This window comes from Nelumbo lutea, chromosome 3 (assembly GCF_056320005.1).
Source record: "Nelumbo lutea isolate HS-2025 chromosome 3, American lotus-T2T, whole genome shotgun sequence".
NCBI classification, from domain to species: Eukaryota; Viridiplantae; Streptophyta; class Magnoliopsida; order Proteales; family Nelumbonaceae; genus Nelumbo; species Nelumbo lutea.
The window spans coordinates 56696834-56806106 of NC_142686.1; the positions used below are offsets into that span (position 1 = coordinate 56696834).

At 37.2% G+C, this 109273-nt stretch overlaps 5 protein-coding genes and 1 long non-coding RNA gene across 9 annotated transcripts; 3 read left to right on the forward strand and 3 right to left on the reverse strand.

Annotated features, from left to right (window-relative positions):
* Positions 1 to 8257: 8257 nt before the first annotated feature.
* LOC148865112 (bifunctional TH2 protein, mitochondrial-like) lies at positions 8258 to 19962 on the reverse strand. 2 transcript variants are annotated; one of them, XM_088975053.1, is made up of 8 exons: positions 19349 to 19859; positions 19106 to 19214; positions 12868 to 12929; positions 12394 to 12684; positions 11833 to 12247; positions 10384 to 10650; positions 8638 to 9215; positions 8258 to 8537 (listed from the first exon to the last, which is right to left on the reverse strand). In XM_088975053.1, exons 3-7 carry the CDS (start codon positions 12907 to 12909, stop codon positions 8806 to 8808), a joined length of 1425 nt encoding a protein of 474 aa, XP_088831179.1. In that variant the 5' UTR covers positions 12910 to 12929; positions 19106 to 19214; positions 19349 to 19859; the 3' UTR covers positions 8258 to 8537; positions 8638 to 8805. The 2 variants fall into 2 exon arrangements, with proteins under 2 accessions (XP_088831179.1, XP_088831178.1); XM_088975052.1 differs by lacking the exon at positions 12868 to 12929 and having other exon boundaries at positions 19349 to 19962.
* A 41630-nt stretch (positions 19963 to 61592) lies between these two features.
* PSB28 (photosystem II reaction center PSB28 protein) lies at positions 61593 to 68468 on the forward strand. Of its 2 annotated transcripts, none has more exons than XM_088977130.1 (3): positions 61593 to 61751; positions 63675 to 64153; positions 66018 to 68468. In XM_088977130.1, exons 1-2 carry the CDS (start codon positions 61679 to 61681, stop codon positions 64145 to 64147), a joined length of 546 nt encoding a protein of 181 aa, XP_088833256.1. In that variant the 5' UTR covers positions 61593 to 61678; the 3' UTR covers positions 64148 to 64153; positions 66018 to 68468. The 2 variants fall into 2 exon arrangements, with proteins under 2 accessions (XP_088833256.1, XP_088833255.1); XM_088977129.1 differs by lacking the exon at positions 66018 to 68468 and adding an exon at positions 64342 to 64727 and having other exon boundaries at positions 61594 to 61751.
* Positions 65198 to 67731, reverse strand: SDD1 (Subtilase family protein). The gene has a single exon (XM_088977128.1). The coding sequence runs from the start codon at positions 67729 to 67731 to the stop codon at positions 65428 to 65430; it is 2304 nt and encodes a 767-aa protein (XP_088833254.1). The 3' UTR covers positions 65198 to 65427.
* A 19336-nt stretch (positions 68469 to 87804) lies between the features above and the next one.
* On the forward strand, positions 87805 to 88372 carry LOC148865115 (uncharacterized). Its single transcript, XR_016109723.1, has 3 exons — positions 87805 to 87869; positions 88036 to 88077; positions 88246 to 88372. It is a non-coding gene; the product is annotated as an uncharacterized LOC148865115 (long non-coding RNA).
* Positions 88373 to 92914: 4542 nt separating this feature from the next.
* Positions 92915 to 99564, forward strand: LOC148865116 (beta-phenylalanine coenzyme A ligase-like). Of its 2 annotated transcripts, none has more exons than XM_088977131.1 (6): positions 92915 to 93989; positions 97199 to 97385; positions 97749 to 97912; positions 98035 to 98102; positions 98273 to 98375; positions 99243 to 99564. In XM_088977131.1, the coding sequence occupies exons 1-6, from the start codon at positions 92970 to 92972 to the stop codon at positions 99375 to 99377; spliced, it is 1677 nt and encodes a 558-aa protein (XP_088833257.1). In that variant the 5' UTR covers positions 92915 to 92969; the 3' UTR covers positions 99378 to 99564. The 2 variants fall into 2 exon arrangements, with proteins under 2 accessions (XP_088833257.1, XP_088833258.1); XM_088977132.1 differs by having other exon boundaries at positions 97767 to 97912.
* A 2055-nt stretch (positions 99565 to 101619) lies between these two features.
* Positions 101620 to 104302, reverse strand: LOC148865117 (xyloglucan galactosyltransferase MUR3-like). Its single transcript, XM_088977133.1, has one exon. The coding sequence runs from the start codon at positions 103642 to 103644 to the stop codon at positions 101989 to 101991; it is 1656 nt and encodes a 551-aa protein (XP_088833259.1). The 5' UTR covers positions 103645 to 104302; the 3' UTR covers positions 101620 to 101988.
* Positions 104303 to 109273: the final 4971 nt, after the last annotated feature.

Below are 109273 nucleotides of genomic sequence, written 5' to 3' on the forward strand. Positions count from 1 at the left end.
CCTCATGCCAAGGGACTTCAAGCTCCCCCCACTGGACAAGTATGACGGATCCTTTGATCCAAATGATCATGTGGACACCTTCCAGTCCCAGATGCACCTGGCAAGAGCCTGCGAATCCTGCATGTGTGTGGCCTTTTCCACCACCTTCAAAGGGGTAGCCCACACAAGGTGTCGTAACCTCGTGCCTGGTTTGATAAGAAGCTGGGTGCAGTTTGTATAGGTTTTCACCTCCCACTTCGTCACCAGCAAAAGGTGCCCGAGAACTCAAGAAAGCCTCCTTGACATAGTTCAAAAGGAAGGGGAGTCCATTCGGAGTTACATCAAGCGGTTCAACGACGCTTGTTTACAAATACCCGACCTGGATCCCGTAATTCGTCTCACCGCAACCAAGCAAGGTATCACCCACAAAGAGTTCAAGTGGCACGTAGTTGTTAATCAACCCAAGATCGTGACCGAATTCCTCAAGCTTGTGGATCGGTTCATAGGGACGGAGGAGGAAATCAACCAGAAGGGTGAGTAGACCCTTGAGAAAAGGAAGAGGGAACCAGAGCCCCCATCTCAGGGAGACAGCAGGAAGAGGAACGACCAAGCTCGGGGGGCAAAGCCAAATCAGCCTTTCTGAGCTCCAGCAGCTGAAAGGGACTACACGCCCCTCAACGCAAAGCGAGCCGAGATCCTCATGGTGATCAAGGACGCCCTGTACGTGAAGTAGCCACCTCGGCTGAAGGCGGACCCTAATATTAGAAATAAAAATATGTACTATAGGTTTCATAAAGATCACGGCCATAGTACCGAAAGTTGTAAAAATCTCCGTGATGAGATAGAAGAACTTATCCGTTGCGGATATCTAAGAAATTTTGTACAAAATAACAATAATAATAATAAAGCAGGTCAGCAAGGGGAGCAGAGCAGATATGTTCCCGAGTCCAGCAAGCAAGCGGAACAGCCACAGAAGCAGCCCCCCGAAGAGAAACCAGTTCGGGGGACCATCCACATCATAGTTGGAGGCTCGATTGTGGCGGGCTGCACCTCAGCCACAGCTCGTGCATCATCTCATGAAGCCACTAGGGAAGAGCGGAACCCCCCAAAGAGGCCAAGGATGGAAGATCCCATCTTCTTCATAGAAGATGACGTGCATGGGGTCCACTACCCTCATGATGGTGTGCTCGTTATAAAGGTGAAGATCAACGACTTCGAAGTCAGGCACGTCCTCGTCGACTCAGGTAGCTCGGCGGACATCCTCTTCAAAGCAGCTTTTGACCAATTGTAGCTCTAAGAGAGCGACTTAAAGCCCGTGAACCCTCCCCTGGTAAGCTTCAGTGGAGAGGAAGTCAGGCCCCTGGGAAGGATAACAGTACCTGTGGAAGTCGACACTTGGCCTAGCATAATGAAGCTCAACCACGATTTCTTAGTGGTCGCAACCCCCTCCCCGTATAACGCCATAGTAGGTTGGCCGATTACCCATGCCTTGCGGGCTGTGGTGTCCACTTACTACTTGGCCATGAAGTTCCCCACGGACTTCGAAATCGGGATAGCGTGAGGTGACCAGCTTGAGTCTCACAAGTGCTACGTCGTCGCCCTTAAAGGGAAAGCCAAGGCGGCCGATGATCTCGAGCTAGAGCGACCTACAGAGCAGAGCGAGGAGCAAGCTATGCCCATAGAAGAGACCGACTCCATCCCAGCCTCGATGGAGGACCCAACCCGAACTCTTCAGATCGATGCTTCAATCGAGGAGCCTCTGTGATCTAAACTAGTACGTTTTTTGCTTGAAAATTTAGATATTTTCACATGGTCTGCATCATAAATGCCCGGCATAGACCCTAGCATCATAACTCATAAGCTTAATATTGATCCTGTAGTTAGGCCCGTTAAATAGAAAAAATGCAACCTAGCCCCAAAGCGATGGAGGGCAGTCGACAAGGAGGTCGGGAAGCTCCTTGCAACCGATTTTATCAGGGAAGTCCATTACTCGAGCTGGGTGGCCAACCCCGTTTTGGTGAAAAAGGCTAATGGTAAATGGCGCATGTGCGTCGACTACACCAACCTGAACCGAGCTTGCCCAAAGGATTGCTTCCCACTCCCCAGGATCGACCGTCTGGTGGACGAGACCTCAGGGCACGAGTTGCTGAGCTTTCTAGATGCCTATTTGGGCTACAACTAGATCAGGATGGACCCGATAGATGAAGAAAAGACTGCCTTCATAACCGAGCTTGGCCTGTACTGCTACAAGGTCATGCCCTTTGGGCTAAAAAATGCTGGGGCAACCTTTTAAAGACTTGTAAATAAACTATTTGAGCCATTGATTGGCCAAAAAGTAGAATGTTATGTAGACGACATGGTCGTCAAAACCCAGTTCTCATGTGACTTAATACAAGAGTTAAATTTATTTTTTGAAATCTTGCGTAGAATCAATATGAAGCTAAACACGAACAAATGTGTCTTTGGTGTCACATCGGGTAAATTTATGGGATACATTGTAAACCGGTGCGGCATTGAAGCCAACTCGGACAAAATAAATGTCATCCTAGATATGAGACCACCCCAAAAAGTGAAGGAGCTTCAGAGGCTGAATGGTCGAATAGCCGCTCTGAGCCGCTTCATTTCCAAGTCGGCATATCGCTGCCTACCTTTCTTTAAAGCAATTAAAAGCAAAGGGTTTGAATGGACCCCAGATTTTCAGCTCGCGCTTGACGAGCTCAAAAAGTACCTTGCTAGCATACCGGTCTTAACCCGGCCTGAAGAGGCCGATGTTTTAGAGTTGTACCTCTCGGCAAGTGACAAAGTGGTCAACTTGGTACTAATAAAAGAAGTAGATCGGGTCCAACGACCTATCTACTATGTTAGTAAAGTGTTGTAGGGAGCAGAGACAATATATCTAGAGATTGAAAAATTGGCCTATGCACTGGTTATTGCAACCCGAAAGCTCCGTCCGTACTTTTAAGCTCATATTGTTATTGTCCACATCAACAAACCTCAGAGTTAAGTCCTACTCAAGCCCGAGGTCTCTGGTCGACTGACGAAGTGGGTCGTTGAGCTCAGCGAGTACGACCTCCAATACAAGCCATAAACTGCTATTAAGGCCCAAGCCTTAGCAAACTTCATCGCGGAGTGCACTTTTAGCTCCGATGTCCCCAGGCCGATTGAGCACGAGGCCCCCAGTTCGGGCGAGCTCCAAGCTCCCAGGCCGGTTGAGTCTAAGCATTGTAAGGTAGCAGCCAATGCGGCACCTCTCCTAGTTGGGCCAAGCGCAAACTAGGATGAGGAGCCTTGGATCCTTCACGTAGATGGCTCCTCGAACCTGCAAGGTTTGCGACATCCAACAATGAAGCGGAGTACGAAGCATTGATAGCCGGGCTAGCTCTAGCCAAAGAAGTGAAAGTCAAGCATATCATCATCTGCAGCGATTCCCAGCTCGTGGTCAATTAGGTCACAGGCGAATACAAAGCTCGCGAACTGACTATGATTGCCTACTTAGCCAAAGTAAGAGAGGCCCTACTCAACTTCCAGTCACACTTCATCAGGCAAGTCTTGAGGTCGGAGAATGCTGAGGCCGACGCCCTGTCCCAGTTAGCCAGCACTAGTGATAACACAATGAGAACCGTATACATTGAGAACCTGCCTCGGCCTAGCATTCTCGGGGTGAGGGGGGAGAGGAGGTTGCTCCTGTCGTTCAAGTAGAGTCGAACTGGATTGACCTGCTCACAAGCTTCCTACTATACGGGACCCTCCTTGCAGATCACAATGCCATCATGAGGGTAGCGTCAGGCGACCAAATACATCATGATAGACGAACGACTATACCGAAGATACTACATGCTCCTCTACCTGCGCTACTTGTGACCTTCCGAAGCTGAGCTCATACTCCGCGACAGTCATGAGGGCCTGTGCAGTGGACACTTGGGAGGCAGGGATACTACTGGCCAACAATGAAAGCATACGCCATTGAGCTCAGCACGATGAGACCCAGTCGCTCTCAGAGCCTAAGGGCCAAAATGCCGAGCTAACACGACCTCAGCACGATGAGACCCAGTCGCCTCCATGGCAAGGCCAAACTCCAAGGGTAGACTATAAGTCACCCCCTCAGCCTAAGGGCTAGAACACCGAGCTAACCAAGACCTTGGCACAATGAAAGACTTAGTTGTTTCGCCAACGAAGGCAAAGTATGAAGAATCAGAGGCGTAAGCAGCTCGAGTCTAAACCCTATGAAGCATAGCTCCTCTCAATACACCAGTTGGACCAGATGAGGTACAACCTGCAAACAAACAGTTCAGGCATATGTTGTAATTACTTTGCGATGCCTAAAACACTAAGGGATAGCTCGGGATAACGATTACCGAAAAATCCTACTTTGGGTATGTAGCTTTAATAGCTCGAGTGATAAGATCGCTTTGGCAAAAAATAAAAGAGCACACCATACTTAGCAGAAAAAGAAAAATTTCATTACTAATAAATAAAAATGAGCTAAACAGCTCGGGAAAGTTCAACAAAAACTAAAACGGGCACAACTGCCCAAGAAGAAGATTTTTTGAAAACCGTGTTCTGGCACCCGGGAACCACCAGAAGTCAGTCAGAAAAATGGAAAAACAGAGCCGCCAGCCTCAAGGGTCCACCTCCTCCACCTCGTCCTTGTCTTCCGGGGAGTTAGGCTCCTCTTCCTCCGCCTGGTTCGCCGTCTCGGGAGCCAAACCCTTCACTGTGATGCCATCGAGGTTGAGCCCAGAGAACTTCTTTCGATCCAACTAGCGGCAGAGCTTGAATCTGGAGCGGTACGAGTTCGAGTTGTACTCCACTTGGAGGTCGTGATACTCCTAGGAGACTTTGAAGTCTCAGATTGCCTTAGCCCGCTCGGCCTCCACCATGGCGTCGAAGTTCCGAGTTTGGTTCAAAAGTGTAGACTCCAAGTCTCGAACCTACTGGTGAAGGAGCTCCCTCTCCGCTGCCACCGTCGATGACTCCTCCATGTAGCGCATGCTCCCCTCAGAAAGCCTGGCGATCTGCGCCTCCTGGTCACAGCCAAGCAGCTCCAATATTAGGGGGTGCAGTTAAAATGATTCAACACCTCCACTATTAGGGGGTGCTGGGGAAGACGCAGGCCAGCCTCGAGCTATTCTTGGAAAATTACTATGTCATTGGGACCATGCTCCCAGGGAAATTTACCAGAGGGGAGACCGTAGATAAGGTCCCCGAGAAGGTGAAAATGGCGGACTAGAGATCTGAGTCTCTCCATTGTCATAGAGGAGGGACCGAAGGTGTTGGGCTCTCTGCCCCGAGAAGTAGAAGCCACATCATCGAAGGCCTCTCGAGCCTCCGGCGCCTACTCCTAAGCTCCCCTTGAGCTCAAGGGGGCATCGTCATCCTGGTCACTATCCCGGGGATAAACATGGCACGGATATCCAGACATGATTGATAGAATGAATAAGACTCACTGGAAAGATGAAACAGTGTGAACAGAAGAGCTTGGGCAGACTAGATGGATGCGCAATCTTAGAATCCGAAGACAACAAGTTAGCGTGAAAGAAAATAAGCCCTGGGGGCCCTCCTATTTATAGCCACTGTAACCTTAGATCAATGGCCCAGATTGAGACAGATCCGACGGTTTGCAGTCAAGCTGACCACACGTCTTCTGAAATCGAAATGTGACTGGATGCACGTCCCCCATGATTGAGGAAATGACAACTGCACGACATCCAGTGTTAAGAGCCGCTTTGGCATGTTTCTTGGAATTCGAAACGTTAGAAATCCCCTGACTTCTATGCACGGATTTAATGCGAATAGTCAATCAAGTTTGAATTTTGGTCAAATCCACCCGTCACACTTCATGAACTCCTCACGCTAAGGTAGCACTCTTAGCCCGAGGAGTGGGGGGCAATTGATGGAGGATGATTTGTCCCGACCCCTTGAGACAATAACACGTAGACCTAACTCAGCATGAGCAACAACTCAGCACCGCAGCCTGACCGTGACTAAGTAACCAGCCCGCAGGGTAGCTCGCTACACCATAGCTCGCTATAGGGGGTGCTCACTACAACGAGAGCTCGAGGTCCCCCAAGCTACTGAAAGGGAATATTCCAAGACAAGTCTATCCCAGCTCGTGAGCTGGGATAACCAATTTGCTCTAGCACTTAGGCAGATAAAACTGCCCCAAAGACAAGCTTGAGAAGGGTCACCTCGAAGTACTCCTAGGAACTCACTACAAAGTAGCTCGCGATAGGATAGCTCGCTACGCGACAAGATAGCTCGCTACAAGGTAGCTCGCGGCTAAGCGGCGTGATGCTTTCAAGAAGCTTCTATCTGACAAGACTGTACCTGTCAAACTATGCCACGTCTCCTGACTGACGGCACAGTCTCTGCCAATTCAACAGACTGCACCCACGTCTCTCGACAGATGGTGGTGTGCCTATCCTCCCAAGACGTGTCACTCACCCGATTGAGAAGTACCCTACAACGATTACCTACACAACCCTAGTAGGTAACGGCTACGATAGAAGGCCAGTGGCGGTTACGCCCGATTTGACAAGAATGCCTATATAAGAGCTCCCTAGTTGAAGGGAAGGGCTCTCTCGAACATTTGAGATCTTATCTGAAACTTACTTGCTCTCGAGCTAATCTTGAGAACTCAATGATGTAGTGCGACCTATACTCTTAGCCTCTTTACACTTTTTACTTTCTCCCCTAGCGTTCTAACTTAAGCTTCGGGGTATTCCTGCTGGACAAATCCCCCGGGAATCCTTCACCTTCTTCTTCTCAGGTGCTGTCCGTTGCCAGATAGGAGCTAGTCAACAGCCATCTAGGAGTGCCCGGATCGTGCCACATCAGATCCCAATCAGCAACGTAATTTCTTTTCTCAAAATAATAGGGGTCGTAGAAAGGGCAGAGGATGCGGCAGTGGTGGTCGAGGCAACTTTCAGAATAGCAATCCCAATGCAGTATGATGCCAACTCTGCAATAAACTCTATCACAATGCTATCGTCTATTTGATGTTTCTTTCGCTAGAAAACAACCATCTACACTTGAATGTGAATAGAATCAACATCAAGTTTACCAAAAATTTATTTCTATTGAATGTTGTGCTTTTATTATAGAATACATGATACTACAAGGGCTTTGACCACCTTGTTGGTTACCACTTTTATATGATAGAGAAAATCTATGATGTCAAAAAGACATGATACCAAAAAATCTTTGACCACTCAAAACCCACCTGTGAATTTTGATAAATTACCACCTAATTGGTTAACACGTCCACGCTACCAACTGATTGGTCACACAAGTTTTTCAGAGTTTTTCCACTATCATAGTTGAACCCTTTTATTAAAGTTTTAAAAAAATTATTTTCAGTATGAAATTCAATATTAAAGTCATTTTTACATGTCCTTCAAACAATCATTTTTAGTTTATTTTATTAATAACATAATACTTTAATCCTTTTTAAGTTAATTTATTAATGCTATTTAATATCCAATTACAACATCACGCTAAATATTAAGAGTTGTGGTCTTTAAGTGTATCAATTGTTGAAAACAATACTTGATTTTTTGCATATCCGGAATATCAATAATACTTTGAACAATGATGGAAACCCAAATTCAATTAAAATCCAAATATAACTGAATCAAATGTCGGTATGGTGTGTTTCAGAAATACCATCCAAAGATGATTCGAATATGCAAAACAATAATGATTTTTTGTTTGGATTCATCCACACCACCACATGCTGGAGTTATTTTTTATAAATAAGATAAATAGTAAAATAATATGAATTAGACATAATTAAAAATAATAAGAGATTTACATTAATAATATGTACAAGGGTATTTATGATAGTCCAATTATTGTTCCCATTCTGTGGTTCTTTTTCTTCTAAAAGCTTATAATAAAATGGCATTAGCTTACATTGTGGTATCAAAGTGGAGGAAATATGTCAATTTGTATGTCTAGAGAGATTTTTTATTTTATTCTTTTCTTCTACTCTTCTACGTAATTACTACCAAGATTTTTGGGAAATTGCAATTTTAGGATATACATGGACCTCCATTTAAGATTGTTAGCGAATCAATTCTGACTGTTGGTTGTTTTTTTCTCATTCCTTGAGCTGGGGGGGGGGGGGGGGGGGGGGGGAGCGGAGTGTTATTCCAACGGTCCAAAATCCAAATTATACTACACAAAAGCCAGCAAAAACAGATACCCTCAAATTGGAACAGACTACCCTCAGATTGGAACAAGCAAGCTCAAGAACAGACGCAAGAGCAAAAGCAAATTTGGCGAATCAATCTTAGCACTTCAGTAGCAGAATATGGGCAACCATTGTACATATTTTTTTATAAGAATTGATTATCTGAGCCATACAGATTACAGACAATGAAAAGAAAGAGCTCAAAGAATGAGAAAAAACAGCCTACAGCCAGGATTGATTCCCTAACAATCTATTTAAACGGAGATCCGTGTATATCCTAAAATTGCAATTTCCCAAAAATTTTGGTAGCAATTGACATATTTCCTCCACTTTGATATTTTTGCTGCCTGAAACAGCCCAGTACCTGAAGAAGAAAGTGAAATGTAAGCTAATCCGATATTATAAGCTTTTAAAAGAAAAAGAACCACAGATGGGGGGGACAATAATAGGACAATCATAAATACCTGCTATAAACAGCATATCCACCAACAGCATTTTGTATCTGGCAGTGGCCCTTGGTAAAATTAGCCACCACTTGTGTATCCATATTTCCTAACTATATATGAGTTTATGAATTTCTTCTAGGCAAACAGCAAGTGAAATCAACAAAAAGGCTTATCAACAAAATGATCTTACGATCCCAAAATGAAGGCATGTACTTCAGCCCAACTAGAGACTGTGTAAAGAATGCCAGACAGCCCCTTCCAATTAGAAGAGTTGCCTTCAAATTCTCTCTGCTTCTTTACCAAACCAGAGAACAATGGAACAAATGAAACCCCAAATTGTCTCCCCACTCTCCTTAAACTTGAGCTCGACCCAACCACAAGGCCAACATCTGCTTCAAGCAGGCAGAGTAAATCACCAACTGAGCCTCCAATGTAGATAGACAAATGCTTTTTTTCACCATTGTGATTCTTTAGAATATTTTTGAAAGCTTGAAGTTTGTCCAAGGGTGACTCCATCTTCTGAACAATTTCACCCGTGGAGATGGAATCTTCATAAGTGAATTCATTTGCATGTACACTTAAAACGTCCAAACCATCTGGTCAAGAAAACAAGTATTGAATTCTTTATCGCCTTCAACAATACTGCAACAGTAAAGAAAATAAAGGTGCTAAAGGAACCAGCTTTTTTCTTTTTGCTTTTGTTGGGAAGAAGGGGGCATGTTTTCCTGATCTTCAAATTTCATACTGTAATTAATTTTAATTGTTTGATGACAATATGAAAGATGTGGCTTATATCAGTAACAAGGATAACAGGAGAACAACCAAGTTTCAACAAATCCTATAATCCTTGTAAAGCATGAATGATATCCAAGTGGAGATAACATCATTGTACTTGCTACACTCAGTCCATTGGCACTCATACGCATTTACAGTCACACCAGTACAAATGATATTCACACAGAACAGAAGGAACCTTAAGGAGAATCTTAGCCAGGTTTCACAATAAGAAACAAATAAGAAAGCACTGTGACTCATTTTGCCAGACTCAGTGTAGAAATTTCTGCTAAGCCTCAGACAGCAACTAGATATTATCCATAATTATGAACACATCCACCAAATAACCGCAGCAATACTAGGTCCATCCAGGTTTATAGCTTATGGATGCAATAGGTAATCATAGTAACCCTTTTCATTGGTGACTGTAACTTTATTAATATATTGGAAAGAATATTATGCAGTTATGCACATAATGATGAAGTGACTATGCTCAATACCCCTATGGCAGCATGCTTACACTGGCTGCCAGCCCTATACAATCAGTTATCAGGTAATCACAATAACTTGAATATCACATCTTAAGATTCTATGGTCTATCAACTATATATCATATTTCTTAACTGTGCATTAAAAAAAGCAGAATATCAACAAAAATCAGCATGTCATAGTAGAGCCAAGAATCAAATAACTTGTAACAACATCACTCTTCCTTTCTATGCAGTTCATCAGTCTAACTGAACTGATCATAAACATGCTGAAATTTATTTCTCATCAACAAGTTCTAGAAAGAAAATAACACAATATTTAAAAGAGTCAACATGAAGTCAAGTATCAACTGTAAAACTATCCAGATATTGCACCAGTAAAGATGGACACAAGAGGATAGATAATGCAGAAGAGGCACACAAGCATACAATTGCAAGATGTGCAAATAGGTTTCATTAAGTTACACAGTTCTAAATTCCTAACAGATAAAAAAAAAAGTACCTGATGAAAAAGCTGACCTAATGAGATCACCACACCAACAATAAGAAAGTATATGGACATTTCCATTTATCCCTTCGTTCTTCACAATCTTCTGGAAGAACCTCGTACAACCGTCCTGAAGTATAAGACGCTCACCAGCCCGTTTTATGTCTTCCACATTCAAACCCTTCAGCACTCCTGACTCAACAACTCGTGCATTTGCACGTTTTTCAAAGTCTAAGAGTTGCTCAAGTGCTTTGCATAAACCTTCATAGTCAAATTCTTCCACTGCAAAACCATAGGAAGTTGAAAGTGTAAGTATGACAATCTTAGTAGCATTAAACCACTGCAATACCACAAAAAGTTGAAAGTTACAATCTTAGTAGCATTTACTTTTATAAGTTAGACCAATTTAAACCTTGATGACAAGAATCATAGAGTGGATCAGGAATATGGAGCAGAAGTGTATGCCCTGTTTCGCCATACGGGTTGGCTACCGCTACAGATTGCTTCTTCTTACAGGTGCTATAGGTGGTCTTCTATGTTCCTACTATAGGTGGTCTTAATCTACTTTCTCTCATTTTATTACTTATTGGTGATACTCCTAGGTTCCTACTAATGACTTCATTTCTGACCATATCCTTTCTAGTTTTTCCACTCATCCATATCAGCATCCACCTTTCTGCCACACTTAAGGAATTTTCCTTTTTAACCAAAGTGGTATTCGCCAATCACATAAGACACCAGATGCATCCCCTCCATTTTTCACAATCTGCTCTAAAATCTACGGGGGGAGAGATGAGTCCAGAACACCTACCAACAAAACATGTTCCACCACCCTACCAACATCATCTGACACCACACATCTCATACATGACAGATCCAACTTTTATGGTGGGCCCCACTTTCACAGTGAGATGTGCAGTGTCAGATCAAGCTGGTAGGGTGTTAGAATGTGTTTTGTTGGCAGGTGATCCCAACCAAGGTTCAAAATATCGATACAGGCCGTACACTGGTAGGGGCGTATCGGCCTGTACCGAAGCTTGCTCTCCCCCCCTTTTCTTTGAAACTGGTTCAAAGGGGTCGGCTTAAGGCTGGTCTACCCCCTGAACCAGGTCAGACCCTGATACAACCCCTGTGGGGGCATATCGTTAAGCCACCGATACGATACGATACACCCGATACAGGGCGTATCATGTCGAAATTGACAGGGATAGAGACAAAGACAAAGACACACACAAACATGCAAGAGATAGAGGTTTTGTCTCTTGTGGATTTTGTTAGAGAGAGAGATGATGACATGGAAGTGGGATATATATTCGGAGCCAGTTTAAGGTGGCTCCTCATGCACCCGCTCCAGATTCTGGATTGAATCCCACTTGAACAATTCTGGGAATTGAAGGTTGAACATAGAAAACAATGACTGAAACTTTGGTGTGTGAGTACCATTGAAGAACAGCATAAATCTACCTTTCTCAGTGGGCATGATGTTCTCTATGCATTGTTCATATTCTTCTGTATACTGTTTGGAAAGAACACCCCATGTATTCCTCAGATCAGTTGATGACTTCCGAACAGGTAAATTTTCAGCTCCAATCTGATCAGCTTTCGGTGCACTAAGTATTGCAATCTCCGCTAAAATGGCAGAGGAATCAACAACAGTGCAAGTCCAATCAAAATCAGAAAATATAATAAGTTGATACTCTGCAGGGTTGTGCACTCTTGAAAAAGGGACTATAGTTTGCTGAACAATTGGTTGAGCAGAAAAAAAATCTATTTCAAGTTTCATAGCCTGATGATAAAGATTTTCTATGACTTCAAGCTCTTCACCAGTCAAAGACACACTTAGTTTGTCAAGCAATTCCTCAGTTTGCAGTGTCAATGCCTGATTCCATTCAGAAAGAAAATGATATATCAGAATAAAGCCTTTGTATGCAAGTAAAATACATATGGTATGATCAACCAAGGTACGAGTTTAAACATCATAAAAAAAATAATAATAAGTGGTTAAAGATTGCTAATAGGACAAACCTCAAAAGCTTCAGAAGAATAATTTTCAATCCACTTCTTGTAGAGGTGACTGCTTTCATTAGGATCAAGAAGTGCCCAGAGCTCCTTACCCAAAAAGGCATATAGCCTCATGAAAGGTGTCATTGCACCTAGTGTGTAAGCAGCAATTTTTGTCTTCTCAAAAGGAGTTGCAATTTTACCAGGAGCTTTTAGTCCTTCAACCTTCCCAGAGGCTGTTGCCAACAAGAAATCTGTGTATTTTAGTGTTGCAGAACTTGGAGTGCTTTCATTTGCAGGGTCAACACCCCATTCCTGTGTGGACGATTCCTTTCAGAACACGTATTTCTAAAGGAATCCAAACAAACTGAAAATTGTTCAAAGAAAAACTCCTTAAAGATATGGTATCTAACAATAATATTTGGATTTCGTTTTCTCCCATTGACAGTAATGTAGAGAGGCCTCAGATGACAACAGAATTTGCCATCTCAAGCTAACCTCAGCGTAAGACAAGGATGATGACTTGGGCACAACCCTCATTAACAGTCACAAAGTAATCTCTGAAAAGATAAAGATGCAATCACATACTAATCAAGCAAAATCAGCAAGACTAAGATACAAGCCAGAAGTGTAAACTACATAGTTCAACTAAAAGCATCAAACTAACAAGATAATAAAAAATTATCCGTAGCATAACTGACATCTCAAACCTCCCAAAAGGAAATAACTCCAAAATGTTGTCCTATATAATGAAATCATCATTATCTAAATTCTAAGCCTTGTACCAACTATATGGGGTTGGCTACAAGGATCTTGTTTCATAATTCCATTCTATCCAGTGCCATTCAGGCAGTGTGGCTTAACCACAACCAGAATTAACCAGCTAAACATGATCCAAAATAAAGTTGGACTAGGGTTGTTAACTGGAACTCATTAATCAATGTTCCCAACCCAACTTGTAGGATCTGGATCCAACACCTTTATTCATGAGTTGGTTTAGGTTTGTAGACGGTCTTATTAATTTTTAGATTTATTATTATTTTCTGATTTATTCATTGGTTATGTTGACAGAGTACTTCTATCATTTTTTATAAATCAATTTACAATAGTTTAAATAAAAAAATGTACATAACTGACAAGATCCCTTGGGATATTTCTATAATTTTCAGTTTAGAACCTTCATATATGGGATATATATTACACACCCAGATGAGTTTGGTTTTCCTTTTCTCAATTTTTCTCTCTATGTTCTCTCCCTTGATCTAAATTTTCTAGTTTGTATTCTGTTTTGATTATTGAAATATTGTTTTTCAAAACAAGATGGAATCAGAGCAAAAAGAAGGCTCTGATGATGATGATGATGATGGTGATGATGGTGATATTGATAAATGATAATGATCAGATCTGAAGCTGCTTCTGATCTCCATTTTGCTGTTGCTCTTGGTCAGTTTGAATCCAATTCTTATTTAGCTTCCTTAGTGTGTACAATATCTCCAGACCTCCCTTGCAAGTCTTGTTAGTTTGGTTTCCCTGTTCTGAATCTTTGCCTCCTCTTGAGTTTTTGCTATCAGAGATTCGGAATTTCCTCTTTTAATAAATAGTAAGTCATGAGTTATTAATATAATTCTGACAATTACTAAAAATAGTATGTAAATTACTCTGAATATTAATTTTGTATTTTCCATACTTATTAATTATCATCATTTTTAAATTTCCTGATTTTCAGAGGACTTTTTTGAGTTTTTCCAGAATTTTTTTATGCCTAGGAAAGTATGCTAGAGATTTTTTCCCCAGAATTTCAAAGAAAAAATAGAGATTTGCTTCAATTTTGATAATTACAACACAAGATTTGTTTTCTTTTCCAGGTGGCAAGTTGGTATTGTTTGGTCATTTACATATTTCTGCAGAGACAGGAAGTGACAAAGAGATTTTCTGTAAAGTAGGCAGAAAGAGGGAGAAAGCACCCATCACTTCTCCCTCTCTATTTTAGCATCAACTTATATTGGGGCTATATACCTACAATATTTTGGGGATTGAATTCCTAGTTTGTTGGCTGATATTGGTGGAAATATTATGTTCTTATTTTTTTTTTGAAGAACTAATTGAAGGTTGGCTAGTCTCAAGGGAAGAGCCTTAAAACTTTGCCCAAAAATCAAAAATCAATAACCAAAAGAAAGTTTCCTTTTTAGGTTCAACATATTGGGTGGAATCTGTTGTGGATGTGCACGAGTCCCTATAGGGTGATTTGGGTTCTTGAGGTTTCCAAGGCATATAGAGAAAGTGCTCCCCCCACCTCTTCAGTTTCTACAGTGATTTGTACCCCATGTACAGGGATTGTAGTTATTTTTGGAAACTGGTCCACGAAGTTGATTTTGAGTCATTTATAAAGATAGCCTTATTTTCAAGCTACTAGGAAAAGTTAAAATGCCCATCTGAAGGTTGGAGGAACATCTAATCTGACAATTACAAGCCAGGGGAAGCGATTCGTTGATTATGAGCTCATTTGTTTTGGCTAAAGATCCTTATTGATGTGTGTTGCTGACATGTCCAAGTGTTTCTGGCACCAAGATTCATTGTACCTTGCACATGTTCAATGCACGGTTGAAAATGTCAGTGCCAATAGAAATGTCAGTAGTCCAGATATAGGAAACGTGTCGGAAATATCATATGGATATATTGTAAAAATTATAGACATAGTGGAAACATTGTAAAAATAATAAAATATAGAATGATGTTTTATGAAATGACAAAAGAAGCATTGACACGCCTTTTTAAATTATTGTCTTGCTTCAAATCATTAAACAAAGCTAAGAAACTAGGGTTACAGACAAAATAATATGTTGTGAAGTTATCCTATAAACCTTAAGATTCAAAACTACATAATAGAATGTGTTAAAAGATCAAAATTTAAACTCAAAGAAAATGCAAATTATTCTAAAAGATCAGACAAATATTCTATTATACAAATAGAAACTAATATTTAACTTGGGTAGCAACATGAAATTCCCCAGTGAACGCAACCAGTACTATGCGGAATACAAGAGATAGTATTATAACATAAGTTGGTGACAGTATTGTAGATATGTGGAGTAGCAATATTCTATTATATAAATAGAAACTAATATTTAACTTCATGTTTGAAATGAATATCGAGCTAGCTCAAACATTATGCAAGCAATAACATTGCTACTCCACATACCTACAATATTGTCACCAACTTATGTTATAATACTATCTCTTGTATTCCGCATAGTACTGGTAGCGTTCACTGGGGAATTTCATGTTGCTACCCATGGATGGAAATATGTCATGGAAACATTAGGGAATTTATGGACATTTTAAATCATGTAATTCTTGAAAAGTTGTATGTTTTGATTAAGGGGAAGTATTGGTTATATTTTTGTTTTATTATTGGATCGTCAGATTATTACATTCATAGTTGTCAAGGTGTCACCTAGGCGTCGACTAGGCGACTAGGTGCCCTTGGCTGGGCACTTCGCCCAAACGCCTTGACTTTTAGCAACTAAGTGCCCTTCTAGGTGACTAAGTGCCCACCTAGGCGACAAAAATGACAAGGCGGGAGCCTTTTATAATATCATTAATATTGTTGTATCTTATTAATTATGTGTTAATACATTTTATTATATGTTATATATATATATATATATATATATATATATTCAATTATACTTTGTTTTAATGTTTTACTATTGAATTTTAAAAGATCAAATTTTGAGAAGAGAAAAAAAGACAGAAAGAAAGAAAGAAAGAAAGAAAGAAAAGAAAAGAAAGAAAAGAAAGAGGAAAGAAAGAATAGAATAATAAATTTCTTTCCATCTTGAATATTTATCATATAAAGTTAATAACCTTCTTTAGCTGCTAGTTAATATGAATTTGCTCTATTAAATACATATTATAGTAGTATTATTTTTGAAAACAATGAAATTAATATATGTAAAAGATTTTTACCTTTTAGATGTGATGATTTGCCACATTTTTAGAGGAAATTTTATGTTCTTTTTTTTTATGAATCAGAAAATTTAATGTTCTTAATAAAGAGAATTGCTATTTTTTCAATTAACATACATGCTGAATGGTATATAAAACTAGGAAACAAGCCAAAAGTCAGTTTTTTATATTAAAAAATTTTTATCGCCTAGGCAACTAGGTGACTAGGCGCCCCAATGTCGCCCAAAATCGCCTAGACGCCTTGAAAACTATGATTACATTATTTGTTTTCAAACAGGCTAGCTGGTACAAGATTGAGGGGAGTGTTGACATTCTTAGTCATCTTTTAGTTTCACTACTATTTTCTGTTTTACCCATTGATTATGGTGGCAAGGTATTTCTATCATTTCTATCATTGATTATGTTTGGCAAAGGTCTTTTCTCTAGTCTTAATGCCCCTGTGTGCTTTCTAATTCTCTATAAATAATCCCCTTCTTATATGTTTAGAATAAATTCCCTCAAATGAAGTCATCATCTTTCTGGCAGATCTTATTTGATCAAAATGCAAGCCTTTTCTCTAGGCTCTTTTTTGGGCAAGAAAATGATGATCTACTAGTAAAAGGCTGAAAGTTTTTTAAAAAATACTATTCTTTTCTAGGCATATTCATGCCACTAAAAATTCATTGTTTGCTTTTCTGAAATCTGAATGATTCCGTTATGCCATGATAAGTAAGAACCTAGAAAGGAAATGTTGAAGTTACAGTTTGGCAATGGTTATAAATGCTTGGCTGATAAGAGGTGTCAAGAACAATATAATATATGATGTCTGAAATATTATTTTTTATCAATAACGAATAAAATTAGAAAATTAAGCCAATTACAAGGAATATGTCTGAAATATTCTTTAACAAGGATACGCGAGAGAATTGAAGTTAAGAGTCAGAACAAAATCAAAATGGCAACCAATGCAAAGTTTCTAGTTCACTAAATGGGGTGAAACCCATCCCCAAAACCATAGTTCTCAAGGTGACGCCTAGACAACAAGACACCCATGGAGGATTGTGCTCGCTTTTTGTACAAGGAGCTTTATAATATTTTTTCTGAGATTGTAATAGTAAAATAGATGTTATTACACTAAATTAATCATTTTGTAAGTTCATATATTAGTTTCTTTTTATTACTTTCTTATTTGCTAGGGAACACACATGTTGGTCCAGGCTGTCTCGTACCATTGAAGACTTCGAAACCTAAACAGATAAGCAAGGAAGAACTTAAAATTTTATTCAAACTTCTTCTACCCTTTATATTCTACTTTCTCTAGGTCAAAAACAAGGGCTCAGCCCTTATGTTCTTTGAATTTTCTTTTCTTTCTTCTTTTTTTTTCTCATGATAATGTTGATTTTGTATATTTTTACATTAAATTTATACTTATTTGATGAAGATTTAATTACTAGAAAAATGATTAAGTAAAAAACCATCACCTAGGCAACAAGGTGCCCTGCCTCCTAGCCTTGGCCTTGGTGCCTTGAAAACTATGCCCATAATTCCATTCATAGTCAATAACTTCAATCAACCTCATTTTCATCACATGGCCTTACTCCAGTCATTATCTCCGCAAAGCCTTCACGATATAAAAAAGAGGTCTAAATAATGTAAATATGTAAGTGATTTGTTAAAATTTGATGTGCTGGACGAGCTAGGGGAAGATCGAAAAGGGAATGGGTTGGTGTAGTAAGGAAAGATTTAAGAGCTCATAATTTAACAATAGATATGGCACTGAACATAACTGAAAGGTAAAACAGGATTCATGTTGTCAACCTCATATAGTTGGGACAAGGCTTAGACAATGTTCATGATGACAATGAAATAATGTGAATACGTCAAAGGTTTTTCAAATTCATCGGATCAAATGTTAAGTGGAAAGTAAGTCATCTTCTACTACAATTTAGGATGCCCATGACACAGTGTGATACCTTGTACAACTCTCAACCTCTCATTTTCCTTCCAATAAATTTTCAACCTAAAAAAGGGAAAAAGGCATGCAATCTAATAAAACAACCCTTGGAGGGAATTTTATTGAAAATGATACACTATTGTTGGGCCAATATTTTTTCAGTCAATTTTAACAGTTTCTCTGTATTGGTCATGCATATCGATGATCAAAAAGTAATATTGATCATGCATATCCATCTTAATAGATTGATTATCTTCCATCTAAATGAGATAATAGTGCTCCATGAGTCTCGGTCAGCAAAACCAGTAGAATTCTTCGTTCCGAGATTCTTTTGGTCACACAAGCCTACTTTACTTCCCTAAAATACAGCTGATTCTAATGATCAGAAAGTGTGAGTTGGTCACCGTAGAGAAATTTCCAATATCTAAACGTGTGGTTAATTTAAGATTTTAAGGGGAAAACCAAATAGAAGTGTGAAAGGAACGGAAACGAGTTGACATCTTTTACAATTAGGTACCTCAGTCAAAAGTTGTAATATAGATTGATGAAGAAAATAATTAAACCTTGGAAGTTAAGAATATAGATAGTTCCAAAATTTTATAGTGTATAGTGTATTTACATCAGTTCTTGGTGATCTATTAATCTTTTTCGAAGTCCCAGGTCTGACAAATTCACTAAGATAATAGACTTCGGACTCTGATAAAACCCAAAACGTTTCAATCATCACATTCGCAGTTTTATCAGATCGTAGTAGTAAAATCTTACAAGAAAGGCAAGCACGGATTCAAAGATTTTTAAAGAAATAAATGAAAGAAAGGGAATATGTAAGCTTACCCGAACAAAAGAATCGTGCATTTTAATCTCCTCCATTACACACTTCCTCAGCTTGCAGATCGCAGATTTTTCTTCGTCATCGTCTGCACACTCATCCGCTAATGCATATCTAATATACAACCAACGATCAATCAAAATCCAGACGAACCGCCGCAACCGAAAATTAAATAATAAAAAACTAAAAAACTAAATCAAGAACTCCAGACCAAAAATGATCAAGAAAGAAATCATCTAGAGACTCACGCCTGCGCAAAAGCCCTAAGGAAATGCACGTCTTGGGCGATATAATGGCGGAACGTCTCTAATTGCAACTTGCCAGACGCCAAGCAGATAATGAATGGAGTATATATAGCGAACACTGATTCATTCCTGAACTTGATCCAGAATCGCCTAGCCAATGCCTCTTCGTTCGTTGTTGCCACCACACCCATCGCTGCCGTCGTTTTCGTCGTTGTTGTTGCCGTCGATTTGTCCGGTTCAAATCAAGAGAGTTCAAACAATGCTTAGGCGGGAATCTAATACTACCGGAAGAAGATCGGAGCAAGGATTTGAGAGAACCCGAGCAACCGAATCTGAACACAGAGAAAGAGATGATTACAAGGCTAGGGTTCTTGCTTGGATTTAAGAAGAGACGCATCAACAATGCCGATAGAGAATGAGAGAGCGAGAGAGGTGTTAAGTGCCTTCATTTCTGTATTTATAGATTTGTTCCCTCTCACGAGAGAGAGAAGAGAGAGAGAGAGAGAGAGAGAGAGAAAGAGACGGCGGACGGCGGAGTTTACTTAAATGGAGAGTGGCCGGTCGCGTGAGCCGTGAGTGAGAGAGAACGAGTCTGGCAGTTAGACGTCACAACCCCCACGAGGAGGGCTTTAGATGATTACCTATTCCACTCTTATCGTAATATCATGCATTCTGATCCCTGATCCTCGATTTTTAGGCTTCGTTTGGATCCCAAGGAGGGGTCATCATTGGCAGGGTCGGGCTTTGCACTTGTTAATCTGTTATAAGGGCTATAGCCTGGGCGTGGCCCAGGTTCCGGGCCTGAATCTGAAACATAAGCCCAGGCCCGGGCCGGACAGGGCCTGATTCCGGGACTATAGTTTTTATCTATAAAGCATTAAATATATATTATTATAATATGTTATAAAATTATATACATAAATAACACACATATAAATATAAATATAATATATAACAGCGGGACTTGTTTGATGCATGGAATTATTACCACAAGGAAGGAATGAAATGTTGTTTAAAATAATTCATCTTTATTTTAGAATTTGTTATAAAAATAACTTTGTAATTTTGTAATTTGGGTTTTAATAAAAATAATAAATTACTGCTAATTACTTAATAAAATAATTATTTTTCCATGTCATCTATTAGTGTTTTATTTTATTTATTTTACTTTATTAATGATTAAATTATTACAATTTTTGTAAATATTATTTAAATATTTAAAATACTTAAGTTTTAGTAAATATATAAAAATAGGTTGTAGTCATAATTAATTTAAGCTTGAGATCGAGGTTTAAGACTTTGGATTGGGCTTGGGTTGATCCCCAACCTGACCCAACCCGCAAAAGTTGCACCCCTATGACTAAGAGCAATTTGACAATCGTAATTGGACTTATCCAAACCAAGTACAGACTATGCATGCATTATTTTTGGGTTTTTAACTTTTTTTTAAATATTAATAATATTGAAACCAAAGGAGTTGTGGGGGATGGACCACCCCTGTTATGTAGCTCAATAAACCAAAAAAAAAACCTTGGACCAATTTTTGATAATGCATTAACAATTTTTAAGGCTACATGGCCTAGCCCAACATATACCCCAAGCATAATAAATAATAATAAAAGTTTAAGCCTAGGGCACAGATTGTCCATGTTAATTATAAAATTATGGTTTTTTTTTACAAATTAAAATTTTTATTTAATGTTAGTCTACTATGAAAAAAATATATAAAATTTATATCTATATATTTGTACAAAATTTGTTATCTAAATATTATATAATAATATTTACCATATATGTAATTTCCAAGTCAAGTTTAGAGGTTGTTTAACTTGGGCCTTACCCACTAGGGCTATTAATAGACTTTGAAAGTCTAATACCCGATTTGACTCCAAATCCAATTATCCCAGATTTGGATGTTAGAACTTGTATCCGATTAATAATTGGATCAGATATGGTTTTACCCCATCCGATCTCATTAAAATCCGAGTCCAATAAAATATTATTATTTTATGTATATACGTATACATAGTATGATTATGTACACATATAGATATTATCTATAATTATATAAAGTTTATAATTGATAAATTTAATATTTTATATTTATATACATTTATTATACATATATACTTTAAACAATTAGTTTTTTGATCATTTTAAAAATGATAAGATGGTTGCAAATAAAATCCAAGTCCAAATCAAAATCAGACATAATAATTGGATGTGGATATGGATGAAATTGCATCCAATCTAAACTTGATCAATTTACAGCCATAGTCCTTGCATTATATGTAGGTTTGGTTTAAATCCAAACTAGACCTAGCTTGGAAGAAAATCATTTGTTGAGCTCAGAAATTTGTAGGTCTAGCATGGTTGAGTTAAGTTATAAACTATCATCCCTAAGTAAGAGGAGTCTTATGACATTTACAATTGTGTCATAATTAGTTTTATTATTTTGAATTACTTTTTATAATTGTTATATGGAACTCAAATTGTTTCTTTTATTACTTTTAATATTTTTTATTTTTTATTATCAATTTTGAGTATCCTATTAATATTAGTTATTTTTCAATAGAATTAAAATATATTTTAATTTTTAATTTATGAACTATTAATTCTTATTAATTTCTTAATTTCTAATAGTTTCTAGATAAAAACATGCTAAAATTTAATATTTTTGTTAACTTTTGGTTTTTTATTAATTTTAGTTATTGGGTTTCAAGTTATAATTTTTTTAACAATTAACCAATTAAATAGAAATTGACTATGAAACAAATAAATGGTTTCTTTGGAATACAATATGCTAATAATTGAAGATGCCTATAAAAGTAAATGGATTTTTTTTCTCTCTCTCATTTTTTTGGTGATTTAATTATTTGTGATATTTTTGTTAACTAATTTTAAACTATTATTTGTTTACTAGCTAGGTTGGGCCCATGCCAACCTTGAAGTATTAGGCCCAAGCTTGGCCGTGAAATTTGTGAGCTTGATGTGGGCTAGGCCTAAGCAAGACTAAAATGGTTACCCCTAAGCAAATTACTTTTGATTTATTAGATTATTGAGGAGAGGTGAAAGAATAAAAGAAAAAAGAAAAAATGACAAATAAATATAAATGGAAAGGAAAAAAATCAATGAATTTTAAGCAATTTAATGGAATAATTGAGAGGATAGAGGATTAGTAGAGAAAGTTATTAGAGGAGAGATAGAGTTAATAGAATAATTATTGAGGAGAGATAATCAAAGGAATTAACAAGAAAGAGAAGAGAGAGTTAATTAGTTAATGGTGAGTTAATAAAGAGAGATGAAAGTGTTAAAGACTTGAAATAAACTGGCTACTCAGTTATTTTGTTTAAGTTTACAAATATATGAGTAAAGGCTAGAAAGGAGATGCCTACTAACATGTCATGCTCAATTTTAATATATAAATATAGATTGTATCATGGTTTTTGAACCACTGTTGACCCGGATGGTTGGACCGTTCAGTCCGGGAACTATTCAGGCAATCAGTTTCGTTTTACCCCAAACCCGGTCCTTGGCCAAAAACCATTGAATTGGTCAATGACCCGTTGATCCAAGCAATCGAACCATTAACCCATTCGACCTGCCCATTCAATAGTTTTCGCCATTTTTAAATTTTAAATTTTTAATTATTTTTTATTTTTTAATTCATTTTGTCATAACAGGCCATCCATTCAAACTGAACAATTGAACTATTGACCAGAAATCGATTTCTGGGTCATTTTTTAAAACATTGGATTGTATCAATTAAATCATAGGCTTGTGCCCATGCCATACTTGGATGAAAACGATCACCCTTATTCCAATCCCAAGGGCAATGGATTTGAATCTTGATTCCCCTCAATTCCGTAGAAATGGAAATGAAATGATTAGTCCTCCGATATTTGGATGAAATGTACTAAAACCTCATGTAGTGCTTCATGCATTTGGTTGTAGTGCAATTGTATTTGCATTAATACAAATGCATGCCGGTGCAAATGAAAAGAATGCAACTTCTAGTTTAATTTGATTTGGGTTTTACTTTAATGCTTCATGTCTTATTATACTTCATTTGTACTGAAATCAAATAAAATCAAATAGAATAAAATAAAATTTGAAAATTAAATCAAAATTTGCACCAAAATCATTTGTACTATCATAGTTTTGTATTAATGCAAATAAATTTGCCTTCAACCAAACACATGATTCTTTTGAATTCTGTTTAATTTTATTTTGAATTTTACTTCATTTGTATTTAAATCAAACTAAAATTTCAAACAAAATTAAATCAAATTTTACACTCTAAATCATTTGTACTATCATAATTTTGAAAACAAATAAATTTCCACTGCAACAACGATTTTAGACTTTTGGGGACTGATTCCTTGTGATACTTGGGGTTAGTGAAAAAGGTGTAGATTAATCAAAATGGTTGGAAATTTGATGAGGGCTAACCGGCTATGTGGAACTTAAAAAAAAAAAAAAAAAAACCCGGCTAAGTGGAAAGTATGAAGTAAGCTTAGACAAAAAGAAAAATTAAAAAGAAAATATGAAAAACGAAAACTTTGACACTCTTTATTGATTCGCCCAACAAGGGATGCGGCCATGAAGTTTTATAACAATTTGAATTTCTTTTCCTGGACGGCCTCTATAGTCTATCCCAATAATATCAAACAGCCCTTAGGCTAACTTCGTTGCATCAAATCTTCTTTTAGTACAGCAATAAAACAATCAGGAGGTAAGGGCTAAATAGTAATAACTATGTGAAGTCGCCAAGGGACATTCCAAGAGGTGTCCAAGAGGATATCTGTTATCTTTTGTGCATTTTATTGAATGTGAACATGAGAGAGGTGGAGTTCCTTTGTCATTTGAAGTCCAGCTCTAAAAGCCCGTGCCTCAATAATGTTAAGACTAATTTTTATTGTTTATCCATTGTACCATTCAATATTACAAATTAAATTTTCATGGGCGTGATAGGGATGGCAAACGGGGCAGGTTCAAAAGGGTTTTGTAAATTCTAGAACCTATCTACCTCCCTAAACCTCCAAATCTGTATCCATCATAAAATTCATAGCAGGTTAGATTTTGAGAATCCAAACTCTTTCGGTAATGAAAATGTAAAACCCTCCCCGATCTTACTCTCCTTACATTCAAGGGTAAGGGTAGACTGGATTTAGAACCCGCATCTAATTTCTTATTATTTCTTGTTATATATAAGCAATGACTAAATAAAATAACACAAATAAACAATAAAATTTCAATTATTTGATTAAAACATGTAAAAAACAAATAAGTTATCAATTATCCTTTACATAAAATTCAAATTTTCATTAAATTCAACACCTAGTACATAAAATTTATATGCTTTTCAATAATACATGGGTTGGGAAGGGTTGGATTTAGCCTAATACCATATCTTACCCGTACCCATATGGGTTGTAGAATAGCAAAACCCATCCTTCAAGCAAAACAAAACCCACCCCATCGAGGAGAGTAGGGGTGGGTACCCACTAAGTAGGGTAGCAATTGCCATACATACTCATAGAGCAAGGAAGGAGATCTACCCCAAATAAAGGGAGAATGGGGATGATTTTATAGGGATATGATTGCAAATTTTCAATATTTTAAACAAAATAAAAACAAAAACAATAACAAAATGATTGACGCCATAAAAATTCATAAGGAGTGACAATCTCTCTATGCGGATGGAGATCCCTATAACAATAAGGATGGGAAATAACTACAATGGGGACGGGGATGGGGAGAAGCTCCTTGTCTCCGCCCTGCCCTGTTGTGATTCCTAATCCCAAATCATGTAAGGTGGATTTGGATATTTGATTGATAGATCCTAGGCTCCATACCAAGGGGGACACCGAGTTTTGATCTTGCGACTTGTGATCATAGAACGCTGGCAAGATCGGTGTCCGGTGTCCCATAAATGACAATAAATAGTACAAGAGATATTCTCATTATGCTGTACACACAAGTTTTGTGGGTATGAGATCCCGGGCTCCATTTGCTATGTTTATACATGCTGGAAACTTAGAAAAACTGCTCATTATTGCCCCATATGATGAAAATGGCTATTTATCTGATGGAGGACGGTTTGACCCGATCTATGAAACGATAACACATGGACACTGACTCAGCACGAGTAACAATTCAGCATTATAGCCTAGTGACGGGCCCATAAAGTAGCTCATTACATTGTAGCCCGCAACAGGAAAAGCTCTCCACAATGTGAGCTCCAGGTTCCCCGAGCTACCTTTGAAGGAATATCCCGAGGCAACTTTAGCTCACGAATGAGCCGCCTGGTCTACGCCTCCTCCCTAGGGCTAAGGCACCCCGAGCTGCCTCCGAGCTCAAGGTCCCCTGACCTAATACCCGAGCTCCTCCCAGTGGACCTTGGGTCACTCCCAAACAAGAACACACCAATCCGCCTATAGATACCCCGAGATAAAGACACCTCGGGCCAGACAACTCGGCTTAGCTCGCCACAGGCAGCTTGCCGCTTATGAGATATCCCAGTACAGGGTAGCTCGCGAAAGGATAGTCCGGCATATCGCAGGAGAACCTCCTGCCCGACCACTGTACCCGACAAATCTAGAAACAACAGGCATATCCCTCATCAGACAGCGTCGTGTCTGCCACCTTCAGAGGGTGCCTTACACCTGACAGGCACGTACACTGCGGTGACGGCCCCGCGTGTGCCACCTCAGCCCCGCCAGTAATGGCTGCGGCAGGTTGACAGTGGCGGTTATACCTACCCTGTCAAAGGCCAGTGGGCCTGAGACAACAGATTTCTGTTATAAGAAGCTAGCATCAAGGAACAGAGGTATCATCTTCTACTCTCGCACTATCTACACTCTTAGCCTTTATCTTCTCCTTGCTTCTCCTACAGAGTACTAACTTAAGCATCGGAGTGTTCCCATCGGGCAAGCCCCTAGAGATTCTTCTTCTTCTCCATCTCAGGTACCTTCTAGGAGCCACATAAGTGCTAGCTAGGAGTGATCAGATTGCGCACCATCATTTGGCGCCGTCTATGGGAAACGCTTCAAAAGGCCTTTCTCTAAACATTCATAGTTCTTTCTTCCTTGAAAAAAAAACTTAGCACTCGTGGCTTCCTCAAGCAACGTTGGACGAAGCATGGAGATGGATAACTCCAGGGAACCTCAAGTTCCCACGGTCTGCATAGGGTAGTTCACCATCCCTCTTTCGGTGGACGGAGTCCCCAGCTTGAACATGCCGCGAGCAATGGCGCCTGTGGGTGTTCCCCTGCCTTCCTTGGTCGAAACGACCTTTGCTAAACCAACTGTCGTTCCTCTGGCGACCAGCCAGAGCCAACTCGACAATCTGATGCAGTGCATGCGGGCCGTGCAAGCCCAAGTGCAGCAGCTCCAGCAACACGAGATTTACCAGCAGCAAGTGATGCACCACGTCTCCCAGTATCACTACCAGTAGCAATTCCCCCAGCTGCCTCAACCCCAGCTTCAGTAGCTGTAGCACCCTCCTCGGCACCCAGCCTCACGGTGAGCTAAGTCTCGCCGCCAGGACGAATGCCCCTCTTGCCAAGGAAAAGCCTCCCAAAACACTCCTAAGAGCCATGCCTCCTCTTGCGACAGACAAGAAAGACTGGCCACCTCGGTCTCATTGCGGGCGGTCAGGTCGGGAGGACCCCAGCTAGCCAGGTCTACATCACCTCGGCAATGGAAGTTTGAAGCCCCAATCCTTGAGAACCGGTTTGAGATCCTGGCTGCAAACTCCAAGCAGGATCCTTCTATCTGCAGCCATCATTAGCGGCCTGAGCTACTTGCTACTCAAACCATTCCTGACAACATGGAGGTGAACAGCACAAATTCCGAGCCTGCCAAGAAGTAGAGACGCCGCCATCGAGCTCATTGATCTGCCACCCACAGCCTGCTCGAGCTTGAAGGCAAAGAAGAGGTAAGCTCAGACCAAGTCAAGGCTCCCCTCCTTTCAGTTCCATCCCCCTTGTCTTCCGAACTCCTGATAGTCCCAATGCCTAAAGACTTCAAGCTCCCCCCTCTTGACAAGTATGACGGGTCATTTGACCCAAATGATCACGTAGATGCCTTTTAATCGCAGATGCACCTGGCAAGAGCCAGTGAGTCGTGCATGTGTGTGCCCTTCTCCACCACTTTCAGAGGAGTAGCCCTTACGTGGTATCGGAACCTGGCACCTGGATCGATACGAAGTTGGGCACAGTTCGCGCAAGCCTTTACGTCCCACTTCGTCACCAGCAAGCGGTGCCCGCGAACTGAAGAAAGTCTCCTCAACATAGTGCAGAGAGAGGGAGAGTTCATCCGGGGATATATCAAGCGGTTCAACGATGTGTGCATACACCTCGCAACAGTCAAGAAAGGTGTGATGCATAGAGTTCAAATGGCACATGGTCGTCCAACCGGCGACCATAACCGAATTTCTTAAGCTCGTAGACAGGTTTATAGCCATGGAGGAAGAGATCAACCAGAAGGGCGAAGGCGCGCCCGAGAAGAGAGAAAGGGAAGGAGAGCCTTCCAGCCAAGGGGACAGCTGAAAGAAAAAAGATGAAGCTCGGGGGCAAAGCCGGGTCAGTCATTCCGAGCTCTAGTAGCAGACCGAACTTATTACACCCCACTGAACGCAAAGCAAGTCGAAATCCCGATGGCAATTGATAGCTATGAATATATAACCCTAGCAAGTGCACTAGTTATCAAGTAGTATAAAAATCATCGTTCCCATGAGGATTTAACAAAATAAGTATTAGAACTACAACCTTCCTTAATTATTTGAACAACCGAAATTCAGATCCAACAATAATAACTACTAAAAATAAAAAAAATAGAAAAAGAAAATAAAAGCAAGGGCAATCAATAACTGAATATGCAATTGATTATTTGAAATCGCTAGGACCATTGGTCCACCTAACCATTCCAACGAATATTAATGGATGAGATTAACCAAGATAATTTGTCATTCCCATAAGTTGAAGTTTTTCCAATTTTCTTTAATATTCTTTCCCAAGATATTTTAAACCTACTTCTATCAAATCACCCCTCGATCCCTCGACTAGAGTTCTCAAGATAGAAATGCATTAAGTGCAAGAAAAACTTATATATTCAGATGAATCATGTGCATATATATCCCTATATACCATTCAATTCACACCATGAATTATGTGGTCTAATATATGAATTCCTCTCCCGATTCATTCATATAAACCTAATCAATTAAGAGATGGCAACTCCTAATCGCATTAAGCAAATAACTCATAGACTATATGGAAATTGCGATCTTGGATAAATCATAATGATAAAAATATATTCATTATCATGGTTAGGCTTTCCACAGCCCTAGCTAAAAATAAATCAGTTCATGATGAAGGAAATAAAACAAACAAGATGAAAGAAAGAACTCATGATGTCGCCCTTGGAGCTGAAATCCTCTCTTCTTCTTGCCGCCACCTCCTTCTTGAAGCTTTCTTGATGTTGATTTCCTTGATTGCTTCAAAGGGAACTTCAGTAATTGATTGATGGGTTGATTCATTGATGCCAGTCCACCCTCCCCCGCCCCCCCCCCCCCCTTTATATAGCTTTAGGAGGAGGGGTTGTTTACAACCCCTTCTTGGAGTTCTTCCTCAAAAATAGAAAGTCCTAATCTAATTCTATCCTTATCTCTTATCTAGTAATCTCAGTCACCTTTGTCTTTCTAGAATTATATCAGGAAATTAAATCTGATAGGACTCTTTATTCTTGCATTTGTATTGGGCTTCTTTAACGAATTGGGCCGCTGCAAGGCTTCTCTGCGAACTGGGCTTCTCTACGAATTTGGTTAGACTTTGGGACTGATTTTGACCTCAATGAAGTCCAAATCTATCAAAACTCAAAACATGAAAGTTGTAGAATGTTTCTTTATCTTTCCAATGTATCTTAAATCTTCTCAATCGGGGTCCGGAAGTGAGAGTTATTCCCAAATCATCTCGCAGTGCCGAAATTGGGTAAAATTACCCAATTAAGTACTAATTAAGTATAAAAGACTGAATATTTGGGGATAAAAATATGATAATTTTTATTCTCATCAGCAATCAAGAACACCCCGTATGTGAAGTGGCCACCCCGTTTGAGGGGGAATCCCAATGAAAGAAATAAAAATTTGTATTGCAGTTTTCACAGAGATAACGGTCATAGCACCGAAAATTGTAAAATCCTCTGCAATGAGATTGAGGAGCTCATCCGTCGTGATATTTAAGGAACTTTGTACAGAATAATATTAATGATAATAATAAAATAGGTCGGCGAGGGGAGCACGACAAGGATGCTCCCGAGTCTAGCAACAGGCCAGCCGAACAGTCATAGAGGTAGCCTCCAGAAGAGAGGCCAATTCAGGGCACCATCCACATGATAGTGGGAGGCTCGATCGTCATGGGTTATACTTCAGCGGCAGCCCGGATGTCAGTTCGTGAAGCTGCTCAGGAAGAACAGAATCCTCCGAAGCGGCCAAAGATAGAAGAGCCAATTTTCTTCACAGAATATGACGCGCGAGGGGTCCACTACCCTCACGATGATGCGCTTGTGATAAAGCTGAGGATCAATGACTTCAAGGTCAGATGCATACTCGTTGACTCGGGCAGCTCAGCAGATATTCTCTTCAAAGCCGCGTTCGACCAGCTTCAGTCGCAGGGAAGTGACTTGAAGCCCGCGAACACTCTGTTGGTGGGCTTCAGCGGAGAAGAAGTCAGGCCCCTTGGGAAAGTGACAGTACCTGTGGAAGTTGGCACATGGCCCTGCGTAGTCAAACTCAAACACGACTTCTTGGTGGTTGCGACCCCTTCCCCATACAATGCCATAATAGATTGGCCGATCACCCATGTTCTACGGGCAGTGGTCTCCACTTATCATTTGGCAATGAAGTTCCCCACAGACTTCGATGTGGGGGTAGCGCGGGGCGACTAGCTTGAGTCCTGCAAGTGCTATGTCGCCGCCCTAAAGGGAAAGACCAAGGTGGCCAACGACCTCGAACTAGAGCGGCCTACAAAGCAAGGCGAAGAATGAGCTGCACCCACGGAAGAAACAGTCACTGTTCCGACCTCAGCCATAGATCCAACTCGGACGCTTCAGATTGGTGCTTCCATCTAAAAACCTCTACGATCCGAATTGGTAAGTTTCTTACTTCAAAATTTAGATATTTTTGCATGGTCTGCGGTAGAGATGCCCGCTATAGACCTCGACCTTATAACTCACAAGCTGAATACTGATCCTGTAGTTAGGCCAATTAGACAGAAGAAACGCAACCTAGCCCCAGAGCGGTGGAAAGCGGTCGATGAGGAGGTCGAGAAGCTCATCGCAGCTGACTTCATAAGAGAAGTCCATTACCCGAGTTGGGTAGCCAACCCCTTTCTGGTAAAGAAGGCTAATGGCAAGTGGCGCATGTGCGTCGATTACACCGACCTAAACCAAGCCTGCTTAAAAGATTGCTTCCTGCTCCCCAAAATTGACCGTTTGGTGGATGCGACCTCAAGGCACGAGTTGCTGAGTTTCTTAGACGCCTATTCGAGCTATAACCAAATAAAGATGGACCCGAAAGACGAAGAAAAACATGCCTTCATCACGGAGTTCGGTCTATATTGTTACAAGGTTATGCCCTTCGGGTTGAAAAACGCAGGGGCAACCTTTCAAAGGCTTGTAAATAAGTTGTTTGCGCCATTAATTGGCCGAAAAGTAGAATGCTATGTAGACGACATGGTTGTCAAAACTCAAATTTTGCATGAATTAATACAAGACTTGCATTCTGTTTTTGAAATTTTGCGTAAGTTTAATATGAAATTGAACCCAAACAAGTGTGTATTCGGCGTGACCTCGGGTAAATTCCTAGGGTACATCGTTAACTGGCACGGCATTGAGGCCAACCCAGATAAGATTAAGGCCATCTTAGGCATGAGACCACCCCGGAAGTTGAAGGAGGTTCAAAGGTTGAATGGCCGCGTAGCCGCCTTGAGCCGCTTCATGTCCAAGTCAGCGGACCACTGTCCGCCATTCTTTAAGGCTATAAAGAGCAAAGGGTTCGAATGAACCCGAGATTGCCAACTCGTGTTTGATGAGCTCAAGAGATACCTCGCTAGCGTGCCGATCTTAACCTGGCCCGAGGAGGGCGATGTTTTAGAACTGTACCTCTCGGCGAGCGACGAAGTGGTCAACTCGGTACTAATAAAGGAAGTAGATCGGGTCCAGCGACCCATCTATTATGTTAGTAAAGTATTGCAGGGAGCAAAGACGAGATATCCAGAGATAGAAAAGCTAGCACATGCCCTGGTAATTGTAGCTCAGAAGCTCCACCCGTACTTCCAAGCTCACATTGTTATCGTCCTCACCAACAAACCCTTGAGGCAAGTCTTACTTAAGCCCGAGATCTCTGGTCGATTGACGAAATGGGCCGTTGAGCTCAGCGAGTACAACCTTCAGTACAAGCCGTGGACTGCCATTAAGGCTCAAGCCTTAGCAGATTTTATCGCCAAATGCACATTCAACTTCAAAATTCCCAAGTCGGTTGAGCACAAGGTCCCCATTTCGGATGGACCCGAAGCTCCCAGGTCGATTGAGTCCGAACCTCATGAGGTAGTAGCCAGTGTGTCATCTCTCCTAGTTCGATCAAGTGCGAGCTGGGATGAGGAGCCCTGGATCCTTCACGTAGATGGCTCCTAGAACCAACAAGGCAGCAGAGCCGAAATAGTTTTGCACGGCCCAAGTGGCACGAAACTGGAGTACGCGCTGCGCTTCGAGTTCACAGCATCTAACGACGAAGCGGAGTATGAGGCATTGATAGTTGGATTAGCCTTAGCCAGAGAAGTAAAAGCCAGACACATCGTTATCTGCAGCGACTCCCAGCTCATGGTCAACCAGGTCACCGGCGAGTACGAAGCTCACGAGCCAACCATGGTCGCATACTTAGCCAAAGTCAGAGAGGCCCTACTCAACTTCCAGTCACACTTCATCAGACAAATCCCGAGGTTGGAGAACGCTGAGGCCGATGCCCTATCCAGGTTAGCCAGCACCAACGACATCACCATGAGAACCATGTACATAGAGGACCTGCCTCGGCCTATCATTCTCAGGGGGGCAGAGGAGGTCGCTCCCGTTGTTCAAGCAAAGCCAAGCTGGATTGACCCGCCTGCGAGCTTCTTGCTACACGGGACCCTCCCTACAGATCGCAATGCAGCCAAAAGGGTGCAGCGCCAGGCAGCCAAATACGTCATGATAGATGAACGGCTATACCGGAGATCCTACACGCTCCCCTACTTGCGTTGCTTGCGACCTACCAAAGCCAAGTTCGTACTCCACGACACTCATGAGGGTTTGTGCGGCGGACACTTAGGGAGCAGGGCCCTCGCCCAAAAGGCACTTCGATAGGGGTATTATTGGCCAACAATGAAGATAGATGCTATTGAGCTCGTTAGAAAATGTGACAAATGCCAGAAGCACGCCAATATTCACCACCAACCCATTGCCGACCTCAAATATCTCACCAGCTCGCGGCCTTTTGCACAATGGGGCATCGATCTACTCGGGCCATTCCTGCCAGCAATGGGCAGGAGGAAGTTCTTAGTAGTAGTAGTGGATTACTTCACCAAGTGGGTAGAGGATGAACCCCTTGTAACGATTACAGCCTGGAACGTCCAAAACTTCTTTTGGAAGAACATTGTGTGCCACTTCGGGTTACCTCAGGTACTGATCTCCGACAACGACAAGCAGTTTGAGGACATTAAATTCCAACACTGGTGCCAAGACATGGGGATCCGACAGAACTTTACTTCAGTCGCACACCCTCAAGCAAACGGTCAGGTAGAAGTCATAAACAGAGCCATCCTCCATGGACTGAAGGCACGGTTAGACCGAGCTAAAGGGTTGTGGGCAGATGAGCTACCCAGTGTCCTATGGGCCTACCGGACCACGGATAAGACCACTACAGGAGAAACCCCCTTCAACCTCACCTACAACACCGAAGCAGTTATCCCCGTAGAGATTGAAGTACCTACGCTACGACTAGAAGCATACAGCGATAAGACGGATGAAGATGAGCTGCATACCAACCTTGATCTACTCGACGAAGTAAGGGACCTCGCGTACATCAGGACCACAGCCTACATGCAGAGAGTAGCTCGATACTATAACGCCAAGGTCAAGAAGCGGAACCTCCGCGTTGGCGACCTAGTCCTTCGTAAAGTTATGGTACCTGAGCCCGGCGCTAGCAAGGTCGGGTCCAACTGGGAAGGACCTTACCGTGTGAAACGAGTGCTCGGGGAAGGAACGTATGAGCTCGAGACCCTCGAAGGGAAACAAGTACCTCAGGCATGGAACATTGTCAACCTAAGACAATACTATCTGTAACAACTGAGTAGGCCACGAGCCACTCCCCGAGCCTAAGGGCCAAGATACCGAGCTAATATGACCTCAGCGCGATAAGACCCAGTTGCCTCTACAGCATGGGCAAACTCTAGGAGAATGGACTATAAGCCGCTCCTCCAGCCTAAGGGCTAAAACGCCGAGCCAACGAAAGACCTCGGCACTATACAAGACCTAGTTGTCTCATCGGCATAGGCCAAGTACTTACAATGCCTAAGGTACAGACAGTTCGGGCGAGAACTTTGTGATAGAAAGCCCACCCTAGCATGCAACAAGTTGGACCCGTAAAGGACAATTGATGTCAACTTAACCCGGATGCAGACAGGTCGGGCATGTACCCTACTATGTCACTCACCTCGGTGTACATAAGGCTACCCTAACTAAGTGTTGGAATACAGTGTGAGCTGAGAGCTTGAATGTAGAGGGAGCTAGTGAGCAAATAATCGCATGTACCTTCTTCTTTTTCTCCCCGCCTGAGTCTTTGGGGTTGGTGGCTTTATATAGGCTTTGTCCACATCCGAGATTTCTAGGAGATCGTGCCTAACTGGTCTGAAATCCTTGGAGGTAACCACCATGCACGTTGACCACCATCCGGAATGTTTGGTACGTGGGCTATCTTTTGAAAAATGTGGGAGTGTCGGGATATGCATGTCGAATTTGTCGATGAGCACACCTCGCAAGTCACCACCTGTACCTCAGTCAGGCCGGCAAGCCCTTGAGGGAAGTCACTCCTCGCATCAAGGTCACTTCGGCTAGTGACCAGGTGCTACAGGTCGGCCCTGGACGAGGTGCTTCTAGCCGACTTGAGTTGTGGTCGAGGTCGCCACGTTGGTAGTGAAGGCAGGTCGCCAAGTCGAGGTGAAGAGAAACCGCGATCTAGGACTTCAAGTCATTGCTTAGGTGGCACCTATGTGTCATCCAGCTGTTCTAAGATGCCATGTGTCATGATGTCACTAGAGGGCCAAATCCACCCTCATTACTATTAAACATAAATTTGATGCACTTGAAAAGTTTATTCGGATTTAGTAGCATTCACTTTAAAAACCTTGAATCAAAATTAGGGTCCATTTGATTCATAGTCAGAATGAGAGTGGCTTATTCCCATAGTTCATTTGGTTGAGACAGAAATGAAAATGAGAATTAGAATCAATAAAAATGAGATTTCATTTCCAAAGAAGGGAGAGGGAGGAATGGCCTTTCCCTCAATTGAAAGAAACCATTTCACTAAGAATGGAAATGAGATTTCAATTCCACCCAACCAAACAGTTAAAATTCAAATAACCAATTCCAATTCCAGACTCCTATTCCTACGAACCAAATAAAGCCTTAAAGGCCGAAGGAATTAAGCCTCAAATGATAATAGTTATCCTTGTTTAGATTAAACCATTTGCATTGTTTAGCACATGTACAACACATTCACATGTTCCATATATACTTCCTGCTTATTCTCAAAATACATGCGTTTATCTGAGGTCCTACTTGAACACGGCCCATGACATCACATAAAAGGTAAGATTATGGAACCCGCTTGATTACTGTGACCTTGAAACTTTTTTGAACATTTTCTTTTGATGTTGGGTCCCACTTGAACACGGCCCTACTACAATTCGACTATGACGAATCAGTATCCATTCATAACCATCGAGGATATGATTATCATTTAAATATCAACCACAACAATCATAAAATTACTTCAAATATGACAAAGATTGGCAATTTGTTGAAGTTATATTGCTTGTTCTTTTTTTTTTTTTTCATTTCTTTTATGTTGTTAGCTTGATCAACAGCTAGATATAGTCGATGGAGATTATTTAATTTGATTAATTATAACTGTTTCAAATGGAGAGGTCCTACTAAAAAGGATTAAATCATTTGTAGAGAACAAATGGTTTTAATTTAAAACCTCACTGACCCAAGGAGAAACTTTTGATTATCACCAACATCTAAACATTTGGTCAAATTTCTAAACATCTCTTAGCTTAGAGATGTAACTTGGGTGGATTTTGATTGGGCTTTTGTCAAATTTTGGATGGGCCGAATCTGAAGGCCCGAGCCTAAAGCAATTAATCTATAATATTAATTTGGATCAATCCGAGTTGCATCCCTATCTAGCATATACACCTCTACTGGTGGAAATTGGAAAGAAAAACCCAAAATGCCATTGATGATCACCAACAATCTAGGAGTTGAAATGTAGGCATGCATGTATAAGAAAGTATAATCTTGAGAGAATCCCGAAGTTCAGAACTTAAATACGCATGCAGTTATTTTGATCAAAATGTTTTCCAAATTCTCTTTATATGCATCACTAGCTCAAACTCTTTCAATCTCTTTTTTTTTTTTTAAATTGATATATTTTCCAAATTTCCCTTTATATCAACTGCTCAAATGTAATGCTGCAACTTTAAATTTTCTATTTTTTATTGTTTATAAAGTTTGTATTGTTTTTTCTATAGAAATCAGCCGTAATAGTTACTGGATGGGTATTTTGGACATTTTTAGGGGGGGGGTCTTTTTGCAAATGTGTCAGAAACTTCAAGGGATGTTTCAGCAATTTACCCTAGGTTTTATTTTATTTAATTTACATTATCTATACTATTTATCCTATTTATATAAAATTATAAAGCAAAGCAATCCATGTCATTAGCTCTCTCCTTTCTCCAAACCCTATTCATGCATTCTCCTTAATTGTGTCAAAGATAAACTATTTTTCTCTTTTTTTGTCTTAGAGTAGAAAGTGAATTGTTTTTTATATTTTTTATTCCATATGTTTTTTGTAAATAGATTGTTTTTTTTCTCTTTGAATTTGTATCAATTAATATGTAGCAATATTCAGAAACAATCTTTTAATAGATATGTGAATGAATTGTTTTAAATACCGAATTAAATGTTTTTATATAAGTTTACATAAGTTTTACATATGATAAAATAGTTTTTTAAAATATAAATAAATGATCTTCAGAGACGGTCGCAAGTGCCTCTAAATAAGAGCAACCAATACTTTTAGTGTCAATTACAAGTGCTATTATAAAACATAACTACAATTCTTAAAATTACTTTTAGAGACAAATAAATTTGTCTCAAATTTAATTAAAATGTCTAAAAATGTACATTTGGTGGCATTCGTACATGCCTCTATATAATGCTTTTAGAGACAATGCTTTAGAGGCATGATTATGTGCCTCGATATCTTATTTTTGTAGGCATTTATCAAATGTGTCTCTAATTATCAGTTAAGTGCATCTATAACATTAAGAGGCTAGACATTTAAAGGCAATTAAGGGTGTCAATGAACTGGTTTTGGATTGGACCCTACCTAGTCCAAAATCAATTTGGACAGATTGGATGGACCAACAAAACATATTAGATTGAACCAATCTGGTCCAAAATATTTATTAGATTGGATTGGACCTAGTTTGTCCATAACAAATTTATATTGGATTGGGTTGGATTAAGCCAATATCTAGTCCATTGATATAAAGATAAGAATATGTGTCAATTGACCAGGTTTGGGTTGAAACCAATCTAAATCAAAATGAATTTGAACAGATTGGATGATCCAGACATTGAATTGGACCGGTCCAAATTGGTAAAAAACATTCATTGGATTGGATTGGATCTGATCCATTTATAATGGACTCACATTGGACCGGATCAAATTGGACCAAATCCAATCCAATTGACACCCCTAAAGGCAATCACCTAAGTGTCTCTAATTCTTTTTAGAGGCATTTTTTTATTGTCTTTGTAAGTGATTTTTCTATTAGTGGAAAAGATAAATCAAATTTGAATTAATTCTCTATATTTGTATATGCATGAAAATGATTGATGCATCTTATTTCTAATGCACCGAAGGTGAAGACAAAGTATTGACTTAAATTCCTAAATGAAATAAGATAACCTAGAATGAAACTAATTAAACCCAGAACTGGTTAATTACTAATTAAGATGGACGCCTTGCTAATAACAATGCATGCACTAGATTTTTTTTTTTTTTTTTTTTGAGAAAAGAGAGAAAGAAAAAAAGAAACAAATAAGAGAAACTCATTGAGAACAGAAATATTGCATTACTTGTATGGTACTATCTAATGTGATGAAATTGATCTATACAAAATGATGATAGAGAAGAAAGGATGATGCAATGGCACAAAACGTGTAATCAAATGCAAGTCTAGCCTAATAGAACAACTTAGCAATCAACCCACTAATTGGTGGGCACGTAATGATAAAAGATGTTTAGTATCCTATCCTATTAAGTACTTATTCAATAAGCACTTATTAGTGTTTAGGAAGTCTTTTTTGAAACCACTTATAATAAGTACTTATTTGTGTTGACGTGTTTGTTAAGTTCCTTATCCTAAGTATTTATTTGCAGAAATAGCAATTATGAGGTTTCAAAACTAAGCTACCTATCATATAAAATGGGGCTTCAAAATTCATCAAAATGGAGTGTTTATTTGATCTTGTGCGCTGAAAATATTAGAAAATATGGAGAGAAAACGCCCTGGTCACTAAGGCTATGTTTGATTTGAAGGAAAAGGTAGGGAAAAGAAGGGAAAAACAAAAAAATCAATAGAAGGTTTGTAAATGTTTTCTTACTTTTCCCTTCCTTTCTTTACATTTTCCTTCAAATCAAACATAGCCTAAAGCTCAAATCGACTCAAAAATTGGGAGAATCTGAGATGGGTGAAGCATGAAATGTGAAAAAATGAAAAGAAAAAAGAGTGCATAAGGGTTCGGATCAAACTTGTATGGAAGTAGAATAGCCGTCTTGCTACCGCTGCAAGTATGGAGGTTCAAAATGATAGAAACAATAGGATTTCTATCATTTTGAAATTGAATATATTGTGAGTATGTCAATGGTGTGGTTTATCCATGATATTTTCAATTTTAAAACGTGCAACGCCTTGATATGGTATTCAGTTGAACCGCGGTGTGGACTGATAGGCATCATCTCATGGATTCGTCCACACCATGGCTAATTTATCATCCATAGGATTTTATTGTGGTTCAATCCACGTCACCTTGGCCAACTTATAATGGATGATCCCTTGCTTTGTACGACTGGTTTTATCATTGTAACCTATCTCCTCCCATAGTTTTATTAAGTATGTGCATATTTCATTAAATTCTCTTAATTTTGAACAAATTTTATGAATTTATTATGTTTATATAATATTTATTATTATACACATTTTTATCAAAATATGTGTATATTTTACTATTTTTTTATTATTTATACAATTATTATTTTTATATAATATTTGTTACATTCATTTTTATTAAATATGTGTATATTTTATTAATTTTTATAGTTTTTATAGAAATTATTTTTTTTATAGAATTATTATTAGGGGTGGCCATGACTCGAGCTCAGCTCGTGAAAAGCTCGGCTCAGCTCGGTTTCAACTGAGCTTCGAGCCAAGCTCGAATATATATATATATATATATATATATATATATATATATATATATATATATATAATATATATAAATTTTTATTTTTATAAAACATTTTTTCTCAAATCAAGCTTGAGCCTTGTACTATTTGGCTCGGCTCAGCTCGAATCCACCCCTAATTATTACTATTGGCAATTTACTGATCTTAACATGAATTATCTTTTTTTATAAGTTTTTATAATATTTATTATTTTTTATATTGTCTTTAAATTTAGTAATAATTTTTATAAATTATTCTTAGAAATTTACTAATAGCTTTTTTATTATGCATATTACTTAGAAAATATTGTTTATTTCTAATGAACATTGTAGCTCATGTCACATGTCGTATGTAAAATGTACGGAATCAAAACACAATGTGTGGATTGAATTACACTAAACCTTGTGAAACTTTTATTAGGGTGTGGTGTGGCTCAGTCCACACATTTTTATTCATAGTGCAAAACAACTTGTTGTGCATGCAAGAGGATGCTACTATGAAGTGCAAGAGGATGGAATGGTAAATGCATGGGTTAAAAGATTTATTAGTTTAAGTGTGCCGTTAAGCAAAATTTCACCACCTTTGGATCAAGTCTGGTGCAATATAAGGAAACTGGCGCTCTATTCTAGGATTCCACAGTCCTGAAATACACTTGGTAATTGTGCACTTGAAATATTGGAGTCACACGAATTGCAACAATTTTCAACTCGACTGAAAGTTACAAATGGTTGAAATTTAAACTGGAAAAGTCTTAAAATGGATATACATGTAGGTAGATAACCCACACCCACACCCACACCCACACACCTACACTCCGATCTGACTCGGCTTGACATGTGCGTGTGATAAAAGAACTCCTAAGCACCCCAAAGCCAAAGAACATATATGCATACACACTCCCCATTTGGGTCCCTATAAGGTAAAGGTCAATTCCTAGTAATAAGTTCAAAAAACTTCTTGTAATTATCCCACTAGGAATTACACCCCGTACTAAGTGCATAGACACTTATTATCTAAACTATTTTAATTTTTAAAATCATCTATATTAGAAAGTTAGGTTAGGTTTTTATTTTATTTTTATAGATTTTTATTTGATTTAAAAGACTTACCATATGTTATCTAGAAGAATGGGCCCACACTATTTATTATTTTATTTGAGGTTCACAACTTATGCTTATATGATAAATTTGATTTTGGTTTTTTATTTAATTTTATTAAATCAGGTTTAATTTACAATTGATAACCTATTTTATCTGAAAAATGGGATCCACATTATATAAAATCTTTATAATGGCTCTTTATTTAAGTCAGTCTCATATCTAATGTTTTTATCTATTTATTAATTATTTAATTAATCATTTTCATTAATTTGTTAATTTTTAAATCCATTTATGTAATATTTATTCATGTTTTATTATTTAACGATTTCATTAATGTAATATTTACCACTTTTCAAGAAAGTGGAGTTAACCGCCAACACCTTATGGAGTTGTAGTCATCATATTCTGAGTGGATGTGGACACCTAATTAGATAGGTTGGTATGGTCCAACATTACATCCACTTTATTTTTTTTTTTAATTAAAAGTTGTTTAAATTGATTATTTTTTGAAGATTGAGGGGGTGTTTTATAACGTGGATGAGAAATTGGTGGGTGTGGACCGGTCCACTCCACACTCTTGTGGTAAGGATCAATCCACACGACATTGCTATTTATAATTGTTTTGAATTGCAGACCAAATTATGTAGACAGAAACTGTCTACACCCACAAGGGCGTTCTACAGGTATAATGTGGATTGGTCTGCACTAAACCTATTGATTCCATGCATCTACAAAATTGTAAGATAATTTTACACAATTGAACATGTCCGATTGGATAGGGGTGATCCGAATCAGATCCAATTTTCAATCAGATCCAATCCAATCCAAAAATATGACGGATGGTTATCCGAATATGACAAAAATAGGAACGGATTTTGGATCTAATCCATTTACACCCGTACGATCATGAATGAAAAAGAACCACAGTTTAAGCCAAAAATAATTTGAAATAATAATATAAAACAATAACAAATAAAATAAAACACCAATACATAATTATTAATAAATATGAAATAAATATATTTGTCATTATAATATTACTTTCAGCAATAAATAATTAAAAAAAAAACTAAATTCTATATAAATTATAACTAGCGGAGGGGCCCTTGTGTTGCAGGGGCTCGCTCATAAACTATCTATCAGGCTCGAGCTTGATTTTAATTAGAGACTTGAGCTTGAGCTTGGCTCAATTCAAAAGCTTAGAAGTTTGAGCCGAGGTCTTCCTCAATTGTCGAGGACTCCCTTAGCTGTTAAAGTGTCAAGCTTAGGTTTCCCTAGCAGGTGAGGTATCGAGTTGAGGTCTCCCTAGTTGATGAGGTGCCAAGCTGAGGTCTCCCTCAGTTGTCGAGGTGCTAAGCCAAGGTCTCCCTCAATGGCCGAGGTGTCATTGAGCTCGATCTCGGCTACCTTTGATTGCAAGTCCCCTAGTAGCCGAGGTCTCCCATAGTTGGAGAGAGAGTGGCATTCTTGTAATTTCTAAGGGAAAAAAAAGCGAGGGAGAGAGACGGAGTTGGAAGGAGAGAGAATGACATTCTTGTAATTTGTAAGGAAAAAGAGAGAGAGAATTGGTAGGAGAGAGAATAGCATTCTTGTAATTTGCAAGGAAAAAGAAAGAGAGAGAGAGTTGGTAGGAGAGAGAATGACATTCTTATAATTTGTAAGAAAAAAGAAAGAGAGAGTTGGTAGGAGAGAGTGGCATTCTTGTAATTTGAAAGGGAAAAAAAGAAAAAATTATTGTAAGATTCCATTTCTTGCATCCTGAGGCTTTCTTTCGTACGCACTCCAACTTAATATATTTACTAATGGAGGGAGCCTTGTGTTGCAGAGGCTCGCTCATAAACTATCAGGCTCGAGCTCAAGCTCGGAAGTTCAACCTCGGCTACCTTTGATTGCAAGTTTCTCAAGCAGCCAAAGTCTCAAGCCGAGGTTTCCCTTAATTGCCGAGGTGCCAAACTGAGGTCTCCCTCAGTTGTTTGAAGTGCCAAGTTGAGGTTTCCCTAGCAGGCAAGGTGTTGAGCTGAGGTCTCCCTTAGTTGATAAGGTGCCGAGTTGAGGTCTCCCTTAGTTGTCGCGGTGTTGAGCCGAGATCTCCCTCAGTGACTGAGGTGACACCTTATGTACACACTCGATTAGGCTTACGAAACCTTTGATTGCAGGTCTCCCTAGCAACCAAGGTGCCGAGCCAAGGTCCCCCTTAATAGCTAAGGTCTCCCTCAACTGCTAAAGTGTCGAGTTGAGGTTTCCCTAGCAAGCGAGGTGTCGAGCTGAGGTCTCCCTTAGTTGACATGGTGTCGAACTGAGGTCTCCCTCAGTTGTTGAGGTGTTGAGCCAAGGTCTCCCTCAATTGTCGAGGTGCTGAGCCGAGGTCTCCCTTAGTGGTCGAGGTGTCATCTAGCTCGAACACGATTCGAATTAGAGACTTGAGCCCGAGCTCAGAAGTTCGAGCTCAACTACCTTTGATTGTAGGTCCCCTAGCAGCCAAGGTGCCAAGCTAAGGTCTCCCTCAGCTAGAAAGAGAGTGGCATTCTTGTAATTTATAAGGAGAGAGAGTTGATAGGAGAGAGTGGCATTCTTGTAATTTGTAAGAAGAGAGAGAGAGAGAGAGTTGGTAGGAGACAATGGCATTCTTGTAATTTGTAAGAAAAAAGCAAAAGAGAGAGGGTGACATTCTTGTAATTTGTAAGAAAAAGAGAAAGAGTTGGTAGGAGAGAGAGAGTGGCTATGAGAGTCGATGAAAGTGGCGAATTCTCATTCAATAAATTGCAGAGATTACATGAGTTTATATAGGTGAAGATACAAAGTTTAAAATACAAATTTAAATGTACAGATAAAATGATAAGTATAATAGGATAATGGTTATCATACGTTGATAACAAGATAATTGTTATCTAGGATTGATAAGTCCACAAATAACAAATTATTGTTGTTATCTAACTGATGACATGGCCAGTATGGATTTATCTCTAGCATCCCCCCTCAAGCTGGATAGGGGTGGACCTATGGTCAACTTGCTCTTGAGATGAAGAAACCGTGTAGAGGGAAGCAGTTTAGTGAGCAGGTCAGTGAGTTGATCACTACTGGGCATGTAATGTATGGAGAGCAATTTCATTGCAACCAAGTCTCTGATAAAATGAACATCAAGTTCGATGTGTTTTGTGCGACCATGATGGATAGGATTGTAGGTTAAGGATTTAGCACTCATATTATCGCACCAAACAGTAGTAGGAAAGAGTTGAACGCCAAGTTCAAAGAGGAGCGTGGTAATCCAAGAGAGTTCTGCAGCAGTTGAGGCAAGGCACCGATACTCTACTTTCGTATTGGACCTAGAGATAGTGGATTGTTTCTTCGAGATCCAACACACAAGATTGGGGCCCAAAAATATAGAATAACCACTTTGAGACCACTTATCATTAGGGAAACTTGCCCAATCAGCATCATCAAAGGTAGTAAGAGTGAGAGTTTTGGACAGAAGAAGAGATAGTCCATGTGTGATAGTACCCTTCAGATAACGAAGTATGCGCTTGACTGCCGCCCAGTGAATGGTGGTGGGAGCTTTAAGAAACTGGCAGACTTTGTTTACAAAAAAACAAATGTCTGGCCGAGTTAATGTTACATATTGGAGCACACCAACAATGCTCTTGTAGAAAGAAGGGTCAGAGAGAGTCTCACTCTATGAGGAGTCAAGCCTAGTGTTGGCAGACATCGGGGTAGGGGATGGTTTGGCTTCATGCATATAAGCACGTATTAACAAATCCAATATATATTTATGCTATAACAAATGAATACTAGAAGAAGTAGTGTGTTGGGCCAAGATCCCTCAAGGCGAATTGAGATGATAAATCAGCAATGAGAGATGAAATAGAAGCAGAACTGGAGCCTGTAATCAAAATGTCATCGACATAAACTAGGAGAATAAGAGTCTCCCCTTTGGTACATCGAAGAAAAAGAGAGGAATCAGCCCATGATTCAATGAAACCCAAGGTGAGAAGATAATCTCGAAGCCTAGTGAACCAAGCCCATGGGGCTTGTTTGAGGCCATACAAGCTACAATTAAGCCAACAAACATAGGAAGGGTTTCAGGGATCAACGAACCCAATAGGTTGCTTCATATACACCTTATCAATCAAAATACCATGCAAAAAAGCATTACTTACATCCAGTTGATGAATGCCCTAATTGTAGGAGAGAGCAAGTGAAAGAACAGTATGGATAGTGGTAGGCTTGACAACCGAACTGAATGTTTCACCATAGTCGACACCAGCCTCTTGAGTATACCCCTTAGCAACGAGTTGAGCCTTGAAACGCTCAATGGTACCATCTGACCGCTGCTTGATCTTATAAACCCACCGATTTCTAATGATGTTTTTGTCGAGAGGAGGAGGAACTAGCGACCAAGTATTGTTGGATATTAATGCTTTATATACATCTATCATTGCAAGAACCCAACGAGGATCTTTTTGAGCCTGAGAATAGCAGCTTGGATCAATCTCATTAAGGGTGCTAGCTTGTAACGCATATCGAGGGTTGGGCTTGAAGACACCATGCTTAGAACGAGTCTCCATAGGATGAGTGGAGATAGTAGGAAGCACATTTGCAAGAGAGGGAGCAGTGGCGGCAGAAGGATCTGGCAGTTCAATGAGGGGTGTAATACTCTCAGAAGGGGGTGTAGGGAGAGGAGATAGTAGTGCTGTGAGAAGCATGCCGAAGTGGTGGAGGACCAAGGTTTGGAGGTGTAGGGAGAGGAGATGTAGACTCATCTATAGAGATACTGGCAAACGGAAAATGCTCTTCATTAAAAATGTCATTGCAAGAGATATACAAACGACCAGTTGGCAAATGGAGGCACTTATAGCCTTTATGATGAAGACTGTATCCCATAAATACACATTCATTAAAATGAAATTCCAATTTAGAACGCTAGTAGGGTCTAAGGTATGGATAACATGAGCAACCAAAAACCCTAAGTAACGTGTAATCAGGAGCAATTCTAAATAGTTTAAACCATAGGGAAGCCATGAAAAGAGTAGTAGGTAATCTGTTTATGAGAAAAACAATAGCCTTAAAAGCATCATACCACCTATTTTGTGGAACAGAAGTCGTAGTCATGAGAGTTAGGCCTGTCTCCACAATAATACGATGTCTGCTTCTACAACACCATTCTGTTGGTGCTATGAGGACAAGAATGCTAATGAAAGATTCCCATAGAATGAAAAGCATTAGTAAGAGGCTTATACTTTGTTCCTTCATCAGTTTGAACAACCTTGATTTTACAGTCCAATAAATTTTCAACATGATTTTTGAAGGAAAGAAATAAGAATGGTGCTTGAGATTTAGCAGTCATAGGAAATATCCAAATAAATTTACTAAAAGCATCCACAAAAGATAAATAGTATTTAAATCCTTCAATCGAAGTGGTGGGCGCAGAACCCTAAACATAAAAAAAAAATTAACCCTACTAGTTTCGTAATAACTGGATTACTAAAAGAGAAGGAAGAGAATGAGCTTTCCCTCTTGGACAGGCCGTACAGAAGAAAAATTTTTCTTGGAAATAGGTAAATCATATTTGGAAATAATGTGAGAAGTAATCCTATGACTGGATGCCCCAAACGCAAATGCCAAACATCCTTGGAGGTGTGTTCTCCAATCAAAGTTGCAGACTGCTAGAAGAAATGGATTGCACCTTGTATAAGCCATTTTTAATTGGTCCTTTGAAGAGAATCTTCCCCATCATCCAATCCTTTACAAGAAAACTGCAAGCATCAAATATAAACACTGCATCATTATCCTTGTAGAATTGGCTCACTGACAACAGATTCTTGGTAATCCGAGGTACATGCAAGATATTATGTAAATCAAAGGATCCAGAGGAGGTGTGAATAGTGGAAGAACCAATGTGAGAGGTAGGTAAATGCATACCATTACCAACAGTGATTTCCTCATAACCATTGTATGGATTATGTAAGGACAAATTATTGAGATCTACAGTAAGGTGATTCGTGGTGCCAGAATTCGGATACCAGATTGAGTCACGAGAAGACCCTATAGAAGAGGTAGTGTGAGAAGCCGCATTGGCGTTCTTGTTGGAAAATTTCTTCACCCCTAGGAGCTCTAGATATTTCTTGCAAGTGGCAGTAGTGTGTCCAACATATCCACAAATCTGACAAACAACAGAAGTATCTAGGGGTGAGCAAACGGTTTGTTCAGTTTAAAACCAAACGGAACAAACTGAACTTTCATGAATCAAACTGTGAATGGTGGAAACCAAACCGAAACCGAATTTAGGTTAAATGGAACAAACCGAACTGAAACTTTTTTTTAGTTAATTTGGTTTTTTTTATCAAATCAAAATTTGTAAAAATTGACAAAACATCACATGAGCTTGAGTATGACTAAGTAGGTTTAGTAATTAGAATCAATTAATCAAAGAGAATATGCAGCTTCAAATAATTAACAATAACTCAATAAGTTAAAGAAGTAGGTCCAACCGTCCAAAGTTGAAATCAGTAAAACTGTAAAAGCCATAATTAGCAAAGCCACAACCCACAGACTTCCAAGAGAAAGACTGTTAAAAGTAAGTAATAATGGTCTAATGGAGATGACCCAAGATGGAGGACTTCTAGGAGAAAGCCATTCAATAACTTGTCATCTCATCCATGGTGCCGTCGGTGGGGGGTAGCTCAGTTAAGGGATGCAAGTCCCTTCAAGAGGTTTGAAAGGGGCAAAGCCACAAAGGAAGCACTGACTCACGATGCTAACACTGTCGTAACCATCCACACCGAGGCATTGAATGAGAAGAAGAAGAAGAAGGAGGAGGAGGAGGAGGAGGAGGTCTCGGAGTTACCTAGTGCTACCGTGTCGGTGATCCGGTGCCCGTGAAGAGGAAGAGTCTCTGTACAGTTGTACTCTGTAACTGTAACTTTGTAAGTGTCAAAGTCCAACTCCAAACTGCGGACAACCGATTGTGGACGATAGGACGATAGACTCTGTGTGGACTGAGACGGCAAGTCCAACTGTGGATGGCTAGACATCAGGACTCAGGAGAGGGAGAGACCAAGAGACTGGGCAGTGGAGAGTACAGAGTAGGAGACTGAGAGTGGAGACGATGGAGTGTGGAAGAAGACGAAGAGTCAGCCTCTTTCGGTCTTTCTATCATGTTTTGTTTAGAACTGTTTTCGTGAGTAATAAGGAAATATGAATGTTTACGTTATTGCTTACTTAATAAGGGATTTTGGCTAGCCAAATTCATCTCATATCTATCTTTGATGATATATAGTTATTATTTATTATTTATTAATTTATTAAATATTAATATAAAATAATAAATTATAATATAAATAATATTAATAATATATAATTATAAAATTAATTCGGTTAACCAATGTATAAAACATGGTAACTGAAACTGAAAACCAAAAAATCTAAAAATCGAATAAAAAATCAAACCCGACCGAACAACCGAATAAACTAGACTGATTCAACCGAAACCGAAATATCGGTTCAGTTTTTCGGTTTTAATCAAATTGTGCTCACCCCTAGAAGTATCCTTACCACTGGGTCATTTAGAACCATTATTGGGATGTTTCTTGTTGTATGAAGAAGAAAACTGTCGAGGTTTGTTTGAATAATGCTACTGTGAGTGTCCAGAAGTATTCCCCCCTTTTTTGCTTGCAACATTAGCAGAGGGAGAATCAACAGAAATAGCATGGCAAGCTAAGCACTTTTCAAAAATAAGAAGTAAATTCTGCACTTCTAGCATGGTCAAATCATCCAAACGAGCAGTAATTGTGATAAAAAGTGTCATACTTTGGTGACAAACCACCAAGAAGATAGTGAATGAGATCTGAATCTGATATAAAGTAATTAGAAGCAGCAAGAGCATCAGAAATCCCTTTGATTTTCTAAATATAATCTATAACTGATAGATCACCCTTTTTAATATGTGCTAACTTCAACTTCAAATCATGGATCCTGGATTTGTTAGTGGAGGAAAATAAATGACTGAACCGTCCCATACTTCCTTAGAAGTTTTGCATCCTACAACTTGAATAAGAACATACTCTGTGAAGAAAAAAGAAGCCAACTCAATATGAACTGATCCTATTCATACCAGGAGGTGAATTCGGGGTTGATCTGTTAATCATTGGTGCTAGAAAGAAATTTTGATGGACATGGTAGTGATTCATCGACATATCCAATGAGTCGATAAACATTGAGTGCAGGGAGAGTTTGCAAAGACCATAAGAGATAGTTGTATCTATCTAAGTGAACTGTGATGACATTCATGAAACTGGATAGAATAACCAATCCATTATTTCTAGAAGATGACTCACTTTGAGAGTTGATTGAAGAACTTTGAGTAGACATGGCGTTAGTCTTCTAGGACTCTAATACCATACGAGAGTTAATGAAAGTGGCGAATTCTCATTCAATAAATTGTAGAGATTACATGAGTTTATATAGGTAAAGATACATGGTTTAAAATTCAAATTCAAATTTAAACAAATACTAGGAGACAAAAATTGCTTTAAGGTGTGAAGGGAAATTTAAATTTTAGCTAAACTTAAAATAGATTTTGTATGGGCATAAATACACAAATGTGGGTGTGTACAATTAATGTGGAGAATACAAAAGAAAAAAATTGAAAAATAAAAAATATCATTACCAAAACTTTTGACTCACCTATGTAAACTACTAAGATTACCATATAACTATCTTATTTTGGTGTGGTATTGATGTATCTACGCCACAAGAAATACACTATACAATTTATCACCTACACTATAAAATACCCCCTTAATCGAGTAATTGAGAGGGAAAAAAATTAGTGGAATGAATTATTGAAGAAGAGAAAATTAATAACCAAAAGGGATAATGAGAATGAAAATAGAGATTTAACAGTGATTTAATGAAGAATGGAGGAAAGTCTTAAAGTTGATTGGCTACTTGAGTTATTTTGTTTATCTTTTAAAATAAATATTAAAAAATCATAAAATAGATAAATAGTAAGAGAGAAAAGAGAGCTAAGTTGACATCAACATAACTTATTTTAATACATATAGGTTTTAATAAGTACTAAAATAAGTGGCCCAATAAGGGATAAAAAGAGAAAAAAAAGAATCTATTGTTATGTTACTAAATTGATATAAATTTCTAATACAAGATAGCTATGATCTCTAAAGATGTGTATAGGGGAGGTTTAATCCTATTTAATTTGATTTATAAAGAGACTTAGAAGAATGAACATGGTATATCTTTTAATCTTCTAAAAAGATAAAATATTTTGGTCCCTTATCAAAATAGGTTGTCATATGTACCCTAATTCTCTAAATCAACTGGATTTAAAATTAAAAAAAAATTCTAGAAGGTTAAGATGTGAATCTTTGTAAAACGTGTCCCTTCTTTTTTAGATGTTCAAGTTTTCGGAAGATAATAGGTGTGTTGTATTGTCAAAGTTAGATTACTTTGACAGGCCAAGGTAGGCCAGGACAAGCCTATGTGTGCTTAGAGGCTAGGAGTTGCCCGATGAGATGGCTCCACCAAGGTCAGTAGCACCGGATCATGACCTCAAGTCGCATGGCCGGGGCACTGTACTAGCTTTGTTTGGTCCATGGGAGGTGCCACTTATGTGCTAAAGGGGGACGGCCATGAAGTGAGGTGACTGTGCGCCGAAGAGGTGACTTGGCACCGATGTGATGGGTCTCATGTATGCCGATGATGTGGGCACCTGCGTGCCATGTTGAGAGGCAACCGCTTGGGCCAGAACACACCCGTGTGCTAGGGGCAACGGGATAGTTCAATCAACTTGGGCAAGGGGCTGGCGTGGTGAAGGGTCATGCTTGAGCCAAGCCTGCATGCCAAGCCTCCCTTGAGTGTCGGTAGCGCAATGCCGGTCCATGCAGTGTCCCCATGAGCATGTGTGACCCCATGAGGAATCTTGGTAGCCATGCTAGCCATTAACCAGGGCCGCCCCACAAGGGAAGTTGGTCTAGGAGTGCCATGGTTAGGCACCCAAGGAGGTCGACCACCCCTCCTCAAAGAGTACGTTAAGCTTTTGGTGGTCTACCTGAAGATGACATCAATTCTCCCAAAAATCTTACAGGTGAAAATGATGATGGTGTCCCTTAAGGTAAGCCTGCCAAGCGTAGGCAAGGCTAAGCCTGTGTCAGACCGTGACAATATGTACTCTAGGTCCCTAAAATAGTAGAATTTAAAATTAAAAAAAAATATTCGATAAGGTTAAGAGGTGAATTTTTGTAAATAGTGTTTCTTCTATTTTGGTTATTAAGTCTTTGAAAGATGATAAGTGTAAATGTTGTAGAGTTAGGTTAGTTTAGCTTTGCTTGTTTTCTATGTGTGTATTTCTAATTCTTTATCTTTTCTTTGTCTTTTGATGAAACTCTTTTCTACAAAAAAATAACTCAATGAGATATTATAATGTTTAAATTTTATGTAATTTCTGCCCCTAGATTGATTGAAAAATTGCTTGAAGCATTACTTTAAGTTCTTAGAATATTATAAATTGATAAAAAATATAATGCGAAAAATATGACTTCAATAATGATCATTTGGCAATCAACTTTTACTTAATAGTGTTAGTAAAAATAACCTTTTAGCTCTTACTCTTAAAGACCATATTTTTCCAATGCAAAAGCATGGTCACAATGTCATGTGACAAGTATTTAAGGCATACTAGCAATTGTGTTGCATCTTATGTGTCAAATTATGTTTTAATTTATTAATTATTATTATTAGTTATTTGTTATTTATTAAAAGTTATTTAGAGTCTTAATTTTTAGATTAATTTGTAGGCTATGTTATATATAAATTAATTTAATTTAAAATGGTCTTTATCCTCTATTAGTATCAAACAAAGCATTTAATGTGGTGGTTGGATTTTGTATCTAATGTAATTTTTATGTAACTTCAACAAACCTCATTTTTTTTTTATATTATACAAGTGTTGGTCAATGGGATAGTTGACCAACTTTCCTATGCTATTTTGTAAGGATTATAAATGTTGTCATTTTCTTATATGGGTAAATCACTTTTTTATAAAAGAGAAAGATTTAGCTAAACAATTATGACACTAAAGGTTTGTTTTGTAACATAGATGAAAAAATTGGTAGGTGTAGATTAATTCACACCACACCTAGTGAACGAGACCGATTCACACAATACCACTATACAAAGCTGTTTTGAATTGTGAGCAAAATTGTGTGAATAGAAATTATCCATACTCACATGGACGTTCTAAAGGTGTAATGGAGACTAGTCCTCAATATCTATTGCTTCCATGTATCTCATGTACAATTTATGACATAACCTATATAGTTGATAATGAATAAAAAATTCTTATATTTGAATCCAAAAGGATCTCAAAAGTGGTTAATTCCACTTTCAATTAGCTTTAAAGTATTATAAACATAAAAAAACTCAAAACAAATTTATTAAATAAATTGTAAATACTAATTAAAGTGTCTATGTACCAACAAAATAAATTCAGGCCCGAGCTTGACCTGACCATCGGGCCTAGGTCTTGAACCCAAGCCAAACTCTCATATAAAGCCCGAAGCCTAGAATTTATTTATATTAAAAACCCTCAAAATTTCAAAATATAATAAAATATCTCACGATTACTTGAAAAAAGAGAAGATGAACAAAGAAAAAAAAAGTATATACATTATCAAGTTAGGTTCAGGCCAGACTTTTTTGATAAAGCCTAGACTTTTTTGAAAAAATGTCAAGATTAGAGTTTTAGTCAAAAGTCCAAGCTCATGGACCTAAAATTATATTTAAACCCAATTTAGAGTGGGTTGAGCCGGGTCGGCCCATCGAGCCACTCGATCCATGAGTATGTCTACTCGTGGGTGAGGCTATTTATTTTCATTCATGAGATTAATACAAAAACGAACATCACTTAAAATGTTCATTCTAACATAGAAATTCTTTTGAGAATTTGTGTTAATTAACTAATATTTTTAACAAAATATGTGGATAATTGCATTTACTCCAATAAATATGCGTTCAATTAAAGAATAATGCTTAAAATTAAACGATGTCTTTTATTTTAAAAGTTTGTCTTTACACATTCTTTTGTTAAAGAAGTAAACTTTCAACTAAAATTAACTGTATGACATGATTGTGTTGAATGGCATTTATAATTAGTATTGTTATATGCCTTTTAATACGCTTAGTCAAGTAGCATTATAGGTAATTATATTCTTTTAACCAAAACCTCTTGGTTTCGAATGACTCTTGATCCTATATAAAATTAGTAATAATACAAATTTGACTAAATCTATTATAATTAATTTTTGTTTTTAATAAATATTTTAAAATTATTATGCAATTTTATTATAATATTTAAATAATTCTTAAATTTTGTAACTTGAGCTTTTTTTAGATAGATATAGATGAGGAAGTGAGGGAGAGGTTATATAGGAATTGGAGATAGTTTAGGTGAGAATAATAGTGATATCATGTGGCTATACATCTGAAAATCAACTCTCTTTATCTATATATTTATTATTTGTAGTAATGGCATGGAATAAAATAAATAAAAAATTCAGAAAAAGGTGAAAAAAGATAGATATCCTTCTTCTAGAAGGAATTTTAGGTCGGAGAGAATGAGAGATAATTTAAGAGAAATTTTAGGGGGGGATTGACTAAGTAATGGGAAACATGAGAGGGGGAATTGGAGTGGGACTCTAGTGAAAAAGATAGGGTTGCCACGTGGGTACATGGAAGGGCTAGGAAGGGGGAATAAAGGAAAGAGAGGGAATTAAGGGGAAAGCAAAAAGGGGGTTTGGAAAAAAGAGAGGCATGCTGATGCAGATATTTTTGTTTAATATATATAGTACTAGCGGGGACCCATGTGTTGCATGGGATTTGTTAAGCAAAAGCTAAATAATAGAAATGATCATTTACTAAAACACCCCTATTATATCATGGATTTACTAAAATCTACCCCATAGTTTGTATTTTACTAAAACATTGCTTATAATCAGCATTTGATTTAATCAATCTTCCATTAGATGACATTGTCGACCCTAGGATGGCAATTTTCCCCATCCCCGACGGGGACACGACTTCCGCAACCCAATGGGGTCAGGGATGGGGATTGAGGTCCCTGCCCCGCCCCAACCCCGATTATGTATATATATTATATTATTTATATTATATATATTAAATATATATTATTATATGATTTATATTATATATAGATATATCAAAATATATTTAAAAATTATTTATAATTTAAAAATTTTATTTATTTTAAGTAAACTTATTTTCCAAATAAATATTGTTATCTAAAATAATTCGAGGATTCGGGTCCCTGCGGGGAATCCATTCTCGTCGGGGATCGGGGATGGAGGACAAATTTTATCCCCAACGGGGATTAGGGACGGGGGTTAATTTCATAATCGGGGTAGGGGACGGGGAATATGATCCCCACCCTGAACTGACCCCTTTGCCATTCCTAGTTGACCCTAATATTCATTTAAACAAATTTAATAAAAAAATTAAAAATAAAAAACCATTTTGCCCCTAATAAGACACGGACAACCACTCTATTGGATATATTTGGTCAATTTGGTTTCTATACAAAAAATTATTAAGGGTATTTTTAGAATAAAAAATCATGGGCTTAATGGAAAAACAAACACTCCTTAATGAAAGATTGATTAAATAAATAACTTGTAAAATATATAGGATATTTTAGTAAAATGAAAACTTATAAGGTTGGTTTAAGTAAATATGTAAAACTATAATGTGTATTCTAGTAAATGACCCTAATATAATAGATAAGAGCATACAATTGTTTTATATTTTCAACTTTTAAATAATTAATAGTTATTCATATTTTATATACTACTTTTAATAATTTTTTTATAATATAAAAATAACAATAATTAATTTTAGTTAGCTTTATTCATCAAAATGATGAAACCGACCAACCTGATCAACTTGACCATAATTGGTTGGTTTTCTAGTATTTTAGGTCGGCTTTAGTTAAAAAATTTCCCAAGTCGACCAAATTGGATCAGTTTCACTTTGGCCATTTGTAAACCAACCAAAATCGGATGACCTTACAATTGATATATATTAATATTTTATATTTTTAATATAGAAAATGGGAAATTTCTCATATTTCTTAGTCTAAAATGTTTTGTATCATAAATTTAATTTTTAACAATTGCACAGTAATTTTTAAAATTTAAATTTAACTTTTAAGTTTAAATCTTTTGAATTGATTAACCAAACAAAAAATTTGACCCAACCCTATACAACCTGAGTTGGTCAGTTTTCACAAATGGTCAGTTAGTTTCAGCTGACCAACTCCCCAACTTGACCAAGTCCATTTGGTTGGCCAAACAACCTACTACCGAACCGAACCAACTCATGAACATTCATAGTTTTAACTAAATTAATAGTCTCATCTTTGATAAATAACAATAGTTTAATCTCCAATAATTATTGAAAATTTATAGCAAAAATACACAATTGTTGAAAATGTATTGATAATGAAAAGTACAATAATTACAAAAATAAATAAGTACCAAAAATATATTAAATTAATTAATAAATAGTATAATCTCAAATAATAGTTTAATATCTAATAAATATTAATCAATAATAGTAGTTTAAACCCACTAATTATTGAAAGTTTTATGTTAAATAACAAAACAAAAATAAATTTATACATAATTATTGAAAAAACATTTATCAAAAAATAAGAAATAATTACAGAAATACAATAAATATTAATATTAGTATATATAATTATATAATAAATATATATTAAGAGTTTAAAATTTTTATTAATAAACATTAATTTTTATAGCAAAAATACACAATTCTTGGAAATGTATTGATAATGAAAAAAATACAATAACTACTAAAAATACATTAAGTTAATCAATAAATAGTATACTCTCAAATAATAGTTTAATTTCTAATAAATATTAATCAATAAGTTATAACAAAAATACAATAAGTACAACAAAAAAAATTTAAAAATTTCAATAATAGTAGTTTAAACCTAATAATTATTGAAAGCTTTTTGTTAAACAACAAAACAAAAATAAATTTATACATAACTATTGAAAATACATTTACCACAAAAAATAAATAAATAATTACTGAAATACAATAAATATTAATTTTAGTATACATAATTATATAATAACTATATATTAAGAGTTTAAAATTATTATTAATAAATATTAAATTTTATGAAAGTTATTTTCTCAAATTTTTAATTGCTATACGTGAAATTAGTTATTTACAATATTATGTAAAAACGTTAAATTATTATTAAAGTTAGTTCATTACTAATTTTGTACAATATTAAATTACTATTAATTTCAATATTATGTTATAATTATTTTTCTACTTTTCAGTTTTTTTAATTTATTACATAACTTCTGTATTTTAATTAATTTAAAATATAGTTATATTAAATATTTTTTATTTAAAATATTTAGTTATTTAAATACTTAAATAATATGTAAAACATTTAAATTTTAAAAAATTAACTATTTATTGAATTTAATAGTCCATAAAATTATAATTTATACTATTATTACATAATTTCATTGTTGATTTTGTAAGATATTAAATTATTATTAATTTCATTATTATATTATAATTATTTTTCTACTTTTACGAATTTTCTTTTTTAATCTATTACATAGGTTCTTTATTTTAACTAATTAAAATCTAGTTATGCTAAATATTTAGTTATTTAAATAATATGTAAAATATTTAGAATGTTTTGTTATTTATTGAATTTAATATTCATAAAATTATAATTTATACTTTTAATACATAATTTCGTTAATAATTTTGTAAGGTATTAAATTCTTACTAATTTCAATATTATGTTATAACTATTTTTCTACTTTTAAGAAATTTTTTAAACTTATTACATATTTTGTTATTTTAACTATTTAAAATCCAGCTATGTTAAATATTTAGTTATTTAAATATTTAAATAATATGTAAAATATTTATAATTTTTTTGTTACTTTAATTTTAATTATTTAAAGCTATTGCATGTTACTAAACATTTTGTTATATAATTATTTATATATTTATAATATTTTGTTATTTAAGATATTTATTTATTGAAATATTTAAATAATATTTATTTTTTTAATGTTAAATTTTTATTATTTGAATAACTTTTAAATTGATAATCCAGAAAAAATAATTCAAATTATTAGTCACAATTTCGTGATGTATTTTGTAAAAATATAAAATTAGTTTTTGTATTTTTAGTAAATATTTTAAAGTAATTATATAATTTTGTTAGAGTATTTAAATAATTCTTAATTTTTTAATCCAAACTTTATTTAGAAAGAAATAGATAAAAAGTGGGGGAGAGGAAAAATAGGAATTAGAGATAATTTCGGGGAGGAACTCTCTACTAAATTAGAAATAACTTTTTTGATAAATAAGAATTAGAGATAACTTAGAAGATAAATAGGAATTAGAGATAATTTAGGAGAAAGTGGGGGAGGTAGTTTAGGAGAATTTTAGGAGAAGAGATTATTTAGGTTGTTGGGAAAGTGGATTTCATTGATTGTATAAAAAATGATATGGAATAAAAAACAAAAAATGAGAAAAACGAGAAAATTTCTTGACCACTTTATTTTAATATATATATATAGATTAGTGGTCCCCATGTGATGCACATGAAAATTCGATGTCTAATATGATGACAGAAGGGATTAAAAGAATATAATCATTAATAAAAATAAAAACGAAAATTAATTATCATTACTTAAATTTTATATTATATCTATTAAGTTTCCGATAACAAAAAATAATAATAGAAAAATGAAAATTGATCAATTAATTGCCAACAACGTCACAGAGGAATGCTAAAATTTTAGCATATAAAGTGGTGGCAAAAATTTTAGCTCTCCATCTGAAGAAGTGTCTACACTCTCTCATCACCCCTTTCTAGAATGCTTTTGCACCTGGAAGGCAGATTCATGACAATAGAATTTTAGCTTCAGAAGCAGTTCATACCATGAGGAAAATGAAGGATTTCTGGAAATTCAAGGAGCTCAAGCCTCGTATTCAAACCTTCATTTGGAGATGAGTCCGAAACATTCTCCCTGGTAAGGAAAATCTTGCCCCTTTCACCCAAAAAAAAAAAAGAAAGATGGGATTTGCCCTCTTTGCCTGAAAGATATTGAAGATCTTAACCACCTCTTCATTCATTGTGAAACCATGAGGACTGTTTGGTTTGGTTCATGCCTTGCTCTTCATATGGACCCTTACCTAGACTAGAGTCTTGAAAGGTGACTCTCTCCTTGGTGGGATAAGAACAGTGAAACTCTTGAGGATGATATATCCTTTTTGAGTAAGTTCGCAATTATTCTCTGGAAGATTTGGAAAGCTAGGTGCAAAAAAGTCATCGAGAATGTGCCATTTGATCCCAAGACTTAAATGGAGGACTTAGTAGGACTTAAAATTTGCAGAAGGATGCATGCTCCATGCTAAGGGTGTCAATGGACCGGTCCAATCGAAAACCAATTTGGACGAATTGGATGGATTAGCAAGATATATTAGATTGGATCAATTCGGTCCAATATATTCATTAGATTGGACTGGACCCAATCCGTCCGTAATAAATTTATATTGGATTAAGCTAAAATCTAATCCATTGATATAAGATAATGAACCGAGTTTGAGTTGAAACCAATATAAATTAAAACGAATTTGAACAGATTGGACAGTCCAAATATTGAATTGGACTGGTCTAAAATTGTCCAAAATATTCATTTTATTAGATTGAACCTGATCCATTTGTAATGGATTCACACTTGGACTTGATTAGATTGGACCAAATCCAGTCCAATTGACAGACACCCCTACACTATAGTCTATACAACTCCACTCTGAGATCTCCCCCAGCTACTTGGAGTCTTGGACAGCTCCCTCGGCGCCGTTTATCAAAATAAATGTGGACGATGCCCATGATCCAAATAGTTCTGGCTTGAGTATTGTTTAGAGAAATCACCGAGGTGGTTTGGCCTTTGCATGAGTTGTAAGGACAGAGCTTTCAAATCCTGAGTTCACAGAAGTACGTCCAGAGCAAGACTACAATTTGCTTCAGATTTGAACCTGAACTATATTTGGCCTGAAGGAGATGTTCAAAAGATTGTTTCTTGCTGATCTTATTTTCATGGAAATAGATGCTTTGTTGCATCCAGTATCCTATCATGAATTGTGATGTAGGAATGGTAATCGGGTGGATTCGGGGCCAGCGTGGACAAATACCACCCCCACCCCATCCCTAATCCCCATAATTTTTTATTTTCTCCAAACCTCAATCAGTGGTAAAAAAAACCGCCCCAACCATGGTGGAGTCTCATAGGGACGGGTCATCTTTATAGGCTATGCAAGGATGAGGAAAAACTGTCTATGCATGCATAAAAAGGAGGTGGTTTGCTAGAGAAATGGAGATATGGCAATTTCACCATATCTATTATGATGAAGTTGGAAAGGGGTGCCACTTTGCTACATGGGAGGGCTAGGAAGGGGGACGGGAGGAATGATAGAGAAAGATATAGACAATTAAGAAAGAAGTTGGAAAGGCGGGGAGGGGGGGGGGGGGTTTGAGAAAGGAGAAATATGCTGATATGGACAAACTTACTTTATATATAGGACTAGCGGGACCCGTGCGATGTACGAGAAAATTTGAAAGATTGAATAATTTTATTTACTATTAAATAAATGATAAATTAATAATCAAAATTTGTTGTTAATTAACTAAAAGTATTCAAAGTTATTGTTAATATTTAAAATTTTAATAATTCTATTTTTCATTTAATGTTGATTTACAGTAAATAATTATTGTTAATCTATTAAAAACAAATCTTTTTAATAAATTTAATTTTATTAATCATTTGTAGTAATTTTAATAACTGTTATTATTTTCATTATTTTTAAATGAAATTTTGATTGGCATTAAGTAAATAAAAATAATTACAAAAGCTAATATTTTTATTAATTTCACTAATAATTAACAATTCTATAGGAATGGCAACTATATGAGGCACCCCATCCTTGTCCCCACTCCATCCTCGCACCATCTCTAGTGTTAGGTGGGTTCAAGGCAAGGCACCCACTCCCCGCTAGGAATTGGGAATCCTTGAATTCCCCGTCTCGTTCTCAATGGCGGGTGAGTTCATGGCAAGGCACCCATTCCTCATCAAGGATGGAGAATCCTCGAATTTCCCTATGCAATCTCTAGAGTTGAAGGCAAGGCACCCACTTCCCCATTAACGCAATATTCAATTTGATGACACAAATGATCAAAAGGATATATTGAGTATCAATCACATGGTAAATTTCTAAAATTACACTAAATTATATTTAATTTTCAAAAATGTAATTTTATGAAAATTTAATTACATTTGTATAATTTTGAAAATTTATTCAAATTTATTTTTAAATTGTTATTAAATAATTTATTTTCTTTTTAAATGGTTTACTTACAGAATTACACTAATTTACCTTATAGTTTCTAATATAAATTAATCAATAATTTCCTTTTTCCAATATTATACTAATTTATCTTAATAATTTTTGTAATTATTTGTTCAAATTACATTTTCCCTTTCCCATACTCATCTTTAATGATTTTCAATAATTTACAATGAAAATTATATAATTTTTAATAATTTTCTAAAATCTATCAAATGTAATAAGTTTTGCTAAAATTTCTAAAATATTCCAATAATTTTTAATAATTATTTAATATATTTTAAATAAACTTTCAAAAAGTTTATATCTTTAAATTTCTAAAATTTTATTTTATGAAAATTTTATTACATTTATGTAATTATGGAGATTTATTGAAAATTATTTTAAACTGTTACTAATATTTATTTTTATTTGGTAGTTTACTAAAAAATTACACTAATTTTCTTTTTTTCAATATAAATTAATTAATAATTTCATTTTCCAACATTATAATACTTTATTCCCCATATGAATTTGGTTATTAAATATAACAATAGAAAAAACTAAAATTTTATACTTTTTGATAATTGTTAAATATAATTCTCATTTTTATAAAAATTAGTTAAAAAGTTTTCAATTTCTATAAAATTTTGTTAATTAACATGAATATAACAGTATTTATCCAAAATAATTTAAAAAGTCATGATGAGTTAATTAATAACAATATTTATTAATTTTTGGTAATAGTATTTAATTTTTAGTAATTTTACTAACTGTATTTATTAACTTTTGATAATAACACTATTTAATACACATTTAATATGAGTTGGATTAAATATTAACCGTATTTAACTATTTATTAATTAATATGAATGTTTTAAATGAGAGAGTGGATATAGATTGGGGGAGAGAGATTTTAGGAATTGATTGGGGAGTGAGGTAACCTAATGGCTTAGGAGTGAAATTCTAGGAATATTTTTAGGTAGTTGGGTTGGGAATGGTGATATGGCTTAATGGGAGTGGTGAGAAGGAAAGAAGAGAGAGTTAAGGAAAATGCAGGGTATGGTAATGGAACGAGGAGAGGCATGCTGATGTAGACCGTCTTGCCATAAATAGAGAGAGAGAGAGAGATGGGGCCAGAGATCAACTATTGTCCTCTTAGCCTCGAGTTAGAGGTTTGGGATACAGGAATCAGCTCAAGCACAGCCCAACTCAGCCTATTTATATTTAATGGATTCTGTCTCAATGTCTACGATGCTATATTATGGACCCAGAAAACAAAGCCCAGCTATATTCTGTCTCTAGCCTCGAGTTAGAACTTTGCGACAAATCAGCTCAAAGCCCAGCCCAACCCAGGCCATTGAAATTCAAACGATGCGCTCTGTCTCAATGTCTACGACTACGATGCTATCCTCTTTAATGGCTGAGGTGGATCTGAACCCACAACCACACACGGTGGCACGGCCGCAAAGCCTGAACCAAATGAATTCGAGGGTGGAGCCCCAGCTTTATCTATCCATCAATCCATCATCTTACGCTGTTATTGATTAGAACTCTGCTCCAAAGATTCACTATTTGATTAACAAGCTTTGAGTTATTGTTTTCAGATCTATAAAATCACTTCTTAGTTATCATATTATAATGAGCTTCACTGAAAGTGATTTAGTTCTAATGATTTTCGTACATCCAAACTAGAAGTGATTCTTAGAATCACAAAAAGCATGGCTCTTCTGCATGCATGCCAAACGCTGCCTGAATTAAGCTTTTGAGAAATAAGCGATGAATGGTTCTCCTTCTTACACCACATCACATTAAAATCTCCAACCCAGTACTTCTCTTCCCTCCACATGTAATCCTCCGTCTCTCCTTTTATTCCCTCTCCCTCCCTCTTCCTACACAGGCACACATACTCTCAATGGCTACGCTTCAGTTCCTTGCATTATCCTCTCCGATTTCCCACTGTTCACACCAGCAACGTTTTCCTTCAGGTAAATTTCTTGCTTTCTTTGAATTCAGACAAACAAATGATCAGTGCTGATTACTGGGTTTATCTATTTTGTAAAAATTCGACCGTAATTACTTGGCTAGATATATGGAGCAATGCTTATTTGGAGATGGGTGTTTTTCTATTCTGCAAACTTGGGAATTTACCTCTTCTTTTCTTGGCATCTTACACGAAGAAACCATATTTTTTGTTTTAGTATAATTGCAGATTAATTCATAAGAATGTAGGAGATATGTATGATATTTCTAGCGATTGATGAGGACAGGGTAGTTGGAAGTTCATGAGGATGTAGGAAATAGTGCTGGGCTAAAAGTGGAGTTCATGATTTTGGTTAATCCATGATGCTTCCTGAGTTTTTAAATTGAGAAAGTACGGTTTTCCTGGTGGGAGGATTTGTTTATTTATTAGATATGATATCTGGAACAATTCACTAGTTGAAGTTAGAACACCAGCTGGCCAACTAAGATATGGATCCTGATGAGAAACGTATAGCTATTTATATATATATATTTCAATTGTTTTCTTCATTCCATCAAACTCTAGTACTTATATATATATATATATATATATATATATATATATAAAATTGTGGATGTTTTTCGCGTTAGTTGAATAATGACACTGTGGAAGGCAATGGCTTTGATACAAAGAATGTGGGGGGTAAATAATAATGAAACTTGGGAAAATGTTATTTATTGTAATGAGAAATTGTTAAGGCAGCTTTATTTTCTCTTATTTAGTGGTTTGTCATGTTCATAAATAACCATAGGTTAAAATGTCTGAACAATCCATGTAGTTGGAAGTTTAACTGTGGAAACTAGTCTTAAGGTTTTGGAGAAGCTGTACTATCTCATCAGCTGGTGCTGGAAAGGGGGTTCATCAGCTCATTACTTCATCAGTTCGTCTTGCTTTTGTCCTTCCCTAGTGATTTTCATATTTCTTCTTTGATGAATTGAGTTATTTCTTGCATTTGAGTACTCTGAGGATAAGAGGTCCTGTAATAGTTTCTGTTTTATTGTATTGGGTGCAGGCACCTGATTAATCGATTCAAAGATGTTTTGTAATACTGTTTTCTGCAAATGAATTCTTTTGCTTGGATGTGTCACTTTTTTTTCTTAAGTTGAGTTTACACTGGATGTTTTCACCAAAAAGTTAGTATCATGTGATGATAATTTTGTGTGAAGGGAAAATGTTTGTACTTTGACCATGCCATGGTGTCTGTCAGTACACCTGTTGCATTTTTTTTCTTTTCTTTTCTTTTCTTTTTTCTTTTTGTGTGTGTGTGTGTTCTTGATCTTGTTACTATGACTTGTTTCCTTAACAAAGTTTCTGGTGTATACATTTTCCATTTGTATATAATCAATATGTAAAATGTTAATAGAGCTTGAACTTCATATTAAGTATATTTTAACTGTTTTTAACCAGACCTAATGCTATTGGTTGGTTTCAAATTGTATGTCTTGCAGATTTCTGTTGAATTGCCACCCTGAGTCACTATTTCTGTTTGTCTTGTTTTTATTCTTCGAAGATCTTTTGAAAACTTTCATCCCTCAGGTCTACCTGCTAATAAGTCCAAACAAAAATGTATGCATTTCCAGAGACTTTGCTGGCAAATCCCATCATTTTGGTTCCAAAATGTCCCCAGATATTAATCCAGATGTGCTTGTTTAAGTATAGCCTCCTTTTGATTTATGTTGCAACATAGTTTTTATGAAATTTCCAACAGCAATCAATCCGTTTGAAGTGAGACTAGTTGTATGTTGTGATATTTACTTTAGGAATAACATTAGTACTAACCTTTAACCAGGGAAAAGAATTTTTTAGCAGACAGGAATACATAATCAGGGGAAAATTGTTTGGTTCCTGCTGTTCCAAATAAATTCCAAATCTCTTTTAACCTGTGCAGGTTTGGTTTCTTTACCTGGGGTTTGTCGGAATGTGCATTCCTCCTTCAGTGGCCAATCAGTGCAGCTACCCCATCTACGGTGGGCCTCATTAAGAGGAAGTTCCCAAACATCTGGAGTAATAAAAATGATGGTCAGGCCATCAATTCAGTTCATCCAAGGAACTGATGAGCAGACAATACCAGATGTAAGGCTAACCAAATCAAGAGATGGAACAAATGGTATGGCGATATTCACTTTTGAACAACCATCTGTATTTGATTCCTCTAGTGAGCTTGGCGATATCACTGGCTTTTACATGATTGATGAAGAAGGTGTTCTTCAGTCAGTTGATGTTAGCGCCAAATTTGTTAATGGAAAACCAGCAAGAATAGAGGCAAAATATGTAATGCGGAGTCCTCGAGAATGGGACAGGTTCATGAGGTTCATGGAGAGATACTCAAATGAGAACGGATTGCAGTTCATCAAAAAATGAGGCAATGTACATCCTTCCCCCTTGTCTGCCCTCTATTTTCATTTACCGGTTTGTAGCTTTTGTAATTGGCTTACCTGAAATTTGATAATCTTGGCTACTGGCAATGTAACTTCAATTCAAGTACTATGTTTTAATAGTTGCCTGTTTTGGTAATGTTCAATTCGTTTCTAAAAGCAGTTTTTATATATATACAGACTACAGAGTGGAAAAAATCATGCTCATCTCTCAATTTCAGCACTAGCTGGTTTTCATATTAATCAGAGCAATATAAAATAGTGCGCCATTAGAGAAGCTAGAGCATTGGCTCGCACTTGAATATCTCATTCAAGTGGGTACCCAGATCTGTCAATGCCTTAGCTGGCAGCTTAGCAAGAAGTGGAGTTAACAGGTCTATTCTGCTATGGGGACAGGGACACCAGGACCAGGGATGCAGCAATGAAATTAATTGCTGCTTGTATTTGATTTCGGTGTAGCAAGTCTTGTATGTTGCTTTTTTATTTTTTCCTTCCTGTTAGAGATATTAACAACAAGGCTCTTCTTGGTTCTATTAAATTGATAAAATTTCTTTGGTCTTGCTATATATAAAGTAGTGCACCAACGTTGCGTGTTAAGAAAATGCTAGTTCAAAACAGTTACTCCTAGGGTGTGGTATTGCATAACTTTTGGACATGGAAATTCTCAAAATCTCATTGCTCCTGAAAATATGGCTTCACTTTGTTTAGCATTGTGCAGTAATGCTTACGTGTGCTATATAAGAATAAGATGCAAGCCTGTCTAATTTGTAAATCTAAGTGAAATGAGACTACTTATATGAGAGCATTATATGTGGCCTTTTAAGGGACATTTATTTTCTTATCTTCCAAATATTTTGCAACTTAGTACCAGACAAGTTAGGTAATAGATTTTATGCATTGAAGAATTCTGACACTCAAAACTTGTACTTCTCCATCTTATTCTATGTCTGATATAATGAGAATTTGGCTAGAGTATTCCATTAAATGAATAGTGGAATATGCCGGGCATTCAGTACTGGTGGTTTGAAACAATCAATTTGACTATTTGAAGATTCAAATAAATCCAATATTGAATAATAGGAACACAATACATTTTCTAGAACTTAATATGACAGTGACTTGACTTTGCCCTCTATCGAACGATAAAGAAACTTCACTTTTGTCTCCTATATGTAATTCTACTAGAGCCAATAATACAAACTGAATTCAGATAAACCATCAATGTCACCTTAGACAATACTATTGCCAAAGGGTTTCTTACTCTTACTACTGCTGCTTGTTTGTCCAAGTAACTGAAATTGGGCTTCTTACCCTGTGATGGCTGAGTTGAGTATGTACCCATGTCAAGTATCCTTCTGCGTATGTGAGCTTCTCTGGTCCCTTCTTGGATATAAACCAGACATTGTATGTCAAACTGTGGTATACATGATTGAATGTCAAATGTTGTGGTTTAACTATTACTTTGACCCCTGGAGGTGCCATAATCTCCACTGAGTAAGTGGAATTAGGGGAACCCACATTTGTTAGTCGCCTTCTTATCATCTTCATTGTTTTCCCAGCCTTGAAAGTCACAGACATGGAGGGGTAATTAAGGCTGAAACCCCTGCTCTTCGCCATGATTTCATGGCAACTCACATTCATGTGAGTGATAGTGAAAATCTGTGAACTTGTGTATCCAAGAGTGCAGAGATGAGTTACATATTCACTTGCCCTGATATCGTAGACCAACCCTGGGTCAATAGCTTTATCAGGGTTTACATGTCCAGCTCCAATTGCGAACACTTGTGCTGGTTTTTCTCCGTCCATGATTGGCTTTCCCCAATGGTCTGTCACCTCAGCTGTTGTCATGATTGCAGATTTAACTGCTGCTGGGCTCCAGTCAGGGTGAAGAGAACGTACCAGAGCAGCAATCCCACTCACGTGAGGACAAGCCATGGATGTCCCTGACAAAACAGTGAAATTCACTCTCCTTGAATCTTCTGGTAGGCCTGAGGGACCCAAGTTTTGAGGCCAGGCAGCAATGATGTTTACTCCAGGAGCAATAATGTCTGGCTTGATGATTGAAGGATTGGTTAAACTTGGTCCTCTCGATGAAAACTGAGCAACTGCTGGTGCTCTGCTTTTCCCAATCTCTGTTCCTCCAAATAAAATTCGAGCTCTGGGTCTCCTTGTAGAGTTTATGTAACTCTTCAATTGTAAAGCTTCTGTATAGCCAACCAATGTTGCTGGCAAGACATGAACATCAACTGAATTTTCCTCCAGGTTGAGCTCCGTATTTGCTACAATCATCGCAGCACCGCCAGATTCCTTCACAACTTGTCCCTTTTCGGCCCTTCCATTGGCACCTCTGTCACAAACTACCATTTTCCCACGGACTTGAGCTCTTGGGAGGGAGTCTTTGAAGCAAAGTTCACTCCCCTTATCCCCGCCAGTCACATACACCAGCTCAAGCTCTTGCTCACTGTTGGGCAACTGGTCTCCTGGATACAGAGACTCTCCATAGAGGAATTGACCATTGCCAAGCCGCACAATGGCCGGAAATCTCCGGTCAAGTGTACTGGCACCGACGGTTGTTATCCAAGGAGCCTCATTGGCAACTGAACTTGGGATTGGACCGTTGTTACCGGCCGCGCAAACTACCAGAATACCCCTTGCCATAGCTCTAAAGCTGCCTATTGCAATGCTGTCATCAAAAAGTGGTATTGGAAAGCCGCCTAGAGAGAGGGAGAGGACATCAACTCCATCTCTAATTGCATCGTCCATTGCTGCTAGAATGTCTGAGCTATAACAGCCATTGAACCAACAGACTTTATATATTGCAACATGGGCCCCGGGTGCCATACCTCGAGCCACGCCTGCAGCATTTCCTAGCACATTTGCCATTGGGACAGAAGCTCCTGCTGCCGTCGATGATGTGTGGGTGCCGTGGCCGTGTGAGTCGCGTGGGGATATGTATTCTGTTACTTCAGTTGGTTTTGGGAGAGGTGAAGATGTGATGTGCCCTTTAGTATAGAACCGGGCACCTATGAGCTTGCGGTTGCAGTTGGAAGATTTGAAGTTCTCTCCCTCTTGGCAGATCCCCTTCCACTTCTTGGGCACTGGCGGCATCAGATGATCATTGAAGCTCGGACTCTCAGGCCACACTCCAGTGTCAAGTACCCCTATGACTGTACCACGACCGAAGCCTGACCGCAACCAAGAACCGTCTTCTGTGGGGCTTAGTCCTAAGAACTTGTAGGAGTAAGTGGTCTGTAACTGGAAAACATGGTCGGGTCGAATTGCAATGACATGGTGCATGCTTCTCAGGGCTTCATATTCAGTCTGCGAGAGACGAGCTGCGAAACCTTCCATGATAGAATGGTACGAGTAGAGAAGGCGGGAAGACGGGGTATCTCCTGAAGCAACGATTCGGTCGAGGAATGAGAGATGCCACTCCAGCCTTGTACTGAAGGCTGAGTTGAGCATCCCATGTGGGTGTAACTGAACAATGTAGGTCTGGAGATCAGAGGCATGAAGGGAAACTAAGTAGTGGAAGAAGGTGAAGAAGAAGAAAATTTGTTTGGTTTCCATGGAAAGATAAAGACTTGTGTGGCTTGGTTAAACTGCATGTGCTTGGGAATGAGTTGCAGGGGTATTTGAAGGTGATGGGTGAGAATTTGAAAACGAGTTCTTGGAAGCATTTCTGGGAGAAGAAGATGAAACTCGTGAGGTTTAAGGGCTCTTCATCACGGGGATCCTTTGTTGGGGAGAGTTTCTTTGTTGAGGAGCTGAAGCTCTGGGCGCTGGTCTTGCTTTCACGAGATATCTTGGTCGGAGTTTATTACATCACATGGTTTATATACAAATATATAGCCGTTATATTCAAATTCCATCAACCTTGTTCCTATCGAGTTCCATGTTTTTCTGTGGTTGTGCACAGTAAGAATAAATTGTACTAGAAGTAACCAAAGCGAAGGCCGAAGGGGGCGTCTTAAATGCCTGTTGTTCCATTCCAATGCTTTTATGTGCACGCTCTCGATCCGACTTCTGTGGCAGCTCCCAGTTCACGTGCAGTTCGTGTGCTTGGAAGCCATGATTGCCTACATCCTACCCTTGTTTTTGAACCGTTTGATGGTTCACATGTGCAACCTCAGTGCCTGGCCCCACCAAATACTATTACCATTTGATAATTTCAAGTAATTATCATCCTAAAGTCTACTAATTTGTGATAATTTCTTTTGATTTATTTTTAGTAATTTTTATAAATATTGGTAATTTATGCCTAATAATGGTAATTTCTTTTCATTTATATTTGATAATTTTTATAATTATTTGATAGTTGTTATTGTTACATTATTTGACAATTTTAAGTATAACAGTTATCAAATTTCAAAAAAAAAAAAAATCAAATAACAATATTTTTAACCGTAACAATCTTCAAAGCACAAAATCTATAAATGTAAACCAAAGAAATTCAAGGTTCAAAATATCGACACGTATCAACCCGTATCGAACGATACGCATCGCCCTAGTGGCTTCCCGATATGCCTCTATAGGGGTTGTATTGGGTTAGCCACTGGTTCAAAGGGTAGTCTGGGCTCAAACCGGCCCCTCTGAACCAATTTTGAAAAAAAAAATAAAACATAAAAAAAAGCACCGACACAGGGCATATCGACCCATGTTGATATTTAGAAACTTAAAGCAAATCATTAAGCTAAATGCAAATAGCATTTTTAACTAACATTATATAACAATCTTTAAAGCACAAAACCTAAAAACTTAAACCAAAGAAATTCAATAAGCAAAAAGACAAACATTATTTTTTCTGATTTTTATTAACATTATTTATTAAATATTTAATTATTAACAGCATTTGTCAATAATAGTAAGTAATTATAATATTTTATTAAATAATTGGTAATGACAGTTTTAATAATATTATTTAGTCATTTTTAATATAACAGTAATTATTAAATTTATGAATATGATTTATTAGCAATATTCATTAAATTAATAGTTACCAAAATTAAATTAAATTAACAGTATTTATTAGTAATAGTCAGTAATTATAATATTTTATTAAATAATCAATAACAACACTTTTAATAACATTTTTAATTATTTTTAATATAACAATAATTTCTAAATTTGTTAACAATATTTATAATTTTAATTTAAAGTAAAACTAAAGTAAATATCTATTTATTAACAATATTTATAATAACAGTAATTATTAATTATTTATAATAGCAATACTAATGGAGTGGTTGCTATTACCAACCGCCCCATCAGTAATTAAATTACTGCCATTTCGTATAAAAGATACTTATTAATACATTTATCTTATATTAATATAATATATTATATTATACTATATTATATTACATAATATAAAATAGTTCTAGATAGGGTTTTACAAATAAAAAATAAATTAATTAATAAATATACAAGTAAGAACGACCAGGGCAAGGCGGGGATCCCTATTTCCCAACGGGAATGGAGTGGGGATCTTTAGCCCCGCCAGGATTCAGGATGAGTATAGGGTGGGGAATTTAAATTCGGAATCGGGTATGGGGTAGGCAAAACCTGGCCACACCCACCCCGCTGCCATTCCTACACGCCCCAATGAAATACGAGCATACCAGCACTTGCATTAGGATGATATTTTTTACCCAATCTACCTGCTCTACAAATTTCTGGGCCAGGGTAGTAATTTTTCTTTCAGGCCCAGCCCAAAACTTACGTATAATATATATGGCATCATATCGTGTATAAAAATTAAAAATGAATAATAAATGATAGGCTTTCAGAGGTGTAATGTGTGTCATACCCACTTTTGCGGCCGTGCCATGTCGATACATAAGCTTGGGCATGCCATTCCCATCTCCGCCATGTATTAGGAATATCTACTAATGATGATATCGTCGATTCTGATATTATCATTGCGAGATGTTCCTAAAACATGGCAGGAATGTACTGGGGGCTTATATCGTGTTGGGCCATGCTTGGACCACAGACCATGTCATGATTGGGATGCTGGCTGTTCTTGCACAGGCCGCACAGCCCACTTTTTCGTATTGTGCCATTATGGCCTGGTGGATTACGGGCCTCAAAGCCCAATTCTCGTACAACACTGGGGTTTGAGCTGGCCACGCCTCTCTTTACTTCACAGCTCTAACCAAGTTTGGTAAATTAGTACATTCGGTTATATTTTGAAAATAATAGCAGAAACGGTGAGCAAGAGAAAATATTAACTTTTAAGACCAAAATACCCTTTGTTGAAAAGCTCACCCAAAAACATTCTTGTACTTAGTCCATGTGCCCTCAAATTCGATTGATTTGGGGTTTTCTCCATCTCCCGTAGCTAACCGATAGAACATGACTACCCCACTCTATGATTCCATAATGGCACCTTAGTCTCAATTCTTGGCATTACTCCACTCCATCTTCAAGGCAATATTAGAAAATGTATGAGTCAGTCCCCATCCTTGGTTTCCATATGTTCATCACTGGTAGAGTAGATGAGGAAGGGTTTTGATATCAATTTGGTCGACAACAAAGCTCCAAAGTTTTTAATTCTTTAAGAATTCCTTTCCCATATATATAACTTGAAAAGTTTAGTTCTCTATAGATCATATGCATGCTCTAAATAATTTAGGAATACAAATTTTAGTTTCATGCTTAAGGTTGTGCTTGGTATCATTGTCACTTCTACTTGCAAGTTTTAGGTTGGTCAATATAAATTTTTAAAAAATTGTCTTGTTACATCACACCAGATAACCACTCCCACTAAAAAAATATACGAATTGGATTGAGTGTTGGCATCTATAGTACAAACATCAAATTCGATGTTTCATTAAGAAACATCAATGGTACCAAATGTTGTATTAATAACTCAAAACACTTGTGATAGAAAAAAATATATTAATCTTATAAAATTTGTATTAATTAACCTAAATTGTTGCAAATAGAAATGGCAATTTTCGCTTTTATTAGAAAATTGATAGACACGTTTTGAGAATCCAAACCCTCCCCCATACATGAAAATGCAAAACCCTCTGCAATGCTACCCTCCCCACATTCATGGGTAGGGGTGGGTTGGGTTTAGAACCTACATCTAATTTCCTATTATTTTTGACAAATATAAGCAATAAATAAGTAAAATAACATGGATAAACAACAAAAATTCCAATTATTTAATTAAGATATATAAAATACACATAAATTATCAGTTGTCCTTCACAAAAAATTCAAAATATTATTAAATCCAACACTTAATTCATAAAGCTCATATGCTTTCTAACAATATGCAGATCGGGGAGGGTCGTGTTTAACCTAATACCATACCCATATGGTGTACAATCCAAAAACCTGTCCCCGCCCCAAAATCCATCCTTGAAGCATAAAAAAAACTTGCCCCAATAGGATGGGTAGGGGTAAATACCCACTGGGTAGGATAGAAATTGCCATATAGGATCCATTATACTGTTCGCATGGGATGTGAATGATTTGACCACCTAGGTCAGTAGGTTATTGTCCAAGTCAGCGGATTTTAGTTAAGAAATGGTTCAGGGGTGAAACAAAACTGATTGTCTGGACGGTTTTTGGGTAGAATAGTCCAACCATCAGGTCAACAATGGTTCAAAAACCATGATTAATATAGAGACATGGTTGCAACTGGTGCTGCTAAAACGAGGTCGATCAACATTGCTAAATATGATTGGGCCGAGCATACATGACTCAAGGGCAACACTTCTAAACTTTTACTTACAATTAGGGAACGTGTACCAAAATCATTACAAAAATAATTTTAAGTCTATTTTATATTCAAATTTTGTCCTATTACTTAGAGGTGTAAAATGGGTTGTGTTGTGCCAGCCTACAGGCTGTCTTGGGCCATGCCTCCCTCCCCAAGGATAATTGGGGGTTGGCCCAGCCTAGCCCACGGCCCAAGCCTATGTGGGCCTATGCCATGTTGCAGGCCTGGGCCGGGTGGGCTACAGGCCGTGCCGTGGGCATAGGCCATGTCAAGTTGGGCCTTAGGCATGGGTCAAACCGGGATATAATGGTTTTTTTGTTTTCTTTAACATTTTTTATTTTTGTATTTCTTTGCTAAGTAAAACTAAAATATTTAACTTTCCTTTAGGAACTATTTGAAAAAGTAAGAAATCTAACAAAGAAATAAAAAAAAATACTTAACTAAATAAGAGGTCAAAGAGACAGACTCAAAGTGATGAATAACAAATTGGAAGAAAAATAGGAATTTTATTTCATTTAAATTTGAATGATACAAAGCATACAATGGTTGAATGAATGAAATATGAAATTTGGAAAATAGAATAAATTAATAAAATATAAAAATACAATATAGTTACAAATTGAAAATAAAAATTATATTATTAAAATCAAATAAATTAAATAAAATTAAAACAAAATTTGCAATAATTTGGAAAATGCTATGCAACTATTGAGTATACAAAAAATATTGATTTTTCTCCTATTGTTCTTGACTTTGATCATTGCAAGAATTGAAAATGGATGATAGAACTATTTATCGGAATAGTTGAGTTGGTGTGATGAGAATGGTGGAGGATAGGGTATTTATAGGAATTGAAAATAATTCAATTGTTCAAAATACCCTAAAAACTAGTCTTTTTTAGTTGTTGGGAGGGGTATTTTGGTCATTGTAAAGTTATTTATCACTTTACCCAAGATGCCCCCAAACTAACTGTTATATAGTTGTTGGGTGTCATTTGTGTCATTCTTTCTCCCCCCAAAACCAAAATACATAAATAACCCCCTATATATATAGTTGTTTATAATTGTTGGGGGGTATTTCTAAAAAAAAAAAAAACCCAAAAAGTTGAAACTAGCCATTGGAATCATTGGGCGGGCCGAGTGTGGCCCATGGGCTGTGCCACGGGCTAGGCTGTGCTGACATGTGGGTTGTGAGCGGCACAACACACATAGTCATGCCGACCTGTGGACTTGGAACCCTAGGCCCAGCACAGCCCATGTGCCATTGTATCGTGCCGTGTCAGGCCGATCGGGCAGCCCGGTCTGGCTCGATTTACACCTCTACTAGTACTTCTAAAATGGCTGTTTAGACATCCAATAATCAATTATTATTATTGTTTAGAAGATTTTTTTTCCAAAAATGATGCAGTTTTATTTTTTTTCCTTCTTTATACCTTTTTCACAAAATCGATATCTTGAATTCTAATTACCAATCTGCTCCATGACCAAATCCAATAAAATTGATAAAAATACAAAGAACAAAAAGTTCATAGTGATTTATGGTAGAAGCAAAGGCCCATAGTTCACCCCACAGCATAGACTTGCAATGTTAAGGAAAACATAATTGAGTCAGTTGTATTCAATACTTGAAAGTATCCAGAATCGCTGTAATGGGACTCACAGGTCCTAGACTCATTGGACTTTGGACTTGTAGCAAGATCTTGCGGGACTCGCAAATCCGTTTCTTATTAAGGGTCATTTGGTTTGTAGATGAAATTGGAATCGGAATTGAAATTCTCCAAAATCAGAATCGGAATGGCTCATTTGATTTAGACAGGAATGAGAATGAGAATTAGAATCAATAGGAATAAGATTTCATTCCTAAGGGAAGGGCAGGGAATGGCCATTCACTCAAATGGAGGAATGTCATTCCAATAGGAATGAGAATGGGATTCCAATTTTGCCCAATCATCGGACCATTCCAATTCCGATTCCAAACCCCTACTCCCGCGAGCCAAATTTTGTTTGGCTAACCTAGTTTAAGGGTTTCTCATAAAAATAACCTTTTACCTTGCACAAAAATCAATCTTGTATCTTGGGTGCCAACTGCCAAGAAAGGAGAATAGGAGAATATGTGAGATACAGGGGATAAGAAACTTCTGTATTGGGAGCTATGTTGAAAAGGCTATGTAATTAAAATTGTAACCACAAATTTCTGTCCAGGTTTTGTGTTACTTTATTTTGCAAAATTTTCCTTTTTTTTTACTTGCCAATTGTTTATCTTGTTTCTGGGTTTATTTGTTTCACAACATTAATTAATAATTTATTTTAAAAACCAAATTTTCATTCCTAACAACATTAAGAAAGAAGGTAAATATACCTGAAAGATAAATATGATATACAATGCCACAAAGGTAAGATATACGAATACCAACTGACTGGTTACTACTTTTTCTTAATTTTTTTATTTTTTTTTCAATTTAATTCAGAGGGATCGATTTAAGGCCTATCTACCCTTTGAATCAAATTATACCCTAAAACACCTACTTGTAGGGGTGTAACGAGAAACCTACATACTGTATGTATTAATCATCAATACATTTCAAAATTTTAAACCTTTATTTATAAATTTATTATTAAATATTAGATACGATGCCTTATCCCAGTATCATAATCGGGCCCAATATTTAATATTTAATAATGAGATTTTGAATCAATAGAATTCATGTAACCGGTCCCATATAGTTAGTTAATGGTTGAGCTTGAGACATGGTTTAGATAGGATGGAATCAGTGGGCATAACTTTGTAGAAAACAAAATTAATGCAAAAACTTTTCTCAACCATCGTTAGTTTTAAACCCGTCCCCTTGTCACGATGCAGTGCATTCAGCCATTTGAATAAGTCTACAGTTCATGTCGCAAATGTAGAGTGGACCAATTATGATACACCAGGTCAGTTCTATGTATACAGGTTCATATAGCAAACTGATCATTGGTACAATATCCTCGTAGAAGACAAGACAACCTGTAAGGCTGTAACAAAGACATCGCCTTCAGCTAATTTCTGGGCCCGGGCAAGTGGGCAACAACTTTTCTTTCAGGCCTAGCCCAAAAACTTACATATATGCCATCATATCTTCTATATGGGTAATAAATGAAGGACTTCTTGCAAAACTGCGGGTGGTGCCCACTTTTAATGGCCACTTACATTGTAGCAGATTGTGTCATGTCGGTACATAAGTCGGAAACCCTTGCTAACACATCTCACAGCGTTAGGAGATTCTTGTTGATCAAACTTGTACTTTTTAAAAGAAATACTTTTATAGCGTTACTTTGTATAATCTAATATCCTAAATTGTATATCTAGGGCAATATCATAAATGAAGCATAGTAATCTATAAATTAAGATAAAGGGAAGAATCTACAAATTCTTTACTCTAGATAACGGAAGTTCATACTAATAAAAGTAAAAGAGTCTAAAACAGAACAAAATGAATGGCTTAGAATTAAAAAAAGTTTAAAAGCAAAGGCAAAAACAAATCAAATGAAATTATAAATTAAAAATGTCAAGAGATGAAAATTTTGATAAATACAAAGAATCTACCAAAAACAAAATGATTAAACTAAGCTTTAATAGAAATATCCCAAAGACGAAAGGACAAAAATACAGAAATGTATTAAATTCCTAGTAAAAATAAATATAAAAGAACTAAGATAACTAATGAAGTAATGAATCTACAAATATGGATGAAGCAATTATTAATCTACAAATTAATGATCACAAAAATCATTCAAAATTAAACATGCGTCAAAATCAAATGAATTTACAAACTAAGAGAACAAAAACTAACAAAACTAATAGAAGGAAAATAAATGAACTTAAACTTCATTCAAAGTCAAATGAGAAAAGGAACAACAAAAGCTTAAAAAAAACAGAGCCCGGACTTCCATATAACAGAATACAGAGAGAGTGCTGGTTGTTGCTAGATATCACTGGTTCATTAAGCTAGAGACTGAGAGAGAGAAGTGTGAAAGGTAATACAATTGATCAAAAGAGGGAAAGGGTAAGTCGAGTTAGGGTTTAGAAATTATAGAAAATAATTATATATTTTATATTATATAAAAAGTCAGGTCGGGTTTTTTTGACAAATTCTGAGCCCGACTTGAAAAGTAATCGGGCTTGGTGTTTTAAGCCTAAGGTCAAGCCCGCGGACTAAAAAAATGCCCAAACCAGTTCGAGGGCTAAGATGGGCTGGGCTACCCGACCCATTAATAGGATTATATGGAAGAAACCGCATTCAACCTAGCCTACGGTACGGAAGCAGTTACCCTAGTAGAAATCAGTTAACTGGTGCTTCAAAATGAAGCATACAATGAGGTTGAGAACAATGGAGAGCTCTAAAATAACCTTAACTTATTGGAGGGTATTCGAGAACAAGCCCAAATCAAAGTTGCCACCTATCGACAAAGGGTGGCACGATACTACAACTCTTGAATCAGGGAGCGTCACTTTACAGAGGGTGACATCATTCTTAGAAAAATCATCATTCTTGAACCTCACATCGAGAAGCTTGGCCCCAATTGGGAGGGGCCTTATAGGATCAAACAAGTAGTGGGACCAGGAACCTTTCGACTTGTATACTTTGGAGGAAGATTAGTACCTCATACTTGGAATACAAAAAATCTCCAACTATGTTATCAATAATATAAGCCAATGTACGCAACTATTGATGATAAAAGCAAGTGTTCCTTTTCACTACTTTGTTCTTGTTTATTTGCACACATATACTTAGGCAAAATGATCTTTATATTAATTGGAAATTTGTACAAGTGTATAAAAAAATGGGCACGTTGACCCTCACAAAAAAAAAAAGAGAGAGAGAAGAAAAAGGAGAAAAGTATCATAAAAAAGGGCATGCAGGCCCAACAACTACTACTTTCTCGAAGAAAGATTTTTAAGATTGGGCATTCCTAGTCTACCCCTTGGCTTTGGTGTCAACAATAGTGACCTCCTGCCCGCCATCCAAATGAAGAGAATTTCCATCTTGGACCTCAGTCGTCTTTGGGTTCTTGGTTGTCCTCTAGCTTTGGTTTCCCCCACTAAAGGGATCCAAGTTCTCAGCATCGAAGTCTAGAATGATCTTCAGTACTTGGGCCTTGCAGTCTTCAAAACCTTCCAGATTGACAGACTACCAAAGTCAACCAAGTCCTTCTTGTACTACTCCGAAACCTTATGCATAGAGATGGCACTAGCGGACGTGTCCTTCAACTTGGTAGGTGCCTCCTTTAGTTTCAGCATCCACCCACTTCGTGCATCCTAGCCTTGACCTCCCTCTTTGCCACTTGGAACTCAACAGCCTTGTGCCTAAATTGGTCGATGTCTTCCTTCGCCTACCACAGTTGTTGAAGCTGGAACTCAACCTTGTTTTATAGACCAATGGAAGCTGAAGCCATCTATAGTAAGAATAAGTCAGAATCATGGGCCACAACATGAAGAAATAAACAATATAGAGGAATGTGATGCTTATCTCAACCACCTTGTCTAGTAGCACCTCATGGATGGGGTCACAGATTACTGACTCCATGATTGCTAGTCCCCAGGGAGGACCATCCCCACAGCAAACTGATGACTAACACCCTCTATGGATGAAATCTCACCTTCCCTAACACTCTACTTAGGTCTGTAAATGCATTGGTGGGCAAGCACATCATAATCTTCTAGTGTGTCAGTGGTAGTGGAGTGTGGCACAACCTAAGAATGGTGGGTGTTCGAGGGCCCCTCATTTTGGCAGTCCTTCATCGTCGCCTTTTTCGGGGGCCTAGTATCATTCCCCTCTTCACTAGGTCGCTTCTGCACGACAACCTTCTTCTGGGTAGTTTTGTCTTTGGCCTTCTCCTTTCCTATCTCTTCATTAGTACATATATAAGGCATACCCTCAGTCACAGTTCATTTCCTTGCAACATTTGCCTTCTCGTCAGCCTACGCTAGCAAGTATGCCTTTTACAACTTCCCCATTTCTACATTAGGGGTCCAGCATGGATCGTCCCACCTAGTCAAAGCTGACTAAACAACACCTTCTCATTATTGCTACAAAGTGGTGTAATCCTCTCAGCCACCACATAGGGTTTTCCCAACCAGATCTAAAGGGCCAACCCTCAAGGCACCTCATGAAGAAAAATTTCTTCTTCTAGTTGTGAATAAACGATGGGTTATCCACTCTTACCTTGGCTTTGTTTTGTTACTTATACAGTCATACTGATCAAATATTTCTCTTATGTAGAAATAGAGAAGTTGTAAGAGGCAAGACTAAGACCAACCATCACCATGGCCTCCTTCACTAGGAGTCCAGCATGGATCGTCCCGCCTAGCCAAAGCTGACTAAACAACGCCTTCTTGTTATTTCTACAAAGTGGCACAATCCTCTCGGCCACCACATAGGGTTTCCCCAACCAGATCTAAAGGATTAACCCTCAAGCCACCTCATGAAGAAAAATTTCTTCTTCTAGTTGTGGACGAACGATGGGTTATCCACTATCTTACCCTGTCGTCCCTAAAAATACCATAACTCGTCACCCTCGGGGTGCTTCCTCAAAGCAAACAAATTCCAAAAAGGTTCACTATCATCGGAACCCCTTGTCTATTGGCTACGATGATGACAACAACAATGGTCCTAATCATATTGGGAGTGAGTTGTTTAAGAACAAAGCTATAGTGGTTTAGCAACTCAGGGAGAGGGGATGCAATGGGAAACACAACCCAAACTGTAAATGATGTTCGTGGACACACACCTTGCCCTCCTTGCACAACCATGACCTATCACCAACCTGAAAGACTATACCCCTATAGTCCTCGGGTATGAAATACTTCTCAACGAGTTTTAAAATGTCTTCTCAACCGAAGACACTATCCAAGCCGAAACGTGTCAGACGTACATGCCTTTCACCTTATCCTTCGACCCCTTCCTCCTCATCGACCTCACCCTCAACCTCTTCTTCATCTCTATTCATTGTGTATACTACCACGGCACTGCCTAGAGCATCACCTCTTGGAGGCACCACTATGGGACCTCCAAGGGTGTCACCCTATGGTCTTATCGACCATGTTCTCCCATCCATGAATTCACTCTCCTAGTCGCACTCGGCCCTATGAGGTGCAATTCTTCTTTGCAAGACTTCCACCTCAGAAGGCTAAGGACTCTTGGAACTACTACTACTACTACTATCTCAGGTAGGGCTACTACAAGGAATGGTTCAGTCACGGAGTGAGTAGGCCTTGCGCCAAGAATCTGAAGTGGACATGGTGAAAGACGAAGTCTTCCTTAAACAAAGAGAAACCAAAAGTTGAAAACTTTTAGCGGGAGTGGAATGCTCGCTAAGGTCTTTGGGATCTCCAAACAGTAACACAATCGCTAAATGATGGACTCCCTTAGACTTTCTCCCTCCTATTTAAAGAAAAATGGACGACTCGGGTCTTCTTCATCCAACAGTCACCAACGCACCGCCTCAACCACCCACGCCAACAGCCACCATGTGCCATCTACCTTGGAATGTTAAACGACATCAAGAGGTCTGGCCCCGATTCTTTTGCACTTGTTGGGTCAGACTACATCAAACTGGCATCTCCAACCATCTTGAGCCAAGATTGTCACCAAAGGCAAGTGTAAGAAAACGAGCCATATAATCCTTAATCTTCCTTTTACTCCCTCCAACTGAAGTCAATGCCTATGCACCTAACCAATCCCCAACCTTGACCTTGGCCTCGGTAGTGGATGGCAAGTAATGTAGGTATAATTGGCTACCTTATCATGTGACGACACATGAAACTACGCAAGGGAAATTTCGTCACCTTGGCCTTGAGAGTAGGTGGCAAATAATGTGGGTATAATTGGTTGTCTCACCATGTGACGGCATGTAGCACTATCCAAGGGAAATTTCATCACCTTGACCTTGACTAAGGGCATTGTCATAACTTCCCTGTCATTACTATGAGAGCATTTACTCCAAGCATTATGATATTAATTGAAGCTCTCTCCCCACGTATTAATGATGGGGTTACACTTGGTCAATGGGATCTTACCCCTATAACAACCACATTCATGACCAAGATTCGCAGGACAGTTACCGATTACCCATTACTAGGATCCTAGGTGATTCTAACTATAAAAGGGTAGCAAAGCCTAAGCTATGGACTTACACACACTTGAGTCTTCTACTTGCTCTTTTTTCATGAACTCGGCTATCCAATAGCCCTCGACTAACTTAACCATCAGAGTCCTCACCCCTAGGAACACTCTAGGGGCCTCTAACATCTTTTCACTCCTTGCAGGTGGGACCCTCGGCCACTTGATCTCGGAAGTTACCAAACCACCCTCAGCTCCAGTTTTGGTAGCAACAATGTCAATTATTGCTACCCCTATGTGGAGCACCTCATTAGCGAGGCCAAGACCTTGGACATTTGATCGACCAGAATAAGCAATAACCCTTGTAGCTACAACGACAATAGGACAATGCTCGAGATCCGTCAAGTAAGGAGCCAACCAACATAAACCCCATTTTAATGACCTCTGGAGTCAGGGATAATTCAATGGTAGACAGCTAGTCCCTAGAACTGGCTCAGAAATTGAACCTCAACGAGAAGACTAAGGATATATGAGCTCTACTTTTGTCAATTGAGAGAGGAAGAAAGTTGCAACTCAACTTCGAATAGTAGTTATCAAATAATCCTCCTTCACTACACACATCTGAGACAAGCCCCTCACAACCAATTTCAAGTTGTCAAGCATACAAGCCTACAATGACACTAGAGGTCCTATAAACCACTTAGAAAACTTTAGGGCTCTTATGCTTTTGCATGGCTATAACCTTCCGATAACTTATAGAGCCTCCAGGCAACAATCATGAACATAGCTCAACAGTAGTTCTCCATATAACTGCCTGATTTGATTGGGTCATGGGGCTAGTTTGCCCACTTATTTGTGAACCACTTCATCAACAACAAGAAATATAGGAGGACCTCAACATCGCTAATAACAATTTGATGAAAACAAGATGAGCCACTATGTGACTATGTTAAAAGGATTAACATCGAGCCCTTATAGGTAAGGGACCTCGACCCCTCACTCGTAGTGGTCACCATCACCATTGGCATTTGAAATTGAGAGTTTAGCTTCTCCTTGGAGAAGAAACCTCTAAAAGAAATGGCTAACCTCCTCCTCTGAGCCAAGAAGTACATTAGTGCCAAGGAAACGCAAGCACACCACAAGAAACAAAGGAAGAAAAATTAGATTAAAGAAAAAGAAACAAAAAAAAGAGATGATCATAGAAACAAAGACAAGAGCAATCACAAAAGAAGATTATCTCAATCTCACAAACGAATATCCTACTTGAAGTCTGAGATAAATTCTTTCTCAAGTGGCCTAGCAAGTTCATATCCAACTAAGGAGACCAGGACAAGTACTATAGATTCCACCAAAGTCATGGATACGACATTGAGGACTGCAAAGAACTCAAAAGCAAAATCAAATAACCCATCCAACGAGAATGCTTCAATAGTTATATCTCCCATGAATGCCCCAAGGGAGATAGGACCAAAGAATAAGAACCTGAGCTAGAAAACTAGACAAAAATTAGTCATAGTTGTCATCTCAAGACTCTCATGATGTAAAATCACTTATTTGGAAAGAACTTGTCCTGTCGTAATAGGCCAACCAGTTGAAGAACACCTCTTGTACCTCGAAAACTGCAATTTAATAAGAATTTTGTTTCTATTTTGAGCGCAATTCTCTTCCTTTATTGACAAGACAACAAGACCTTGAAATTCCGAAGATCGAACCGAGCTTAGGCTCAACAAGGAATGACAACTGGGTACCAAAGGTAATACCGATGAGACGAAGCCCGATCACCTATATAGACCTAGCTCGACCATAAAGGGATAGGCGGTTCAGCCAAGGAGTTGAATGGCTGAACTCTTTAGATAAAGGCCTTGCATAGGATATTATTCAATGGGACAGTGGGATGATCGAGTTATCAAACCAGCAACCCATGACTTACCCACTACTAGAAACAAGGCTCGACCACAGGACATTAGGTGGTTAATCTAAGGGTTTGAATGGTTAAACCTTGCATGCAAGCATCATTCGGTTAGGCCACCACAACACTCAGATAGGGTGCCCTGATCACTGACTTGCAAAGAAACTTTACAAATGAAAGAAAAATTGCAAAGCACAATAGAGAAATGAGAAGTCTAAGAGCACAAAGGCTCAAAGCGTTATAAAGTTAGAAGAAAACAAAAAATCATCAAGGCTCCTCCTTACTAGGGAACGGTTGTCTCGTCACCACATTGCTAGGTTTTCTACTCCTTCAGCATGCTCCTCTTGCCTAGGCAACGAAGTCTTATCGAGTAGAGAGAGAGAGAGAGAGAGAATTAAGGAAAAATATTTTTAAGGTAATAAAGATTTAGGTTGCATTTGCAACAATTTCTTATGAGTGCTTTATGTGACTTATTGCTTATTAGAAGACAAAAGCACCCAAAAATGCTATAAATATCAATTGGTGAAATAAATCCAAAAGGCACATTTAGAATAAGCCAAAGATTTTGGCTTTGGGCTTCTTACGTTTTGAGAAGCCCTTTTATAAACAAAAGGCCCATTAGGATGTCCCATATAATGCTCAAAATGTATTTATCTAATAACTAGGGGTGAGCATGGGTCGATTTTGTTTGGTTCCACGGAAGAACCTAGAACCTACCCTATAGGGGTTGGTTCTAGGTTTTTGGAACTGAAACCAACCCTATGAAGGTCAGTTCTAGGGTCTAGCCGTGGAACCTATTCTTTCTTTACTCTCCCCCTTCAAAAAAAAAATGAAACATGTCCTTTAAAAATTTGATTTTCAATATTGATAATATATAGTTTAAAACTTATTATTTTATTGATTAAATTGAATAATTTAATATGTAGATTATCATAATATTATTAATATATGGTTCAAAATTTATCATTATAATTTAAATTTGGTAAATATTAACTTTTACGTTATTTATTATACACATTCAAATATTAAAATGAAAACAAATGATCAAATCACTTAAGTAACTCAATGGTAAAGTGAGACCATGGCTTTTATAACCATGAGTGCTTGGGTTCAAATCTTCACACCCTTAAAAATATTTTGGGGTTTATATCAAGGTAAGTTCAGTTCCAAAGCTGGTTCAACTAAGGCCAGTTCATCAGATTGGTTCGGATAGGGTGAACCCCTAGACCTTGGAACCAACTTGGGTGGGGGTCAGTTCCATTCAGTTTCTGGTGGAACCTACCCATTTACTCACCCCTACTAATAAGCACTTATTCAAATGCCCATTTGAAAAGAAAGTCTCCCTAAACATCTCCTTAGGCTGTGTTTGGTTGTCGTGTAATCTTATTTGCACTAGTACAAATGCATGGGAGTGCAAATAAAAATAATGCAAAATCTGGTTCAATTTTATTTTGGGTTTTATTTCATTATGTTCCACATCTTATTCTACTTCATTTGTATTGCAACGATAAAAACCATGAGGTAAAATTTGAAACAAAAATAAATCAGAATTTGCACCCAAATCATTTCATTTGCACTACCATTAATTTGCATCAGTGCAAATTTATTTGCATTGCAACCAAACACAACCTTAGGCTCTATAAAGTTGGAGCTTTTTTTGTATTGGAGTCATGAAAATGTCTAAAATACCCATGCACTTACTTTTCACGAAAATATTTATTTTTCAAATTTTCTCTTCATATGAATCACTAGTCCAAGCCCTTCCAATCTCTTTTTTCTGAAATTGATTTATTTTTTAAATTTGTCCTTCATATCAATCCCTCAAAGGTAAAGCTGTAACTTTAAATTTTATTTTTCTTCTGTATTGTTATTATCTTTTTGTAGAAACTAGCCACAATAATAATTGCATGAATACTTTGGACTTTTTCATGACTCTTGTTAACTGATTCTAACAAAGCATGTCTAATTGCAACCGTCTCAAAGTTTAGGGAGGTGGTTGTAATTACTAAACTTTAGGAGAGGTTTTAATAATGGCCAGAAATTTCGAAGGAGGTTTCAAAAATTTATCCTAACTTTTATAATTTAAATATGACATCATGTGTTGAATTGCTTACCTACTACTAGGATAAAAGTCGTTTCATTTTTTGGTCAGCTTTAAAAAACATGATTTTTATATATTGTTAAAGTAGTGTACATAGATTTAATTGAGAGTGGTGGAGACGCCCCTATTGTGACTACTTATAAATAAAAACTCTATTGTGAAGTAAAGTTGTTAGTTTGATTAATTAAAGCGTCCAAGTTGAATTATATTGTAATAATTATATGTTGAGTTGGTTTCTCACCCCAAGTAGTTAAGTTAGTTAGTTTGAATAATTAACTACTAAGAAAAATAGAAAGGGGGCTCTTAAAGGAAATAGAAATACTTACGAACCAACTGTCCTTTATGTATAGATTTGTTATCTAAGGCATGTTTGGAATCGTGACCATTTTTCAAAAAAAAAATGGTGCTACGTCAGATCTATATAGGTGTTTCAACAAACGTTCATATTTTTTATTGTTTGGTTTAGATGCTTATTGAAATGTCAAATTTAGCGTTTCATGCATCGGTGAACTGTTGCCTCCAACAATTAAGTGAGCTAGCGAATAGTGTATCCTACATGGCGCTTATGTGTAATCTGAATTTGCACTAGTGGGAATGTTCCGGTGCTTCTCGGCCCACTGGAACATTAACCCAATAAATGGTAGGGTTAAAATGAAAATCAGTCCTCTTCTTTCTACCTTCCGCCAAACATTATCTTCTCACACAAAGCCTCTATAACCTTTGCTCGCCGAAAATATCTTCGTTATTGCTGTCGCCGGAAAAGGATTGTTTCTATACTTTATTTTTTCTGTGTAAGCTCGTTTTTCTCTGTAAAATCGTTTCCCTTTATGCTTTATTAATTACTATTCTTAAGAAATTTTCATAGTCACTTATTATTTAGTATATCCATCATACACACTGATAGCTTCTTTGACTAGATGACAAGCAGGTTTTGTTTCATGCCATCTTGAACTTGATCTTCAATGGTTCAAATCTAGAATGCAGAGCCAAGTTTCTAATTCCATCCTAGATAACAATGCCTAGTTCTCCGCATACTAGTCTGTAGAAATTGCAGACAATAGGGTAGAAAACAAGCTTGTAATCGTTGTATACTCTTATGTATTTCTATCATGAAAACTGGCCATGAATAATATACTCTTATGAATAATTATTAAGGATTGTTTGTTTTGCCATTAGATCCATGATTTTTTATTCCAAAAATACCTTAACACTTTTTTGTACAGAAATGAAAATTGACCAAATATAGCTAATAGAGTGGTTGTTGGTGTTTTATTAGGGGCAAAAATGGTAATTTTTTTATTTTCTTTTGATTAAATTTATTTAAATGAACATTAGGGTTGACACTGCCATTTTCCACAACCATCTAATAGAAGATTAATTAAATTCATTGCAAATTATAAGTGGTGTTTTAGTAAAATACAAACTATAGGGTAGATTTTAGTAAATCCATAAAACAATAGGGAGTGTTTTAGTAAATGACCGTTTCTATTATTTAGCTTTCGCTTAAGAAATCCCGTGCATCACATGGGTCCCCGCTAGTTTATATAATAGAAAGAAGAAAGAGGGGAGGTGAGGGTTTTCTCACCACAGAGCTCAATAAATTAGATCAATAAAAGCCTCATGGCTCTTCATTGTTTTTCATAAATTCCACATTTAATCTCTCTCTCTCTCTCTCTCTCTCTCTAACACTATACATGGAGTGAATCAATCTAAACAAATCATTATTCCCTTCTTTGGGTTATCAAGTTTTTTCCTATATTTTGTTCATGTTTTTTCTCTACTTTTATTGGGCCTGTTTGCTTCACGGGAATAGAGGTCTGGAATTGGAACCGGAATGAGTCATTCCGATTTTAATTGTTTGGTTGGGTGGAATTGGAATCCCATTCCCATTCCTGCTGGAGTGGATTCTCCCATTTGAGGAAAGGACCATTCCCTCCCCCTCCCTTGGGAATAAAATCCCAATTCTAATTTCCATTCCTATTCCTGTCTAAACCAAATAGAATATGGGAATTGACCATTCCAATTCCAATTCCGAAGGATTTCGATTCGGATTTCGATTCGGATTCCGATTCCAATTCCAACTATGAACCAAATAGACCCTTAATGTAATATAGATTTGTTTCATGGATTCGTTTATTCAATAATAAAATGTAGTAAGAAAGAACTTAATGTGAGTCTTTGGTTATCTTCATCAATTCAATTTTTAAATTGTTTTTTAATTGGGTTATTAATCTCATGCTAAGCACACTTTTTGGCTTTATATGTCTACACTCAGGAATAAAACCCAAAATTCCATCTTTCTTTTAAGTGCTTATACAATAAGTAATTATTTGAATTTGTTCTTCCAAAATTGTCCTTAGTTAGATTTTAAAATACCATTTATGCCCTTCGAATGTAAAAAATGTATGTTTTGGCCACCGTATCCTTTCTTCTCCATGTCTTCTCCAATCAATGGCAGAACTTCACCTTGGCTAATCAAAAGAGGGCAATTTTGCTCCAACACTTTAAAAACAAATTCACCTTGGCCGATTAAAACGGTGGAAAGCTCTAAAGCTTTAGAGGTGGAGCAAAACAGAGAATGTAAAGAGATTATTCTTTTAATGGGTTAGAATGGGAGAGGGAAGGAAGGATGCTTGAGGTGGATCTTGTTTTTGAAGAATGTTAGGGTTTTAGATGTCAAAAACAATGGCAAGATCAGGGGTAATAAGGGTTTGAGAAAGAGGCATCAACTCCTTTGGAGATGGAAGCTCTTCCTCCCATCCGGAAAACTAGTTTGATTCCTCCGCTCTAATTATTTCTTTTTCTTTATAAATTAAACATAAACGAAAATCAACACCAATTTTTGGAATTTTTGGACCTCTTTTGTGTATCTTTGATTATATATTCTATTATCTTGGTTTCGTTCAATTTTTGTAGAAAAATGTTTGATTGATTGGAATTTTTGGACCTCTTTTGTGTATCTCTGATTCTATATTCTATTATCTGGGTTTCGTTCAATTTTTGTAGAAAAATGTTAGATTGGTCGGTATCAAGGAGGGAGGGAGAGAGAGAGAGAGAGTAGGACAGGGAAGGAGGGATGTTCGAGGGAAATCATGTTTTGTTAGGGCTTATTTATTTATTTATTTATTTATTAAATAAGCATTTAAAAAAGCTAACTATCAAACACAATTAAGTGTGTATTTGAATAAGCCTTTATTTTTAAGCATTTATTCTTAAAAGAAGCATCCTAAATTTGGCCTAAAAATAAATGATTATTTGAATAATCGCTTATTTTGGGGTGGGAGCCTGGGACCACACCAATAAGCACTTATTGGTATTTAAGAAATAAGTCAAAAATAAGTATTTATTTTAAAAGTGCTTATTGAATAAGCCCAAATTTCCAACTTTTTAGGAAATTTTGATTGTAAAATTTATTCCCAATTAGATTTTAAAATGACACTTATGCCCTTGGATCGACCAAAAGCAAACATAAAGTATGGCTCTTGGACACTTTTTTCTCCATCATCTTCTCCACCGATTAGCCAGGTAAGGTGTCCTCTCTTTTTTCGTTTTCTCATCCTCAATGATCAACCTAGTAAAGTATTTTTCTTTGTTTGGTTTGTATCATGTTTCATTTATTCTTTGAACAAGGATAGATTCTTCCTTGTCATCTTCTCGAAAAACCAGCAATAGTACAACTCGAACCAATCAACCAAGCAAGGTATCCTCTCTTTTCATTTTATTTATTTTCTCATCCTCAATCCATCAACTAGGCATTCATTTTTTCATTTTTCGTTTTGTTCTTTGAACCCGACCTAATAAGATGTGTTTTCTTTTGTTTCGAGTTGGGGTTTTTCAAGCTCAAAGTTGGATTTGCGTCCAGGTTAGTGAAGTCCTCTCTAAATGTCTGTTTTTTTTTTTTAACTGAATATTTAAAATGGTTTTTCCCCTAAATTCAACCATTATTATTATTATTATTTTATTTTTTGTGAATATTGACTGTGATTTTTCTCCTTGTGTTGTGAATATCTGAAAACGCTCCTCTTTAGCATGATCATAGCACGATTTGAATTCAGACCAAATTTGGACAGGTAAATAGGACAAGTTCAAACTTGGCTCAACAATCGACACCCCTCAAATTATAATTCTACAATTACATTAGATTCCAAATTAGACCTAACAATGGGGTTTTTTATAAGATTTTTTCATTAACTAATCTTTTGTTGTGTCTTGCATGACAATTCACAATTTCATGGCAGCGGGTTGTTTATTTGCACAGTATGAGAATGAGGAAGAGGATGTAGTGACACCTACTAGGCAAGACAGTATAGAAGATAACCATGGCATACCAATTGCTACTCCAACACAATGACAAAAATGCAAATTCTTGGACAACAAATTGCACATTAAATGTATGTTGACCATGGTTATATACCATCTAGGAGGAGGCAAGGTTCAAGATATCGATACAGGCCAATACACCGGTAGGGTGTATGAGCCTGTATTGATACTTTTTTTTAGAGTTTATTTATTTATTTATTTTTTTAAATCAGTTCAGATGGATTGATTTAATGCCTGATTACCTTCTGAATCATGGTCTGACCTAATACAACCCCTAAATAGACATATCAGAAAATCATCAGTATAATACGTATCGACCGATGTAAACTGTATCGATATTTTGAATCTTGGGAGGAGGAGGGACAAGTAAAATAATATAGCATTTTCATGGCACTGGAGTTTAATATCTTGTGTGTTATTAGTAGGATTGTTGGTAGGTAGCTAGATAGTACTGAGTTGTTAGTTGATTTGATAAAATTTCATGTCATGCATTTTTATAATATTGTAATTATGATTGGATTACATACCACGGTGATTTTGGCGTTCAATTTATTGATAGCATGGAACTATCGCATTGTAGTGGAGAATGGGTGGCAAAAAATAAAAAATCTTATGTTGTTTTTATTGGTTGTCAACCTAGTATTTACAATAACCTGGTATATGCAAGTTCACAACAATTTTCTGCTCATACAAGACACACGAAGAAGCTGAGTGTCAATTTTGTAAATTTCAAAGTAATATGGTAATCGAAAACGAAGCAACTTCTGCAGTGCAAATGAAGCCGCTAATGTGATGCCATCCAATCTTCAAAATATCGATATATTGGTAGAGGCGTATCGGACAGTAAAGGTGTCAATCGACGGTTTTAGTTTGGAGTCAAATCGATCTAAACTTTATTAAATCGGATTTGGGCGGTTCATTATAATTATTGGATTGGGCCAATCCAATATAAATTGGTTCATATTTTTATTGCTTTGAATTGGAACTAAACCAAAATTTCAATAATCCAATCATGAATAGAGGTGATCGTTTTAGCTTGGCCCGAAAATTCTAGGCTTGGGCCTGGGTTTTGTGTTCAGGCCCGGCCCGGTCCGCATATATTTAAACTTACACATTTTGTTTATAATGTATACATGTTATTTTACATTATATCATATATTTTATATATAAATATTATAACATAACATGTATAATTTATGATATATGTAATATTTTATATTATATAGTGTATAAAATAAGTTTAGTGCATATTATGTCATTTAATATAAAATATTATAGATATGTAATATTTTATATATGAGTGACATTGGCCCAGAATCAGGCCCGACCCGTATAGACCTGGGCTAGGGCTTATGTTTCAGGCCCGGAACCCCGGGCCCAGCCCTAAGCTATAGCTCTTATCATAAGTGCGAAGCCCGACCCGACCCATAATCACCCTTAATCATAAGGTCAAACCCTTATCCAATTTGAAATCAATCAAAACTGAAGCCAGCATAAAGTCACTTTTATGAAAGAACTTTTACGAAAACACTTTTATAAAGTAATTTTATGAAAAGTATTTTTTCAAAAGCACTTTTATAAAAATACTTTTACGAAAGCATTTTTACAAAAGTACTTTTATGAAAGCACTTTTATAAAAATACTTTTACACGAGAGCACTTTTATAAAATCACTTGCAAAAAAAAAAACTTACAGAAGTACTTTTAGAAAAGTACTTTTATGGAAGCACTTTTATAGTACTTTTATAAAACCACTTTTGCGAAAGCACTTTTATAAAAACACTTTTGCGAAAGCACTTTCATAAAAACACTTCTACAAAAGTACTTTTCTAAAAGTACTTTTATGAAAGCATTTTTACAAAAGCACTTTTACAAAAGTACTTTTTTAAAAGCACTTTTACGGAAGTACTTTTTATAAAAGTACTGTTACAAAAGCACTTCTACAAAAGTACGTTTATAAAAGTCTATGAAAGTACTTTTCTAAGTGTTTTTACAAAAGCACTTTTACAAAGTACTTTCAATAAAGTGCTTTTGTTGTAAAAGCACTTTTATGAAAATACTTTTATCAAAGTACTTTTACAAATGTGCTTTTTCAATGCCAAAAGTGCTTTTATATAATTTTGTATATTTCATTCAGTTTGGATTGGATCCAATCCAGTCCATTTACATTTTAATGGATTGGATTTGGATTGGATTGGGTCCAGTCCATTTGTAAGTAGTCTCACATTGGACTGGATCGGGTTGGGCCAAATCTGTCCAATTGACACCTCTGTCGGGTAGTATCGATATTTTTTTTTTGTTTTTTTTTTTCAAATCTGATTCAGAGAGGCCGGTTTAAGAACCATCCACCCCTTGAACTGGTCAAAACCCCAATACATTCTTTGTAAGGGCATATATGGGCCAATACGTATCGATATTTTGAACCTTATTGCCATCCAAACCTAATGATTCATCCAAACCTTTCTACCCTTGGCATCCACGTTCTTATTGTTGGTCGATTTCATTACAATAAGTGCATTATACATGGCCAAGTGAAAATGTAATGTGGGGAATTTGAAACTATAATAGAATGGCTACAACTTCTGTAATAAACTTAATGGCCAGTTTGGAATATCTTTTTGTTCTAATCGATAGGACGTTGAATGGTCATTATATTATAATATGGAGTGTTATATTTTTATTTGTTGGAATAATTTTATTAGTTGAAAAAAAAAACATAATTTAAAATAGGTTTGACTATGATATGGAAAAGATATGATATCTTAAAAGCTTCTGACCAATCAACTCAAATGATAAACATGATAGCTAATTAGGTGTTATTTATCAAATTCATGAATGGATTTTGATTGGTCAAAGCTCTTCCCACACCATATCTTTTCCACCTCATAGATTTTCCCTTTAAAATATTGTTAAGATGAATAGGCACGACAATCCTAAACGAGGGGCAATTTTGCCTTTTTCTTTTAAATTAATATTGGAACCAAATATGGATATATTACTTGTTAGGCCGTTTTGGAAAGTTGGTTAGTTGGAAAAAAACATAATATACAGTTTTGGATGTTAGTAGATGGAAAGGAATGAGAATCCTAACCGAGGGGCAATTTTGTCATTTTCTTAATTTAATGGAGCCAAATATGGATATATGATATTATGATTGGTTAGGGCGTTTTGGAAAGTTGATTAGTTGGAAAAATATAATACACAATTTTGGATGTTAGTAGATGGAAAGGAATGAGAATCCTAACCGAGGGGCAATTTTGTCATTTTCTTAATTTAACCGAACAAAATATGGATATATGATTTCGTTGTGGCATTTTGGGAAGTTGATTAGTTGGCAAAACAATCAGATCAATAGGCACGGCACTCCTAAACAAGGGGCAATTTTGTCTTTTTCAAATTAACAAAGCACAATTTGTTAAGAGTTGATTGGAAAATTCTCATTTTATTCGAATTAGCAAATAATGTGGTAGGTTTATCATTTAAAAAATCTGTTAAATGATTGTACATGTGGCACTCTTAAAATGAGGGTTAAAGAATAAAGATGTCTTTTTTAAATGAATAATTGCTTATTGGAGAAAAAGCCATCAAACGCCCAATATAAACTAAGGTTCGACTATATGATATTTGAAAAACTTTTGACCATAAATGTAGTAGCCAATCATGTGTTATTTATCAAAATTCATGGGTGGATTTTGATTAGTCAAAACTCTTCCTATCATACGTGTTCTGCATCATAAATTTTCTCTATAAATTAACATTAAAAAACTGAGTTTCAAACACAAATAAGTACTTATTCAATAAACAATTATTTTAAAAAATAAGCACTCCCAAACTTGACGTAATAAGTAGTCATGTAGTTGATTTGATTAATCAAAACCAAACCAATTTTGCATTCTAATAAGCAAACTAGAAAGGGGGGGGGGGGTCTCTTAAAGGAAATAACTCAGCAACCAACTGCCCTTCCTGGCACAGAACCCATATTTTGTGACCCATTATGATGGGGTAGCCTCTGGAAATCATTACTTTGACGGATCGACCTTAACCTTTTAATACCCCAAGCACACTCAGCTGAACGCTTAGTTAGAGTTGGAAACCTGTTAATTCGCTTTATCAAATAAAACATATTCATTGCAAGACTTCGGGGCCTGAATTCCTGCAGTAATTCAATGAACAAACTTTTGTTTCTGGACCTCTCCTCGGGAATCCCTCACTTGCACGACATGATAATTAATAACTTCAACCATCCAATTGTCTTTCCGTCGTCTCTTTGCTTGATGGATTCTCACTTTCTCAGTGTGATAGCATTGCTGACCTTTGACTGAAAGTTTTGTATCAAACATGGTGTCAAGTTCAGATTGTGGTTGTGGGTGCAGTCCCCAGCCATGCATTAATACCAAACCTTCACTTGATCCATGCTCAGTCTGTCTTGTCAGTTCTCAGCCCTATAGGCAGTAGAGTAAATGCGAGTCAATGGGTAGAGATAGGAAAGTTAAAGCAGGAACAATCAAACGGAGCATTTCGTTGCGCCCTACCAATCCTATTTATTGCTCTCGCATGGTCGATGATATATACCCACCAGGATCTCTCGAGAGAGTACGTCCAGTAGAAGGTAGACTGGTAGAGAGAAAGCCAGAAAGAGAGAAATGGAGGTCTCTGTTGAGAGTGGGTACTGCCCATCAACCGGCATCTACCACAGCAAATGGGACTCCCCAGTACTCCCCCCTCATCAAAACCCATCTCTCTCCCTCCCTTCATTTCTCCTCTCACACCTCCCTCCTCGCTCACTCCACAAACCCGCCTTCATCGACTCAAAATCCGGTGACTCCATCACATTCCAAGAACTCCGCTCCCTCACAGTGGCCGTCGCCCACAGCCTACGTTCGCTGGGCGTGAAGAAAGGCGACGTGGTGCTTGTCGTCTCGCCAAACTTCCTCCATTTCCCTCTGCTAGTCCTAGGAGTCATGCACGCTGGTGGGATTTTTAGCACGGCCAACCCCTTAAACACCAGACTGGAATTCCACGCCCAGACCCAAGATTCCAACCCAGTTCTGATCCTCACTTCTCGTGAACTCAAACCGAAGCTAGACGGGCTGATCTCAAAGCCTGTTGTTTTGGTGGAAGAATTCATAAATGAAGTACTAGTGCAAAGTAGTAGCCGGCAACCTTGCACGTCGGCGGCATTCCCTAACGTGGTCACCACTCAGGCTGCAGCTAACCCTGCTGCTCTCATGTACTCATCAGGGACAACAGGAAAGAGTAAGGCCGTGGTATGCTCGCATGGCAACCTCATAGCCATGAGCGGCCTGCTGAGGCACGTATGGGATGCCGAGGGTGGGGCGAGCGACGAAACTTACTTGTGCGTGGTGCCGTTGTTTCATATGTTTGGGCTGTCGGTGCTGGTTCTGGGAACGGTGTCTGTGAGAGCGACGACGGTGATTCTACGGAAGTACTCCATGGAGGAGATGCTGAGAGCAGTGGAGGATCATCGGGTGACAAGGCTCCCGGTGGTGCCGCCCATCGTGCTGCAGCTACTGAGATATAGAGATTGGCTGAAGGGATTTGAGTTGGGTTCTCTGAAGGAGGTGATATGTTCAGGGGCTCCCTTAGGGAGGGATGACATGGAACGTTTTAGCAAGTACTATCCCCATCTCATACTTTCTCAGGCAAGCCCTCCTTTCTCTATCTCCTGTTTAATTAACAATTATGACCTCTCTCTCTCTCTCTCTCTGTTTAATATCAAAAAATTTATGGCACCTACACTGATTACCAACAAAAATAATATCCCAATTGGATAATAATCAGTTTACAAACTGACCCTTAACCTTATATTTTTTGTATTCTTTTATATATTCTGTGAGGCATTGTGGGGCGCAGATGTAAACTCGTTCTCCTAGTCATTTATGGGTTAAAAAACAACAGATTTTATTTGTTGAAGAATTACCAATAAGTTTGGCTAGGGTTTTATGAAAATCGAAACTGATTTTCATAAAATTTTCAATTGGGGCTCTTCTAATGCCAATACTTGCCTCGTCCACACCACCATGTATATCAAAACTATGTACTAAGCTGCACTTCCTTAGTTTATTTTGAACCAATTCTTCAAGTATGTACATAGGTGCATACAAAAACAGAATCACAAAAAATTATTACTATTCCTCTTGTAAGTTTTAGAACACCTCTCTCTTACACAGTGTTTGAGAAATGCTACTTAGACATATATGAAGGATTTATTTTGATTGAAATTTTAGGTATTTGTTTCATTCAGAATTTTCAATGTTTGGGTAAAGTATTTTTTAATAGCATTATATCATATGAAATTAATAATTATAAATAACAAAAAATGCTCAAATATGTTAATATTTAAATTCAGTTATCCGATTAAGCATCTGAAGAAATATAAAAAAATTTAAAATCTAAATATAATTTCATCTTTTCAGCTTTTGCTCTTTTATCTTTATTTGCACATAGGCATGATATGTTCCCTTATAAAATACTAAAACATTATAAAAATTTTGATTACTGAAATCGTTATTGTTTTGATGCATCAAATGCAATCCATTCTTGCAAGGCAAAAGACTGAATCAGACCGGATGAGCTGGTGTCTGGACCATGCCGTATAACTTGAACAGACCTCAAATTTAAAAACCTTGATGCTGCTTTATTCAATTCCTGCATTTAGTTGCCACATGGACTCAAGATGGGAGTGGGACCAATGAAAATTCAATTCCTGCATTTCATGGTTTTATTTGCATTCATGAAACTGGCCCAACCGCCCAATACAAAATTGCACTGCTATCGACGGAGTTGGTTTGGGTTGAAACTGCCCCCATCAACGATTAAAATACTGATATATTCGTATGGTATTTTAATCGGTACATGTATGTATCGATATAATTTTTTAAAATAATTAAGATTTTAAAATTCTGAGTAGAATTCTTTAATGAGTGCGAAGAACCTGCCAATAAAATACATTCCAACGCCTTACCAACATCATCTAACACCCAACACCGCATATCTCATGCATGGCGGGTCCTATTTTATGGTGGGCCTCGATTTCTTAGTGAGATGTGCGGTGTTGGATTAAATTGGTAGGGTGTTGGAATATGTTTCATTGGCAGGAGATCCCAAATCCTTCCTTAAATACCTACAAAATTGAAAAAAAAAATAGAAAAATGGAGATATCAGTTATATCGATATGCATGATGCCTACTTGAGGGTATTGGGTGTAGTGATATTTTAATTAGGCCCAATGCAAAGAGTTCAGATCCTACGAGTTGTTCTCACATCCCTATCCACTGGACGTCACAGCTGTGCATTGAGAATATCTTCCTTATCATTCATGGAAAGATGTTTTCAATATACAGTGGTAGTGTTCTAAGGATGTGGTAATAATTTGTGGGTAACAGATTTAAAGTGATGATGGAGCACCCCCTAAACACAAGTGAAATTAATGGTTATATGTCATTCTTTATGAACAAGCAAGTCATGTGTTTGAATCTTACCATAAAGCAATGACTTTGATGACATTTGAAACCGATCGGATTGCTGAAAATGGGTTTTCAAAAATATGAATCCAAAACTTCTCTACTTTTCCCGGAAAGGAGTTCCGCAAAGTGGGCCTCTTCAATCTTTTCTAAGCATTTGAAAGGATTAGTTGAACTTCATAGCTCTTTTATGTGGGATCAATTTAAGTCCCACCGTAGCAGTAAAGAGCACATGGTCTACAATACTGTTTTCGAAATCGGACCGGACTGGAAAAACCGGGAATCGGTCATCTGATCGGTTTCGTTTTCCTTCAAAACCATTTTTCCTCCAAAATTATTGATTTTGGTCAGCAAACTGCTGAACTGACTGGTTAACCATTCGAACGGTTTTGACTGTTTTCCAATTTTTTTAATTTCTTTTGTCATAATAGGTTGGCCGTTTGGGTCGAACGATCGGACCGTTCGAACCTGTAACCGGACCCCTGATCAGTTCGGTCACCGATTCGTTTCTAAAAATCATGGTCTACAACCACTAGGGTTGTGTTTTGTATCATTGCTATTTATATTTTTGTGTTGACTTGGACGATGGGACAGTTCGACCTGGAAATTGTTCAGACAACCAATTCCATTTCACCCTCAATCTACTCCTTAGCTATAAACTGTTGATTTGGTTAGTGATCCGTTGATTCAGGCATTCGAACTGTATCCATTCGACCCAAACAACATTTTTTGTTGTTTTTTTATTTTAATTATTTTTTCTTTATTTTTTAAGTTGGAACAAATGAGCTATCTGTTTGAACCGGACAATCGAACCACTGACCTGGGAACTAGTGACCAAAGCGGTTCCGGGTCGATTTTTAAAACCTTAGTTAAAATATAAATTGTTTATCAATATAAATTTCTATTGTTATTTGAAACATCAAATGATCAGTCTTTTTCGGTCGAAGTTACTCCCTTGTTTAATGTAACAACTCATCTTTCTCATCAATTTATATGATAAACCCCAAAACGGTTCCTGAACTGCAATGGTATCACTTGCATTTATGACTGGTATACAACAAAATGATCAATCCAACAGCCCATAAAACAACTATGAACTATCAAGTTCACTTGATATGTACTCCATTTAAGGGTACCCACATCCTAAGAGCTATAAGTTCTTTACCAAACGTCCAATTCTAACGAATTCGGATTGACACCCCATAGAGCTTGCCCCACATGGACATCTAACATGCATTGAGAACTTCTCCCACACACATGCTACCTGTCCTGGCCAACAACTTCCCACCCAACAGCCAAAATTAGCCATCAGCCAAAAAATGTCCTTTGATCAAAATGATTTACGGTACCATAGCGGGACTCATTTATTGTTGATTATGGTGATGCAGTGTTACGGGTTAACAGAAACAAATGGCCCCATTATATTTTGCAACGGGATTAGTGGTAGAATCCATGTTTCCATTGGAAGGTTGATCCCATCCATGGAGGCCAAGATCATTGATGTGCGTTCACAGAAGTCCCTCCCTCCTCTCAAACACGGAGAGCTTTGTGTGAGAGGGCCTCCTGTTATGCAAGGTATCTTCTTTGCCTTAACATGTTGGACCAATTGTTTTAGGAAAAGTATATGATGCCAGAAATACATGCAATACCAGAAAAAACTATTACCAATCAAAACTCTCATGAATTTTGATGAATACCACCTGATTTATTGTTAATTTTCATGATATTGGTTGATTGGTTATAAGTTTTTCTGATATCATGTCTTTTCAGTATCATAGTTGAACCCATTTTTTTATTGCCGACTTGAAGGCTTCTATTACATGCCATGCCTTATTGCATATGAAGCTTTGATAGAATGGGTTCTGAACTTGAGGAACACAACAAATTAAATTACAATTTAAAACTTTATACAAACATATTGAGGCTGATTACCACTAGATCGACTGGTCTTTCTAGGTTACTTCAAGAACCAAGAAGCCACATCCCAGGCTATTGACAATGAAGGATGGCTGCATACTGGAGATTTGTGCTTCATTGATACTTTTGGACTTGTCTACATAGTCGACAGGATCAAGGAGCTCATCAAGTACAAAGCCTACCAGGTTGGTATTGTTTGGTTCTTCCTTTCTTCAATTATTTCTGTTCTTATGCCTTGTTGTTCTGCTTGTCTGTCTGCCTTGGACGTTCGAGTTGCTCATTTCTTACTCTTATTTTGATCTACAAGGTTGCTCCGGCTGAGCTTGAGGAAATACTATCCGCCCATCCTGATGTAAATGATGTTGCTGTGATTCCGTAAGCTCATACAAAACCTATTGGAGAAATTTTGACATAACGGATAAGAATAATTAGTGAACATAGACAGATCAAAACTATTAGACTTTCAATTTATTTTTCTCATTTAATTTAGGAAATGTTCTAAGTTTACAGAAGAAACATGTAAATATCCTAAATTAAATGAACAGGTACCCAGATGAAGAGGCAGGAGAAATCCCCATGGCTTGTGTAGTGAAAAGGGAAGCAAGCAAAATCAAGGAGGGAGACATTATAACATTCGCGGCTGGCAAGGTACTTACATTAATTCCTTGAATGGTTTGTTTGGTTGAAGCTATAAGCCTATATTGGGGAGGGCTTTCGCGCAGCAGCTTTGACTTTGCGCTTTGGGGGATGAGGGAGAGGAATCCAGAAAGCCCAAGTAGGCTGTTGGTCTGCCAAAAAAGTTGGCTTTCTAGTAAATTTTTTTAGTAGTTTTTTCGAAGCGGCTCAGTGAAAACACATCGAACAAAGCTTCAGCTCTTCCAAACAGGTCCTCAAGAAAGGCATTTTTTTGGCTTTATGGTATTAATGGGTCTGAATTGCTTTACTCTAAAGTCTAAACAAGTAAGCCCATGCTGTACATGGATTTGAATAGAAATTCCTTTAATTGTAAGTGGGCACATTTTAGTTTTGACATCAGTTTGGTTCCATGCAAGGCAGGTCCATGTTTATAGTTGATCTTAGGTTGGACCTCAGCCAATCCAACCCAACCCATGTAATTTATTGTTTCATACACATGTATCCCTGCAACCCCACTTTAAGAGAGAGAGAGATTTAAAAATGGTTTTATTGTAACTACTTATACTTTAATAACTATATTTAGAAATAAATAACACATGTATGAGAAATGAGGGGAGAAGGAGATCCATGTGCTCATTGAGGTAAGAGAACTTTTGACTTATCTTTTTCCCTCCATATAGAATAGTTATAGATGGTATAAGTTTGCCCTTGTTTGTGCTTTTGGAGTGGATAAATATATTCTAGAAGCTTTTTAGCGTTACTTTCACATTGTACAAGTCTATTATCAACCAAACAACCCCTTACTGTTTATTCTTTGTTGATTCCAAGTTTTTAACTTATTAGCTATGGTTTTCTGATCAGCACATGATATATCTTCAGGTAGCTCCCTATAAGAAGGTTCGAAGAGTGGTGTTTGTGGAGGCTATCCCAAGGTCACCTTCTGGGAAGATCCTGAGGAGACACCTTAAGGCCTTATATACACATCAACGGATGGAAATCTCGCCCAGGTTATGATTCAAGAATCATCAATCGCTCGTGTCTAGGCTATATCATCTTTCATTATATTTTGATTTTAAGTAATTCAATTATTTATTTACTTATTTTTTAATCCCCAATGAGGAAAAGGTGAATGTCATTAATTAAATAAATACATTGGATGAAGATGAACTATCTATTTCTTGTGTTTTTACACAGTTGAAAAGAGCTCTCTCTCTCTGTCTCTCTCGTTAATGAGATCAGATTTTGTGCGATGATGAATGGGTAAAAAATTAAGTATATGGATGGAAAAGTGCCACCATGTGACAGTAGAGGGTAGTCGGCAGGTACTTGTTGCGGCCAAGCCCATGGATCTCAGGCTTGAGCCAGCAAATGAAGGGATTGTTTGGGAGGCTGAGCTGAAGATTTAATTAAGCTGGTTCAGCTGCTTTGTAGCACTCTGGATAAGCTATTCAAAGAGACTGAACGGACGACCTTTCATATGATTGACCAACAGCCGATTTGGGCTCTCCAGAGTTTTCACCAAACATAACTTATAGGCTGTCCGTGTGAGCCCACCTTAGAAAGCCAGAAGCCACTATGCTTTCAACCCACCCAAATGGGCACTAAGAATAGGGGTTTTCTTGAGGATGCGATAGTCATATTTAAGGTCTGGTGCAGAAGATCTGCAAGAAAGTGATGGAATGTGGAGTTCATTGTATGTTCAAAGCGCCAATCTGATCCAATTCTTTTGGCAGGTGACAAGTCACTGTCGTTTCTGAATTCATCAATAGGGGCCTTAGATACAAATGAGAATCTTTAAAGAGACTAAATGATCATTATCCAAAAATTGATACAATTGGAATCAAGAGGCAAGTTAAGCACCAATTACAGGGTTCAGAAGTTTATCAATAGAGCAAAACAAGAATTAAAAATAACAATAATAACAAAAAGGCTATAAAATACTTGAGAGTACAACTGATAAACCCTACTCCATCTTTAGCTGTCAAGGAGCTCACAATCTCATTGAAAACCTTCTCACTAAGGCTGTGTTTCGTTTGATAGGAAATAAGAGAAACACAGACTTGAAGGAAAGTTCTCAAGGAATTTTGCAAATTTTCTTATGAACTTCCCCTCAACTTTCTGTTTCTCTCTTATTTCCTATCAGACCAAGCATATCCTGAAAGAAGCAATGTGATTCTATTCATCCACTTCAAACATAAATTTTCAAGTTAGATAAAAAGTAAAAACATGTTGCAATAGCTGAATCTGGTGTGCCATATCTATTTTCTATGAAACTGATGTCATGGTAAGTCCTGCTAAGGTATCAGAAACCTCAGAAGATGATTTCCATTTAATCTGCAATCCTCATGATCTCTCAAATAGAAAATTCCAAAACTTATGCAGACACCCCTTTGCCAACCACGACACCCCTTCCACCATGCAGTAATAATGCACACAGCATCCATCAATAAATAAACAATAACCTTTCTTCTTTTTTTTCTTCAATTAGGGTGGGGGGATCCCGATGATAATGATAAGATAAAATGTCTAAGGGAATCAGAGGGAGAGAGAGAGAGAGAGAGAGAGAAAGAGCTACTTCTGTAATTGATATATGAACCACACACGTCTGGACAAATCTTGGAGGAAGACCAAGTCACATGCACAGACATATCTTAGCAAATAAAAGTTAGTAGAGCAAAGGACTTTTTTCCTAATAAAGAAATTTAATTGCAAATCATAAAAATATGCATGTCAAACACACTTAAACACATGCTAGAACATTAAAGATTATAGAGTTGGGTATCCAGGTAGATTACTTGTGCCAATGTTGTGATTTCAATGAACTTTTCCATAAATAAGGGTGCATAGAGAATATAGAACATAAATACCCACTGAGTAATATGTGAAAAATTAAAATCCATCGTTTCATGCTTTATGCCAAGCAATATGCAATGGTACACATAAAACCTAGATGGGAGAAATGGCAAACAGTATTACGTGATTGACATCAATACAGAAAAAATGGTTCTCTCCACATTACCATTTGCCATGTCAAATTTGTAAATATTCTAAGATAACCACTCTACACTGCACTGGTGCCACCGGAGGAACAACAATCCACATGTTGCAACTCTCTGATAGCGTTATAGATTGTGAATATCAAATATTAAACATGAAAGTAAGCTTATTATGTTCCAAAGGTCATTTTAATGGATTTTTCCCTTCATAGGTAATAAAACAAGTTATTGAACCAAAATATTGTGCTTGGAAAAGAAAGTTTCTTTTGAACAATAAAATCTCATCGCTAATTCTTTGTATTCTTTGAATGGATCAGAAAACATGATTATAGCTCGTCTTGGCATTACAAAGTGAAAAAGAACAATACAAAGAATTACTGAAAAATTAAATATAGCTACCCTTTTGAGCAAACATATCAGAATTATATATTTAAACAAGGTTTTACATGCAAAGGTGTGACGAGGTTGATGGCAAGTTCCCCATATGATTGCATCGCAAGTTCTTGATCAGAGACCTTACCTGCCATCCTTTTTCACTCACTGCAGGCAGGCTTATTTTAAGTTCCTGAGGGCAAGTATTAGAAATGATTCGAGCTTATGTGATGCACATGAAATTTCTACCACTCCAGTCATGATTGATCCCTTTGCTCACTCTTCCAAGAATTTTTAGCAGCTTCTGCAGATTCATCCTTTGGCTTCGAGAAGAAAGGGTCCCATTCATGAGGCCCTACTTCATGTTGTCCTTCTTCTAGTAAGGCATATTTCCAGCTATTCTCCTCCACAGAATTATCATTTCTACGACCATCAATAATATCCCTCCTCAACCTGGTAACTTTGTCAATTATGGCTTGTACAGCTACATCAAAGGCATCTTTAAGAGTCTCCAATCTTGACCGAGGATCTGCATATATCAACCTCGGGATGAGACTTATAACCTCCTCCCTCATGATTTTTACCTGCTCAGAAGGAATTTGTCTTAGTCTTTCCTCAATACTAACATTTCTCTTACGAATATCATCCTCTGGAATGAACACAGAGTATTTTGAATAATTCTTAGGAAGATGCCATGTGTATTGTGTGTAAGCTGAACCAGGATGGAAGAAGACAGGAATACAACCAGCCAAAATTGAGTCAAAAGCTGATCTTCTAGTGTAAGAATCACCCTGAGGTTGCAGGCAAAACAGAGAACTCTGGAACATTTGCATTATACTGCTTGGAGAATGGCACTTACTCTCCCCAAAATCACATTCCAGTAGTTTGCAGACCTTGGACTTCTTACACTGCTCAATGATCTGCCCTCTAATTGACTTGAGGTTGCCAGGACGTGGGGCCCCAGCAAATGAGAAGAGCCATGGGCGATCCAATTTCCTCATGCGGTCTTGCCAAATGAACACATCATTATCCTTTGCTGGATGGAAGTAAGTAGGGTATGGGATACCAAAATCATTTGCATTCCATGGGCTTGATTCAACTACCAGCATCGACATGTTTTTAGCTGCTGGAAGAAACAAAAGCTTGTTACCCCAATCTGTTTCTTCATCCGTTAGTCTCCTAAAATCCCATGTTATCCTTCCTGCAACCAGAAAATGGTCTTTTCCTCCCATAACCTTCCATTCAGGCCTCTTAACTAACCAGTCTACCAAATCAAGAGAAGCAGCATCCCTAACCGATATGTTATATCCCCAAAGATAACGGGATATATCAAACCCAGCATAGAATGGAACAAAAATGGCAGCAGCAATAGAAGAATCATTTGTCAAGCATTCATACTGCTTCATCCGGTTGCTGAAAATCACATCAACAGCAAATTGGTTTGTAGCATACCATCCTGTATTGGAGAAGACCCCTTGCACATTCTCTAATGGGGGACCAAGCCCATCATTGGTGGTAAATTTACACATATTCGTCCAGAGGCTGAGAGACTTACACTCCTTGAGCATGTCCTCATTGAACCGAGGAGGAAGATCATGGACATATATGTACCTTCCTCCACAAGGATCGCTCTTGTTCTCTATGGTTCTCAAAGCCCTCACAAATGGATAACTTTCAGGTGCACGACGCGCCTTGGCCTGTGCCTTGGCAGACTCGGTTTGGACAGGAACGGGTTGTAGTTTTACAGATTGATCAACGGTACCACTTTTAAGAACAACAAAATGGAAGTAAAACAACAAGAACCAAAACAAAGCAGACAAAGACACCAAGAAACAGAGACGAGTCCGCTGATTCTTCCCTACCGCTTTCTCCATCTGCTCAGGAGGACTGCTCGCCGTCTGACGGCGTCTCATCAGACTTTAAGCAAACAGATAGCGGTCAACCAGAACGAGAACTCAGAATGATCTTGCTAGTTTGGAACACAAATCTAAGCTCTACCATTTTCAGAATCCGAGCTTATAACATGGAATAAGAACAGCCAAAACTAGACAAAGGGTACCAGAAATATGACGAAGAAACAACGAAGTCCAACCCTAAGTACAAAGTCAGTCTTAGCTCTTCATCTTCACCAACAAACTCAGCATATTAAACTAGACAAAGTCAAACCATAAAATTTTCTTCAAAACTCAAATTAACCCGGAAACCCCAATTCGAAAAACTTGAAGCTGAATCAGAACCCCAAACTCAAAGAACAATACAAACAAAAAAAAAAAACGAAGAGATTCCCAAAATTCTCTTTGCTTTACTCGATATTTACACTTCCCAAGAAACACAGAAGCAGATCTACGGAACAATCTAAACAAAATTTGAAAAGAAAACCAATGAAGTAATTAAAAATAAGAAAAGCTTACAGAGAATTGACGCCATGAGAACACTCGGTTGGCTGTATCTTTCTGGAAGGTTTCTGAGTCTTGTTCATGGAAGCTAATAATGGCGGAGCTTATAAGCGGAACAAGACAAAGATAGCGTATAATAGCATACCCTGTGCGGCTGCGCCCTCCTCGGCTGCCGTCGTAGGCAATGGTCCTTCTGCCATGTAGGATTAAGGGAGTTAGTCATTGATGATGACGTCACCAACCGAAATTTACGTTGCATGGTTCGAACGCAGATCCTCGGTCTCCTTGATGACAGGTAATAGAACCACGTTGATCATGGCCTATGTATATGTACAGTCTGGAACTCCTGACTTGATGGGCCCCAAGCGATGTGGGCGGCCAGGTTTTCAGACGAGAGGAGAAGAATCCTGGCCATTCAACCGGAAAACCTCTCTACCGACGAGACCGGATCTGCTCCTCACATAGGGCGCCTCACACGTACATCCTACATCTTCCGTACTTGTAAATTATTTTTTACAGGAGATATTCCCAATGCACGATGAATGCACATGTGAGGCGCGAGAAACAGATCCCGTTCTCTACCGATTGCTTCCACGTGTATTTAAGTATTTAATCACGGTATCTGATGAAACCGGATCTGCTCCTCACATAGGGCGCCTTATTCGTACAATGGGAACATCCCGTTTTTATAAGTTATTATTAACGGAGATGTTACTAATGCACAGTGGATCCACTGCATGTGAGGCGCTCCTGTGTGAGGAGCAGATCCCGTTCCGTCTCGGATGGGGTCTGATGGATTTATGCTTTTGGGTCGGATCTATGAATTTGCATATTTATGATCCATATTAGGCTTTGGATCGGGCTGGAATTATTTTAGAATGTGGACCGGTCCATTTCAGGCGACCCAAGTTAACTCTCGTGCCCCCTAGAATTCAGTTCATGTAATCCTTAGAATGTGTGGTGATGGAAATAAAGTGATGTTTTAATTTAGACACGTGGCAAAATTTTTGGTCTGATTTGACTATGACTAGAAATAGAAGGTGAGAAGCTGAAATTTTAGCTTATGTGTTTGGTATAGTTTATGTTTATTAAATAAATTTTTTACTTGAATTGTAGTATTTGATGAAGTGTTTATGGACAATTAGGCATCATTAAGCTCTATTAGGCGCCACATCAACAAAATAATGAATTAATGCTTAATTGTTGGGGAAGCGTTAAAATGAAGTTTCTTCCAACTGTTGGTGTGCATAGAAATCAAAATTCACTTTTGGGAATATTAATGCATATGGATGAATATGATGAAAAAATGATGATTTGGTGATGACATGGTGGCATTTTGATAAACACCTATCACAAAACACCCATGGTACAAACACACATGCTATGTTGCCATTTGAAAAATTCATGCTTCTTATATCTGATCAACTGTTTAAATCACCAGTTTAAGGATTCGGTCAATGGTTCATTTTAGTGATCAACATTGTTTCTTAGGTGCAATTGGTTGTTGTAAGTAGGCATGCCAATGATATCTAAAAATTCGAGGCCCGATCTGACATTCGATCTTATTTTTTTGGATTCAAATGATATATTTATGTAATCATACCGGATTTGGATGTTACAATCTACGTCTGATTAATAATCAGATCAAATTCAAATTTGACCCCATCTGATCTGGTTATATTATAATATTTATTAATTTTAATATATAAATTCTATATAATTATATTAAAAATATACTTTTATAATTATATTATATTTGAATTTATATATTTACTAATTTTAGCATGTTATTATTAATTTATTATATACAAAAGTTGAAAATAAATAGTTTTTTTTTTATTTTTCTAGTATTTTAGAGAATTTAAAGTGGAGTCAGATTAAATCTAAATCCAATCCGAATCCGTTAGGATTCGAGTCTTCAAATCCGATTAGATTTCAAATTGAATTCGGATGTAGGAACTTAATATTTGGATCAGATGTGGATTTTGCAGCTTCCAATCTGAATTCAATCCAATTACAGCCCTATCTGTAAGCATTCTTTAAGGCTTTGTTTGAGAAAGCTTAGGATCCATTTAGTTCGTGGTCAGAATTGAAAATAGAATTGGGATTGAAAACCCATGGAATTGGAAATTGCCTGCTTCCTTCGCCTGTTTGGTTCATACGGAAATTGAAATTGGATTCCATAAAATATAAACAACCCTCAAGGGAGTTGATATGGTGTAAAGAGAAATAGAATTTGGGGGTTTTTAAGTCACTTGGCCTTTTTCCTGGCCGATTGAAATGAGAAATTGCCAAGGGGGAGGCCAGAGTGACCATTCCCTCAAATGGAAAAATGCATGGAATGAGAATCAACGTCCCATTCTTGTTGGAATTAGAATGGACTATTTTAATGTTGATTCCAAACCCCTATTCCTATGAAGCAAATGGGCCTTTAGGGTCATTCATTTTTCAGATTTTGAGAAGAGGAAAAATTGATCTATGGGATTCTTATTTTCATAGAATGAGATAGTCATGTTCTTTTCTTTTCAAATTTACATGGGGCATTTTTCATAGGGCAAATTAACTTTTCCACCGAGGGAAAGTTGTCGATATTTAGATGGAACAAAATTATGCCTTTTAAAAATGACTTTTTATAGATAAAAGGGTTATTGTCTTAATTTACTTGAAAAACAAAAGAACTTGGATAAATAACTTCCAAAATTATCTCTTTGAAATGACTTTTCCATGGTGGTTTTTGGCCGTGTAAGGTGCATCACACTCACACCCAAACAGTTTATGAGCAATTTTGGTGGAAAAAAAAAAAAGAAGTCAAAAACCAGAAAACCCATTTTTACCATCCTTCCACAAGAAAAAAAAAAAAGGCTTTCTGCTAAAGCTTCTTTTACTAGCTTTTCCAAAGTGGGCTGACAAAAGTAGCTCAACCACAGATTCATGCTTCCAAACGTGCCCTTAGAGGCGTTCTCACATTATGATTATGGGCTCTGCAAATTGGGCCCACCTAAAAAGCCCGTAAAAAGAAACAATGTTTGGTAAAAGATGGAAGAGACAAATTTGGTTATTCCGTACAAGCAGTTGGCAAGGCCCCGTCAAACAGGCCCTCACCCTCAAGTTAAGATTGGGCTACTCGACGCCTTGACGGTAACAGCTAATTGCAAGACCCCCCCGTACTAATAACAAGGCTTTCAAGTAACGAATCCGTGCTAAACTGTTAACCCTACCACCTCTATCAATATCATTCATTGGCTATCAAAGACGGACAAAAAAAAGAAGAATGACCAATCAGCCCATATCAGAATTTTATATCTCCATAGTAGAGGGGGAATGCATCTGACCGTGAATTGATGTTAAATTATAGAGGGGAGAGGACTAGTAGTAGGGGGGTGGAATTCAGAATTCTGCATCGCGTGTTAGCTTTTTCCATTCTCAAGCCAATCAGTGAAGATGTGTAGGGAGGTCAATAGATCGGTTTTGCTACTGATTCGGGTCAATCATATCTGACCCGATCCTATCTGGTCACTCGAACACGACTTACCCCGTCCTATAATGTACTACATCTATATTCAATAAAATTTAGGGTACCTAAAATTTATTTATACAAATATTTCAATGCTGTAATGCCAATGGATTTGGGTTAGTATAGACCCATTTTAACATAAACCCAACCCAAAACCCGATTAAGGTTGATCCAACCCTAACCCTATCCACTTACATCCTTAATAATATGGTGAGTTACATGGTTTTCGAACCGCAATTGATCCGGATGGTTGGACCATTCGACCTAGCCGTTGACCCATCAACCCATTTAACAATTTTTGACCATTTTTTTATTTTTTTTATTTTTATTGTCAGAACAGACCATCAATTCGAACTGCCATCTACCCAAAAACCAATAGCCATAATGATTTCATTTCCAAATTGTTTTTTAAAACCATGTAATAGATAGAGTGCTCTCATTTGAAAATTTTGAAAAATTTGAGCTTCATTGGCTTGACTCGAGGTATTGAAATAAAGTCTTTAATATATATTAATTTTATCATCTTGGGTATTTATTTCAAAGTTTCTAATTTGGAATATACCAACCTAACATTTTGAAAATTTTCAAAAGGAGTATACTTTTTAAAAGCATAAAGGGTCAATTCAAAAAGAATCATTCCAAGTCATTAATGTAGAAGAGTTGCTCAACGCAAATCTGGCCACAGGTTGCGGCAAAACAAATTTGTTGTAGCTTTCGCAAATCACATTTATGGTTTATTGATTTATGCCCAAATTAACAATAGTGGCTCGTAGATTACACAAGTTGCATTAACTAAGAGCACGTCAAAGGTCAAACCAAACACAGCTTTAAGAGCATACAGATCTTGTATCAGTTCAGAAAAAATCTATGATATGGGAAAGATTTGGTAGCAGAAGAGTTTTGACCAATACGCCTCCTGAATTTTGAAGAATACCTCCATGTTGGCCAGTTCTCACTATTGGATTATGTTAGCTTCGTGAAGTTATCTTTTGATTCTTTTCTTACTTTTACATACAAAATCTTTTATCTATCTATCTATATATACACTAGTGCGGACGTGAGATGTATGGGATTTATCAAATAAAAGTGAAACAATGAAAATTTATAATTATATTAATAATTTTAAGATCTTTATTTTAGTAATTTGTTACAAAAAAATAATTTATTAATTATATTAATATTTTTTAATAAAAATAATAAATTATTACTAATTACTTAATAAATAATTATTTTTCATATTATCCATTAGTATTCTATTTTCTTTATTTTACTTTATTAATAATTAAAGTTATCCATATGTTAACTTTTTTTAGTCATAATTAAATTAATCTAAGCCCAAGCTCAAAGTTTAAGACTTTAGGTTAGGCTTTGGTTGATCTTCAACCTGACTCAACCCCTTAATTTGCACCCCTAAGAGCAATGTGAAATTTGTAATTATGCTGAATCAAATCTAAGCACAACCCATACATGCATTATTTTTTGGGTTTTTAACTATTTTTAAATACAAAGTATTAATATTGAATTGAAGAAACTATGGGGGTTGAGCTACCCCCATTATGTAACATAATGAACCAAAAACATAAAAAGATCTCAAAACAAGTTTTGATAGTGTATTAACAATTTTATAGGTTG

Bases quoted from the DNA above. Each gene is read 5' to 3' on its own strand.
- LOC148865116 (XM_088977131.1), top strand. From the start codon at position 92,970: ATGGAGGTCTCTGTTGAGAGTGGGTACTGCCCATCAACCGGCATCTAC. The intron at 98,103-98,272 runs GTAAGCTCATAC...TTAAATGAACAG, and splicing joins AATGATGTTGCTGTGATTCC to GTACCCAGATGAAGAGGCAG. The intron at 98,376-99,242 runs GTACTTACATTA...ATATATCTTCAG, and splicing joins TAACATTCGCGGCTGGCAAG to GTAGCTCCCTATAAGAAGGT.
- SDD1 (XM_088977128.1), bottom strand. From the start codon at position 67,731: ATGGAAACCAAACAAATTTTCTTCTTCTTCACCTTCTTCCACTACTTA.
- PSB28 (XM_088977130.1), top strand. From the start codon at position 61,679: ATGGCTACGCTTCAGTTCCTTGCATTATCCTCTCCGATTTCCCACTGT. The intron at 61,752-63,674 runs GTAAATTTCTTG...TAACCTGTGCAG, and splicing joins CCAGCAACGTTTTCCTTCAG to GTTTGGTTTCTTTACCTGGG.
- LOC148865112 (XM_088975052.1), bottom strand. From the start codon at position 19,536: ATGGGTGTGGTGGCAACAACGAACGAAGAGGCATTGGCTAGGCGATTC. The intron at 12,685-19,105 runs GTAAGCTTACAT...TCGTCCACACAG, and splicing joins TGCACGATTCTTTTGTTCGG to GAATGGGGTGTTGACCCTGC. The intron at 12,248-12,393 runs GTTTGTCCTATT...GAATGGAATCAG, and splicing joins ATTCTTCTGAAGCTTTTGAG to GCATTGACACTGCAAACTGA.
- LOC148865117 (XM_088977133.1), bottom strand. From the start codon at position 103,644: ATGAGACGCCGTCAGACGGCGAGCAGTCCTCCTGAGCAGATGGAGAAA.